General features: G+C 39.9%; 2 protein-coding genes across 2 annotated transcripts; both read left to right on the top strand.

The window, feature by feature from the left end:
• The first annotated feature begins 8087 nt into the window (after positions 1 to 8087).
• On the top strand, positions 8088 to 70315 carry colec12 (collectin sub-family member 12). Its single transcript, XM_062993943.1, has 23 exons — positions 8088 to 8163; positions 18038 to 18088; positions 31954 to 32076; positions 45830 to 45916; positions 46014 to 47057; positions 47141 to 47623; positions 49892 to 50034; positions 50178 to 50287; positions 53234 to 53299; positions 57641 to 57747; positions 62859 to 62943; positions 63041 to 63116; positions 63833 to 63928; positions 64011 to 64157; positions 64692 to 64782; positions 64881 to 65076; positions 65326 to 65420; positions 65592 to 65680; positions 65863 to 65950; positions 67011 to 67065; positions 67535 to 67685; positions 68300 to 68421; positions 68569 to 70315. Exons 1-23 carry the CDS (start codon positions 8157 to 8159, stop codon positions 68759 to 68761), a joined length of 3705 nt encoding a protein of 1234 aa, XP_062850013.1. The 5' UTR covers positions 8088 to 8156; the 3' UTR covers positions 68762 to 70315.
• A 22565-nt stretch (positions 70316 to 92880) lies between these two features.
• Positions 92881 to 102427, top strand: tmem236 (transmembrane protein 236). Its single transcript, XM_062993078.1, has 4 exons — positions 92881 to 93134; positions 93887 to 93959; positions 96715 to 96838; positions 101829 to 102427. Exons 1-4 carry the CDS (start codon positions 92881 to 92883, stop codon positions 102425 to 102427), a joined length of 1050 nt encoding a protein of 349 aa, XP_062849148.1.
• The last annotated feature ends 22881 nt before the right edge of the window (positions 102428 to 125308 follow it).

The following is a 125308-nucleotide window of genomic DNA, read 5'->3' as shown; positions in this document are numbered from 1 at the left end:
GTCATAGGTGCGCGTTTATCGGGGATTTTACAACGTCTTCGAACGCGGCTCAGCCAATCAGATTTTAGAACCGGAACTATCCGTTTTATAATGCTTCTTTTCACTTGCTTGGGACGGGGTCGCACATAACGCATTATCGCGCAAGGAGAGCCACGCACTGGCATCCATGATCAGCCGCACTGGCATGATACAAATTACCAGTAATAAACTCAGCTAGCGTTGTGGCAGTTTCTCCGTTTAGAACCACACTGAAAGTTAGAGCTGCCCCAGAGCGTGATCAGCCGCCCCTTGTGCAGATGTCTTAACCGGTCAGCAGAGGTCGCGCTTGCACCAGCAACATCCCAGTTTCAGCCATTGTCGCAGACCCACAGCCTATCGTGTGAAATGTTCTTTGCGTTTGTATTTTTTTATCCATCTATAAATGGTTCTTCTATGACATCACTTATATGACAAAACTTTTAAAATGCTTCTATTCAGAAACCTACTTATGTAGCACTGTACTAGAATTGGAATAAAAATAAATATGTATACCAGGATAAAGTGGTGGTAAAAAAAAAAACATATAAAGGAAAAGAAAAATGTATTACTATTACTATTCTGTTACTCTAATCTGCCCATCAGAGACAGATTATTCAACTGGGCGCAAGTGCAGAAAACTATAACTTTATTGGAAAGACAAAGCAGGCACAGAACAATGGACAAGGTAAACTCACTCAACAACACACTGTGAACACAAGGGGGAGCTACACTACCAACATGGATCACAAGGCTAAACGCTAATGCTAAACGCTAACTAATGCAGTATATGAAACACTCAGAATCAAACCCTAAACTAATATAAACCCTAAACTAGACTAAACAATGCATTATAAACTCTAGGCTGAAGCTAAGCTCTAAATGAAAACATGAGGGGCAAGACACCATGGGAAGTACCAAGACAAGAACAAAACAGAGACTATGACCAAGATTAAAATTAAACTACAGTACAACAAGGAACATGGATCTCAAGATCAGGCTATAACAAGGCAGATTGTACATCAAGGTGATTTTCCAACTAACAACCCTTACAACCCTTAAAAGGTTATACACATGGCAATGATTACACAACAAGGAACAGGTGATCATAGTTAAACAATAAATTAAACATAATTATACATAAACAACAAACAAAAGTCTATATGCTGTGGGAACTGGACAATGTAACAATTATTTTAGTTAGTTTGCTTTTTTGTTGTTTTGGAAATGGAGTTGATAAATGAATGTAATAATGATCACTGCGTTAATGTGTTTAGCTTTTAAAAAATTTCTCAAGGAAACTGTAAATTTTTCATTGTTAAATAATAAAAAAAATCCCCTTTTTGCTAGTGGCTTTACTAAATACCTTCTTAGTTTTATGTTTGCTACTCTACCTTATGTTACATAAATTGAGCAGTAATGAACATATGTAATCTGTCTCAGCATCTGAATGAGTTAGTTAGTCAGTGAGCCAAGTTCAAGGTGGGTTCTTCTGCTTTGCCAATTTTGGCTGGCAGAGGGGAACAGAGCCTCAGATGATTAATGTATTGGATCCTTTTAATTGACAGCCATCTGTGCCTCGGTAGGGTTAACTTGCTTCAGGTGGAAGTCTTTTTATATATCACAGTTTCTATTGCACAGATTTGCTAGTTCCTTAATCTGATACATTACAACAACGGTTTGAGTGGACTTTTAAGTAGCTTACACTTAGGTCAGTCATACGCAATAAGTTAAAATTCATTGAATTATTTGATTTTACAGTCTGCCACTCTGTTATATTGTCTGCTTTAGGATTTACAAAATAAACCATATACTGACCGCTACACCACAATTCATGGCAACATAGAAGCACACATGCAACTGAAGTAAACTGTAGAGGTGGAAGTGTATGTGTGCGTGTGTGAAGGGGGCTGTTGGCACTTTAACTTAATGCTGTTTGCATTTCTACATCTGATTCTGATAAGAACAGACTCTGGAGACTGGAGCTGATTAGAAATTTCCAAGAAGTGTGAGGTGTAAACTAAATGAGAAGTGACCACCCAAAGTTTAAGTGGCTTAGAGACTTTGTGTTAAATATGGCATTAATAGCTAGAGGATTTGGGTAAACAAAACTGAAACTCATGAAGTCTTGTGACCATGAGCTCAGCATTAATCAGCCTATGTGCTAATCTCCTGATTTGTCTTAGTACTGACACCATACCATCTTAGATGATGGCCACATATAACATCAGAACCTGTATTTTCCAAAAACTGTCTGTTTTTATGCTATTCTGAGTATGTTTGCATGAACAGCCCTATTTAGTCTTTGTTTAACTATTTTAAACATTTCAGACATGGTGACATACTTATTTAAAAGTTTTTGATGTAGTATTTAATACACAGTATTACGCTGTATAGGCCCTAAGGTCATTCTCTCTCTACCATGCTTTACAGTTGGGTTAAGGTTTATGGTTGGTGTTCAGTGCATCTCATCGAAAACCTTTTACAAAGATTTGTCTATCCTGATTTATAAGGTAACGATATACTCCACAGTCACCTTACGGAAACAATACAATACTTACTTTTTTATTTAATTAAAATGAATTGTAATCACCTATATTTAAGTAAGCAGGGTGGCACTTGAGCATATCAAGTAGTGTGGGTCCCTCACAGCACAGCAATTTTTCACAATTCTTGACATTTAATCCCAGTACACATTTACTCTTTTAGGTCAGTTAGGATCACTACTATATTTTAAAAATGTAAAATGTCAGAATAACACTAGAGACAATGATTTGTTTTAAATGTGCTTCATTAATCACATTCCCAGTGGCTCAGAAGTTTACGGTTAGTATTTCGTAGCATGGGCTGTGAAGTTGTTTAACTTGGGTCAATCATTTCCGGTAGCATTCCACAAGCTTATCACAATAAGAAAGTTTGGTCTATTTCTTCTGACAGAACTGGTATTACTGAGTCAGGTTTGTAGGCCTTCTTGCTTGTAAACTCTTACTCAGTTTTGCAGATATATGTTCTATGGCATTAAGGTGAGGGCCACTCTATTACATTCACTTTGTTGTCTTTAAGCAATTTTGCCACAATTTGGAAGTATGCCTGGTGTCAGCTTCCATTTGGAAGACCTGTTTGTGCCCAAGCTTGAACTTACTGGCTAATGGCTTTAGATTTTGCTTTAATATTTCTACATAATTTGTTTTCCTCATAATGCCATCCATCTTGTAAAGTGCACCAGTCCCTTCTGCAGCCAAAACCCCCCTGCAACATGATGGTACTACCCAAATGCTTCACAACTGGGATGATGTTGTTTCGCTTGCAAGCCTCCTCCTTTTTTATCCATACAATAACAATGGTTATTATGGCCATACAGTTCAATTATTGGAAAAAAGAGGACATTTACTAAAAAAAATAAGATCTTTGTCCCCATATTACCTGGCTTTTTATGGATGTTTTGGAGCAGTGGATTCTTCCTTGCTAAACAGTGTTTTAGGTCATGTCTATATAAAACACTTTTTACTGTTGATGTAGATACTTTTGTACACATTTCCTATAGCATCTTCACACGGTTGTTTGCATTTTTCTTACCAAAGTATTATCTTCTCTGGAAGAATTTTTTTTCTCCTTCCTGAACGGCTGCATAGTCCCATGGTAACTTGCATATTATAATATGAACAGATAAATGTGGTACCTTCAGGCATTTTAAAAATGACCAGACCTGTAAAGTTATTTTGATTTTCCCATGATGTCAAGCAAAGAGGCAAGTAGGCCTTGAAGGCAGGCCTTATAATAATACTGCCAAGGGTACATAGTTTGTTGAAATAGAAATAGTCTGTGGAGGAGATTTGTTGTTGTTGTTGTTGTTTTACTGATTTAACCTAAGAGTATGACTCTAACTGTATAATAAATTGTTTAAAAGTGTATATACATTTACATTTTACGCATTAAGCAGACGCTTTTATCCAAAGCGACTTACACAATGAGCAATTGAGGGTTAAGGGTCTTGCTCAGGGACCCAACAGTGGCAACTTGGTGGTGGCGGGGCTTGAACCAGCAACCTTCTGTTTACTAGTCCAGTACCTTAACCACTAAGCTATCACAGGCCCATAGACAATTTATATTAATATGCACTTCATGTGTGCATATGATCTATAAAGTTAGACAGTAAATTAAGAACACGCTAACAAGTAGTGATTATAGTAGCATAATCATACCCATTTATAATCATTATTGTAACTATTAATACTTACCAGAAATTTCTGGTTTCTTGTAGTCTTCACAACGTATAAAGATATAAAACTGTTTACCTTTTGCAGAGTGAGGATGATGTTTATCTTTACTAGAAGTTTCCTATTTATACTGTGCTGACTGAGAGGTAATCCAATTAAAAGTTTTAAGCCAGAGTGCTAATCCATCAGTAAACACACTGACTTAACCCTTATTTTCTTTCTCTGTACACAACATATACAATAGTGAGAAATCCTGTTATTGATTGTTACACTGAATAATGTTAAAACCTTAATGCACCTATAACCTAATAACTTATTGCCCCAGCAAACAGCACCAGAATAACTCCAACTAAATGCTTAAGGTATTGTCATATTTGACATTGCAGTGGAGGATTTTTAATTTGTTTTACATCAGACACTACTAGATTTTTGGATTTTTTTCAGTATAACAAACATGCAATAAAAGAGTAATTTAGAAAGGGGGCAATTACTTTTTAGTTAGATGTGTCCTAAATCATTCAAAGAAAGGTAATGTTACCTGTCATACTGACATGTTGTAAAATGTCACATCTAAAATCTAACCATCCAGTTAGGACATCCAGTTTCAATACTAACACATATAAAGTTACTGCTCCTCCGGCTATAACATGGGTGCAACATGGGCCCTGAGTCCCATGTTCTCTTGATTCATGATTCTCAGGTACTCTGGTTTCCTTTTACCTTCCAAAAACATTCAGAAAATGGAATAGCTGAAAACAGTGATTAGATAAGCGATGCTTGGTAAAACCAAGCATTGGTAATGCTTGATAAATTAAAAGTGTGATTTTAGACATTTATGTCACCACACATGCACTCAAGAAAAAGAAATGAAAACTACATAAAGGTCATAGATGTTGAACTGACTTAATATTTGTAAGATACAGTGTATACATCCAAGCATTTCTCTCACAGTACCTATTAGTGCAGTATATCTTTATAAAAGTGCCCTTTTTAAAAGTCTCTAACCCTAAAAATAGTTTCACTAGTCACAAGATGGACCAAGCTCCTCTCAGAACACCTGTTTTCCATAAACCTACATGATTTCCCGTAATCATGACCCGATGCCTGACACACTTAATGTAGAGTACTAAGGAGAAATGACAGCTATGCTGTGATCTTACCCTGTTTAAAGGAGTTTACATAAAGCATCTAAACAATTAACAATATAAATTAAAACAGATCCATCCATTTAAATTACCCACATCTGCTGGATTATTTTGTGTGGCCAAGAAAGATTGCAGACTGAGACCATGCATAGACTACTGATCCACGAATCACAAGAAATTCCACTTGGCGTCCTGTTCACACTGGAACAGCTGCTGGAGCTCAAATCATTACCAAACTAGACTTAAAGAGTGTGTACAAACTTATTTGTACTTGAAGGGAATGAGTGGAAGTGTCCTGAGTTATGTTCTTTCCCCAACATTGTACGCATGGAGGCTAGAAAGGTGCAGGCAGTCCAAAATTGACCCCAACCATGAACTATCCAATAATTGCAGTGGTTCCTAGGATTCACCAACAATTCACTATGGCTCCCATCCTAAATCAACCAGATCCCTAATGGTCATTCAAAGATAGGTTGAATCCTTTGGAGGTTGGAGTGGGGGCCATTCTCTCACAAAGGCAAGGCAGTCCCAAAAATTGAAGTACCCCATCACCCATTTCTCCAAAAAACTTGTTCAAGCTAAAACAATATGATGTGGGTAAGTAAAAGTTGCCATGAAATTGGTTTTTGAGGAGTGGCATAATTGGCTGGAGGGGGCTATATGCCCATTTGTGGTGTACAGAGATCACAAAAACCTTGACAATTTCCTACAGTCCCAGTTCCAAGAACTAGCTCAAATTTTCTGGATAGCCATTCACAGGGGGATAGTTACTGCAGCAGCACTCATCATAAGATGTAAGCTCATTTCCTGGGCACATGAATTTCTAGTCACAGGTTACCCTGGAGTTATGTGCAGATAGTCTGTACCAGCATTTCTTCAGAGCGGAGATCCCAGTTTAGTTCCCAAGACTAGAGGTTGTTCATGGAGCGACTGTGTATGAATGTAAGTCTAGCCATCGTGCTTACATAGCCATTGAGTCTAATGAACAAGAAGAGAGGCTGATTAACAATCATATACCTAGGGGGTTATTGCAGACAGACAGCACAAGTTGTGTGAGATTTTACTTTGGTTACTCTGGAACTCTCCTGTTTATTCATTAGTCTTACTCCATTTCAGTGCGCATTGCCCAGCCGGCAGAATTCAATTTGCCATTTTTTTTCGGAAAATGAGGTTTATAGGGACATTATAAGGACCATGATGAATTTTGTGATAGAAATCATTTTGTGTAATACCCTCCCTCCCCACTGTCCAAAGTACATTGGTTTCTTATAGCATTAACATTTGAATTATCACGTATGGGGATCATTTTGGTGTTTACTTTTATGTTTACTATTACTGAATGGTAGTTAATTAAAAAAAGAAATGAGGGCTCATTAATTCATATATATTTTTGCTAGCCACTTAATTCTGGCCATGGTTGTAGTTAGTCTGATGCTGCCTGGGATTAAGAGGCATGATATAAATACACATGCAATTTTGGTCCCCAAAACATGCCAGTATACAAATCTGATCTAGCTAGTTGTATTTAAATGGAGGCTCCTCTAATGAATTGGTTCCCTATAAAGAGCAAACGAGAAATAGTGGGCGTTTCCAGTCCAGACCCACTTGATCTTGATCAAAATGTGCCCCTAGGTGTGATTGGGTGCATGGATGAGTAAATTATGCCCACTGTTGACACAATACTAGGGTAAATAACTGTGTTGCACTTTTTGGGTCAGCTCTGGCAACCCTGATGAGTCAACGCCCTTCAAATCTGAGAGACATGAATCCAAAATTCCAGTAAAGAGGAGTGTAAGAAACTAATGTATGATTTCTTTTGTTGTTTCAAAAAGATGTGCAACTAAACATTATGTTCTCTGCAGAATATCAAATCTGATTTTTTTGTATTGTTCAAAAGTAAACTTAAGAGACAAATGTAAATGCCATATCATTTGTACTTACAATAATTGTATAACTGTGGTATACTGTTTGAAAGAAGTGCAGGGGTCCCAATATTTTTGTCCATGTACAAAGAGGAGAGACTGTACAACTGATGACTAAGGTTACAACACATTTAAGTGTAGATATCATACAAACCTCATTTGAAGAGGTTTGTACAATAGTGCTTACTAAAAATTAGTTGATAGGAAATTAATGAAAAGATGGATGGATAAACGTGCCTTTTACGTGACTCGTTTGTACGCGGTGTGTGTGTTCCCACCCCTGGACGTCAGGGAGTAAATTGAACTCCAGATGTGCGGAGTTTTTCACATTGAGCTGCAGGCAGATCGAGGGCTCAGCTTTCACCTGGTTTCTCTTTGGGAATCGGCGGGTGAGCAGCCGGAGTTTCACTCCAGATGTAAAAATCCAAGTGACCATTTCACTTTAACACTCTGAGCACTCTTACTCAACTTTCTCCAGCTTCTGTTTGTTGGGTTTCGATCTCATCCCGAGCGCATTTTCACCTAACTCACCTCTGCTTTGCACAGCATGGATAGGCGCTCATGAAGAAGCTCAGTGGTATTTAATTTTTTTATTTTTTATTTTTTTGCTCAAATTTGAAGTTCTCAAATTGGTGAAGATTCCTGCAAGAGCCGCATCCAAAAAGTGCACACACGTCTCAGGTGGACCGGATAACAAAGGAGAAGTTTTAAGACACGTTTTGAAAAGATTTTAAGGAATCTTATTTTTGTGTCCTTTTTTCCTTTTATCTTCTTTTTTTCAATATTTTTTTTCATTTCACTTTTTTGAGCATTGTTTTTACCGTTATGCAGTTGAACTAACGCCTCGCAATACCACAATGAAGGGTAAGCTTCTCCTGTTCCTAAATGTGCTTTAACATTTCTCTCAGAAAGTTGTATTAATGGCTTTCTGTTTCGCTAACCAATACTGCATTTTTATTGGCGAAGTAAGTGGGTCACCTCTGTAGGGAACATATCGTACGTGACAAACTATTTTATAATACTGCGTAGTATGGGGGGGTATGTGGAACAAATGATTGGAACCCTAGTGTGATAGAATCCTATAGGAATATCAATTTAGTGTGGCAATATGTGCTGTGTTATTGTAGTACGCACTATAATACCAGTAACACCACTTTGTGAAGAAAGTTTGTGAGACAATAATTGAGTAAACAAGTAACAAGCTAGGTCTTAGAAGTTATTTGCATTAAAAAAGAACGATGGCAACATATGATAGCGTAATACCGTAACACATTATTTATAAGATTAAGCCATTATGAGCAAACTAATTATGGCATTTAGTATACAGTATTATATAAATATTCTATACAAATGATGAAAACCAATAGTGCTATCTTATTTTGACATATTATTTAATGTTTGAGGAGGCAAAAAAGTATGAAAACCATTTAAAACTATTTTGAAATACTATTTAATTTGATAGTAGGATGTAATTTGTAAAAAACATACAGTGGTAATTCATTTTGTCATACTTTTAAGTGAGATTTTGCAAGAGAATTTAATGGCAACCTAGAGTACAGTGACATACAATTTGATGCACTGGATAACATTATAAGAAACCAAAACATGAAAACATTTTGTGACATACGTTTTTGCTGACTACGTTACCCAATAGTATGCAGCCACAGGTCATAGCTTTTCTTTTCATTGAGAAAGGAATGTGTGTTACTCCAACATCTGGCCTCCATTAACCGCCTGTGGTGTGTCAAGGTTGGTTGGCTGTGTGTGTGTTTTTGGTTTTTGGCCGACCTGTTTTAGGACACTTGAATACAAGAATCTGTACACCAAACACTTTCAGTGACCCCAGAGTCTATTTACACATAGTAAGATTTTCATTTATTGTTCAGACAAACAAGCCAATTGTCTTTAAATTTTCATATCAATCCATCAGACTGCAAAGCTTGTACATTAAAACATTTTTGTTATAGCATTTTGCTTTACTCTTTATATTTTTCTCTCTCTACATATAGGTGTGTGTGTGTGTGTGTGTGTGTGTGTGTATGAGGGTGTATGTGTGGACAGTGGAAAAGAATGTGTCAGGATTATGTAATTACAAGAAAAGTCCAGTGTGTTCTCGAAAACCTGATGCAATTTTCAAAAATGGCTGGTAGGGGAGCTATAATGTCAGTCTGACTTGAAATGTAATCAATGTAATTACAACTCAGAAAATACAGGATGCAAAACTTGTAGCATTTGGTGAATAAGCAGCTTATAGCATAAAGTTTAATTAGTATGGCTAATTAAAAATATCTTGAATTATTACTTTGAAATGTTTCTATGTATACTTTTGTACAATGCAATCAAAAAATCCGTAACGTACCCATTCTGTTGCACCTTTATTTAACTGATAAAATTACAACAGTATGGTTTTTAATGTTTTGGCTGAACAACTTGATTGTAATTTATCATATAAACATATTTTGACTTTCATGCCTGCAACAAACCGGGGGGGGGGGGGGGGGGGGGATATTTAAACTAGAATATTTATGTTTATAGAATATTTAAACTACACGATAAGCATTTCAAACAATCCACAATCTGCAGGTGAACTGGTTACAGGTGAGGCTATCAGTTATTGGGTATAATAGAAGGATCCACAAAAGGATCAGTCTTTGCAAGCAGTGATGGGTTGTGACTCACCAATTTTTGCCAAACTTTGTGGAGGAACTTTCTAAATGAAACTTTTCTCAGTGCAAGATTAGAAATTATTTAAGTTTTTTACCTTATACCGTACATTACTGTGAAAATATTTGGAAATCTAGAGAAATTATAGTGCATGTAGGTCACAGCTGAAAACCTCTGTTAAATATGCATATCCTCAAGACCTCAGGAAGCATTGCATAAGAAATCATTATATATAACCATAACCATCGAGGGTACCTTGGAAAACTGTTGTCACTTAACAGTTCACAGCTGCATCAAGAAATGCAACCTGAAAATCTATTACACAAAGACGAAGCATATATCAATTCTTTGTTGAAATGCCGCTAAGGGGTCTGGGCCTGAGTCCACATTTTAGGAAACTGAACATTGAGTTCTTCAAGCCAAATAGACCATCCAGACTGTTATCAGTAAAAGAAGCAAAGGTCAACAACTCTTATGCAATAAGTGTGCATCAGTACCCATGGCATAGGTGACTTGCATATGTATGAATGGAACATACCATTGATATGGAGGTGTACAGTGCCTTGCAAAAGTATTCGGCCCCCTTGAACTTTTCAACCTTTTGCCACATTTCAGGCTTCAAACATAACGATATGAAATTGTAATTTTTTGTGAAGAATCAACAACAAGTGGGACACAATCGTGAAGTGGAACGAAATTTATTGGATATTTTAAACTTTTTTTAGAAATAAAAAACTAAAAAGTGGGGCGTGCAATATTATTCGGCCCCTTTACTTTCAGTGCAGCAAACTCACTCCAGAAGTTCAGTGAGGATCTCTGAATGATCCAATGTTGACCTAAATGACTGATGGTGATAAATAGAATCCACCTGTGTGTAATCAAGTCTCCGTATAAATGCACCTGCTCTGTGATAGTCTCAGAGTTCTGTTTAAAGCGCAGAGAGCATCATGAAGACCAAGGAACACACCAGGCAGGTCCGAGATACTGTTGTGGAGAAGTTTAAAGCCGGATTTGGATACAAAAAGATTTCCCAAGCTTTAAACATCTCAAGGAGCACTGTGCAAGCGATCAAATTGAAATGGAAGGAGTATCAGACCACTGCAAATCTACCAAGACCCGGCCGTCCCTCTAAACTTTCAGCTCAAACAAGGAGAAGACTGATCAGAGATGCAGCCAAGAGGCCCATGATCACTCTGAATGAACTGCAGAGATCTACAGCTGAGGTGGGAGACTCTGTCCATAGGACACAATCAGTCGTACACTGCACAAATCTGGCCTTTATGGAAGAGTGGCAAGAAGAAAGCCATTTCTCAAAGATATCCATAAAAAGTCACCTGGGAGACACACCAAACATGTGGAAGAAGGTGCTCTGGTCAGTTGAAACCAAAATCGAACTTTTTGGCCACAATGCAAAACGTTATGTTTGGCGTAAAAGCAACACAGCTCATCACCCTGAACACACCATCCCCACTGTCAAACATGGTGGTGGCAGCATCATGGTTTGGGCCTGCTTTTCTTCAGCAGGGACAGGGAAGATGGTTAAAATTGATGGGAAGATGGATGGAGCCAAATACAGGACCATTCTGGAAGAAAACCTGTTGCAGTCTGCAAAAGACCTGAGACTGGGACGGAGATTTATCTTCCAACGAGACAATGAACCAAAACATAAAGCAAAATCTACAATGGAATGGTTCACAAATAAACGTATCCAGGTGTTAGAATGGCCAAGTCAAAGTCCAGACCTGAATCCCATCGAGAATCTGTGGAAAGAGCTGAAAACTGCTGTTCACAAACGCTCTCCATCCAACCTCACTGAGCTCGAGCTGTTTTGCAAGGAAGAATGGGCAAAAATTTCTGTCTCTCGATGTGCAAAACTGATAGAGACATACCCCAAGCGACTTGCAGCTGTAATCGCAGCAAAAGGTGGCGCTACAAAGTATTAACGCAAGGGGGCCGAATAATATTGCACGCCCCACTTTTCAGTTTTTTATTTCTAAAAAAAGTTTAAAATATCCAATAAATTTCGTTCCACTTCATGATTGTGTCCCACTTGTTGTTGATTCTTCACAAAAAATTAAAATTTCATATCGTTATGTTTGAAGCCTGAAATGTGGCAAAAGGTTGAAAAGTTCAAGGGGGCCGAATACTTTTGCAAGGCACTGTATATTGGGAGTTGACGTCTTGTTCTAGGAAGTCCATGGTTATCTGAACAAGACAATGTCAGACATCATTCTGCATGTGCTACAACAGCACAAGTATGTGTGCTAGACTGGTCTGACTGCAGTCCGGATCTGTCTTATATTGAAAAAGTAAGAGTCAGATTCTTGTTTTTTTACATTTTGTAAAATGTCCCAACTTTTCAGTAAAAATGGTTCTTATAAAATAGTTGCTAAAGAACTAAATATGATGCTTCACAAACATGTATTAATAGCATTTTTAAACTAAAGTCTCAGACTTTTGGTACCCACTGTATATACCAGGGTTTTGTACACTCTTAACCCTTTGATGCACAACCTGGGTCAAAAGTGACCCAACTGAGTTTTTATTTTCTATATCTTTGCAATAAATTAATTTCGTCATTCAAACTTCCATGAATTTTTCAATTAATTTGTTTTTGATCATCACAAATCCTTATTTCAGTTTTATATTTTTTGCTTTTTTAATAAAAATCATTTTTGTATCACTACCCTTCTAATGCACAACATGGGTCAAAAATGACCCTTATGTATTTACTATGGAATTTGACAGAAACTACTGACATTTGTAAGTGTTTGTAGTCAAAAACATATTTACTGATCTTTTGAAAGACAACCAAAGATTAGGCTCTTGAATCTTGAATATGTCCAATACTATTTGCTTGCTAGCTGTTTACATATTCTAGTATAGATAGCTTTTATTAGCTAAGACAGCAAATACATGAATAACTGACAAATGTGCATATGAAAATATTCTTGAATGGATGAATATGGGTCATTTTTGACCCATGTTGTGCATTAGAAGGGGTTTGCTTAGCTTGTGCATCAAAGGGTTAATGTGTCAGTGTGGCTACTCCAGTTTCCTTTCACCTTCCATGAATATGCAGAAGATATTGGCTAATTTTAATCACCCTTAAATATGTGAGTACATGAATAGGTGTGTGTTATCTTTTAATTAAGTGGCACTATGTCCAGTGTGTATTCCCACCTTGTGCCAGTAATGCCAGTAGTTATTTCTAACAAAAGTTATAGCATCCACTGCAGATTCCCAACATAGTCAAACACGTGGGTTGGTGAAAGGGCTCACATCAGATCCATCTCTGAGACAAAAACACAGAAGCGGTTGAAGTTGATACAAACAAAATCAGTAGTGCAGATTATAGCATGATACTCTGCCCCCCTAATTTGCTTGACTAAAACAGGGAACTTCCCTGGTTTGCAAGTCGAATCAAAAGGCTGAGTAAATATGTATTAATCTAGTTTTGAAGGCTAAAACCAATTGAATCCCTGTGGGACTGTACATTAGAATGCTCTTTTCCCTGTTGTGCTTTTTTTTTTATTCTAGGAACTGTAAGTAGCCCTGCACCTTGTGAATCAAGCAGATGTGCTGTGGGTTGTATTGCTTAATAAGTTCACTCAAATACTGTGGAGCCATGCCATGCAACACTTGCCATCTTTGTAATTAATGCAGAATTTAATTTGCAGCCAGTGCCGTGATTATAGAACAGGACTAATATGCCCAATCTTTCTAGTTTTAGCTAGCACTCAAGCTGCTGCATTTTGATCCAACTGATAGATAGACAGATCACTTTATTAATCCCAAAGGGAAAGTCAAGAATGAAACTGAAGCTTGCTTATAGATCTAGCAGAACATCCAATGAGAAGGGCATTGCAATAATTGTCAGAAAGTATATTTCTTATTTTGTGTGACTCTGAATCCATTGTGATTACCAACTTTTTTTACAACTGGTCTGAGAGTCACAGAGGAAGCATTAAGGTGTAACACAAGTTTAGACAACTTATCCCTCACTAGCTTGGTTCTGACAAGAAATACCTTATATTTGAATTTAATAGGAGAAGGTTACATGACAAGTTACATATTTGATTATGTTTACACACTCCTCAGTCTTACCAGTTGTGTGAATATTGTTGGGTTTGGCTGATATAATTTTTCAATTTCAGTTTTCAATTTCAGTTGCCACTGTTATGCAGACAACACACTATTTTTATACACAAGTCTTTTAACACCTGCTGTATTTTCTAGCTTTTCCAGTAAAATAATAACTGCACCAACTTTAATAAAACAGGAAAAGAGATGCATCAATTATCAGTAGACATTAATAGATCATTATTTACCTTAATTTATGCAGTATCAGTACTATGGTTGGGTCTTAATCCTAATTAAAATGTTTTGTGAATATTATTTGAGTGATCTGAGATTAAGTCATTTTGTGATACAACAGCAAGCTTATCAATGTCAATACCAAGAGTTAATTAATATTAGATCTAAAGTGTGTTTACAGCAGTGAATAGGTCCCATTACACTCTGGGTGATACCCAAAGATTCAAAGAGTCAAATGTGTTTTTAAGTGGATCATGCTTATATTTATCATGAATATTAAAATCTCCAACAATTAAGGCATTATCAGTTGATAGTACTAACTTGGAAAGAAAGTCAGCATATACTCAAAGAATCTCAGACTAGGGATGAGGGGACTGGTAAAAAGTAATTACCTTAATCATATTTGTTTTTTTATCTGATGATTAATTAGCCATATCAGAAGCAAGTAATTGAAATGAGTTAGCTATATTAGTTGTTTTTACAGTACTACATATGTCTTTGTTATAAATTGTGGCTACTTCTCCTCTACAACCATAAAGACACGGTTAATGTACATAACATTAATGTACATGTACATCCGGGAGGCGCTGCTTCATTTAAACCTAGATACTCATTAGGATTAGGCCGATTTTCAGTTAGATAATTAGCATTTAGACACTTATCTGTGATTTTATTTTATATTTAAACTTCTTTAGACACAAGTGATGTTTAGTATTCCCAATTTTACTCTATTATTGTTTTATCAGGACCATTTAGATTTATGCTAATTAGGTTATTAAAACATTTTAATAACCCTTAAATTAGGTTATTAATAGTTTTTGAGAATTCTTGAATTTACAAATTATGCATTTTATTTACAAATAAAATCTCTCAGAACTCATTTTGTGCAATTACTATGCGTTGTGTAGAACGTCTATTTATACCTGTGTGTCTAGGTTACTGGGGTGAATACCATCATACTTAAAGCAAGAAGGACAATTCCAAAAGAGAATAAAATAGTGCCTCCTGTAGTCAGCTGTGCAGACTCAAGGTGTGGCTAAAGCGACCACTTCCTCTTAACAGAGTTGTAATAAGTCTAGCAATGAAAACACATTTTCCACAGGACACAAAAAACAGCTTAATAAAGTTCTGTTTCAGGAATTCTGACCTCTGGTCCCAAATATTATTACATTTATCATGAATAATCACACTGTGCACAGAAGTGTACTGGAACTGGGAAGCTGTAGAACGTCTACAACTTTGGTTTCTGACAGTGTGAATTTTAAGAAAAAAGTGCTATTACCCAATGCAGCATTAAAACTGCACTAATACTCACTGAATGCCCCAAAAGTAAATAAATACAACCACATGAGACAGGATTCAGTAGCAATCAACTAAACAAACTAACTTATGCTATGAGGCAAGAGCGCTAGGAGGAACTGCAACCATGGAGAATGTTTAGCTTTTTGGTCCATTAATGTGCCATCACATGATCACAGATTGATGATTGTTCCTCAAGATCTCGCAACCAATTGAATATGCAGGGGAGGATCACTCATCCTGTTAGATCTTTCTGTCTTTTTTTATCTGTTTGCATAAAGCACCAAGCACTGATTAGCACGGTAGTGCATGAAGACCACACCAGGTCACCTTTTTCCACTGCTCCATGGTTCAGTTCTTATGCTTATTTGCAAGTTGTATAAACTTTTGGGTGTGGACAGAGGGCTACACATCCCCTTATGCTTCTCTTTGTCAACAGTTTGTGCTACAGTAGGTGTGGGATCAAACCAACTTGGTGTATGTAAATGTTCTGACACGCTGGACACGCTGAAAGTGAAATTATCAGTTTGTAAAACTGTCAGTTTCTAAAACTTTAGCTTGTTGACATTCACAATTTAAAATATGAGTTTTAAGTGTAAGGTTCTGTGGCGTCAGTAGAACTTATCACTCGTTCCTGGCGTCACAGGCCTTACAGAGCAGCAATGAGCGTGGCCTTAAATAATTGGTCAGCTCGTTAGGGCAAACTACCTGCAGCTGCGGTTCCCTTATTTAAGGGAGCCTCGCCAGGCTGCAGGCGTCGCACCTTCTGCCTTTGTTTCCTTTTTTTTGTTTGGCACTTCGGTGTCCGTGAGGGCTGATGACGGCTCGCTCACATGCCTTTCTAAGGGCCAGACGGTACCCCGGGTGGCACAAGGCCATTAGGGTGTGTAGACCGCAAGGTCGAGGTAGTTAGTCTTTTGCTTTTGCCTCTCTTAGAATTAGCATGATGCGACGCCGTGCAGCCCTCGTGCTGCTTTTGTTTTAACGTTAGCATTTAGCACTAGCGGTTTCACTCAGTGCCGAGCAACGGCACTTGTGGTGATCCCTGCTATAGTGCACTTAAATATTATTGTCACCGGATTCCCAAACCGTTGGGTGGCGACTCCGTTAAGCGTTCGGTTGTTCCGCCAACAACCCCGGTTCGAATCCGTATCTATGAGCTTGTCTAACTGAGTGTTTGACTGGTTCTCTTGCTCTCATTTGGCAGCGCGTCCACGCTTTCTTAGGACTAGGTGGTACCCCTGGTGGCACAAGGCCATTCGGGTGTGTAGACCGCAAGGTCGAGGTAGTTAGTCTTTTGCTTTTACCTCTCTTAGAATTAGCGTGGCGCGACGCCGTGCAGTCCTCGTGCTGCATTTATTTGCAGCGCTAGTGATAGATTCCGAAACCGTTGGGTGGCGACGCCGTTAAGCGTTCGGTTGTTCCGCCAGCAACCCCGGTTCGAATCTGTATCTGCGAGCTTGTCTAATTGACCCTTTGACTTTCTCTCTTCTTTTAGATCGGTGTGCTTCCACTGCTGCATCCACAAGCGAACTGTCCGCCGATCACCCTCTACACTAGCCAACCGCCGTGCTGGGGCTAGGTTTCCTTCGGAGGTTCTCTATCTCCGCGTCAGCTCGCTGTAGCGCCTTCAGCGCCTACACACACTCCTTTTCCTGCGCCAAGTTAGCGTGCTGGTAACGCGCCCGGCTCCTACCCACACGACCGGGGTTCGCGTCCAGCAATCTTTATTTTCCCCTTTTTGGTTTATGCGCCCAGCGGCATCCATCGGGGTTCCTGATTGGTTTTTGTTTCTGTTTTGTGTTTATTATTTTCCATTTTAAAAATAAAATTTTGTTTATTTCAATCTCCGCACTTGAGTCCTTTCTCTCCCACGTAACATTAAGTACTTTTTTGTGTGTTCTCATTGATTCGTACATTAGTTTTACTATTACTATTTACTAGTTTTACTATTAATGTGGTAACATTTTAGATTTTTTTATGCCTTGCACTGTTTATGCGCGAGTGTGCTTGCCATGGCAAATCGAGTCAAGTCAAATTTAACATATTTCTCATTTCTATGTATTTGCTTGTATTTTATTCAAACAATTATGAATTATTACTAAACTATTTTATAACTGATTTCAATACAAAATTGCAAATAATTTAGTCTACATCTACTGTTCATAATATTGCAAATAGATCTCAGTCAGTGTAGGGCAAAGTCAGAAAGCACTGTTGAATGTGTGTGACCTTTGAACTCTCAGACAGCATTGCATGAAACTGTAAATATAGCCAGCTGGGCTCAGGAGTACTTCAGAAAACCATTGTCACAACACAGTTTACTCCTGCATTAAGAAATGCAAATTGCTTAGTAATAAGCTCATGTCATTATGATAGTTATATCTATGTCATGATGGCTTTGTTATAGAAAATTGTTCTGGTCATCATTGTCAGACATTATTTAATCTTTTTGCAGACGACTTCAACGATGAGGAGGATGTGCAATCCTTTGGCTACAAAAGGTTTGGTGAGTATCCCAATGGCTGTTTGTCTTGTGGTATAAAGAAATGCCTTTTCCTTTCTGGTGTTGTGGTGTGTTTTGTGGTGGACTTTATGTCTAAAACAGATGCCTATATTGAGCATGGGGTCATGTTCCAGTTTCAACTAATGCTAGAATCATTAGCCCATTTGAAGTACACTGGTGTGAAGAGATCTCTTTGTAAGCTAGTGAATGACCTTATATACGTATATATCAACTAAAAGGTTTATATATCTCTATTTGTAATTTAAATGTACGTTTTTTTAGTTAGTGGCTTTATACATTTTAGAGATGGTTAATTGTAGTTTTTCATAGTAAATAACAAATTAAATGTTTTGCCACATTTACCATAAAGAGATGCAATACTACTAACCGAAGTCACACCAGTTTTGCACCAACAAACTAATACAGGAACTTTATTTAATTCATCTTAGTTTTTAAGGTAGTCTTTTCAATAAGTTTACTAAAATGTTTTATAGTTCTAGTTAATTATAATAAATATGCTCAAAAATATAAGACTGGCTGCCAAAAATTCTTGACAGTTAGTGTTGCATGGTGTAGTATGCACATACATGTCCATGCTTCGTAGTGTCATGTCATCTAGTTATAAAAGTGTCCACTAAAATGTACTAAAAATTTCTCTCCAGCAAAAAATCACATACATTCACTGTCATTTAATAATATGTTGAGTTTAAGTTGGTTAATTTATTTATAAAAATAAATAAATAAAAATAAAAAACCTTAGTTGAAGATTTATTTGTGGTCGGTACTGCTCTAGCTAATAAAAGATTTGGGATATTATTAGTTAAAACTATTTTAGTTCTAATTCATCTTTTCGTCAGATTTGTTTTATAGATAGCCAGAATATTAGAAGATTTATGGCATGAAATGTGATCCAGGTCCAGAAAAGGCTGGAACCATTGTAGATCTGCTTTTTTAAACTTACAGGAAATAACTGGAGTTTTTCCTCTTTGGTAGTCAAAGTGGAAATGAAAGATCTGAAGAAATACAACAGATTTGTGAAAATAAATGCACAGAATTGGACCTCTTCTGTTGCCTTTAAATGGCTTTAATTATGAGGTGCATACATTTGTTTAAGTTGACAAACTTTGTCAGTAATGGAAGGTATCTGTATCTGATAGTGTGCACATTTTAAGTTTGCACATATTGAGTCTCTGGAAAAAAGTAACCTGATCCACTACTTACCTTAAGATCTGTAAGATCTGAACTGTTTGATGGGTGTCCATTGAGAGATTCTCTTCCAACCTAAATACTTGCTGACTTGCATTCTGCATTTGGTTGGGAGGGGGTGTTTAACTTTAAGAGTAGTAAAAACCAGGAGTGTCAGGGTTGAGTGGCTGGACCCCTGCTGTGTTCCCTGCTGGATCAAGGAAATTTGGGGCTAAAGGGAGTTGAGCCCAGAGATGTTGTAAGTAGATACTGGTATCCTTGCATGACCCTTTTTGTTGAGCCAGTAAACAGATGGGTAGAAAAATTTTGATATTTAATGAAGGCAAAAGGCCTTAAAATCCAGTGACAATCTCCACTTCCTCCAGTGAAGATAATCCTTTTGCCAAGATGTTTACAATCTTTATAGCTTTATGTTAAAAAATGTTAAGTTGTATGACTTAACAATCGAATTATGAATCTATGCTGTACAGTTTACATTTCTATACTGGCTTACAAGTTATAAGAATTCTCATTTTTACAAAAACTGCTTTAATGTACAAAATATGTTACATTTACTGTAGTAATAAAAAACAGGTATATTTTCATGTTGATTTTAAGATTATGAGTTCTGAAGTGCAGCTCTCACTCCTGCCAGAGAGGAAAATTCTCACCGAAAAAAAATAGGTTCTTCTGTGCAGTCATTTGTTGTGTTTGGCTTGAAACATTGACGTCTGCATTTGTAGTTATTCTGTTTCTTGACTTTTTTTATTTTGTTGCCGTGTTGTGTGTTAGTACAACAGCAAGTGAATATAAGAAGACTACCAGATATTTTCTTGCTTTTATGTAGCACGTTGAGTCATGCAAATGAGATAAACAAGTCAAATAAACATGTTATAAACAAGTGGCATTACAGTGAGATGATCCAGGAATCATTAGCAGCAGTCTGGATTAAACTGCATTATTATTTAACCCCGAGCCTCAGTACTTGGTGAAACATCTTTTTAAATTTGGGAAATTCTTCTCTTGTGGAATATTCACCAATTCGTCTCATGCTTCCAGTTTGTTCAGATTTGATGTTTTTTGTGCTGCAACTTATTTTTTTTTAAATCCCACCAAACATTTTCTATGGAACTTAGATCTGGAGACAGAGAAGGCCACTTTAGGATATTCCAGGACTGATTCCTTACCCAGCTTTAGTTGACTTGGAGGTGTGCTTAGAATTATTGTCTTGCTGGAAGGTTCAGTTATCACCAAGGTCCAGTTTTAATGAACAAGGCATACCATTCTTTCTCAAAATGCCTTTGTATTTCTAATAATCTTTGATGCCAGTCACATGGTCAAGATTCATTAGAGTTTTGATACATTACACCATGGAATTGTGTCCCAGAACTTGTGTGTGTTGTAGAGTCTGGCCATAAGGTTTTTGGTGAGCAGTATTACGTAGTGGTTAAACAATTGTAACATGGCAGTATTAACAAAAAATATCCTGCTTCTTTAAAACACTACATAATCCATTTCCTTTGCTTATTTGCTGTATCAGTCAACTGGTAAAGACTTCATTTAAAGCAAAATCCAGCACAGCAGAGAAGTTAGGACTTAAAAGTCATATTTTCTTTGGGGGAAAAATCAAACAGACAGTTCTCAAAAGAGGACAAATTACTTTCAAGTTAAGCTCAGGATGCTTTAGTGAACTGCCTGGCAATCAGCGAGAATCAGTGTGCTGTGGGGCACAAATAAAAGTGAACAAATGACTCCTACAGTTCCAGTGTAAAGCTTAAAAGTAATGTCTAAACTATTTGTCTTCATCAGATATTTTGTGACATATGAAGGAGATGATCAGTAAGATGACAATGGGTTTTAGGTTCTTAGTTTGTCAGAAAGATAGATTATATCGTGTAAATGTGTTTTATATTTGTGGTCTTTAATATTCATGAGTGCCAATTTAGCTTAGCTTGCTACCAGTTGTCATAGACATGTCTACAAGTGAGGCAGACTGTCAATAATCATTTAACTGTTTAATAGTTTAAACTATGCTTAAGGTTTGATTTTGATAAACTTATTATATTTTTTCTTATATAATTTTTTGGATGAAAATTCACGTAGTAAAGCAGGCCTTTCATTTTCCCCACCCACACACAAAAACACACACAGATCAGGAATAGTTAAGACAGTTCATATAGCGTCACAGCAGCAGACCTCTACAATGCTCTCGCCCCTAAAGAGTGCCCTTGTAACAGGCAGTCATACAATCGAGTATCATGCTATGATAAATGGATGTGGCGTGTCTCCTCCTCAGCAGCCTCTGGCACCCAGTCAAAAACAACACATATTTTAGTGATGGAGCTTGGTGCTTTTTTCTGAGTGGGCTTAAGTTGCTGCGCCATGTCTGATGTATTAATGAAAGTCTTTTGGCTCACTCCTAAGCCAAAACCAATCCCATACTTCCTGGCCTGCAAAAAAAGTGCAAGGAAAGTATGATCTGTATTTTCATTTGCTCTGTTCGTATTCAAAAGCACTGTTTACTGGAGATATCATCTTCAGATCTTTCCAGAGCAGAGGCACTGGGCTTATTTTTTAAACATTGTTCATTTTGGTTGTGCATCTTGCTCATATTTTATTTACTTTTTGTATTTGCTGTTTGTATTCTGAATCATGGCGATTGAAGTGGTAATATACAGTACACTGCCTGGCCAAAAAAAGGTCACCACCTGGATTTAACTAAGCAAATAGGTAAGAGCCTCCCATTGGATAATTACTGCATGAGTGATTATGTTTCAGCTGGCAACAAGTTATTTAACCCTAACTGATGGAATGAGTAGCTTCTCATTTGTTAAACAACCATGTTGAAAGACACATCCTGTGGTCGTGGAAAAGATGTTAATCTGTTGCAGAAGGGTCAAATTATTGGCATGCATCAAGCAGAGAAAACATCTAAGGAGATTGCTGAAAATACTAAAATCGGATTAAGAACTGTCCAACGCATTATTAAAAAGTGGAAGGACAGTGGGGGAAACATCATCTTTGAGGAAGGAATGTGCTGGAGAAGACTTTGCGCAGTGGTCCAAATCTCCCATCATCAATACAAGATCTTGGGGAAAAATTTATGCAACTCTGGACAGAAGTAAATGTTGTGTGGTTGTTCTTGTAAATTTAGTTCTTATAGTTCCCAGCTAGGATAGTAAAGGGACTTTGATCATTTATTCACTTAATCAGATGTTTTACATACTTTTGAGACTAATCCACTCATACTACCTCTCCCTAGCATAGGTGATGAACTTCGAGAGTTATCATAGAGGACTTACTCAGACAATATAGTTCTACTGTACAATCAGCATTTATAGACAGAGAAAAACAGTCCACTCTTCCTCCTGTTTGTGCACTAAGGAATTTTTTTCTATTAGCTGATAACTGACCATCAGTAGTAGCAAGCTTATAGCATCGCTTTACAATCTATTTAAATTTTATTAGTACAATATGACAAACAAGAAGAATTTTGTCAGGTTATAAGGGATTTTCTACAGGCACCTTAGTGTATGCTGCACTTTGCTGTAGTTCTAGTAGTACTGGCTGGTCGTAGTTAACCTCGTCTGAGAGTTAAAAACCACCGAACCTCCATACTTGATGTTTGGGTGCAGTATGAAGGTTTGGAGGTTTTTAACTCTCAGACGAGGTTACAAGATCCCACACAGCTAAAAGAATGTTCTGATTAAAAACTGCTGTTCTGGCTTGTTTCTTTGCTGAAAGTGAAAATCTTTTTATATAAAACTTAAGCCACACTTTTGGGATACCATTTGAATTTGCATTTGACTATGCATTCTAATAGGAAAATATCACTACTGGTATTGTGCTGTGTATAGCAAATAGTAAAATATGTGTAATTGAATCTGTATAAAATAAGTTGAACACAGTGCACTAAAACCTTGCAATGAATCAACAAATTTGTAATGAGGATTGTTTTGGGATAGTGCATCCATTTAAATATAGACCATGAACAAGCAGTGTAAAAAGTCCCTTTTATTCATCTTCAAAAATCAATTATTTTTGATTGTTTTTTCTTTTTCTGAGATCCACATGCCAGATACCAGAATAATACAAATTGGTAAAATTTATGCTTATTAGAACAGCCATTGGCATATGTGGCATTACATGCTGGAGTAAAAATCCACCTGCCAGTTATGCTTGGTGTTCTTTTCACAAACTCTCTATTGCACACTACCCTCACATTAATTTAAAACTGCTAGCATACGTGATTTTATTTCACAACATTTTTTCAGTTTATGTCAGTGAGGTCATTGCACTGAGTTTCCCTGGAGCCTCTTTAAAGTAGGTGTTCTTCCTATGAGCTTGGCATTATTATTACCCATATCTCCTTAGTAAGCATAGTTAGAACCATGGCTTCTTTGCCAAAGCAGGCCTAGCTTGTTGGATGTCATAAATTAATAAATGCACTGCTTGAATGCATGTTAATCCGTATTACTTTATTTTGGCGGATTATAATGGCATGAGACCTTCAGGCCTGTGTTAAAACATGGACCCTTTCTGGCATGTGGTTTTGCTTTACTGGCAATGACTCATGACTCAGTATTACTCATGCTAATATGCTAGCTCCAAAGCACAGATGATGCAAGAGTGAATGTAGGAAGCATATGTTGTGTGTATAAACTTTCTGTTTTTATTAGAGCTGCAACAATTGATTTTGAATGTATATTTTAAACACCTTACATTTTAAATCTTTGAATGTACTTCAGGGATAAACATGCCCTTTTAATGAAAACTACAGCAATTTGTTTGTGTTACTAATGATTCACTTATTTATTTATTTTCATGAAATACTTTATCCTAGTCAGCATTGCAGAAAAACATTACAAGGCACGACCACCACCACGAGTACAAGGCACAACCACCCCCTGGACAAGACACTAATCCCTTGTGGAGCAACATGCACCAGTTCACTTACATTTAGAGACAACTTAGAGCTGAATGTGAAATGTGGAAGAAATCCAGAGTACTAGGAGAAAACTCAGACAGGTATCAGGAAAACATGCAGATATTAGATAAGGAATGAATCACCCAAGTTTTTTTTAATGTTGCGTTCCTGTCAGCTTACACCAGTCCATTTTTTTTAATTTTTACAGAGTAAAGGAATACGTTAGCATGACCGTGACCCTGAATAGGATAAAGCGGTGGTAAAACAGACAATGAATAAATAAATGAATGTTAGCATGAGTAATTAAATCAGAACAATAACAATGTTATTGACTGTGTCTTTTACCCAGTAGCCTAGGACCCACCATGCAGCATACAGAAGTTGTACGACCTGCTGGTTTTGTCCTGGTACCAGATACCACAGGACCCCAGCTGGGTTGGAGTGGGTTTTAACTTCACACTGGCTGAATGTTTTGGCTGACCAGTTATAGTCTTAGTTCTCATAATGCATCAGTAATGTAGAAACTGTGATTTTTCTGTTTAATGGTATGTTCTAGGCTTGTTTAAACCAATACATATCTATGTTTAAACTAGTTAAGACAGAAACATTATATTTTGGAGTTTGACTTCCTGTCTGAGTCTGTCTGTCTGGATTGTCTTGAATTGTTTTTGTTGGGATGGGACATTCTCTGCACATCTCTTTTCCTGCCTGCTGCTTTGGATTAGTTTAAGTGACTGGTTTGATGGTGTGTGTGTGTCTTATGATAACACAAAGCAAATGGTTCCCCTGGAGCCAGACGTAATTATCTCCAAACCTGCCACTAAACTGATGTCAGGCACAACCTCTGTCATACACTATATGGACAAAAGTATTTTCAGCCTCACTGAAAAGCCTCGAAATGAACTGGAACATCAAATTAGGCTTTCTTGGCCCAGCTATGCACATGCTCTGTTGACTGAATGGTCAGGTGTCTAAATACTTTAGGCCATATAGTGTATAATAGTCATTTCACTCAATCAAGGGTGATGATGATAACACATGTAATTCATCACATCTTTACAGGGTACTGGCACCAGCTTTTTGGGTATTAAAACATTTTTTCATCTGTCAGGTTTCTTCCAAATTTTAAAGCTCGTAGTTTTTTTTTGCACAAGGGCATGGTCACATATGGAAACAATTGAGCTAAAAACAGTCCGCACATGGCCCAAAAACCTTGCCAATGTGTTAAGCAACAGCTTGTTGACTATAGCTGAGCTCATGAGAGGACTTTATTCATGCTCATCTGTTCTGTGCTTTTAAGGTGATGTCAGTATGTTTAGGTCATTAGGGACCCCCCCACAAACCCACCACCCCCACCACCTCCTCGAACTTATAGATCAGTTTATGATTGAAATAGAAAATCTGGCAGTAGTTTAATTCATTTTGCTTCCAGTGCAATTGTACACCTCTGTGCTTTACCATATCACACCGCATGCTGTTTAATACTGACTTAATCAGATTACTCAGAACAAGGCTAATCAAGTATTTAGCTGTTTTGTTGCCTAGGTGATTATATACAGTGCCTTAAAAAGTGTCAAATATAAGTAAGAGTCTTTCTGAAGTGGATCTACAGAACATGATTTATGTAAAATGTATGGAAGATTTATGTAAGTATTTATACTCCTTGACTTTATACTCTGACCTTTGACAAATTAAGATTAATATAAAAAAAGCATTTAAATTGTGTCAAGGATCTGATCATAGAAAAGAATGCAGGGCCATCTTAAAGAAGTGAATTAAACATATGATGCCAAAGTAATTACTTAAAAAATAATCAATAAATGCGTATGTGTTAGAATGTCTGATATCAAAATTGTGTTTCTGATGAACTGGGGAAAATAATAACCAGAATACTTTCTCAGACTCTTTAAGAAAGAATTACAAAAAAGAAACCCCTACTGAAAAGCATACACTTGCATTTGAAAGACTTCCTGATGAACTTCATGCCTGAAGTTCAAGTATTATGTGAGACATAAGTTGTCGACACACATCTGCCATGTAACACCATTCATACTGCAAAACAGCTTGCAGTAGCATCATGTTTTGTGGTGCTCACAGTTAGGATTAATGTGAAAGTGAATGATGCAAATAAACTGTGTAATTTAAAAATTGTAGTTTGAGGTGTAATTGATACAAATCCCAAGTTGTGACAATCACAAAGGTGATGGGGTATTTCCTTAAATGAACACACATTTCCACAACTGCTTTTCCACTGCTTTCATTACAGTGAGAGGATGTCAATGCCACAAGGGTACTGTTTAGCAAAGTAGTCCCTGCATCCCAACTGTAATTTGAATTGGCATTTTAGATGTTTATCCTTCAGTCATTGGAATAATGGTGTATCAAATGTTCTCATGCATCCTTTGATTCATGTTGTGTTTAATAGGTTCCAGATGAGTCTGCTCTCTTTAAAGAGCAAAAAACCTGTTTAAAGTTTTAAAAAGCAAACAAACTGGATTTAATACAGAGTCAGGGCAGTAGAGTGCAGGAGATCTCTGACATAATGGTGTGGTAATTTGTCTCTGTGGTATTTGGGAGTGTTTGCTTGTTAACATTCCACAGTTTGATTGTTGGTGCATTTATTGTTGGTGTTGTCTATTTGTCCCAGAAGTGCACAGCAATAAAATGAGTAGTGGAATTGGAATGAGCCGGTGCAGTGTCACTTTGAGAGTTGTGTAATATAATTAGTTGATATTTTGTTTTTCTTTATTATTTTCCAATAAAACAGTCTTTCCAGCTGGAGCAAAGATATGCTTACTCGAGCTGATTGCACAAGGTTAAAATTAGAAAGAACAACACAAATGAACTACAGATTCAGCTAATAAAAGTGCTTACAAATTTGATGTAAAAGCTAATGTAAGCTGGCAAAGAGACACACTGCTGTGTTCAGTTTAGCTGAAAACAAAGAATGTCTTCGTTCAGTGTAAGAATGTTTGTGGGTTTGCTGTTACCAGGAAACTTTGTGTAAATACCTATCTGTTTTCATTAAATTTATAGTAAAAAGTCCCAGAATGCTGTTTTCCACACCTCTGGTGCCTAACATTGGACTTGTAGTGTGCTTTATATCTAGCTTCAAGTCTGTTGGAAACAGTTTATTTTCCACTCAAGCTCTTAGTAAAGCTGCATCAAAAAGCTACATCCCACTACAGCCAATGTAAGGTAATACTCATTACAAACAAAACATCTGTTGGATCAAGTTTAGATCACTCTGACTTATGAACTAGTTTATGTGAAGAACATCAAATTAGTCGAACAGTAAAAACTTTATTTTAAACCTCCACCAATGAGTTAGACATGACATTGATCTCACAATATCATTTGTGGTCAACTAGATTGAACGTGCACTTGCATTTCTTTATTTCTCATTGGTAGCAACTCATATCAACAGCTGTTGACAGATGGTGAAATCTGTAGAAAAAACTACTTGATTAGTTTGTTACAAGAAAAAAGTGTAATAAAATAATGTAATGTAACTGGGTGACATCTTAGCATTTACAGTTATTATAGAAACAGTTTACATATACTTTTTCTGTTGCTGAATGCTTATAACACATTGCACAAATTTACGTTCCTTCATATGTTTATTGTGAAGTTTCTAAAAATATGCTAAAATAGATTAATTTGGTGAATTAAAAAGTTATGCACTGTCATTGTCCTCTAACTCCTTGATAGTGGTGTTGTGATTAATGATTTACAATAGATGCTCAAAAACACCAGCCCCCATTCCAAAAACAAAACCTTAAAACTTGAATAAGGTTTGTTGCTGATCACATAAAACCTTTAGGCCTATGGTGTTGTAAAGATAGCTTGACTTTGCACAGTGTTTCTCATGTTCTAGCTGCTTGTCATTCATAGCAGGCCTGTTTCTGCTGGTCTGAAATACATCAGACCATCCTGAAAAATTTCTTTTTTTGTAAGAAAATGGTGATTTTTATATGGGTAGAGAGAATAGTCGATTCTATTTGTTAAGAAGAAATTAGAAGGCTATGCCACAAGGTAAAATAACGTTATAGAACATTTAACATTATTGAAGTTTTCTGGACAAAGAAGTGTGTTAGTTATTCAACTGCAGAAAAGAACACTTGCAAAAACCCTTAAACTGCTGTAATATACTCTAAACTGTAGATGCACACATTGGAAAAAGTGTTAACTTAAACTTATATTATTGATTATAGTAACAAAACTGTGGTTTTCAGTTTTTCTTTATAAAATATATTTCATTAATATTAATATGATTCACAGTAGACACACAGACACATCAGTTTTAGGGTCATGAGAATCTTGTTTCAAACCTTGCCTTTGAGTCTGTGGGGAGTTTGGTATATTCTTTCTATGTCTGCTTGGGTTATCTCCAGATACTCTAGTTTTCTTCTCAAAAGGCTAAGAAATTGCTGTAAATGTGCTTCAGGTGTAAGTATGGGTGTGAATGGATATAAGTGTCATGCCCTGTGAAGGATTGTCAAGGGGTTTAAAGGGGGATAAAGTTTGTAAAGATGAAAGGTTAAAAATGAAAAAATAACTGAACTTGTTTACATTTACATTTTAGGCTTTAATTATTTAAATGTGTGGTGATTGAAATATTTGAATGACAGGCTTTAAGAATTAGAATTTATTATAATGGGGAGACTTTTTACTTATGCAGTCAATCTGTGCCATAGTAAAGCTTTTTTTTCTTCCATCAGTGTTCATAAGCTCTACTTCAGGTACAAGCAAAGAAAAAAGAATTGAGGAATTTTTAGGCTGACTTCCTGAGTCCAAATTAAACACAGCTGTTTTACAAGCAGGGATGAGAACCTCAACATTCTTTTACCCTCTCCTCTGTCTCTCTGTCTCCACCTACTATTCTCTGTCCTTAACCCCCTTTTTATCCAGCACTAGCTCCACACCAATCATTTTCAACCCTTATTTATTTTTAAACTCTTTCAAACTCCAGCAACAACATTAAATTAAGAATGTTTATGAGTACTACCTACAGTGTGTCATTTAAACCACCAGAGCTAAGGTTTTTTGGTCAGTAGGAGGAAATTGATCACCTTCCTTCTCTTTAATTTCCAGTTATGTCACTGAGAAGATATCAAATTGGGGTCTGCCATAGCTTCAGCACCTAATATTTATTTAATTTGTTGGAATTTCCTGGTCCAACCCCTGCAGCCGAAGACAGATGTTTTAATCAGCATCAGATTTTTTTGTTGCTTTTGGAGGTTTTTTGTTTTCATAAAGCATATGCCTTTTAATTGTACCTACACAATGATGTATGTGTTTATGTTTATTTATAGGGCAGTTGTAGCCTAGCGGTTAAGGTACTGGACTAGTAATTAAAAGGTCGCTGGTTCAAGCCCCGCTGCTGCCAGGTTGCTGCTGTTGGGCCCTTGAGCAAGGCTCTTAATCCTCAATTGCTCAGACTGTATACTGTCACAGTACTGTAAGTCGCTTTGGATAAAGGCGTCTGCTAAGTGCTGAAAATGTAAATGTATATGAACTTTTGTATAAATACTTTGTAATATAGTCAGTGTTACATAAACACTTCATGGACCTCTCTGTTCAAATCCTTGTGTATTAATATAGAGTTTACCCCATGGGACTGTAACAGCCTTTAGGTTTTTTTGTGGAAACCTTTTCACAAGAGTATGAAGTGTGTGTCTAGGAATTTGTACCTTTTCAGTCAAAAAGCATTTGTGTGGTCAGGCACTGATTGAAAAGATTCATTCTAATTAATTCTAAAGGTGTTCAGTGGGGTCATGGTAAGGGCTCTGTGCGGGCCATAGATTTTCTGTACACCAAACAAGCATTTTTATAGACTTTACACAAGAACCAAGCAAACAGCAATTCTTATTTTATTTGATAAAAGCATCTTTAACTGAATAAAAAGTATGTATTTGTTATTAGCCATTCATCAATCAGCAGTGTGCAATTCAGAAAAGTGATTTATGCTGTAGATTAAATAACATTGGCATTTATGGGAAAATAGTTTTCTTGCAAAAGACTACAAACAGGGCTGTAAACAAATTTTCCTTAAACAAGACCAACTGGTCTTGTTGTATTTTCCATAGGGACATCTATCTCTATTCTTTCTTGTGATGCTTGTTTTTATGGTCACTGCTCAGCCTTAGCTCCTAAACAAAAACATCTTAGCAAAATACTCTCCCCACACACAGACCACCTCACAAAGATCTTAGTACTAGTAGGGCCACGGAGGCCGTAATTCCCACATCCGGGGCCCTTTGAGGCAATGTTTACACAGATGTTTGGGTCCAAAGATGTGACCTGCCCTCTGCATCCCCTCCATCTTCCTCCTGGAGCTTTCATTAAACCACAACCTGGATGCCAGAGTTGCCACTGTGACCATCTGCTGATGAAGGCCTACATTTAATCAAACTGAGAAAGGGGGTAGAAAGTTAGGGCAGCTGTGGAATGTCTAAATATGTTGTGGTTGTGAATGTTTATTTGCTGAGGCCCAACCACGTCATCTTTAGCTCTACACGACTCCTCCCCTGCCTGCTCAGACAGCCTTTGCTGGCTATGAAGTTAGCTGGCTGTTGCTGAGGCATGACATTACATATAAATCTTGTAGTTGCTCCCAAACACAATGTTCACTTACATGAAACCTTGTTAAAAATACAACTAGTTATAAAATAAGATCCAATATATAATATTAAAATGTTATTACTTTTTCTTTATTAGGAATTTAAAAAAAATACCAGAACATCACATTTAAACCCATGGAAATATTAAGTTGGTCATTCGGTGCTGTAACAGCCTCATCTGGAAAAAATGTTCCAATAGATTTTAAAACATTACTGCAGGCATTCACTTTTACTCAGTCACAAAAGCATTAGTGACTTCAGGCATTAATTAATTAATTAATTAATGGGCCTGTGGTAGCCTAGTGGGTAGGGCTTTGGGCTATCAACCGGAAGATTGGCGGTTCAAATCCTGGCTCTGCTATGTAGCCACTGTTGGGTCCTTGAGCAAGGCCCTTAACCCTGTCTGCTCCAGGGGCGCCGTAAGTTGGCTGACCCTGCGCTCTGACCCCAGCTTCCAACACCAGCTGGGATATGCGAAGAAAGAATTTCATTGTACTGTACATCTGTATATGTATATATGACAAATAAAGGATATCTTTCTTTCTTTCTTTCTATCTATCTAATGTTGGGTAATGCGGCCTGCTTACATTTGCTGTTTAGATTTATTTAACTAGGTTTGGAAGGCTCAATGTAGTCCAGTTAAGCTCGTATTCTAGTGCTAGATAGTTAATCCTGCTTCACCAAATCTCAAAAATAATGTGTTTAGGAACAACACATACAATATATTGTGCTATCACTACTTTAACATGTTTAGTCTTATACTATATTAAAATGTAATATATAAAGTCTGTTGATTCTTGCATGAACCCAGGTAAAGTAAGGTAACTTTGCTAAAAATATAATTTTTATATTTGCTGTTTAAGCTTGTGGAAGCTTGTAGAAAAGTTGTGTCTGATGTATATTAAGGTGAAATGAAGAGTGCACTAACCATTCAAAGTTGAGAAAAGTTCAGGTTCAGAATCAGGTTTCTTCCTGCTAGTATTGGCCACTAAAGCTTGGCATCTAAGTGAAGCGGTTAAGTAACTTACCATTTGCAAGAGAACTAAAAGCTATGCACATTTCCCTTGCAGTACCATGTGACTGCATATGTTTCCGACATTGTACAGCTTATTCTTTTCTTGTTTTTCCTACAGGTATCCAGGAGGGGAATGAGTGCACTAAGTGTAAGAATGATTGGGCGCTGAGGGCAGCCATTGCTCTCCTGTACGTCTTATGTGCATTGCTCACAATAGCTGTGGCTGTCCTAGGATACAAAGGTATGGATTAAGCCTTTTAACGTTCTTGTACAGATTCTTGTACAGAATGTGCAAAAGCAAATATAGGATCTACAGTCAGCTCCAGAGGTATTACAACCACTGTTAAGGATGGATAAAAGATGTTATTTAAAAATGTGGCTTATTAGCTTAATTGTACACTAAAATATGAAAGCCAGCCTTTTACTGAAGGAACAAAAAATAAAAATGACAAACCCATATGTCACAGTTATTGCCATGCCTCTAGATCAGCTCGTCTTATATAATGCATATTAAATTATTAGAGTACAGAACAATCAATCTGAAAGCACCCATTATATTTAATTTTTTGTTTGCCCTCCTTTGTAGGATGGTCATGGCATTTAAAAACCATATTTTTAAAATGGTTGCTGGCATAGACGTGGCATCAACCCCAAAACCTGGCCTTTTTTATAGCTCTATAGACACTGATCATATAATTTAAGGTATTTTTATATATATCGACAACATCTAAATAATCTGTTTATTTAAGTTCTTTTTCTGCTTCTTCTTCTTATTATTATTATTATTATTATCACATTACATTACAAACACCATTTCCAGAAAAGTTGTGACATTTTGTAAATTACAATCATAAAACAGCAATATGAATTATTTGAACCATATGAGTTTTTTTGAACCATTATCTAACTAACAAAATTACAAGAAATGACTTTTTGAGATCATAGGGAGAGGTGAGTTACTGAATCATGCCCATCTGCCATGCCATTAAGGCCAGCAGGGGGCAGTGAGGCCCAGATGACTCATTATATTGGTTCCTTTAACCAACAATCTCTGAGTCTTATTAAGCATAAATTGGCTCCAGGTAGAGATGCTTCTGTTTGATCACGGATTCCTTCACAGAGAATTGCTGTATGCTCTGTTGGCAACCTGTATTTTATCTTTTTCCTGGAACTCAGCAGGTGTCATGGCACTTTTTGTCCATCACAATGGACCCACCCTAAATGTGCGAGTTGCCTCCAGAGGCAGCATGATGGTCCTCTCATAAGTGGGACCCACATATGGATCCATGCTAGGCTGCACCAGAAGGTTGAGTGGCTGTCCTGCTTGATTTTAATTCTGCTTGTTCTGGCTCCTCCTGTTAATCTTTAATCTGAAAAAAGGCTGGTAGGTTGAGCAGCTAGCCTCATTGCGACAACCACTTTAATTCTTTATATATATATATATATATATATATATATATATATATATATATATATATATATATATATATACAGTGTATCACAAAAGTGAGTACACCCCTCACATTTCTGCAAATATTTCATTATAACTTTTCATGGGACAACACTATAGACATGAAACTTGGATATAACTTAGAGTAGTCAGTGTACAGCTTGTATAGCAGTGTAGATTTACTGTCTTCTGAAAATAACTCAACACACAGCCATTAATGTCTAAATAGCTGGCAACATAAGTGAGTACACCCCACAGTGAACATGTCCAAATTGTGCTCAAATGTGTCGTTGTCCCTCCCTGGTGTCATGTGTCAAGGTCCCAGGTGTAAATGGGGAGCAGGGCTGTTAAATTTGGTGTTTTGGGTACAATTCTCTCATACTGGCCACTGGATATTCAACATGGCACCTCATGGAAAAGAACTCTCTGAGGATGTGAGAAATAGAGTTGTTGCTCTCCACAAAGATGGCCTGGGCTATAAGAAGATTGCTAACACCCTGAAACTGAGCTACAGCATGGTGGCCAAGGTCATACAGTGGTTTTCCAGGACAGGTTCCACTCGGAACAGGCTTCGCCAGGGTCGACCAAAGAAGTTGAGTCCACGTGTTCGGCGTCATATCCAGAGGTTGGCTTTAAAAAATAGACACATGAGTGCTGCCAGCATTGCTGCAGAGGTTGAAGACGTGGGAGGTCAGCCTGTCAGTGCTCAGACCATACGCCGCACACTGCATCAACTCGGTCTGCATGGTCGTCATCCCAGAAGGAAGCTGACGCACAAGAAAGCCCGCAAACAGTTTGCTGAAGACATCAGTCCAAGAACATGGATTACTGGAATGCCCTGTGGTCTGACGAGACCAAGATAAACTTGTTTGGCTCAGATGGTGTCCAGCATGTGTGGCGGCGCCCTGGTGAGAAGTACCAAGACAACTGTATCTTGCCTACAGTCAAGCATGGTGGTGGTAGCATCATGGTCTTGGGCTGCATGAGTGTTGCTGGCACTGGGGAGCTGCAGTTCATTGAGGGAAACATGAATTCCAACATGTACTGTGACATTCTGAAACAGAGCATGATCCCCTCCCTTCGAAAACTGGGCCTCATGGCAGTTTTCCAACAGGATAACGACCCCAAACACAACCTCCAAGATGACAACTGCCTTGCTGAGGAAGCTGAAGGTAAAGGTGATGGACTAAACCCAATTGAGCACCTGTGGCGCATCCTCAAGTGGAAGGTGGTATATATATATATATATATACAGTGTATCACAAAAGTGAGTACACCCCTCACATTTCTGCAAATATTTTATTATATCTTTTCTTGGGACAACACTATAGAAATAAAACTTGGATATAACTTAGAGTAGTCAGTGTACAACTTGTATAGCAGTGTAGATTTACTGTCTTCTGAAAAGAACTCAACACACAGCCATTAATGTCTAAATGGCTGGCAACATAAGTGAGTACACCCCACAGTGAACATGTCCAAATTGTGCCCAAAGTGTCAATATTTTGTGTGACCACCATTATTATCCAGCACTGCCTTAACCCTCCTGGGCATGGAATTCACCAGAGCTGCACAGGTTGCTACTGGAATCCTCTTCCACTCCTCCATGATGACATCACAGAGCTGGTGGATGTTAGACACCTTGAACTCCTCCACCTTCCACTTGAGGATGCGCCACAGGTGCTCAATTGGGTTTAGTCCATCACCTTTACCTTCAGCTTCCTCAGCAAGGCAGTTGTCATCTTGGAGGTTGTGTTTGGGGTCGTTATCCTGTTGGAAAACTGCCATGAGGCCCAGTTTTCGAAAGGAGGGGATCATGCTCTGTTTCAGAATGTCACAGTACATGTTGGAATTCATGTTTCCCTCAATGAACTGCAGCTCCCCAGTGCCAGCAACACTCATGCAGCCCAAGACCACGATGCTACCACCACCATGCTTGACTGTAGGCAAGATACAGTTGTCTTGGTACTTCTCACCAGGGCACCGCCACACATGCTGGACACCATCTGAGCCAAACAAGTTTATCTTGGTCTCGTCAGACCACAGGGCATTCCAGTAATCCATGTTCTTGGACTGCTTGTCTTCAGCAAACTGTTTGTGGGCTTTCTTGTGCGTCAGCTTCCTTCTGGGATGACGACCATGCAGACCGAGTTGATGCAGTGTGCGGCGTATGGTCTGAGCACTGACAGGCTGACCTCCCACGTCTTCAACCTCTGCAGCAATGCTGGCAGCACTCATGTGTCTATTTTTTAAAGCCAACCTCTGGATATGACGCCGAACACGTGGACTCAACTTCTTTGGTCGACCCTGGCGAAGCCTGTTCCGAGTGGAACCTGTCCTGGAAAACCGCTGTATGACCTTGGCCACCATGCTGTAGCTCAGTTTCAGGGTGTTAGCAATCTTCTTATAACCCAGGCCATCTTTGTGGAGAGCAACAATTCTATTTCTCACATCCTCAGAGAGTTCTTTGCCATGAGGTGCCATGTTGAATATCCAGTGGCCAGTATGAGAGAATTGTACCCAAAACACCAAATTTAACAGCCCTGCTCCCCATTTACACCTGGGACCTTGACACTTGACACCAGGGAGGGACAACGACACATTTGGGCACAATTTGGACATGTTCACTGTGGGGTGTACTCACTTATGTTGCCAGCTATTTAGACATTAATGGCTGTGTGTTGAGTTATTTTCAGAAGACAGTAAATCTACACTGCTATACAAGCTGTACACTGACTACTCTAAGTTATATCCAAGTTTCATGTCTATAGTGTTGTCCCATGAAAAGATATAATGAAATATTTGCAGAAATGTGAGGGGTGTACTCACTTTTGTGATACACTGTATATATACAGTATATATACAGTATATATATATATATATACACACAGTGTATCACAAAAGTGAGTACACCCCTCACATTTCTGCAAATATTTTATTATATCTTTTCTTGGGACAACACTATAGAAATAAAACTTGGATATAACTTAGAGTAGTCAGTGTACAACTTGTATAGCAGTGTAGATTTACTGTAAAGATATAATGAAATATTTGCAGAAATGTGAGGGGTGTACTCACTTTTGTGATACACTGTATATATACAGTATATATACAGTATATATATATATATATATATATATATATATATACACACAGTGTATCACAAAAGTGAGTACACCCCTCACATTTCTGCAAATATTTTATTATATCTTTTCATGGGACAACACTATAGATATAAAACTTGGATATAACTTAGAGTAGTCAGTGTACAACTTGTATAGCAGTGTAGATTTACTGTCTTCTGAAAATAACTCAACACACAGCCATTAATGTCAAAATAGCTGGCAACATAAGTGAGTACACCCCACAGTGAACATGTCCAAATTGTGCCCAAATGTGTCGTTGTCCCTCCCTGGTGTCATGTGTCAAGGTCCCAGGTGTAAATGGGGAGCAGGGCTGTTAAATTTGGTGTTTTGGGTACAATTCTCTCATACTGGCCACTGAATATTCAACATGGCACCTCATGGCAAAGAACTCTCTGAGGATGTGAGAAATAGAATTGTTGCTCTCCACAAAGATGGCCTGGGCTATAAGAAGATTGCTAACACCCTGAAACTGAGCTACAGCACGGTGGCCAAGGTCATACAGCGGTTTTCCAGGACAGGTTCCACTCGGAACAGGCTTCGCCAGGGTCGACCAAAGAAGTTGAGTCCACGTGTTCGGCGTCATATCCAGAGGTTGGCTTTAAAAAATAGACACATGAGTGCTGCCAGCACTGCTGCAGAGGTTGAAGACGTGGGTCAGCCTGTCAGTGCTCAGACCATACGCCGCACACTGCATCAACTCGGTCTGCATGGTCGTCATCCCAGAAGGAAGCTGACGCACAAGAAAGCCCGCAAACAGTTTGCTGAAGACAAGCAGTCCAAGAACATGGATTACTGGAATGCCCTGTGGTCTGACGAGACCAAGATAAACTTGTTTGGCTCAGATGGTGTCCAGCATGTGTGGCGGCGTCCTGGTGAGAAGTACCAAGACAACTGTATCTTGCCTACAGTCAAGCATGGTGGTGGTAGCATCATGGTCTTGGGCTGCATGAGTGTTGCTGGCACTGGGGAGCTGCAGTTCATTGAGGGAAACATGAATTCCAACATGTACTGTGACATTCTGAAACAGAGCATGATCCCCTCCCTTCGAAAACTGGGCCTCATGGCAGTTTTCCAACAGGATAACGACCCCAAACACAACCTCCAAGATGACAACTGCCTTGCTGAGGAAGCTGAAGGTAAAGGTGATGGACTAAACCCAATTGAGCACCTGTAGCGCATCCTCAAGTGGAAGGTGGAGGAGTTCAAGGTGTCTAACATCCACCAGCTCCGTGATGTCATCATGGAGGAGTGGAAGAGGATTCCAGTAGCAACCTGTGCAGCTCTGGTGAATTCCATGCCCAGGAGGGTTAAGGCAGTGCTGGATAATAATGGTGGTCACACAAAATATTGACACTTTGGGCACAATTTGGACATGTTCACTGTGGGGTGTACTCACTTATGTTGCCAGCCATTTAGACATTAATGGCTGTGTGTTGAGTTATTTTCAGAAGACAGTAAATCTACACTGCTATACAAGCTGTACACTGACTACTCTAAGTTATATCCAAGTTTCATGTCTATAGTGTTGTCCCATGAAAAGATATAATGAAATATTTGCCGAAATGTGAGGGGTGTACTCACTTTTGTGATACACTGTAAGTGAGTACACCCAACAGTGAACATGTCCAAATTGTGCCCAAATGTGTCGTTGTCCCTCCCTGGTGTCATGTGTCAAGGTCCCAGGTGTAAATGGGGAGCAGGGCTGTTAAATTTGGTGTTTTGGGTACAATTCTCTCATACTGGCCACTGAATATTCAACATGGCACCTCATGGCAAAGAACTCTCTGAGGATGTGAGAAATAGAATTGTTGCTCTCCACAAAGATGGCCTGGGCTATAAGAAGATTGCTAACACCCTGAAACTGAGCTACAGCACGGTGGCCAAGGTCATACAGCGGTTTTCCAGGACAGGTTCCACTCGGAACAGGCTTCGCCAGGGTCGACCAAAGAAGTTGAGTCCACGTGTTCGGCGTCATATCCAGAGGTTGGCTTTAAAAAATAGACACATGAGTGCTGCCAGCACTGCTGCAGAGGTTGAAGACGTGGGTCAGCCTGTCAGTGCTCAGACCATACGCCGCACACTGCATCAACTCGGTCTGCATGGTCGTCATCCCAGAAGGAAGCTGACGCACAAGAAAGCCCGCAAACAGTTTGCTGAAGACAAGCAGTCCAAGAACATGGATTACTGGAATGCCCTGTGGTCTGACGAGACCAAGATAAACTTGTTTGGCTCAGATGGTGTCCAGCATGTGTGGCGGCGTCCTGGTGAGAAGTACCAAGACAACTGTATCTTGCCTACAGTCAAGCATGGTGGTGGTAGCATCATGGTCTTGGGCTGCATGAGTGTTGCTGGCACTGGGGAGCTGCAGTTCATTGAGGGAAACATGAATTCCAACATGTACTGTGACATTCTGAAACAGAGCATGATCCCCCCCTTCGAAAACTGGGCCTCATGGCAGTTTTCCAACAGGATAACGACCCCAAACACAACCTCCAAGATGACAACTGCCTTGCTGAGGAAGCTGAAGGTAAAGGTGATGGACTAAACCCAATTGAGCACCTGTAGCGCATCCTCAAGTGGAAGGTGGAGGAGTTCAAGGTGTCTAACATCCACCAGCTCCGTGATGTCATCATGGAGGAGTGGAAGAGGATTCCAGTAGCAACCTGTGCAGCTCTGGTGAATTCCATGCCCAGGAGGGTTAAGGCAGTGCTGGATAATAATGGTGGTCACACAAAATATTGACACTTTGGGCACAATTTGGACATGTTCACTGTGGGGTGTACTCACTTATGTTGCCAGCCATTTAGACATTAATGGCTGTGTGTTGAGTTATTTTCAGAAGACAGTAAATCTACACTGCTATACAAGCTGTACACTGACTACTCTAAGTTATATCCAAGTTTCATGTCTATAGTGTTGTCCCATGAAAAGATATAATGAAATATTTGCCGAAATGTGAGGGGTGTACTCACTTTTGTGATACACTGTAAGTGAGTACACCCAACAGTGAACATGTCCAAATTGTGCCCAAATGTGTCGTTGTCCCTCCCTGGTGTCATGTGTCAAGGTCCCAGGTGTAAATGGGGAGCAGGGCTGTTAAATTTGGTGTTTTGGGTACAATTCTATCATACTGGCCACTGGATATTCAACATGGCACCTCATGGCAAAGAACTCTCTGAGGATGTGAGAAATAGGATTGTTGCTCTCCACAAAGATGGCCTGGGCTATAAGAAGATTGCTAACACCCTGAAACTGAGCTACAGCATGGTGGCCAAGGTCATACAGCCGTTTTCCAGGACAGGTTCCACTCGGAATAGGCTTCGCCAGGGTCGACCAAAGAAGTTGAGTCCACGTTTTCGGTGTCATATCCAGAGGTTGGCTTTAAAAAATAGACACATGAGTGCTGCCAGCATTGCTGCAGAGGTTGAAGACGTGGGAGGTCAGCCTGTCAGAGCTCAGACCATACGCCGCACACTGCATCAACTCGGTCTGCATGGTCGTCATCCCAGAAGGAAGCTGACGCACAAGAAAGCCCGCAAACAGTTTGCTGAAGACAAGCAGTCCAAGAACATGGATTACTGGAATGCCCTGTGGTCTGACGAGACCAAGATAAACTTGTTTGGCTCAGATGGTGTCCAGCATGTGTGGCGGCGCCCTGGTGAGAAGTACCAAGACAACTGTATCTTGCCTACAGTCAAGCATGGTGGTGGTAGCATCATGGTCTTAAGCTGCATGAGTGTTGCTGGCACTGGGGAGCTGCAGTTCATTGAGGGAAACATGAATTCCAACATGTACTGTGACATTCTGAAACAGAGCATGATCCCCTCCTTTCGAAAACTGGGCCTCATGGCAGTTTTCCAACAGGATAACGACCCCAAACACAACCTCCAAGATGACAACTGCCTTGCTGAGGAAGCTGAAGGTAAAGGTGATGGACTAAACCCAATTGAGCACCTGTGGCGCATCCTCAAGTGGAAGGTGGAGGAGTTCAAGGTGTCTAACATCCACCAGCTCCGTGATGTTATGTTCTCAGAATACCATCTTCTCCCTTCGGGAAGAAGATTCAGAATGCCATTGTGTAGATTTAAGAGGTTTAAAAACTCTTTTGTGCCTATTTCCATTACTATTCTTAATTCCAACAGGTGAGCAGAGTAGGGGAGGTATTTTAATGTATTTTATTATGTTGTATGTTTAATGTGTGTTGTTTGATGTTCAATGTTTGTATTGTATAGTATGTCATTGTATGTCTGTATAAACGATATGTAGCTTGGGGTGGCCCAAGTAAAATTTCCCCTAGTGGGACAATAAAGTAAATCAAATCAAATCAAAATGTCATCATGGAGGAGTGGAAGAGGATTCCAGTAGCAACCTGTGCAGCTCTGGTGAATTCCATGCCCAGGAGGGTTAAGGCAGTGCTGGATAATAATGGTGGTCACACAAAATATTGACACTTTGTCTTCACTCATATTCTGATCAAGTTGTAAGCACTGTGCAGGTCCCGTTTTATTAATACCGAGACTTGCTGCTGCAATCGAAAAGCATGATTAATAGAGGGCAAGGAGTAACAATCTTTGATGATATTGCAGTTGAGCCAATGATAGTCAATCCATGTAGGCAAGGAATTTTTGCCACAAAAAGTATTCTATTCTATTCACCAGTAAAAAATAAAGAAGATAAGGATGACTGCTTTCCTAAGCACTTAGGTGAACTTAAAAGTAAAATATAAATTATAAAACGGATAGTTCCGGTCCTAAAATCTGATTGGCTGAGCCGCGTTCGAAGCCATTGTAAAATCCCCGATATACGCACACCTATGACCACCTCACATCATTCCATATTAATACGCCACTGAAAAGAAAAAGTACAAACTTGGTTGAACACTATTTTAAGTCATGTGCTATACATGGAAATGTCCAGATTAATATAAAAACTAATCCTAATAATTAAGCGGGTGTTTCGTCCAAGAAATAGTGCAATACTGTTTGTGGAGGAATGTTTATTGCGAACGTAATGTTCGCCCTCATGTTGCCTAGCAACATGGCACACTCTTAACGGACTACATAATGCCACGGAAGAATGCTTTTTGTAAGTGTTTTTATAAATAAAAACATTTATAAATTGAACATTGTTGTATTTTATTATATTTTATGTTGACCGCCGTTTTATAAAAGCAATAAGCCACTCGAGACCGTGCGTTACTGCTATGATTTTATCACGGGGAACATCCTTCCCCGTGATAAAATCGCAGTAACGCACGGTCTCTCGTGGCTTATTGCTTTATGTAACAAGCTTCAGTTACTCAGTTAATATTTGGGGCATGTGGTTTTCTTTTTTCTTACATTACCCATGTGTATTTTTACCCAAGGGTGCCAATGGTGCTGATGCTGACTGCATTTTAATATTTTGTTTTTTCTAATTTTATCAGATACAGATATGGGTATGGATGACTGGTGTCATGTGTTCCTACAGTTTTCTGATGTTTAGATTAAACAAAACCATTTTTGTCTAAACACTTTTTATGATTTGTCTCCAAGCCAAATCTTTAAGGACATCTCCAACATTTGTTTGACTGTTTGGGTAATATTATGGTCATATGCAGTTGCTACAGATTTGTTCTCTCTTTAATTTGACAAAAAGCCATATATTTTCTTAGAACCCAGATTATGATGTTCTATTTAGCATAATCTTCATGGTCACAAAGTAAGCTAAGTTTCTTTATTGCCTTGGTAAGCTTAAGCATTGTAAAACCGAGGTTTAATTAGGTCTAATTCATAAATGTTCTGTACTACTTCAAAAAAGCTCAAATTTAGAATCATTTATGAGTTGCCTTTGCATGATGTATGTTTTACGCATACTGTTGTTTTAGAGCATTTTCTGGTATATCAGACAGATCTTTTAACAACAGATTCATAAACACAATAAAATTTAAAAAGCATTAAACAAGAACCACTGCCACTGCTTTTATAAAAATTACTGAGACCCCTTACTCTTAACTTCCAGTATGAGGTAAACCAACAAGCTTTAAAATAGACCTCCATGTGAAGATGCCCTGCAAACCATGTCACTGTTTTGTGTTTGGTTATAGACTGACTGGAATGCTAACACTAAATTCCTTACTGTTGTGCATTGAAAGCTCTTGTTTTTGCTGCAGTTTTCAATACCTGTTAAAGTTTACAAATCACTGCTGTCTTTATTTGCATTTTGCCTACTATTCCAACTTTTTGAAGTTTGGTTTGTACTTCTGTTGAGAAACATATCAGTTATAAGATTTTTGGGTTTTGTAGTCATTGATAAGTGTGTTTATAAACACTACAGAATTTAAACCTAAACCATCGTCGAAATTAAAGTCCTACACTGTGTATGGAAAGCACAAAAACAGGCAAGTAAAGCACACAAATTGCTCCCTCTAGTGTTAACAGCAATACATTATACTAACTGTTAAAATAAACTTCTGACTTAATAGAGATGTCATATCGAAATAATCCAAAACTGATTTCCTTCTGCCAGTACATTATTCAGTATGTATTATTAAAAAAACATAAAATAAACACCTCAAAAAACACTAATATCTACTTAATGGCTAAATAACAATCTTCATACACTATATAGCCAAAAGTAAGTGGACAACCCTCCTACTATTTAGTGTTTCGGAAACACATATTATTAATGTGTTCAAAAATAATAAAGAATAAAGAAAAAAATATAAATAATAAAGGCCTAAACCTTGAACCATGAAGCCTTGACCATGACCCCACTGAAATTGTTAGGGAAGAATTAGAATGTAGATTGCAGGCCTTTTTTATTCAACCTTAGTGCTTGACCTCACAAATGCTCTTTTGACTGAACTGACCCAAAACACAAATTTAGGAGGGGGGGGGGATTTGGAATGGATTTGGAATGGGATGTTCACTAATTTACAGCCATATGGTGTATCTTCACTATCACAATTTATTAATTTGTCTTAATTAACAAATGACTTGTCTTTATTAGCATTACGGTGGGTCTAAAGCTTATACAGCTTATTTGAGTTTATTTAGGGCAGGAATAATGCCTGGACAGGTTGACAATTAATTGCAGTGCATCACTCATTTATTCATTCACATTTTAAAGGACATTTTAAAGTCTGTCTTATACCATGACTGAAAACAAGGGTCAAAGACGCAGACCCCTAGGACTGCTGACTACTTTCAGTGTGGAGAGATATTATGATATGATCCCACTGGGTCCTAAGTTAATCAACACTGAGTTGCTTAGTGTAAAAAGGACACATGCAGGGGCCATGTTCATGTTCATACCATGTAAGTTGTCCCAACCTTAAGCTGAATTAAATTTCAAGTTCAGAATTGACTTTTATGCTCAATAAGTCTAATTAAAGAATACATTATTTTATGTTTAATTTAGCCCAGGAATGCAGGCAGTCTTTGGCTTTAAAAAGTTTTTTTTTAATTATGCAAGCACATTTTGATTGTTTAAGGTATATATAGAGGCCCACAGACAAATACACAAGTTTCATTTTTTTGCAAAGTGATAATGTTATTATGTATTATTTTACACTGTAGTACTCCAGCCATTTTAAATCTGTTGTGGCCATTTATGATGATACCATTTGTTGTAATTCGTTCTGTAAATGCTGACTGTGCATTTCTAGCAAAGGGAAGATTCAAGGAAACACAAGCGATATTGTGTTCGTAAATGAAATGGTTCAGAAGTCACCCAGACAGTCAGAGCATGACCCCTGTGTGGCCACTCTGCATTCCAGAGGAAATTAAGTGTCATGTATTTCCTGTGTGTCTGCACATACGGAATACTTTCCCACTGTGAGACCATGAGTGTGATTGCCAGAAAGTGCTGACAATCACAACTGGTTAAACTTCAGTTTTTGTCTTTTTGCATTGTCTTAATTAAAGTTAACATTGTGTTCAGCAAAAGCACTGCAATAAAAAAGAAATTTCTCACAATACGTTGCTAAGGCTGTGGCCCACTCCTTATGACAATCATACATTTTTATGGGATTAAGGTCAGGGTTTTCTGATGGCCTCTCCAGCACCCCCACAACATGACCTGTGCTTCACGGCTGAGATGGTGTTCTTTGGCTTGCCTCCTCCTGTTTTCCTCTATACATAACGATAGTCATTGTAGCAAATAGTTCCAAGTAAGATTTTTTTCCCCATGCAGTTGCAAACTGTAACCTGGATTTTTATGGCAGATTCTAAGCAGTGACTTTTTTCTCACTGAAAAGCCTTTCAGGTGATGTCAGTTTAGGACATATGTTTTACTCTTGAGACAGATACTTTGGTACCTGATGTATGTATGTGAAATAAAAGCTAAATGATTTGTTTGTAAACATTTGTTTTAATAGTTGCTTGTGTCATGTACAAAGTAGATATCCTAAACAACATTAAATAGACATTTGTTATTCTGTTATTCTGGTGAAACTGGTGATTTTACTGCTGGTAAAACTGGTATTTTACATTTACATTTTCAGCATTTAGCAGACGCCTTTATCCAAAGCGACTTACAGTAGTATGACAGTATACAGTCTGAGCAATTGGGCTTTTTCTCAAGGGCCCAACAGCAGCAACCTGGCAGTGGTGGGACTTAACCCAGTGACATTCTGATTCCTAGTTCAGTACCTTAACCGCTAGGCTACAACTGTTTACAACTGGTATATCATTCCATCAGATCCATTCAAATGCTTGCCGCATGTTCATACTGTAGTTTTATTGAGAAAGAACTGACCACACAAAAACCGACATCTGAAATACGCAAAATAACCGCATAGGGGTGGACCTTTTATGCAGAAGTATATAGAAGAATGAATTTTAGCAAATATTGGCAAATTCTGAAATCAAATGTAACATAGCCAAAGTACAGGACAGCAGGACGGTGGTCCAAATAAAAATATTTCCTACTTTTCATGAAATGGAAACTAAAGCTTTTAGAATGACCATTACAATTGCCTAACTTAAACATAAAAAAATTTGTGAGGAGATCTTAAATATGCTATAGATGCAAGAGAGCTCAAGAAGATCTCAGAACTCTTGCAATGAATAGTGGATAAAAGTTTTAAAGCAAGAATACACCTTTTTTGCAAAAACTGTTTACAAGCTGTAAATCAAATATAAAGCAACTGTGCAATTAATAGCTGTTGATTTTTTTTTTTTTACTTTAAAAAATATTGTATGAGATTTGTCCATGAGTACTCAAACTTTTGTATTTATTCTTAATTGTTCAGATGTACTTTACCTTTGCTGTGTAGATATAACCTTTTGATGACAGTTTCTGGTCCAATTCAGTGTAAGATTGTATTACTGTAGTTTAGGATTGTCTCTGTAATAATGCTTTTGGTTTGGTCTTTATCCAGATCTTAGTGGTTTTCTGCTGTTTGTGTTTCACAGTGGTTCAAAAGATGGACAACATGACTGAGGGGATGGAGAACTATGAAGGGAAAATAATGGCAGTAGAAACTGACTTAAAGAAGCTTGGTGAGTTCTGTATCCAGACACAACAACTTTATTTTTAAATGCTTTTATGCAGTGATAATTCTGTTTATTTTAATGGTATCTAAACTTTTACATGCAGATGATCAAACAGGAGAGAAATCAGAGAACGCCACAAGTGAAATCTTATCTTTCAAGGAAGAAATCCAGAATTTGCAGCAACAGCTTAATGACATTGCCCTCAGATCTTCTAGCAACAATGAAACTTTAAATGTGCTGCAGCTGGCAGGAGAGGACATTCAGAATGGCCACTTTTCACTGAAAGACCTTCTGGAAAGTAATACCAACACCATCCGCAATGTCAACCATACCCTGAACACATACAGTAGCCTGATTGATGGACTAAAATCAGACACCCAGCGGCTTCAGTCAGACCTACAGTTGCAGACAAGGGAGCAGAGCCGCTCAACCTACAGCCTTAATGCCCTTAACTTTACCCAAAGGGAACAGAGGAATCTCATCTCCATCCTCCAAAGGTCAGTGGAAGACACCAGCCAAGCAGTCCAGAAGCTAAAGAATGACTACCAGAACCTGCAGCAGTTGGCCAGGCAGACCAAAGCAGATGCTGACTGGCTTAGAGAAAAAGTGCAAAAACTCCAAGTGTTGACTGCTAACACTTCTGTGCTGGCCCGCTCAAATAATGATGCTCTTGAAGACTTTACATCGCAGCTCAATTCAATGTCTGAGCAAGTTCAGAATGCCTCTTCCATTGGTGACAGTCATGAACAGAGTCTGCGTGAGCTAATGGATCAACAACGAGACCATGACAATGCCACTTCAAGCAGGTTCAACATTTTGGAGGCACGTGTTGATCGCAGCGAGACTGGCATGGACCGCATCATAGGAAATATAAGCTTAACTACAGAGCTTTTAGGAGCTGTCAGCACTGACCTATATGGTCTTCGTGTTTGTGCTGATACAGTGACAAGGCACTCTGACCTGCTTTTGGCCCTCAACGCCAGCATTTTGGAAGCCAGAGCAGATAGCACAGAGCTCAAAACCCAGCAGGAGGAACTTGCTGCCAGGTTTGATAAGGAAGTGAACAACCTCTCCATAGTGATGGAGGAAATGAAACTAGTTGACAGCAAACACTCACAAATCATTACCAACTTCACTATCCTTCAAGGTAGTGTTTTAATATGTTTCTTACAGGTTTAAATGATGAATATTGAATCACTGAAAATGTAACAAATAAAACTCTTTTTACAGGTCCTCCTGGACCAAGAGGTTCTCGAGGAGATAGAGGACCACAGGGACCTGCAGGAAAACAAGGTGAAAAGGGTGATACAGGAGAAAAAGGTGCCCCAGGTGTACCAGGGTCTAAAGGAGATAAAGGGGCCCCTGGAATTCCAGGTGCTCCTGGCCTTAAAGGTTCACCTGGACCAAGGGGTAACCCTGGATCAAAGGGCTCCAGAGGATCAGGAGGACGTGCTGGGCCTCCAGGGGAGAGGGGTGATCCTGGCTTACCTGGTCTCATTGGTAGAGATGGCCAACCAGGTCCTCAGGGCCCTCAGGGGCCTCCAGGGCCAGCAGGACCCCAAGGACCAGCTGGTCCACAAGGACCCCCTGGCCCTGCTGGCCCTATTGGGCCACAAGGATTACCTGGCCCAACTGGGCCTCCTCCCCAATTTTCTAAACCTTTGCAACCTGCAGGACCACAAAGCTCTGAACCCAGTCCCACCAAAATGCCAGGTATGTTAATTAGTGTTCCCATTAAAGTAAGCATTGGAATATCACACATTCATAGTGAATGAAGGACTGCAAAATATCTAGCAGTGCAAACAAAGTGTTAACCTTTGTTAACACATTTGCTACACCAAAATCTTTGTAACATATTGGTCTAATTTATTAAAGCTTTCAATCTTGTAAATATTACAATCAAATTTTTTAAACCAAGGTTTTACCACAAAATTGGACGTTTACTGTGGGGGAAAACACCTACAAAATAATGTACAATTTTATGTAGGGCAATTCTCAATTGCCAGGTGGCCAAATACAGTGTATCACAAAAGTGAGTACACCCCTCACATTTCTGCAAATATTTCATTATATCTTTTCATGGGACAACACTATAGACATGAAACTTGGATATAACTTAGAGTAGTCAGTGTACAGCTTGTATAGCAGTGTAGATTTACTGTCTTCTGAAAATAACTCAACACACAGCCATTAATGTCTAAATAGCTGGCAACATAAGTGAATACACCCCACAGTGAACATGTCCAAATTGTGCCCAAATGTGTCGTTGTCCCTCCCTGGTGTCATGTGTCAAGGTCCCAGGTGTAAATGGGGAGCAGGGCTGTTAAATTTGGTGTTTTGGGTACAATTCTCTCATACTGGTCACTGGATATTCAACATGGCACCTCATGGCAAAGAACTCTCTGAGGATGTGAGAAATAGAATTGTTGCTCTCCACAAAGATGGCCTGGGCTATAAGAAGATTGCTAACACCCTGAAACTGAGCTACAGCATGGTGGCCAAGGTCATACAGCGGTTTTCCAGGACAGGTTCCACTCGGAACAGGCTTCGCCAGGGTCGACCAAAGAAGTTGAGTCCACGTGTTCGGCGTCATATCCAGAGGTTGGCTTTAAAAAATAGACACATGAGTGCTGCCAGCATTGCTGCAGAGGTTGAAGACGTGGGAGGTCAGCCTGTCAGTGCTCAGACCATACACCGCACACTGCATCAACTCGGTCTGCATGGTCGTCATCCCAGAAGGAAGCTGACGCACAAGAAAGCCAGCAAACAGTTTGCTGAAGACAAGCAGTCCAAGAACATGGATTACTGGAATGCCCTGTGGTCTGACGAGACCAAGATAAACTTGTTTGGCTCAGATGGTGTCCAGCATGTGTGGCGGCGCCCTGGTGAGAAGTACCAAGACAACTGTATCTTGCCTACAGTCAAGCATGGTGGTGGTAGCATCATGGTCTTGGGCTGCATGAGTGTTGCTGGCACTGGGGAGCTGCAGTTCATTGAGGGAAACATGAATTCCAACATGTACTGTGACATTCTGAAACAGAGCATGATCCCCTCCCTTCGAAAACTGTTTTCCAACAGGATAACGACCCCAAACACAACCTCCAAGATGACAACTGCCTTGCTGAGGAAGCTGAAGGTAAAGGTGATGGACTAAACCCAATTGAGCACCTGTGGCGCATCCTCAAGTGGAAGGTGGAGGAGTTCAAGGTGTCTAACATCCACCAGCTCCGTGATGTCATCATGGAGGAGTGGAAGAGGATTCCAGTAGCGACCTGTGCAGCTCTGGTGAATTCCATGCCCAGGAGGGTTAAGGCAGTGCTGGATAATAATGGTGGTCACACAAAATATTGACACTTTGGGCACAATTTGGACATGTTCACTGTGGGGTGTACTCACTTATGTTGCCAGCCATTTAGACATTAATGGCTGTGTGTTGAGTTCTTTTCAGAAGACAGTAAATCTACACTGCTATACAAGCTGTACACTGACTACTCTAAGTTATATCCAAGTTTTATTTCTATAGTGTTGTCCCATGAAAAGATATAATAAAATATTTGCAGAAATGTGAGGGGTGTACTCACTTTTGTGATACACTGTACATGTAGGTGGTATTTTATTCATTTGGTGACATCTGCTCTTATATTAGTGGCATGCACGTTGAATGCTTCACAGATGTACATTTTGTACTACCATAAACCAAGAACCACTGTAAATTAGGAAGCATTTCGGACACAGACAAAGCACTTATTGTAGTACTTGTTTAAGATTAAATATTATATCTATTTTACATTCTTCTTTTGTTTGCGTGTAATTTTATTTTTATGTATTATTTTCCTTAATTTCCTTCGGGATTAATAAAGAATCTATCTATCTGTCATTTCAAATGCTCTTAATTTTTATGACGTGGGCATTACACAACAAACTATGTTATTAATGTTTGGTTATACATTATACATTGGTTATATTCTTTATATTCTTTAGGATGCCCACCTCAATGGAAAAGCTACAAAGACAAGTGCTACTACTTCTCAGTTTCATCTGAGCAATTAAATTTTGAGGAAACGAAAGAAATGTGCAACAATAAGAGCTCTTCTATGCTTATTATTAACAATGAGGATGAGCAGGTAACTCCAGTTCACTAAACTTTTACCTTACATTGTATTTAGTTTCTTTCATACAACCAAAATCTCACCTGCTTGCTACAAAGTGTATATTTCACATTCTACAAATGTACATTATAAATGTGTGCATGTATGTTTTCCTGCAGATTTGGATTCGAAAGCAAATTTCAGGAAAAGGTTACTTTTGGCTAGGTCTTACAGACAGTGCAGAAGAAAACAACTGGAGATGGGTGGATGGAACTGTTCCTTCCTTTACGTAAGCAAATCTATTTCATTAAACTGATCCTCAGAGTACTATTTGTTTATTAGTACATGCCTAAACTGCACCATGGTTTACCGGCCTATAGCAGTCGCGTGGCATGTTTTTACTGCCAGGTGGGGCATAAATAATAGTTTTGGATAATACAAATGTTTCTGACAAAGATAAAAAAGGTTTCTTTAATGATGAGAATATTCTTTTTTTTTTTTGCCTAAAACTTTTTACTTTTAGTATGGAATTACTACTTTATTTCAGTAATGTGAAATGTCAGAATCATACTAGAGACAAGAATTTATTTTAGCTTTAATTTTTTCACATCCCCAGTGGCCTTTGTGGCCTTTGCGAGGGCCACTCCAATACCTTCCCTTTGTTGTCCTTAGGCCATTGTGCCACGACTTTGAAAGTATGCTTGGGGTTACTGTCCATTTGAAAGACAAGTTTGTGCTTAAGCTTTAACTTCCTGGCTGGTGTCTTGATAGTTCCTGCAATATCTCCACATCATTTTCAAGTGCATCTGTCCCTCCTGCAGCAAAGCATCTCTACAACATGATGCTCCACCCCTGTGCTTCACGGTTGGGATAGTGTTCGTTGACTTGGTCACAATGATGATCATTGCGACCAGATGTTTGTTTCATTAGATGTTTGTTTCATCAATGTTTGTTTCATTAAACGAGAAGACATTTCTCCAAAAAGTATGATCTAAGTAAAATCTTTGTCCCCAAACTGTAACTTTTTATGGTAGTTTTGGGCATGGGGCTTCTTCCCTGCTGGGCGGGCTTTTTGGTCATGTCAGTATAGGATATATTTTAGTGTTGATATAGATACCTTTGTAACTATTTCCTCCAGCATATTTACAAGGTTGTCTTGCATTAGTTTGTATTTTTCCTACCAAACTACATTGATGACTAGGAAAAAGAATGAGTCTCTTTGTTGTAAGACAGCTCAGGGTCGCATGGTATTTAAATTTGCTTATCATTGTTTGAACAGATGAACATGGTACCCTCGGGTATTTGGAAATTCTTTTTATAAATAATTCAATTTAAATTTCCCCTGATGTCAAGCATACCTCCAAATAACCATGGTAGCATTTTCTGGAATTTTTTCAAACTATCTAAATTAGAGATGCATGAGTACCGATACTAGTATCGCAAACGAGGCTCCGATACTAAACATCCGATACCTTGTGCCTAGTAGTGATGGGTTGGTCGCGAACGATCCGGCTCTAAGAGCCGGCTCTTTAAAGTGAACGACGGGATCCGGCTCCTGACTGGGAGCCGATTCGTTTTTTTTCTTCTGTCAAAACCGCACGTGATTGGTCAAGATACGTGGTGGCGTTTGTGTAATTACACTGAGCAGGAGGGAAGGGGTTACACACACACACACACACACACAGAGACAGTGTGCAAACGAACAGGAGGGAGGGAGAGAGTGAGAGAGAGAGAGAGAGAGAGAACTCAGCGCTTTACACAGCCAGACATTACACGCTGGAAAGGTGAGGAAAATAAGTGAGAGGAGACATAGTAAAGTTTGGACACGAGAAGCCCCTTTTACAGAGTAGTGCAGGCTCACTGAACCAAGTGTTCACTGGGAGACCAAGTGTTCAGTTTACCCACATCTTATACATGTGATGGCACACAGACTGTGTATCTGTCCCCTCAGAGAGAATCTTTTTTAACAGGGCAGATCATAACAGAAAGGAGAAACAGGATCAACCCATCAAAGATGAGCTCCTTGGTTTTTCTGAATGCCAATCTTCAGAGGGGGGGGGGGGGGGTGTTACTTCTAAAACTAAAGCAATTCATTTTTCACCCACGGGAGACAGATTTAATTATTCTCACTGACCACGCTCACATGCACGTTTAATGTTATTTAGTTCCGTTTGAAAAAAAAAAAACCTTCAAAACAGCGAAGATAACCGGTTACAAAAGCAGCGACCGCTGTTATAGGACGTGTGTGTGTCTTTAATACTCTGTTCACAGTGTCGATACAAGTGATTTAGGAGTCGACTCATTTTAAGCGCAGCGTAAGTTTCTTTTCTCAGTCATCTCTCCGTGTTTACTGTTATAATGAATGTTAATAAACACCAACTACTACAGAACATTTTGTGTGACTCGCTTACGTTATAAAGCTCAGGCTTAATTATACTGGTTATTACCACCGTTTACGATTTACCGAGGGGAACCACGAATGCACTGTATGTGCTGATAGAATCGGCTCAGATGGGATCGGACTGTATTATCCTTTTAAAGTAAATATTTCAATCAGCAGAATCGCATCGCATGTATGATGTGCACAACGTTAATTACGTGCGTTTATTAATGAACGTTAACGTTAGCTTGTCAGAAGCTTTCTCAATGATGTCTGTGCGGTGTTTTTTTTTTTTTTTTTTACAATTAGTGATGGCAACCCAAGCAACTGTTCCACTGCACTATTTTACACTAAAAACTACACTATTCCATAATGCTCCAGATTGCATCATTCTAAATAGGTATCGGTATCGGCGAGTACAAAAATACATGTACTTGTACTCGTACTCGGTTGGGAAAAAATGGTATCGATGCATCCCTAATCTAAATGCACAGTCAGCTTGTATGTGCAATACAAGTCAAAGAAATCGGAAGAATCATTTTACAAAACACATATTAACAAATTTAAAATGTAACAGTTGGTGTAGCGGCACCTTTTCATTTGTCTAATGGACAAAACACCACTGGCCTATTTGTAGTCTTACCAGCTGACCTTTTTATAAATTTTACTTTTTTGGCTTGTTTTTTTTGTAAATGTTTAGCAGGATTTTGTTAAAAAGTCTCATGATTAAGTCATTTAGTCTGAGCGGTGTAGTAATGAGTTTTGTGTAGTGTGCACTAGGCTTAACTTCAATTATGTTTATGTGAACCTTATTGCATTTAATAAATCTATTACCATCTATATATTTCACACTAGAAAATGGAAACCAGGTCAGCCTGATAACTGGGGCCATGGCCATGAGGAAGGAGAGGACTGTGCAGGGCTAATCCACGAAGCCAACTGGAATGATTTCTTCTGCACTGACCGCATTGGATTTATTTGTGAACGGACAAATGAATGTAAGTGATAATTTTACTGGCAACAAAAGATTTCACATAATCAAAATTAGTTGCAAATGCAATTTCTCAAATACTTGATAACCTTTTTATTTTTCAGGTAGGGAATTCACTAGTCCCTTAAAAACAACTTAAGCCCACTTTTTTCAGAGAACAAGAAAAAAAGATTTGCATTAGTGTTTGCTAACTAATCCAGTGATTTAGTCCACCTGATTTAAGCATGTCCTGTTTTTGTGTTATGTAATGTATTTGTTAAGGTTACTCGATCAAAGTGCTTAGCCCGCTCCAGCTGAGTAGTTTTGTGTGGAGTTGTTAACAAAGGTCTCCCTCTGGGCAACTTAAATTGCTTCATATGTTTTAGGGATGCAGAAATTGGTCTGCTTGCAAGAATTGCTGTCTTGTTTAAGATCAGTTCCCAGCCTAAGCAGTACTAAGAAATGGTTTCAGCTGCAGTTTAAATTTTGACCCCTGTTTAAATATGCTTTGAAGTGGCCCTCTTAACAATTTTCACAACTTATATACGTCTTGACCAAACATTGTAACACACTTTTGCCACTCTGTCATCCTTCTTTTGACCTGTTTTTTACGTAACTATATGTGGTCATAATACTCTTCATGTTTTCTGCAGATGTTATGCTACCAGTTTTGTGCTACATTTGGCAAGTAAAGTCTTTTGCCAAATCTGAAGTTGTTTAGGTTTACCAGACACATCTGTTAAATACATATATGTGTAGTGTCTGCATAACAGTGGAAATTGATGCCATGTTTATAAATTTTTTTTAAATGGAAACATGTAGAATGTAAATAATAGTAGGTCCAAACATTGACTCTTACGGAACGCTATGCTTATAGTTTCAGAGCATTTGTTATTTACATGAACAATTTTTTAGAGGTCAAAACAAGAAAAGAGACAAATCCATTATCAAAGGACTTTTATAGATCATTTGACTACCTTAATTAATGCAGTTTTAGTGTGATGGTTGGGTCTAAATCCTGACTGATATGTTTTATGAATATGGTTTCTGTGCAGATAAGAACATAATTGTTGGAAAACTGCTTTTTCTACAGATAAATTGTTGGTTATTAGCCTTTGAGCAAGGCCTTTAACCCTGTATTCTCCAAGGGCGTTGTACAATGGCTGATCCTGTGCTCTGACCCCAGCTTGTTTGGAAGCGAATGCTTGAAATTTTGTTGTACTGTACTCGTGTATATGTATATATGACAAATAAAGGTATTTGTCTTCTTGAAAAGTAAGTGTGAAATAAGCTTATAACTAGATGGATCTGGATCATTATTATGTTTCTTAATCAGGGGATTAGTAATTGCATATTTAATTGATTTGGCTAATAGATGTATTTATTATAATAAACAAGGGTTCTATGATAGCAGGGAGTAATTCTTTCAGTAAGCTTGTTGGAGTAGACATGATGATGACTGGTGAATAAATAAATGAATTTAGCTGTGTTTGGGAAATTAAATTAAAAGAATATGGTTGGATAACAATGCTGAATAAGCTACAAGCACTCGTTCTGTTCCAAGTACAATGCTGCTTAATAGGGTGATATGGCACACTAAGTTTGAAGTTGTATTTTTATCATTGATTTTATTTGAAAACGACTACTAGTACAGTCAGGCAGTATATTAGATTTAATTTCTATGGCATTTCTGCTAAATTTGGATACTGTATTAAAAAAAACTTAGGATTGTTGTTATTTATTTTTGGAACAGGAAAGGGCCTTTTTAAAACTGTTGCTAAAAAGTTGGAAACATATAATGTACTTTATATTATTTATTTATTAAACCTGTAGCCATTGTTGTGGCAGAAACACATGTTGTTTATGTTGTTTATGTTGTTTGGGTCATGTGGGTCATGTGCAGGCCCATTGATTTTTGTTCTCTGTGTCCTACAGCAAAAGCTCCAGTTTTATAGCATCCATTGCTGAGCCAGCAAAAGAATGGACATGACAATCAGGGAGACTACTCAGGTGGCCTCTGTTACATGCCTTCCTTTCAAAAGAAGGAGCAACTTGGCTTTTCCAAGAGACATTTTAAGGAAAGAAGCCAACAAGTAATAAACAATTTGTTAATGCCACAAATTGTTTTCCACATTTAGATTGCTAGTCATATTCACATCTAGAAAAGTGGAAATGCTGTAATGTATTATGAACACACAACTGTAAATACCCTTTATGATACCCTTTCAACTTTCTACTTTTCTATAAAATTTATGCCAGTTATCCAGTGCAATATAATACTGTATAAGCTTTAAATGAACAGTACACTCAACAAACTAGAATCATTTACTTCCATAGGATTTAATAATTAAGCAGATGTAAGAATTAAGCAGAGAATTATTTTAGTGAATACTGTTGTTTGCACCAAACTCATTAAGTCAGATTTTATTTGTGAATTTGTTTGCTTGTCTGGAATATCAGTGTGATTTTATAATAAATGAATCTAATTTTTTTACAAATATATGCAGTAGGTAGTTTTGTATAAAATACAATATACATGTAATCGTCCTAATAAGTGTTTTAATCTGATTTAAATAAAACAGTATTTTTTCAATGGTTGTGAATGCGTTGAAATATTGCAATACAATAGTGAACACCAATGTTTACAATAGTGTACATATTTTTTCCTGGTGTAGGTTACAAAGCAACTCTTTGCATGATAAATAGCTAACAGAAAATTATAAATACACAGCCTGGCCAAAAAAAAAAGGTCACCACCTGGATTTAACTAAGCAAATAGGTAAGAGCCTCCCATTGGATAATTACTGCATGGGTGATTATGTTTCAGCTGGCAACAAGTTATTTAACCCTAACTGATGCAGTGAAACAACCATGTCGAAAGACACATCCTGTGGTCGTGGAAAGATGTTAATCTGTTTCAGAAGGGTCAAATTATTGTCATGCATCAAGCAGAGGAAACATCTAAGGAGATTGCTGAAACTACTAAAATCAGGTTAAGAACTGTCCAACGCATTATTAAAAAGTAGGAAGGACAGTGGGGAAACATTATCTTCAAGGAAGGAATGTGGTCGGAAAAAAATCTTGAATGATCGTGATCGGCGATCACTTAAACGTTTGGTGAAATCAAATCGTAGAAAAACTACAGTAGAACTCATGGATATGTTTAATAGTGAAAGTAAGAGCATTTCCGCACGCACAATGCGAAGGGAACTCAAGGGATTTGGACTAAACAGCTGTGTAGCCTTAAGAAAACCACTTGTCAGTGAGGCTAACTGGCAAAAACGGCTTCAATTTGCTAGGGAACATAAAGATTGGACTCTGGAGCAATGGAAGAATGTCACGTGGTCTGATGAGTCCAGATTTACCCTGTTCCAGAGTGATGGGCGCATCAGGGTAAGAAGAGAGGCGGCTGAAGTGATGCACTTATAATGCCTAGTGCCTACCGTACAAGCCTGTGGGGGCAGTGCTATGATCAGGGGTTGCTGCAGTTGGTCAGGTCTAGGTTCAGCAATAACTGTTTTTGAAATAAAATCAAATTATTAAAGGTACACAGACCGACCAAGCATGCCACTTTGTTGCTACTGTCATTGTTTACAGAAAGTTGCTCTCAGAGTCTGGTGGAGAATGCTGCCACAGCCACAACTTTATCTTCAACTTTTTTGGTTTGCACTGTAAGAAGCATGCTATGGGTCTTAAGATGTCTCTGAACACAATCCTCGTCAGGATGAAGCTGTTACTAAAGATTAAAGAACGTTTTTATACACCAAATATGCTATGGATTGAGGAAAACCATTATTTTCTTGTAATACAAATTATTATTATTGTAAAGCGTTTCGCGCCACCTAGCGGCGAAAATACGCCACAGTGTTTTTTCATCAAAAAAAAAAGTTGAGCATTTGAGATGATACATGACCTTTAAAAACATGTAGGCTATAAATAATTACTTTTGTTAAAATGCTGTATAATATTACGTTTGACGAGTATTTGTAATAACTGATTATATTAAAATGTTTTAATATGTTGAAAATGTTGGCCAAATTTAAATGAATAAAAACTATATTTTTTTAAAATGTAAGTTTTCATAGAAGTTTGGGATGTGAACGGAAGTAGTCAGACAAGAGTCACTATATGGAATCGACCTCAAAGCTTTGGAGTCGAATCTTGCTTTCTCTATGTGCTGAATCTGAGAATCAACTCTCTCTGGCATTGACTCCCAGCCCTTGTGATTAAGTGCTTCACTGTTTATATTTGACTATATTCTTTTGATTATGCCTATCAATTTATTAACTGAGTGCTGATAAACAAGAAGAGGACATCGTGCTGACTTTTCTTGCTGTTATTCTTGTTTATATCTCGGCAATGCCTCTCTTCACGTCCAATCCCTTTGACCAAGATGTTGGTAAGTAGTAGAAATGTTGGATAGCTAACTCTAGTTAGCAACCGGGCAAACCCAGCGGACGAGCTAACGGTCTTTATTGTTATTAGCTTAGCAGCTGTTTTGATCTCCCTCGCTTACTATCATGTCTGTTTTATCTAAATGTGAAAATAACTAAAGAGCAAAATAAAATGTGCGTTGTCTGCTTAGCTAATGTTAATATGCTTGTACCGTGTGAAAGTGAACGGCCAAATAGCTAGCTAGATGTTAGCATGGGTATTGCTAGCTAGCAAGGTACGTCATCATTTACTGTATGTAAATAAAGCTACGTTAATTTTTTAAACGGTAGAAAGCTGGAACCATGTTTTAACTCCTAAAGGAAAGTGATATTGTGACCTCGATATCACTTTTATTTTAGTGATTGTAGACTGCTTATAAGCTACAGTGACACTGCAAATGCTGAAGTGTACTCAGGAAGCTAGCGAGATTTAGCCCGTTATCTTTATTCCTAACAGGAAACCGTTATATAAACAATGACACACGAATCACTGTAATTGAACATACATGGACCAATCAACCGTCCGGACATTGTAATTTTAATTCAGTTAATAATTTTGTATAGTCCAGTTTCAGGTATCTATTTGGGTGGCATCTACATTATTTATGTTGCAAATTTATGTTGCAAATTCATGTTTCCATTTCGCATTTGATTTCGACCTTAAAGGCCTGATAGCGGTGTGTTTTAAAATATGGTGTCTAATGTTTATGTGAATGCTCTGCCAGTCAAAATCACTCTCTTTCAAAGCAGTGATATTATTGAATCAGAAAGCATTTCCAATCCAATCTGATACAGATTCAGTATTTTAGGCCAGTATTGGGCCATATACTGACAATTTGCACATGATTAGCACACCAATTCATCGTTTCGTTCTACAGTCTACTAGTTTCTCATTTACATTCTATTTTTTAAGTCAAACTGGTATAGTGGGCACTGTACAACATTATGGGTTTTAGTAACTTGGGATCAGCTCTTAGTCACTGTATGTGAGCAGTTTCTCATTTTCTTTTCCATTGATTTATATGGGTATTTTATTTACCTTTTAAAAAAATGCTAGTTCGAGAAATAATAAGTGCATGCTGGCATGCACAGTAATAAATATATTTCCAATGGGCTTCTGCACTTATCTGATTATTCACTGCCGTGATACATTGATGGCAACATGTCTTTTTAAAATCCCAACATATGCCTCATCATCAGTGGTACTTTCGTATGTATGCAATGCATCCATGTTATGGCACTCCATACCATGATAGATTTTGGCTTTTGTAGCCTTTGCTGATAATGGTCTGTATGGTCATTTCAGTCTTTGGAATTGAGAACTCTGATTAGTTGAAAATAGGGCTCGCCTGAGCACAAGACACGTTGCCATTGTCTTTAGGTACATCTGCATTGTTGCATGCAATATATAAATGGATTTGTCTTTGGCTAATCAAATTTCAGGTTACTTGTCGACGGCGGCGTATTAGGGCCACTTTGAAGAAAAAATTATTTTATTGGTTCTGAGATTAAAGTCGACATTATTCTGAGATTAAAGTCGACGTTATTCTGAGATTAAAGTCGACGTTATTCTGAGATTAAAGTCGACGTTATTCTGAGATTAAAGTCGACGTTATTCTGAGATTAAAGTCGACGTTATTCTGAGATTAAAGTCGACGTTATTCTGAGATTAAAGTCGAAATATTATGGCCAGAGAGTGAGCAGCCTCCGGTCTCAGTACCTGGATCGGCATGCATGCGCTGAGGGCCGCTTATAATGAGTGTTACCGTGGTTATCCAATAACCCTCAATTATTTTTGGGTGGCTGTTTGTATTGTACACTTCCATCCACATGACATGACGACTATATCAATCATTTATAGCGATGTCATTCGGTTTTAGTTTATTGTACGAGTCCATAAGGCTCGATTGAGGTACCGGCGGCGACGACGCAGACACCGAGCACACCGGTGCTGCACGTTCTTCTAAATAAACCCAGTTTATTACAAAGCCATTTCATTGTCCTTATACTAATAACAAACTGGTGCTGATGTGCAGGAGAGTGATGATTTCTTTATTTGTGTAACTGATATGAAAGTATAACAAATCATGAACACCCCTTATTTCAACACAAGGAGGTTGCTATGGCTATAATATTTTGACTTTAATCTCGTTATTATTTTGTCTTTAATCTCGTTATTATTTTGACTTTAATCTCGTAATTATTTTTACTTTAATCTCGTTATTATTTTGACTTTAATCTCGTTATTATTTTGACTTTAATCTCGTAATATTTTGATTTTAATCTCGAAATCGAAACTTATATGACTTTATTCTCAAAATCAAAACTTAAAATTAGTTTTTCTTTAAAGTGGCCCCTAATACGCCGTCGTAATAAATAGACAGACACTATATATGTGAAATTATTGAATTTTTAATTTTGTCAGATGCATGCATATAATACACATCATTTATTTTAATATAACTACAGACACAATCTCTTAGAAAGTGACTTTAGTTCCGAGAACCCACTGGCTTGGCTCAGCTCATGAGTGGGTCCCCATAGCTTGTGTTGAGAACCTCAGTTCTAGATATTATCTATTATTTGATTTCTCAAGAGAGTGTACAGTTCAGCTGCATGGTATGCATCAACAGGCGCATCCCAGCCATTTTCATCAATAAGAAGAGTACAAAGCTCAAAGACTGTTTCATCACAGGGGAACTGGGATTTTGGGGTGCATTCCTCTTTGCAAACAGTGACCTCTTCTGGAAGCACAAATTTGAGTTTGTCCTCCCCTGCACCATAAATCTGTGGCATGCAGTACATTAAAATTGGGCGTCCTCCTGGAATTCCTGGCCTTGGCCTTATTTGATGGGAGTTCCATGTCCTCACAACTTCGTCTAGTTCCTCCTGCATGAACATAAATATGTAAAACTTAGTTCAACTACTGTCCCAACAAAAAATCTAAACAGAAAATTTTGTTTAGTATATATGTTTAGTTAAACATATATGTCATTAAAATATTATCAAAACTTTATATTGTCAACATTTTATACCTGGCTTCAATGACCAGTTTACCAAGCACACCTACAATTAGTCACTGTGCCTTGTCTCGTGCTCCACAATTTATCAGCCAACCCCTAACTTGACCATTAGTGGTAAAAGACTGCTGGTACGATGGGATCGCAGCTGATTTGTTGGTAAAGCTATTTTGGTGGTAGAATATTATCATCACAGCAGTGGCACTAACATAGTAGTGTGTTTTGCTGGTACAACTGAATGTGACAGCAATGTTGCTGGACTTTTTTGTAAGTGTGACTTGTGCCTGGAATTGTCTACCAACAAAATAATACCTTTTGGTGGTGCTATTACTTTAATAAATGGTGTAGATTAATGGACAGATTAATTACAGACTATAGCTGTTTCTGATCAAATGTAGTGAAGGTAGCTTAATAAAAACAATCTGGCAATACATAACTAATGAATATACAGAAGGTGTAGCCTGTGGCTATAGAGCCTACCTGAATTAGGTTAAGGAAGCAGAACTGTATCCGATTTCTGTCCAAGAAGTCACCAGAAAAATGTCCATCATCTCTGAGCGTCTGGAAAATGTCCATCCAGAACTGTCCACTTTGTTTACGCAGAATGCCTGACCACGATTCTATGCGTTGGTTGGCTGTGCTGCATCCATAAATGAAACTTCTCTCTCCTGCGTAAGGGTCCGAGTGATTTCTGCGTAAAAACATCTGCGTTTCCCTCACATGCCCATTCTCAGTACCTGGATCGGCACGCAGGCGCTGAGGGCAGCCTCCAGTGCACATTACTGTGGTTATCCAATAACCCGCAATTACTTTTGGGTCGTTACTAGTGTTGTACGCCTCCATCCACATGACATGGCGACTAAATCCGTCAATGCAACCATTTATAGCAATGCCATAAGGCTTTAGTTTATCGTACGAGTCCATATGCCATAAAGCGTTGGGGCCTCGGTTGCAGTACTGGCGACGGCGCAGACGCCGAGCGCGCCGGAGTTGCACTCCTTCAGGATCGATAATTTTGATGATCATTCTCATCGTCTCCTGTGAAACTACAAACCCTCTTCGAATAGCACGGAGATGTAACCACTGATAGCCTTGTAGCCTGCCACTACCCGCAAGTTCCGCTTCAACAGAAGAGAAGATTTTCTCTAAGTCCGTCTGGTTCTTTCTTCTAAATAAATGCAGTTTACTGCAAATCCGTTTCAGCGTCCTTATGCTAATAATAATCCGGTGCTGTTGTGCCAAGAGATTGAGGATTTCTTTATTCGTAAAACCGATGCGAAAGTATAACTTCACCAAATCATGAACATCACTCATTTTAACACGAGGCGGCTGCTATGGCCATAATATTTCAACTTTAATCTCGGAATAATGTCGACTTTAATCTCAGAACGAATACAATTTTTTTTTCTTTAAAGTGGCCCTAATACGCCGTCGTATAATTCAGCTGTGGACTGTGTTAAATAAAAACAGTTTTCGGAAGTATTCTTGAGGCCATGAGGCTGTATTTAATTCCAAACTCCATCTAAATTAACAACATATTCATGACCATAGATTCGAAATGGGATGTGCATGTGTAAGGTGTCCACATACTTTTAACCATATATTTTGTGACAGTGTATGCTTTATATTGATCACAAAGACACACTAGTGAATTATGTTTGCAAGCTTTTGCTGCACAAACAAAGCAAACAAAATCCAAACTTAAGTTATGGTGCTCATGTTTTTTCTTACTTTGTTGACATGCAACGGTTTATTTTCATTTTCATCCACCACTTTATACTGGTCAGGGTCACAGCAGGTCTGTTTCTACTGAAAAAACTGCATGCAACTCCCTGGACAGGCCACATGGATTTCCCCTTCTTGGATATAGCCACACATAGTCTGTTTAGATATCCAGCTGGTCAATAGCACTACTATGATTTAAACCACAGGATCTCAGCAGTTGTGGGCTAGCGTTACAGACTGGTGCACCACCCAAGCTCCTGGTCATAAATTGACACAGATTGCCAATTTTAATCTAAATATAAATATGAAAAACATTAAATGTTGCTTTGCAGAGAAAGCGACCAGTGAGATGAACACAGCTGAGGACTGGGGCCTTATACTCGACATATGTGATAAGATTGGACAGTCACGCCCTGGGTTGGTCAAATTATTCATTTACTATGATATTGCTTATTTTGTTGTTAAAGATTAGATTAAAATCATGTTTTGTTTGATTGCATTTTGTATTTTGTAGACCTAAAGAATGCCTTCGTTCCATAATGAGGAGAGTCAACCACAAGGATCCCCATGTAGCCATGCAGGCCCTTACGGTAGGTTTACTGATTTTGGTCTAATTGATGCCATTTGATGTCCAAGGTTCCAGATTTTGTTCAGTGTACTTGAGTTCTCTAAATAAATTACACTGAAAGCACAAAATAAATATTGAGCAAAATTTTTAAATAGCCATATGACTTATAAAGCAAAAAACACATACAAGTGTATTTCTTTAGCTTTTCTCGCATCCTGGCATTATAAAAAACATTGAGACATGTTGTCTTGTGTAAAGAAAAAGTGGATTGAGTCTTCTAAATAGTTTACTACCTCTTTTAACAATCTGATTTAGTATTTGTTTTTGACGTTCAGATGTCCTAACACACATAAAGCCTAGTCATAGCTTTTTCAGTATTAAAAACAAATGCTCATGTGCTTTTTGTCAGTAGGTCAATTTATCAGCAAATTCATGTCTGTGCCCAAGTACTAATTGCTAGTTGCACCACTAGGTGCATTTAACTAGTGTTAAATTACTCAATAATCATGAACAATAATTATTGAAAAATCAATTAACATCTTATTTTCCCTAGAAACTATTTTTGGCAAAAGTTACTAGGCCATGACTAGATACTATGTCATACAACACAGTTACAGTAACTTTTAAAAGATGGTTCGGTTCTACTCTACATGGTCCTATTTGCTGTTTTTAATAAGATAAGTAGACTTATTTGCATATCTAATAATATCCCTCCTGCATATGCTTTTGCTTTTTTAGTTATTAGGTGCTTGTGTGTCAAACTGTGGAAAAATATTCCATCTGGAGGTGTGCTCTCGGGAGTTTGCCAGTGAAGTTAGCAATGTCTTAAACAAGGTATGTGCACTGGTTTACATAAGTACTACAAGCATTTCTTTTTTTTCAACCCTGAGGCTGAAGTTGTGGTGTTGTTTCTCAGGGTCACCCAAAAGTGTGTGAGAAGCTTAAGGCCCTTATGGTGGAATGGGCTGAGGATTTCCGGAATGACCCCCAGCTCAGTCTGATCTCTGCTATGATCAAAAACCTGAAGGAGCAGGGAGTCAGTTTCCCTGCTGTTGGCTCCCAGGTTAGTACTGCAATACTGTTGATACTGGATCATAATTGTCTGCCTAGTGTGGTTACCATTTAAAAATGATCTTCATGACTAAAAATATAATGATAGATTATACGTTATATTATATTATAAACAATTTTAATATCAATTGGTTTCTAAATGTCTAGTCAGTCTCAAGAAAGCTTTAGCAACACAGCTTTGGAAGCAAGGAAGCTTTGGTAACTGTGACCTTTTATTGGATCATCATTTTCCCCTCAGATTTATATGTAAAACATTATACACAGTATTGAAATTATGAATGGACATGACAATATTGTAATGTTGTAATTGTAAATGGTCTGCACTGACCACACTCTAGTAATAAATTAAATGCAATAAATATTGACAATAAAATAATTTTTAAAAATTGACAGGCACAATTGACCGTTTGCATGAAAATTTGCATTTGGTATTGGCATCAGATATTGGTATTGCTTTGTCTAGAGAATATTGTATCTAGAGAAACCTAAGATTCAGTAGGTCTCAATAAGCTATTGTTTTTTGCAGGCAGCAGAACAGGCTAAAGCCAGCCCTGCATTAGTGGCCAAAGACCCAGCAACATCCACAAACAAAAAAGAGCAGGAGGACCTGGCCAAAGGTGTGCTAACCTGCACTACTGGGCTACATTGTTTAAAGAAATGTTGAAAGTTTGATCTTGCAAAACCTTTAAGTTCTTTTTGCAACTTCTATGTGCAGCAATTGAACTGTCCCTGAAGGAGCAGCGACTTCAGCCACAGACCTCATTCTCTGGGCTTTACCCGATTGCTAGCAGCCTTCTCACCTCCCACAAAGGGGAAGGCAGAAAAGTTCGGGCCATCTATGATTTTGAGGCAGCGGAGGACAATGAACTTACCTTCAAATCTGGAGAGATTATCACCATCTTGGATGACAGGTTAGTCTCTAATTAAAGAGAGTGCTGGAAATATGGAAAGGGTTTTCCACAAATATAAAATGTACCCTATCAAGCATGGTTTAATGAGTGTGATGCATATTACAAAGATGAAAACAGCAACAGTTGTACCTTAATCTGAACCATTATCCAGCATATGTGATCAATAAGTAAAGTGAGAAAACTTGTTCCATGTCATTGAAGGCAGTACATGCTTTTATGGTTTGATGTTAAACATTTTCTGTTTTACAGTGATCCTAACTGGTGGAAAGGTGAGACATATCAGGGCATAGGACTTTTTCCATCCAACTTTGTTACAGCAGACCTGACTGCAGAGCCAGAGATGAGTAAGTAGAAAGACATTTTTGCTTTTTTTTCTCTCTTGTAACACTATAATCAGTGAGTGTGCTATTGCAGAATTAACTTTTATTAAAAAAGGATTTTTTATTATTTCAGCCTTTTCACCCACAGGACTCTGTGTGACTAATGCTGCAGCTACTGTCTTTTTGCCTCCACAGTAAAAACAGAGAAGAAGACAGTGCAGTTTAGTGAAGACATTCAGGTAGAGACTATTGAACCTGAGCCTGAGCCTGTCTACATAGATGAGGTGAGAGTTCATGTGATAGGCTGTTGCACCATTAACATGTGTAGTGTCATTTGGGTTTAATGAATTTATGCTGGTTATGCTTTTTGTAAATTAGATGAGCTTAATAAGAACTGCAGTCATCGTCATGCATATCAACATTACCATCATTTTAGACTAATTTTGCTGTGCTGTAATGTACACAGGAAAAAATGGATCAACTGCTCCAGATGATTCAAAGTGCAGATCCAACGGATAATGAGTCAGATGCTTGTGAACTCCTCCAGCTTGAGGGTAAGCAACAAGGCCATTTTTGGCCATAAATTAAGGATGAACACTGTTACTAAAATATCCAAAATATCAAAATGTTTTACTTGATGTGGTCAAATATGCATGATGTTATTTGAGTTGGGTAAAAAAAAAAAAAAAAAAACATTTATGTCATAGGCACACAAGGCTCATTGATTCACATGGAGGGTGAAGGCTAGCCCATCTGATCCAGTCCTACAGAACAACTACTGGAGCACAAACTGATAAAAAATAAGCCATAGCTGGCTGATAGAAAGGTGGCAGAAGATGTACTGCATCACGGTTTGCTGCATATTAGGCTGTGTACCAGCAGGCTGGTCATTGTGCCCATGCTGACCCCTGACCACAGCCTCAAGAACCAACAATAGGCATGTGAGCACCAAAGCTGAAGGAGCACTGCTCTAATAAATCACTTTTTTTTTTATAACATGTTGATGGCCAGTTACATGTGCATCACTTACCTCACCAGTATGCATTGTGGGAGGAAGGAAAGCTGTTGGAGGCAGTAAAATGCTCTTTGACACCTACCACCTTCTTAAACATTGTTGCAGACCAAATGCACCCTTTCATGGCAACAGTATTCCCTAAAGGCAGTGACTTTTAGCAAAATAACCTGTACAGACGAACACTAGCTGAAAACAGTCTTTTAATAAATAAATCAAATTCACCTTCTTAAAGATATCCATGACTGTGCTTTAATAGAAAGAATAAGACTCAAGAAAATCTGGCCTTTCGTACAAAGGAATTGGCAGTTTGAATTGGAAGTTAATTTTCACTAATGTACTGCCAAATATTAAGCAATTCTAAAATGTATGTGTTTTTTCAAGATTTAATTTTTTACTCAGATTGCTGATTTAAATAGAAAAAAAAATGCATGACAAATTCATGAAAAATGCACAATAGAGGCATGTTCACCAGTGTCTCTGACTTTTGGTTCCCACTGTACATTCTTAATATAGTGACTAAATATTTTTTATATCCTTGAACAATGTAGATGTATGAATTGCAAACGTAGTTAAACACCTTATGTTTTTGCTATTTTTAGGTGCCTGTAACCAAATGGGTCCACTCATTGATCAAAAGCTGGAAGAAATTGACAGGTATTTTTTAATTAATTATTTAATTATTGATTTAAAAGCTTTACCACTATGCAGTTGCAACCTCTGCTGTTGGATGAAGACACCTGCACTAGTGGTGGGGTATTCGCGGAGTTCAAAGCATGGTTCTTTTTGTGCGTTACAGTTCTTCAGGGCAGCCGTGGCTCAGCAGTTAGGGTGCTGGACTAGTAATCAGAAGGTTGCTGGTTCAAGCCCCATCGATGCTAAGTTGCTGGGCACCTGAGCAAGGCCTCTAACCCTCAATTGCTTGAACTGTATTCAGTCACGGTTGTGATGAAAAAGCGTCTGCTAAATGCTGCAAATGTAAATGTCTCAGTCCTTGGCCAGCATGGAGATTGTACAAGCGGCTTGAGGATTTTAATAGGGGAATTAGCAATTGTTAGATGTGGAGAAATATGGTAAAATATAATACATAAACAAAAGCAAAAATCCCTTTTATTATCGCTTTCAGAAAACACTCTGAACTGTCTGAGCTCAACGTTAAAGTCATGGAGGCTCTCTCTATGTATGCTAAGTTGATGAATGAGGACCCCGTGTATGCCATGTACGCCAAATTGCAGAGCCAGCAGTACTACGTACAACAGCCCAGCGCCTCACAGCAGGTAAGCTGATTTTTCAGATTGTTGTTGTGTCTGAATGGCTTTTTGTGCAGCATATTTAAGTATGAAGTATAGCAAATGTACTCTACGATATGAAAAATGTAACCAGCTCACAAAAATTTACAACATGCTGTGAGGCTAATCATAAAAACGATGAGGAAAGGGGAGCCAGCAGTCAATAAAAGATGCAGGATGACCTAGAAGCAACGGGATCAACATTAACACTTTAAGCAATAAGCAGTAAAGTTCACTGTATTCATCTGTTTCTTCAAATTGCAAATTGAACCAAATTGCTATGAAAAACAAGGATTTCTTGAAGATAACATTTTATGTTTATTTATAATTACAGTTAAATATAAAATGTTTAGAAAGTTTTTAATGATAAGTTAGAGTTACTACTCTGGATCGTATAATACTCAAATAGTGCACTTTGTGTAATAAACTTAACTGAAGCATAGAACATAAAATGTTGCCTCAGAATGTTTGAATATGATTCTGTAAAATACTAACTAATGGCTTTTAATAAAAAATGTAGGACAGATTAGTATTTCCTGAGCATAGTAGAGACACTGTATTATTTTTGTGGTGGTTTTTCACTGCATTGTGGACATGTGCAGGTGTACCCAGGCCAGGCAGCTGCAGGACAGTATGCGGTGGGTGCCACAGGGGTGCAGGGCTACAGCGTTCCTGTGGAGCAGCTTTCTGTCATGAACCCTGCACCAGGCCAACCAGTGCCCAGGTAATGCAACTGCCCCACAACACTTCCGCAGACTTATTTGGTTGAATTATTAGAACATAACTTTAATTAGCTGTAATGTATTGTCATAGGTTGTTGTTTGTAATTGTTGTTTGTAATGTCTTTTCAAAAAATGTGTTTCTCTACCAGCGATGTTCACATGTATATGGGCCAGGCATCAGTATACAATGCTCCTTCAGGCAGCATGGCTTCTGCTGAAGTGCAGCAGGCATACCAGAGTGCAGTGAGCGGGCAGGCAGGCCTGGCCCAAACTTCCAACTACAGCTGTGCCAACCCTACAGACCCTCAACAGAGCCCTTACCCAGAAAAAGCCCTCTTATAGGACTCACAGACACTACACTTTTCTCAAGTAAACACGCACACCCCTTCCATGAACAAAAAGGCTTTATTCGCTAACTGATACTAAAAACAAAGTGGCTAAAGGTCCCAGATACAGACTGATCTAGTTCCCTGTCAGTCATGATTTCTTAAGAACAAACACAAGTACCTCTTTCAGTCTGATCAGTTGGAAACTCCCATTATTTACCTCTGATTGGTAACGGTGCAATTTTTGGAAAAGCAGATTGAGCATCTCTTTCTGTTTATTTAGAACACTTGGTTACATGAAGCTGAAGACACTAAGTTATTTGATTGAACTGCTGCCATCCTAACTAAAGACTAGATCTTTGTTTTAGGAAATCTAAAACACAAACTGAGCATGCACATGTTGTACATTGATTTCCCTAATGTTTCGGAGTAGTTGCAAGTGGCGTACAGGCGTTTAAAAAAACAAGTTTTTTTTTTAAGTTGCGAGTGTGTTAGTGTGCATGTTAGGGCTGTCAAATACTTTATCCAATACAGTTCAAATTTGAATTACTTAAATGTTTTGTATTTAAATGCATTTTAATATTAATGGTAGAAAACTATGTGTACTTCTACCAAAGGAGTAAACATATCCATATAGGTAAGTACTGACACTTTAATAATCAAAGAAAATTATAACAAAGAATCAAAGTGAAAGTACATTAGCGCACCAGAGTTGGGGTTTCGAATACATCGTATTCCAACTGGGCTGGGTGGCAGCATAAACAACAATTGGCGGTGGCTTAGTGGGTAGCACTGTCGCCTCACAGCAAGAAGGTCCTGGGTTCGAACCCCAGGTGGTGCGGTCCGGGTCCTTTCTGTGTGGAGTTTGCATGTTCTCCCCGTGTCTGCGTGGGTTTACTCCGGGTGCTCCGGTTTCCTCCCACAGTCCAAAGACATGCAAGTGAGGTGAATTGAAGATACTAAATTGTCCAAGACTGTGCTTGATATAAACTTGTGAATTGATAAAACTGAACATGCCAGAGTATAAGTATGTCAGTTGAGAGGCGTCCTCAGTCAGTGGTGAAGGGTCGAATCAGTATAGAGGACGCAATCAGGGTAATTGGACACGACTAAATTAGGGGGGAACATTGGGGGGAAAAACAAAGAATCACAGTGATTTTACCCCAACCTTTAATGTTATATGTATATACTGTATATACCAATAGATGTCTCACAGTTTACAAAGAAAAAGGAAAAAATGCAAATAGTAAATTGTATCCACAAGCACTCTCAGTTGTCTACCATAGGGTAAAACAAGACTGCTCTTTATAAAATACCAATTTACTGCTCATTCTGTTACATCTTTAGCTAGACTTGTACAAGCCCTATAAAAGGACAGATACATTGACTAGACTTAAGTTACTTACTGCCTTTGGAATGAAACTGCAGACATTGACTGTGGGCAGATAACTACATCCACACACACTGCAGGTAATACAGAGAGTTGCTGAGAGCAGGCAGTCTCTGACTGATGCATTGCCATTTTATATATTACTCATCCTCTTGGGTTTTGACAGCCCTAGTTCATATGCATGTGTGCATTTGCATCATTTTTTTTTTTTTTTTCCTTTTTTTTTTTTTTTTTTGTAATTTTTTTTTGTAAATTTTTTTTTTTTTAATTAACCCTTCCTACAGCTAAAGGGTTGTGCAACTTCACAGTTGGAGAACATATGAGAAACTGAAAAGTCGTGCTGTTTTTTGTTTGTTGTTGCCTAAATGTAATGTTAACAGTAATGTAGCTTTTTTAAACCATGCATGTGCACAAAGCACAATTTAATGATTTAAGTCTTTTTCCCCTTTTTTTCAATTACTGTTTGTTTCTCTAAGCATGTACAAAATAATGAACTTGTTAAAAACCAAAAGCATCACAAATAATTTAACTTGGTTTGTCATTTTATGTCTGAACAAGCTAAAATCAAACTTTTAAATGTATGTAAGGCCCTACAAGGACACGATGACACTATTGCTACTGATTTTAATGAATTTAATTCATGCTTTGTTACCAACTTTGAACCTCTAAACTCTAACTCAATGTAATCATGCATTACAGACATAAAAAAAGTATAATATGATGTAAAAGGCTTCAGTCATTTATATCAGTAAAATTAAAGGGGAAAGTAATTACAGCTTGTAGTCTAAAAGTATTTGTTTCACTGACTTAACATTTCCATTTTGCAAGTTGTTAAGTATACCACAAAGCTGGTATTAGTAACACATGGTACTAAAATGTGTCAAATCTGTATCTCTCAAGTGGTGGCATTACTGTTATTAAGTATGTAGTCTGATTTTAGATGCAAGATTCCCATATACTTGGCTACAAAACACCAGCTTGTGCACATTAATGTGTTTTGGACAAACAAGTATACCTTGTAAACGCATTCTAATGTCTATTGTAGTTATTCTGTTGCACCTTGCATTAGGGAAATCAGAAAGGTGCAGTAAAATAAGCTATATCCCAGTCATTTTTTGTAGAAACCAAACACTTAATGACCAAGGAATTCCAGAGTGTTTGAAAATAATTATGTGGTGAAAACCTCCCGGTTGTAGCCATTCCCCACGTTTTATCCTTGGCTGTGTAGCACAACACCCACAGACATGCAGTCCCTACAGCGGTTTTACAGTTCTCGGCATGATGGCACCTCTTATAAATGTTTTAAAGTATTTCTTTACAGTGTTATACTGAAACCTTCATATTTGTAGTTGATTTTTATTTATTCATTCTAAATGCACTGTACTTAATTGTAATAAGAGAAGGGAGATATTCTGCCTGTAATTTTGATGTGTATATATAAAAACTTGTCTAGTGTTACAGCAGCTGCTTTCATTGTTGAAAGAGCACACAGTAATATTACTCGTTATGCACTTTTGTTTTAGCCTTTTGATCGACTAACTTACATTTTAGCTCATCTCAGCTACTGTCTTATAACATTTTAAACATAAAAGGACAAACTGAAATCGTAACATTTCTGTTACTGAAATTTTTAAGATTTCACTACAAAACTAAAACCTGAATTGTACATTGTGATATGCTTGATTCCCTTGCACCCAGAACCAGTTGTAAATGATGTACATGGGGAGGACTGTTGTCACAATGTCACTCATTTTTAGCATCTTAGATAATGGTTGAGGTTTAAAGTTTATAATGTTTTGTTGGTTGTACCCTCTATAATTCTGGTGTCATCAATTTAGATGGAGTGTGTTTAAGACTTGCTGAAAATATTTGACCTTGGGACCATGAGCCAGTTCCAATGTGATCCTCTACATTTTAAACACAGCTGTGACTGATGTAATCCTTATTCACATCAAGAAATGACTGTTTCCATGCTTTAAAGGTTCTTGGTAGATAAATTCCGTTAAATGTACCTAGTTGTTTATGTACTATTTCAATCATCTAAAGTATTAGTATTCACAATAAAACTAGGCCTGATGTACATTCTGTGGTGTTTAGTTTTTATTTAAATAATAGTATGGAAAATAGTTTACTTTTATTGTCTGCAATGTTATTGCTGATTTATCATTCTGAATGAATTTGATTAAAGGTTGTATTATAAACAATGCACAGAAATGTGAAATACTATAAAATGTTGAGTTTGCGGCCACAAATTGTTACTTTTTTTCCTCAAGTTTGTTGGCAGGATTTTTCCAGTTCAGCCTGTGCATTGTTATGGTATTTAGTGGCTAATACAATACATTCATCTTGATGTCCATTTTGTCACAACTTTACGAAGTTTCAGCTTTCTCTCTGATGCTTAAAATGTTGCTTCAGTATTTTAAAGAATCCTCCTTCTTTATGATGCCATCTACTTTTTAAAGAGCGCCAGTCTCATTCCCACAACTTGATGCTAGACAGTTAGGATAGTGTTCTTTAGATTAAACCCCTTATCCTTTTGCTTTATAGATAGTGCTTATCACTATGGCCAAGCAGTTCAATTTTCATTTTATCTAAGCAAGGAATACTTTCCCAAAAGTCTTTGTCCTGGTGATTATGTCCAAATTTCAGTTTTTTTTATGCTAGTCTTGGAGTAGGGGCTTCTTTGTTGCACAGCATCCTTTTAAGTTATGGTGATGTAACACTCCCTTACTGTGCCGTTGCTGACAATATACTAGGCGCCGTCGTGAGCGGCAGCCTCTCCAGTAGCTCCGTCAGTGTTTTTCTTTTATTCTTTATTTTGTCACGTCTTTTTTCTCACTTTTTCTATCATGAATACAACTTTTTCACAAGAGGGCGGCAAAAAACATACTTATTCAAAGGAACAACTACTCTCCTCAAGGACGAGATGGAATGCTGGTATCGTCCACAACATACCGGAGGAGCTAAGACCCAGGTACCGCGGACGCAGAGCCGGCGCTAAGCCAAAGGCTAAGCTAACGGAGAAGCGACGGAGATATAAGCCAGCAATTCCATCAGTAGTGATGGGAAATGTAAACTCTCTACCTAACAAGACAGACGAGTTGGCAGCCCTGACAATGAACGACAGGACCTTTAGAGAGTGCAGTTTAATGTGCTTCACAGAGACATGGCTACACAGCGACATTTGTTAGGTTTTTCAGAACATAAAAAACGTACATTTAATATGGGAAGTTTCCCGGCATTCACCCACGTTGTCCTCTGTTCAAAATGGCGCCGGCCATGTCCCCTTTGTTCAAAATGGCGCCGGCCATGCTCCCTTCCTGACTTCTACCGAGGGGGGGGGAGGCGGAGCCCTGGGCTTTTTAGCACATTTCATTGGCTCCACCAGCAGTAAAGGAGGAGGAGCCTAGCTTAGTTTAAAAAACCGGCGCGCTCAGACGCACACTCTCTTTTGGCTGGTGATCATCCCGATTACAGGAGAAAAAGAGCGCCGATCGGCTTAGCTGTGACATATATTCACAGATCATTTTGTACACTTAATAAAGTGTTTTGAAGAGTACTTTCTGGATTCTCCGACTGCTTCTTCAGGGCCTCTCGACCAAAAGATTCGTCGTAACAAATAGTAGCAGAGGATGGTTCAAGAGGCCTGAAATAGCAGCAAAATTGATTCAGCTGATTGAGCTAAGACCGAGATTCCGAGGATCTTTTGTACTCAGTACAAGGCGCGCCTACAAGGTAAACAGATGTTCTCTGTATATATTAGCTGCATTTATTATTTAGCGTATTGAGTGTGAAAGTGAATCTCGGAATCCGTAAGTGTCTGATTAAATTACTAAAGTATCATTAGATAGTTTAAAACTGTGAATATATGCCGAAGCTAAAAATGTATGTTTCCTAATTGCTGAGTTTGAACCAGACCGGTCTAAATAAACTGTACAGGGCGCCATGTGTTCGGCAGCGGCTGGGCCCGGGACACAATTGAAGGGAAAGGACGCTTGTCTTTTTTGGTAACGAAGCGAATCTAATTCGAGTGTAATTCTAACGAATTCGTCTGTTGTGGTAACGGAATTCGGGTAATTTGATTGTTAATCTCAAAGGAGTCTGGCTGTTTTGGGAACGGGACTCGGCTAGTTCGTCTGTTTCGGTAACGGAATTAGCCTAATTCGATCGTTCTAAATTCTAACTAGCCTGTCTGTTTTGGGAACGGGGCTCGAGTAATTAGATTATTCTAAATTCAGTTCAAAATAGTACATCAGGAGTTTTGTTTGTCAGTAAATCTCGTGTGTATGTTTGTCTGTGAACCGCGGGTGAAACCGTGTGTGTGCTTTGTGTTATTTTGGTCTGCGTGTGTTCTTTTGTTCGTCGGCGCCATTTTGGCTCTGGGAGCGCAGCGTGGTTATCTTTTGTCCGCCGGCGCCATTTTGGCTCTGGGAGCGCAGCGTGGTTATCTTTTGTCCGCTGGCGCCATTTTGGCTCTATGTGCGCAGCGTGTTTTCTTTTGTTCGTCGGCGCCATTTTGGATCTGGGAGCGCAGCGTGGTTATCTTTTGTCCGCCGGCGCCATTTTGGCTCTGGGAGCGCAGCGTGGTTATCTTTTGTCCGCTGGCGCCATTTTGGCTCTATGTGCGCAGCGTGTTTTCTTTTGTTCGTCGGCGCCATTTTGGCTCTGGGAGCGCAGCGTGGTTATCTTTTGTCCGCCGGCGCCATTTTGGCTCTGGGTTGCGCAGCGTGGTTTCCTTTGTTCGGCGGCCATATTGGCTCCGGGCGCGCAGCGTGATATCTTGCTGTATGTCGGCCATTTCGGCTCTTTATGCGCAGCGCATTTCTGTCGGATATCTTTGTATGCCTGGATTGGGTAAGTGCTGCAGTTAATTTTATAATTTAATTTAATTTTATAATCTTAAGATAACTGAGTTAAGATTAAGTATTTGTTATGGTACCTTATTAAGTGTGTTTTAATGTGGGTAGCGTCTGAAAGAATCCAGTGAGTTTTGCGACGGGGAGTCGAGTCTTTTGTCTCGGTTCCTTTTGAAGAGCCGCGTATTTACATGGCGACTCCCGGAAGAGTCGGTTCCTTTGTTTCAGTTTGGAGAGCCGTTTCATGGATTCTAATCATTTTGCGACACATCACTAGTGGTTATACAGTTTGAAAAAGTTTTATGTCATTTGAAATGACACATTACACATCCCTAACTGTTTTAAATGTTGTATCAACATGTTTCTTCTATTACATTTGAATTAAAAACAACTATTGTGAGATTTATATCCACTCCTGTTACACCGAAGAGACCCCACCCCCCTGCTGTTTACTCGGTGAGTACATTTTAAATGTTACTTTCTACTTTTTACTTGAGTAGATTTTTATAGTAGTAACTTTACTCGTAATTAAGTAAAGATTCATTGGAGTAATAGTACTTTTACTTGGATACAGTTTTTTTTTTTTTGGTACTTTTTCCACCTCTGATTAAGACATATGTTAATATATTAGATTATATATTGTCAAAGCTTGTGTTTGTTTAAGAGTGATGTCGTGTTTTTCTCTGTATACAAATGCTGAATACAAGTAAAAGGTAAAAGCTAATATATCGTTATTGTTTCTAAAATATTGTGTGGTTGTAAAGGGTGAGATTTCATGGACTGTCGCAGGGTTCAGAGGTTTGCATGTGAGGCCTTTCAATGTTGTTGTTTTTGGCAGTTTTTCTGAGATTTGTGTTATTCGTGTCAATGTCGGAATTGTGTCGTGTCGACCGAAACTAGGAATCATATCGTGATATAAATTTTAGCCATATCATCCAACCCTAGTGTGGGGGTTGTGGAGTTAGGAAACACGTGGCTACGTGATCCAAAAAGTTTAAGGCTTCCATTGCAAATGTTGATGATAAACTTTAGAAATACTGTATGTGGTCCCTTTTTGCAGTAAGTAGTGAATTGGAGGAATCCCACCAGGAAGCCCTGGACGACCCTCAAGAGGCAGAGCTAAAGTGACGTCACGAGTGACTAACATCATCTGCGACTCCCCACCTCTGAGTAAGACCATTTCCTCCTCAGGTGAATAACTTGGTGTGTGTTGCCTTTTAGCTTGACACTTTATACAGTCCATCACACTTGTGTTTGACTTTAACTGCCCTGATAACAATATATAACAGTAGTGTAACCTAAAATGGGAGATCTAACAGCAGGACAATTGCAGCAGGTAGTTATTAATAGGATTAAAGACACCACTCCAACAAAAGGTTGAGACAAGGAAGGGGAGAAATATAAAAAATTATTTCATAGTTGGATAACTAGGGGATTGTATCCAATTTCAAGTGAGCCTGTTCCTCCAGCTGCACAGAGATTACAAATCTTGGAACACCAGCAGGGAGAAGTTGGGGCACAGCAGGAGAAAATAGGTCGAGGAGGGCTACTGAAGACTTTAGCCTACAGAAGACAGCTGATAAAGCTGCAGGACCAACTAGTTAGAACTAAGGTGGCTTTGCAACATATGAAAGTTGTAATAAGCAAGGCAGATAGAGAAATGCAAATTGAGATTTGACCTTAGATACGGGAGTAGCCCAGTAATAACCATGAGGTGTTTAACTTTCAGAGGACTGTGTCACCTGCTGGGACTTTTTGAATTGTGCGACTTTGCGAGTATAACTGCTCCGGGGTCGAGACTAAAAAGATCCCTTGAGCAAAACCATAGAATCCCCACCAAGTGCTTCGAGATTGAGATAGATTACAACCGATCCACCAATGTGTTGTTTGATGTGTGCAGAGTAGTGGATTGTGGCGAGGAAGGTAGGTGGAGAGGTCACCATATTTATGGCTGCGCCTCCTATCCCTCACCAGAACCCTACTGTCCCACTTGGGGATCAGTGTTCACTCATTCGAACCCAAATTATAAATTTCGTTATGACCCGACGGTCCGTTCATCAAGGGGGCATGCAGTAAGTTTGGACGACAAGTCCCAAGCCTATCTTGGCACAAAACTTCAGTTGCGAGGAAAGACAGTTCTTCTAACCCTACCCAAGCTGTCTAGCTATGGGTGGGGCCCCCAACTTAATTACTATTTTACCTTAGGAGTAGATGTACAAGGCGAGGACCCATTGGGCATAGTGTGTATAAAACCTAAGACGACCATAGTTACGAACAACATAACTGACAAGATAGAGGACCTAGGGGAAAGTAGTCAGGAGCCACAGCCGGTTGCCATAGCGCCAACAGGAACAATGACCTGGCGCGATCAGTTGGCGGTGAAAACTGGGTATGAGGAGCCTAACATGTGGTTAGAATGGGTCAGATTTACAGTAAAGAGCATAGATGTTAAAGATTGTTTTGTATGTGCAGCTGCAAAACCTAATTTGGCCACTCATCCAGTAATTTCAGGTAATTGGACATGCCTAATCTCATTGTTCAATGAGATTGCGCCAGTAGGGTGTGGGGACTTGTCCATGTCCCACCCAGTAACTCAGGAACCAACCCCAACTAACATCAAAGCCTATAAAGGCAATTACACCTGTTTCAGGAGCAACAAACCAGGACCGATAAACAGGGGAAATTTTTCAGAAGGATGGTGTAAGGAAACCATTATCCTGGATAGTGATGGGAATTATACAGGCAGCCAGCTGAATGCACAAAAATTCAGTAGGGCGGATTTAATATGGTTGTGTGGAGATATGAGAATCCGGCGAAGGTTGCATGGGAATTGGTCTGGGGAGTGTGCGTTGGTCTTTCTGATTATGCCTTTCAGAATTTACAAGCAGCACGGAGTGGAGGATGCCGCGGACGTCCTGACCAATCACCACAACCATCGAAGAGACACCCGAGAGGTCAAACCTGGCGGATCCTTCGACAAGACCGTGTGGATAGATGGTATAGGGGTCCCAAGGGGGGTCCCAGATGAATTTAAGGCTAGGAACCAGATTGCTGCAGGGTTTGAAAGTGCCCTCTTTTGGTGGGTAACTATCAATAAGAATGTAGACTGGATAAACTATCTCTATTACAATCAGCAGAGATTTGTTAATTTCAGTGTTCAGGCCATTGAGGGACTGAGAGACCAGCTAGACCAGACTTCTCTTATGACCATACAGAATAGAATGGCGTTGGACATGTTGTTGGCAGAGAAAGGTGGAGTTTGCCAGATTGTGGGTTCATCGTGTTGCACCTTCATCCCCAATAATACTGCACCCGATGGTAGTGTGACACGAGCTTTGGAAGGATTGAGGGCTTTGTCACGAGAATGGAAGGAAAATTCAGGGATAAACAATGAATGGGTTAAGTGGCTAGAAGGGATGTTTGGGCCATGGAAGGAAGTTATTACGAGTTTGGTGATGTCAGTATGTGTAGGATTGGTAGTTTTAGTGATATGTTGTTGTTGTGGTATCCCGTGCATCAGGGTATTAATAGAAAAATTTGTGATAGAAGTAGTGTGTAGAGGAAGCAGAGGGGGGCAGGATCCACCAGTTATCCAGATGATGTTGGCTGATTTGTCTAGATATCATGTAGATGATGATGAGGAGGATACCCTTGAAGGTGGGCCGGAAGACCCACTTCGAGCAGTATAAGTGCTACTAACTCTGCTTAATTAAAGGTAAAACCGACCAGACAAGATGAGGAGAGAGGACCAGCACTACTGATCACACACCGTGATGAAGGAAGGAGACTTGGAAGGACTGGCAGAGGCAGACACTGAGGGGACTGGAAGACCCACTCCAAGGGACAGAAGTGCCACTAACTGGACCTGCCTACAGGGAACAAAACACAGCAGAAAGCCCGACAAAACCGACTATGTGGAAGAAGAGTCCAGTGGAGTCAACGGAACGGAACAAGAAGATGGGGGAAGATGTAGTTAGACTAGGAGAGAAAAACAGAAACATATAGTTCGCAGACACATAGACCATCTTTAAAAACACTAGTTAAGTGCAACACACATAGCTTAGCTACAAAACGTAAGGGGTTAGCTCAGGATTGTTTACAATGTATATATGTTTGGTACTCTGCTATTTGTTAGGAGGGATATTCTCTGTGTTTCGTTGTTTAAAAGTTTGTGCCGCTGCGGAAGCAGGTAAGACCGACAGGGGAGAATCCATAAGACAGTAGGAGTCATGCAGAGACACAGGAGCAATGGGCCCCTTCTGAATATCTGCAGCTCCGTCTGGTGGAGGACAACCTGAACGGACTTCCTGTAGAAGCCACGCACCCATTGTTTTTATTTGATTTTTTCTTCTCTTTTTGATTTCCTATTTTTTAAATTACTTTATTTTGATTTCCTGTTTTTATTATTTTTTGTTGTTTGTTTGTTTGTTTGGTTTAGGGTTAGGAGCTGTTGCGATAGGTACGGTTCCTTTAGTTTAACTGGTAGCCTTTTTATTTTTAGATACCTTTTATTGTAAAAATTCAGCCCAGTGGCCATGTAAGTCAGAAGGGGTTAAATTGGGGGTTGCTGACGGCTATCCTTTTCTCCTGGAATCTAGAAACACCTAACCTAAAGTTAAAAGTTAATGTGAAAGCATTAAGATGCTTTCAAGGGGGGTTTGTTAGGTTTTTCAGAACATAAAAAACGTACATTTAATATGGGAAGTTTCCCGGCATTCACCCACGTTGTCCTCTGTTCAAAATGGCGCCGGCCATGTCCCCTTTGTTCAAAATGGCGCCGGCCATGCTCCCTTCCTGACTCCTACCGAGGGGGGGGGAGGCGGAGCCTGGTCTTTTTTAGCACATTTCATTGGCTCCACCAGCAGTGAAGGAGGAGGAGCCTAGCTTAGTTTAAAAAACCCCGCGCTCAGACGCAAGGGACTCTTTTGGCTGGTGATCATCCCGATTACAGGAGAAAAAGAGCGCCGATCGGCTTAGCTCTGACATATATTCACAGATCATTTTGTACACTTAATAAAGTGTTTTGAAGAGTACTTTCTGGATTCTCCGACTGCTTCTTCAGGGCCTCTCGACCAAAAGATTCGTCGTAACAAAATTGTTAGGTTTTTCAGAACATAAAAAACGTACATTTAATATGGGAAGTTTCCCGGCATTCACCCACGTTGTCCTCTGTTCAAAATGGCGCCGGCCATGTCCCCTTTGTTCAAAATGCCGCCGGCCATGCTCCCTTCCTGACTCCTACCGAGGGGGGGGGAGGCGGAGCCTGGTCTTTTTTAGCACATTTCATTGGTTCCACCAGCAGTGAAGGAGGAGGAGCCTAGCTTAGTTTAAAAAACCCAGCGCTCTACATCAACATCAGATGGTGCAACCCAGGACATGTAACCGTTAAAGAGATTATCTGCAGACGGGACATTGAACTGTTAGCGGTGAGTCTCAGACCCTATTACATGCCCAGAGAGTTCTCGCACGCCATTATTGTTTGTGTTTACGTTCCTCCGCGAGCGCACGCTGAGACCGCGTGTGACGTCATCCACTTCACTGTAGCGAGGTTACAAACACAACTCCCGGACGCGTTTGTGATGATTTCTGGTGATTTCAATCATACCACATTAGACTCTACTCTCCCGACTTTTCAACAGTTTGTAAATTGCCATACAAGGAAAGACAGGACAATAGACTTACTGCATGGCTGGATTACTGACCGGGCCAGTGGGGCCAGCGCCCAGGGGCCCTTGAGGTCAGAGGGCCCCGGGGGGGGGGCCCTGGCCCAAAACATTTTGCGATGCCTATCAACATTTATGATACAATATATTTTTTTTTCCGAGGGCCTTCCATTTTAAGGATCCTCTGACTATTAGGGACTTTGACCCCAGGGCCTCTTGGGGGCCCTAGCCATGCTTTTGGGGGCCCTAGCCATGCTTTTGGGCCCCTTATGAAAATGGATGAGGCGTTGTGGCACTGCTCTGACTTCGACTTCTGGCTATTAGGGGTCCTAGGAAAGAGGGGGGCATATTTTTAGAGGGCCCTTGATCACGAGGGCCCCTGCTATGGGGCCCTTGACTTCCATAGAAGTCGTTTACCATGGCTCCTTGACTTTCTAGGGACCTACAAATTGCCAGGCAAGCTACCATATTTCATAACAGACGTTTTGTTGCAAATATGCGATTCAGGCCCTTACTTAATGTTTCTGAATTTGTAATGTTTCAAAATTATTATGTTCAATTTCTCTTAAGCGCAGAGACACAAATTAATTTAGCAATTTTGCAATTATTTAAATTTAAGACAAGCAATTTGTCTGATGAATGCTATCTTTGACACCGATTAAATTGAGTGAATTTGGCCAAGGGTGTGATTTCACTTATGTGAAAACAACAAGCCATTTGACTAGTTTCATGTTTCCCCTTTAATAAACAACAGTAAAGAGACCAGTGGTCACTCTAGCTCTAAAGGAATGCATGAAAGGAAAAGTGCCTTTTCATAGCACAATTTTGGTTTGGTGACAGATGATGAAACAGCAAGTGGTTTTGTTGTAGTACCTGTGGCTGCGTATGCGTGTAACCCTGATATTTTGTTTGAGGATTATTTATTGGAAAACATATTTTATTCAGCTTGTTATTCAATGACTATTCAATGACAGTTTGACATGACTTGACATGTTTCAAGGCAGTGTGAAGGGGTCTCGACAATAATTAAACTTGATTTAATATCACTAACACAGCATTTTTAATATACTCAAAATCTTCCCCCTGTCTTCCTCTCCATGCCTGTCTCTCTCTCTCACACACACACACACACACACACACACATTTTTTGTAGTAGATAGTGGCTGCCCCTCCCCCACTCTCTCACTCAGTGGTGAAAAATTGTTACATTGCCCTAAATTCCCACGGGGGCTGAGCCAATCAGGTGTTGTGAGAACTTCCAAGTGAATATGCAAGATCTATATTAAACCCTCTGCCAGTATCAAAACTCCTCACATTCAGACAGTTCAGCTTGCGAACTTGCTCTGTGCTTTTACTACAACTTTTACCTTGCTATTACCAGATCAGCAACCAACAGCCTTTTTAAAGGCTCATTGCCCTTTATACTGCATTATATTATTTTATAATATATATAAATATTTTTATATTATATTATACTATACTATATTGCATATATTCTGTTACATTCTTTTCATAGTCTTTTCAAAGGCTTATATATTATATTATATTGTATTACATGATTTAATATTATATTACTATATATAATATATTAAACTTTGAAAGGTTCACAGCCTTTTTCAAGGCTAGTGTAACATTGCTAACTAGCAACTCACAGCTTTTTTAAAAGCTTATTGTTATTTGCATATTCCATTATTGATAATAGTAGAAGTGTAAGCTTTATAATATTAGTACATACATAGAATACTAGAGATGGGACGATCGATCGGCTATGAATCGGTATCGGCCGATTTTTTATCAAAATATGCTATCGACGATCGGCGATATTTCCTAAAAGTAGCCGATCCGATCGTGTGATATATAAAGATCACGTTAAGTTAACAGCTCAGTGGATTGATCCAGACTTTGAGCTACGACGCGCCAACCATCACATCACCATTCATCAACCATCGTACAGAAACCGCAGTGAAAGCTCTTCATGACCTAAAATAACATCATTAACGTTGTGCATCATACATACGATGTAATTTTGCTGATTGTAATATTTACTTTAAAAAGATAATTCAACCCGGTCACATCTGAGTCGATTCTATCAGCACGTTATATAAACTCCTGGTTCACTTTGGTAAATCGTAAGCGGTTCTTACTTGTGATGTAGATGAGAACAGAAAACGTTACAGAGCCAATCAGAGGCAAAAGTTTATTCATTACCAAATTCGTTAGTTCAGGATCATCTGCTGAACTTTTAGCTCCTTAGACGGAACGAGTCTGACGGTCGGTTACAGATCTGTGGTAATAGCAGTTTAATTAAGCTTTTTAATGAAGCTTTTTAATGTAAGAGAGTCACACAAAATGTTCTGTAGTAGTTGGTGTTTATTTAAAACCACGACATTTAATTATTAATAACAGTAAACACGGAGAGATAACTGAGAAGAGAAACTTACGCTTCGTGAAAAATGACTCGTGAATCAATGAATCACTTATAGCGATACAGTGAACAAAGCGTCTCTTCTAAAGGCACACACACACAAACACACACACACACGCGAGCGCGCTGCTCCGGTTTATCTTCACTGTGAGGCTCTTTTTAAGTTTATTTATTTTATTTACTGCTAACACTACCCCCCCCCCCCCCCCCCCGATCGCAATCGGCTATCGGCCGATGTCCCTGAAAGGAGATCGGAGATCGGAATCGGTGCCAAAAACCCCGATCGTCCCATCTCTATACAATACATTTACAATAACAACAATTTATAGCTAAATAGTTATAGGTCAGCCTTTTTTTATTACATATTGTATCTGGTTCTACAATTTTGTGATTGTATTTTTTTCCTGAACATACAACATAGAAACAACATAGTAAGTATTGGATATGAATAGGAATTTGCAAGACAAGCTTCTATATTTGCATCTTAAGAAGCACTTGCCATTAATAACATGGATCCCAAACAAAAAAGTGGTGCCTCAAAAAGAAAAGCAAAAAAGATTAAGGAAGCAAAATCAGGCAGATTTCCTGAAAAGCGTTCCTTTGATCTCAAACTTCTTTGAGAAACCGCTGGATATGAGTGAGACAAGTATTGCTAATGTTAGCAGTGATCAGAGTTCTAGCAATGAAGATGTGCTCACCACTGGCTTAGTGTCACCTGTCAGTGACTATGTACCTTTGCAGACCCAGTCAGGTGCAGAGCAGGAATGCCAGCCCTGCCAGGCTACCACAGACCAGCAGCAGAAAGACCATGAAAGGAAAGTTGCAGGTGTGTCAGACCCACAATCAGACCAGCCAGCTGCATCGTGTGAGTGTCGTTTTTCAAATGAGGAGGGCAAGGACCCCAACTCCTGGTGTGAAACGGTCAACGACCCTGCTTTATGGCCCAGTACCATTACCGACCAAGCCAAGTCGATTCTTGTTAGTAGAGGAGAAGCTGCATTTCAAAACAGAAGTGCTAAGTACCCAGCCTCAGTCAGGGATAGAGGCATTGGGGGTACCAGTAGGAGCTTTACAAATGCTCTACTCAGTTGCTCTCTACCCAACGGGCAAACTGTGACTAGGCAGTGGCTACTTTACTCTCCTTCAACTGGCTGTGTGTATTGTTTTGCTTGCAAACTGTTTTCCAGTAAGCACAATACTTTTGTTCATGGATTTTCTGACTGGAAACATTCAGAGCGGATTGGTGAGCATGAGGGGAGTGTGGAGCATAGGGCTTGCATGCTAGCATTATATAATCGCTCCAGAGGCACAGCAACAATTGATTCTGATATTGTCAAACAAATTGATGCAGAAAGACAATACTGGCGGGAAGTTTTGAAAAGAGTTGTTGCAGTCATCCAGTTTTTGGGGGAGAGGGGACTTGCTTTCAGGGGAGATGATGAGCTATTAGGATCAGCCCACAATGGTAATTTTTTGGGCATCATAGAACTGTTAGCCAAATTTGACCCATTCCTAGCTGAGCACCTCCAAAGGTTTGGAGGTAAGGGAAAAGGTTCTGTGTCCTACTTATCATCGACAGTGTGTGAAGTATTTATCCATTTGATGGGACAGAAAACAAAGCAGGCAATTGTTAATGAGATCAAAGAATCAAAATACTTCTCTGTTATAGTTGACTCCACTCCAGACCTTGCTCATGTGGACCAACTTACTTTTATTTTCAGGTTTGTTAATAATGACGGACATGTAGTTGAGCGTTTTCTAGCTTTTGAGCCTATTGAAAACCATAGTGGGGACAGTTTGGCAGAGTGTGTCGTTGCTATGGTGGAGAATCTGGGCCTAGACTTATCCAACTGTAGGGGCCAGTCATATGATAATGCAAGTAACATGTCGGGAAAGTAAAATGGAGTCCAAGCTCATCTTAAACAAAGAAACCTTTTGATTTGTTATGTCCCCTGTGCAGCACATTCACTGAATTTAGTTGCTGTCAATGCTGTTGACAGTAGCCCAGAAGCTGGACGTTTTTTTGACTTTGTACAGGCAATGTACACATTTTGTGCATCATCTACACACAGGTGGGGAAAGGTTTTCCGTGATACTGATATCAAACTCACACTGAAACTCAGTTGACAGGTACTCGATGGAGCGCACGAGCTGAGTCAACTAAGGCTCTTTGGAAATATTATGCACAACTGAGAGAGGCATTGAATGATATGTCTAAAGATATGGAGGAGAAATGTGTAACTCGAAGTGAAGCCTCTGCACTCTGTGACAAATTGGACACGTTGGAGATGGCCTTCATGGCATACTTCTGGGACACAATACTACAGAGGTTCCAAGCCACAAGCCTGCAGCTGCAGAAGCATGATATTGACATATGTACAGCTACACAACTTCTCTTGTCTTTACGAGACTTTGTGGCAGCACAGAGAGATAACTTTGAGGTGTTTGAAGGGGCAGCTTTAAATGTCACCACTGCTGTCTCCCAAGAGTACAGGCATGACCTCCAGCGTACAAAGAAGCGCAAAATTATGTCTGATGTAGGGCTGGGCGATTTTGCCAAAAAAAAAAATCTCGATTATTTTAAATTATAACCGATTGTCGATTACGATTTCGATTTATTTTATTTTTTTTGTATAATGCAATTGAAATAAGACTTAAATGTCTTTTTTTTTGCATTGTAATTTAAAAGACTGCAGAAGTGCAAAAATAGTAACAGCACCACCTATAATTATCCTTGTAAGGGACTCAAACTTTATAACAATAACGATATCACAATAATTAAAACAAAATAGAAATCTAAATTATCTATATGCTTTATAAGAATAGCTCACAAACAACTCTTGTTTTAAATATTGTGCAGCAGAACCACCTTACAAAAAGTTCTTTACAGGTTTCTTAAAAGGAACACAAGCCTGTACTGTGCTGTTTCCACCACTAAGTGAGTCTGTATCAGTATCTACATTGGGGGGCATCAAGTGATCACTCAGCTCAGCTTTTGTCCTCTTGTGATTGGGGGGTGGATGGAGGGGGCCAGTTCTGCTTCTAACAATATGGACTACAAATCCCAAGCTCTCACGGACTGTCACGTGACTGTCACATGTCCCGGTCAGCCAATCCTGATCGGGCTCACTATCTCCAGAGTTTGGATTCAGTTCAGCGGTGTTTGATTCAGTGAATCTTAATTAAACTCTTCTGTTTGTGTCTCATTTTGCCGATCATGTTTGCACTCTTTATTTCTAAATCTAACCGTTACCGTGTATAATCCTTGTTGTCTTCCGTTTACTGTTTTAGTTTATCCACTGGTTTTGGACTTTACCTGATTTTGTACACTGTTTTTGCCCTTTTGATATTAAACTTTCTCTGATTTATATTCCGCGGGCGTCTGGTCAGTTTCTGCCTCGTGACATGTTGGTATTTTAATTAAAATATAAAGTATGTAAACAATCGCGATTGTCACATTCTAACATCGGGTGAAAACGTTCATGCAAATTAACCGAATTAATCGTGAAAATCGCGCAGCCCTAGTCTGATGATAGTGCAGAGCCAGGTGTAGCATTTAACGGAAAGGACAAGTTTCGGATCGAAACTTTCAATGTTGTCATTGACAAACTTGTGTCCTGTCTCAACCACCGTTTGAATGCATACACACACTTAACTGAGCTATTTTATGTTCTTTTCATGCCTGACAATATGTCCAACAGTGAGCTCACTTTAAAGGCTAACTCACTCGCTGCAGCATATCCTTCAGATCTGAACATGAGCCTGGCAGATGAATTGATACAATACAAATCATTCATAACAGAAAAAGAAAAATGTCCTAGTAAAATGCTCAAAACCAAAAGCAACTCTTCGCCCAGGGGCCCAGACTATCCTTAATCCATCCTTGACTTACTGTATGCAAATGTCAAGGATGCGTACAGTGCCACCCCCCTGCCACCATTGGGGAAATCTGACCACAATCTTATTTTCCTTCAGCCTCAATACAAACCATGCATAAAAACTCAACAAATTACCACACAGACCTTCAGGAAGTGGTCAAATGAGGCCGAAGAGGCACTCAGGGACTGTTCCGAGTCCACAGATTGGAACGTGTTGCTGGAAACACATGGTGAGGACATTGATGGGGCCACACACTGCATAACTGACTATCTGAATTTCTGTATGGACATTGCTGTTCCCTGCAAAACGGTGCGCTGTTTCCCGAATAACAAGCCCTGGATTACCAGAGACATCAAGGAGCTCCTCAATAAGAAAAAGAGGGCGTTCCGAGATGGCGATCGGGAAGAGCTAAAGCGGGTACAGGGAGAACTCAAGGTCCGCCTGAAGGAGGCAAAAGAATCATACAGAAGGAAGATGGAACAGAAACTGCAGGAGAACAACACGAGGGAAGTCTGGGACAGCATGAAAACCATTACTGGCTGCAAAACGAAAGGAAGGAACTCAGCAGAGGGGGACGTGGTTAGAGCGAACCAGTTCAACCTTTTCTTTAATAGGTTTGATAGCCCTGCTGCAGTTAACACCTCCAAACCCCCACCACCAGCCAGTAGTAGTAACGACTGCACAGTTACCACCTTGGATGCCCCATCATGCTACACACCAGCCGCTGACTTGGCACACCCCCCAACCATAACTTCAGGTCAAGTCAGAGGTCAACTGAGGAGGCTTCGTCCCAGCAAGGCAGCGGGCCCAGACAGGGTGTGTCCGAAAATGCTGAAAGCGTGTGCTGTTGAACTGGGGGAGCCACTCCAACACATCTTTAACCAAAGCCTGAGACTGGGAAAAGTCCCCACACTGTGGAAAACATCATATGTCGTCCCAGTCCCCAAGAAAGCACACCCCAGCGAGCCAAACGACTTCAGACCCGTCGCCTGACGTCGCACATCATGAAGACGTTTGAGCGACTGCTACTCCACCACCTCAGACCGCAGGTCCATCACGCACTGGACCCACTGCAGTTCGCCTACCGAGAGAAGGTGGGGGTAGAGGATGCCATCCTCTATATTCTACATAGAGCCTACTCTCACCTCGACAAGGGAAGCGAAGCGGTGAGAATTATGTTCTTCTATTTTTCCAGTGCGTTCAACACAATCCAGCCACTCCTATTGGGAGACAAACTGGCGAAGATGGGAGTGGACTCATTCCTGGTGACCTGGATCGTGGACTACCTCACAGAGAGACCACAGTGTGTCAGGCTAAGGGACTGCTTTTCAGATATGGTACTCAGTAGCACTGGGGCACCACAAGGGACTGTACTTTCCCATGTCTTGTTTACCCTGTACACCTCCGACTTTAAGTACAACTCTGAGTCATGCCACATGCAGAAGTTCTCTGACAACACTGCAATTGTGGGGTGTATTGGAGCGGGGGGGGGCAGGAGGAGGAGTACAGGTACCTGGTGGATAACTTTGTGTCATGGTGCACGTCAAACCATCTACAGCTGAACACCTCCAAAACTAAAGAGATGGTGGTGGACTGTAAATACAGAATATGTAAAGTGGCAATACAAATGTATGATTGAGTTGTTGATTCGGTTTAACGACCCCGTCGTTGTGTGGTGTTAAACTGTCTGACTGCCTGGGGAACAAAAGATTTTCTCAGCCTGTCTGTAGAGCAGGACAGAGACAACAGTCTATCACTGAATACACTCCTCTGTCTGATGATGGTGCTGTTCAGAGGGTGCTGTGTATTATCCATGATTGATAAGAGATTTTTTAGAGTTCTTTCCTCAGCCACCTGCATGAAAGTGTCAAGCTCTGTGCCAATCACAGAGCCAGCTTTCCTTACCAGCCTGTCCAGTCGTGTGGCATCGCTCTTCTTCATGCTGCCTCCCCAACACACCACAGCATAGAAAAGAACACTGGAGACGACAGACTGATAGAACATCAGCAGGAGTTTTTTACAGATTTTGAAGGACCCAAGCCTCCTCAAAAAATAGAGACGACTCTGTCCTTTTTTGTAAATAGTGGCTGTGTTATCTGAGGCACAAGCCCCATCTTCGACCTATCACAATTGAGGGGGCTGACGTTGAGGTGGTCAGGACCTACAAATACCTGGGACTACTGTACAACTCAATGATAAACTGGACTGGACAGATAACACAGCCACTATTTACAAGAAAGGACAGAGTCGTCTCTATTTTTTGAGGAGGCTTGGGTCCTTCAAAATCTGTAAAAAACTCCTGCTGATGTTCTATCAGTCTGTCGTCTCCAGTGTTCTTTTCTATGCTGTGGTGTGTTGGGGAGGCAGCATGAAGAAGAGCGATGCCACACGACTGGACAGGCTGGTAAGGAAAGCTGGCTCTGTGATTGGCACAGAGCTTGACACTTTCATGCAGGTGGCTGAGGAAAGAACTCTTATCAATCATGGATAATACACAGCACCCTCTGAACAGCACCATCATCAGACAGAGGAGTGTATTCAGTGATAGACTGCTGTCTCTGTCCTGCTCTACAGACAGGCTGAGAAAATCTTTTGTTCCCCAGGCAGTCAGACTGTTTAACACCACACAACGACGGGGTCGTTAAACCGAATCAACAACTCAATCATACATTTGTATTGCCACTTTACATATTCTGTATTTACATTCTTGTAATCATACCTGTATGTATATATCGGTTATAATTTTATAATTTTATCTACATACATTGCTACTATTGTTATCTGTATGTTACCACCACTATTCTCATCCATACCTATGTCCAACATATTTTATATCTGATATACAATCTCTTTTCATATTCTATTTTATATACATACAGTGTATCACAAAAGTGAGTACACCCCTCACATTTCTGCAAATATTTCATTATATCTTTTCATGGGACAACACTATAGACATGAAACTTGGATATAACTTAGAGTAGTCAGTGTACAACTTGTATAGCAGTGTAGATTTACTGTCTTCTGAAAATAACTTAACACACAGCCATTAATGTCTAAATAGCTGCAACATAAGTGAGTACACCCCACAGTGAACATGTCCAAATTGTGCCCAAAGTGTCAATATTTTGTGTGACAATCATTATTATCCAGCACTGCCTTAACCCTCCTGGGCATGGAATTCACCAGAGCTGCACAGGTTGCTACTGGAATCCTCTTCCACTCCTCCATGATGACATCACGGAGCTGGTGGATGTTAGACACCTTGAACTCCTCCACCTTCCACTTGAGGATGCGCCACAGGTGCTCAATTGGGTTTAGTCCATCACCTTTACCTTCAGCTTCCTCAGCAAGGCAGTTGTCATCTTGGAGGTTGTGTTTGGGGTCGTTATCCTGTTGGAAAACTGCCATGAGGCCCAGTTTTCGAAGGGAGGGGATCATGCTCTGTTTCAGAATGTCACAGTACATGTTGGAATTCATGTTTCCCTCAATTAACTGCAGCTCCCCAGTGCCAGCAACACTCATGCAGCCCAAGACCATGATGCTACCACCACCATGCTTGACTGTAGGCAAGATACAGTTGTCTTGGTACTTCTCACCAGGGCGCCGCCACACATGCTGGACATCATCTGAGCCAAACAAGTTTATTTTGGTCTCGTCAGACCACAGGGCATTCCAGTAATCCATGTTCTTGGACTGCTTGTTTTCAGCAAACTGTTTGCAGGCTTTCTTGTGCGTCAGCTTCCCTCTGGGATGACGACCATGCAGACCGAGTTGATGCAGTGTGCGGCGTATGGTCTGAGCACTGACAGGCTGACCTCCCACGTCTTCAACCTCTGCAGCAATGCTGGCAGCACTCATTTGTCTATTTTTTAAAGCCAACCTCTGGATATGACGCCGAACACGTGGACTCAACTTCTTTGGTCGACCCTGGCGAAGCCTGTTCCGAGTGGAACCTGTCCTGGAAAACCGCTGTATGACCTTGACCACCATGCTGTAGCTCAGTTTCAGGGTGTTAGCAATCTTCTTATAGCCCAGGCCATCTTTGTGGAGAGCAACAATTCTATTTCTCACATCCTCAGAGAGTTCTTTGCCATGAGGTGCCATGTTGAATATACAGTGGCCAGTATGAGAGAATTGTACCCAAAACACCAAATTTAACAGCCCTGCTCCCCATTTACACCTGGGACCTTGACACATGACACCAGGGAGGGACAACGACACATTTGGGCACAATTTGGACATGTTCACTGTGGGGTGTACTCACTTATGTTGCCAGCCATTTAGACATTAATGGCTGTGTGTTGAGTTATTTTCAGAAGACAGTAAATCTACACTGCTATACAAGTTGTACACTGACTACTCTAAGTTATATCCAAGTTTCATGTCTATAGTGTTGTCCCATGAAAAGATATAATGAAATATTTGCAGAAATGTGAGGGGTGTACTCACTTTTGTGATACACTGTATATATATATACCCATAAATTATACATTGTAGATATTTATAACTATAACATCTTCTTCTCTATATTTATTCTTATATATCTGTATATAAGAATAGATACACTGCTGCTTTTATCCTATGTACCAGATGCACAATTTGCACATGCTGTTATTCTGTTGCATATCATATGCTATATTAATGCACCTTATGCACCTTATTTACTTACTGACCTTATTTTGTATTGCATTTTACCTTATTTTTGCTTTTATATTTTACCTTATTTTGTATTAAGCTTTCTCTTCTTTGTTAAACTACTGGAGACCAATAATTTCCTTCGGGATAAATAAAGTATCCATCCATCCATCCATCCATCCATCCATCCATCCATCCATCTGGTCACTTCTTTTCACCTGCCAGATGCAGAGGCTTAGAGCCATATTGCGTACAGTGTCATGCTATGCTATTCCACAGCAGCAATGACAAACCCTCAGGCACAGTGTGTTTGACAAATGGCCATGCTGCTAGCCTAGATGAGATTCAAGTTTGAATTCTGGTGGGCTGGTGCGTTACACTGTTGCACCACCCAAGCACCCAGAAGCTTTATCATCTTTCTGTATGTAATTTTTGGCCCTAAAATATATAATAAATTAAAGCTGAAATAAACCTGTCTTTTATCAATTATTTTAAAATTACCTGTGACTTGAACAAAGCAGATGACCTTAAGAAGTGGCAGAACAAACCCATGATGACATTAAATGTGTATGTAAAGAAGTGTTAAAACAAGTAGTAAAAACTTAAGTTTAAAAGTCTTTTGCCTAGGTGTCTAAACATTTGGCCTCAACTGTATCTAACAATTGCATAAGTCAATAGCTTGTTATTAGTCACATTGGTTTAAACAATGTGCATTTCTGCATTCCAGACCTGCAGCACATTCCAAAGAAAGTTGGAATGGTAAAGCTTTTGCCACTTGCATACTCTGGCTTTAAGACTTATCACTGATAACAGTCTGGATGGTCCTTTTTGTCTTTGGTCCAAAGCACACGGCATTCATTTCTCCCAAAAAAAGATCTGGAATGCTGATTTTGTCTGACCACAACACCTTTTTACTGTGGGATGGTCCTTGAAGCCGCTTTAGAACATTGCTAACATAAGGCTTCTTTTTGGCAAAGTAAAGTTTTAGGTAGTGACCTCATGAAGGTTATAGGTATAAAATCATGAAGTTTTGAGCTGCTCTTAGTAAATATGTTTTAGTTTGGCCAATAAAGGGGACTGGTTGTGATCTTTATAAAAGAAGCGTGACTTGTTGATCATTATGGCAATGAAGTTGAAGAGAACTGGAAGTGCAGTGTAAGCAGTAGTCCAAAGTCCAAAACGGCAGTCAGCCAGTCGTAAGTAGGTGATGGCACTGAATGCACCAGACACTGGACTCTCACTAATACTTCACTTGTAAGTCATTTTTACCCAGACAGAGCCAGAATGCCCTCTGGGAAAACAGTTAAGCTTCTACTGTATGAGGTGCTTGAGTTCACATGCCTGTGTGTGCCAGTGTTTGTGGTTCTGGAGCGTTTTGCATCTCTTATGAGGACTGTGAAATTCAATGACACCACAGCCTACTGGTTAGTGGTGGCATCATCTATAGCGTATGTGACTTCTGTATCTTTGTTGATTTGGGTGCCACTGAAGTTTTTAATCCTGAAGTCCAGAGGAGTTTTCAAAGACATTACTAAATGGTAAGTGTGCATTACTTTTGTACATGTTGACATTGTCCTGGTTCATGCCATGTTTTGTAACAATACAATTCTAACATTAACCATGGGCAAAAGTATGTGGACACCTATACGGAAGCCCCATATCAAAGCCATATGTATTGTTACTGATAATGTGCTCTTTTGCAGCTGTAATATCCTACACTCCTTTGGGAAGATTTTCAAGGAGTGTGCCTATGGTATTTTGTGCCCATAGATTATTTTTCGAGGTCAGGCACTTATGTTTGACAAGAAGATGACATTTCTATTAATCTCAAAAGAGGTCAGGGCTCTGCAGATCAGTTCCTCCAAACTAATTTGACAGATTTGACAGGGTAGAACTGTCTCCTCACAGCAAGAAGGTCCTGGATTTGATTCTCAGGTGGAGCAGTCTGGGTCCTTTCTGTGTGGAGTTTGCATGTTCTCTCCGTGTCTGCATGGGTCCCCTTTTTTTTTGCACAGAACAAAGACATGCAGTCAGGTAAATTGGACATATTTAAATTGGCCTCAGATGTGTGAATGTGTTTGTGTGTCTGCCCTGCGACGGACTGGTGCCCTGTTTAGGGTGTTTCTGTGCATGAGTGTACTTGTGACAGGCACATTCGAAATCTTATTTCAGTATTGCTTTCAAATTAAGGCTTACTTATTATTATATTGAATGCCAGCATCTTTAAATGCATATAAAAAGTTTTTTTTGTACCAAAAATTAATCAGCATTACATTTTATGTTACCACAGGAGACCTGTGCCCCTGGCTTACGTGATTCTTTGTACTTTACCATGTTTTGCCATACTACTTGCCAGCTCAAAGGTAATAGCTTGATCAGGTAATTAATGAAACTGCTGGCTGATCAACGTTTTTAAATGACTGAAAAAAATTATGACAGCCTGTGATAGTCTGTTATTGCATATTTGCCACACCAAATTGTTTTAGTTTAGTAAGCAAAAAACAATACCACACACAAATTAGTAAAACACACTTTTAAATTATTGTTTTATTTTTTAAGAACCAAAGATCTGCATAACCTAAATAGAAATATTGTGTGAAAAAAGCAATTACCACCTTAATTAGGCAATTACACACTAACATTAGCTTTAGATAGAAACATCTGTTGATTTTATTCTTGGAGTTTTTAAAATTTCCCAGCTGAGTTGTTGTTGTTGAGCCACTGTAAAATATTTACAAAAGTAATGATTGTTTGGGGCAGCACGGTTATGCAGTGGGTTCTTTCTTTGTGCAGTTTGCATGTTCTCCCTGTGTTTGTCTGTATTTCCTCAGGGTGTTTTGGTTTCCCTCCACAACTCCAAAGTCAGGCCAATTGGAGTTACTAAAATTGCCATAGGTGTGTGAATGTGTGTTCGTGGTTCTGCCCTGTGATGGACTGGGGACCTGTTCAGGGTGTTTCCTACCTTTCACCCAATAAATCAGACCCACCATGACCCTGACCAGGATAAAGCGGTGGTAAAACAGATAATAAATGAATATGGATGGGGATAAGTTTGTCCTCTAAATAAATTAAATTATATTTTATAAAATGTATTGTGTTAAGCGCAAGTTGTTTCTGACAAATATGCAATGACATGAAAAGACAATGCTATTAGATAAATGCCACCTCCTTTTATACTTTACTTATTAGTCTTGCAATTTGCCTGGTTAAAGGATGTGTAAAAGGATGAAGGATGTGTAATTTTTTTTAATATGAAATAATTAAAGCATCAGTAAACCTCAGTGACTTATCGAGTATACTTACAAATGTTAAATATATAAAGCCCTATTTTTAAAGCAATATCTGCAGCCACTGAAGTTTATAAATGAATACTTGACTTTCCCTGGTTTTCATTTAAACTGCAAAATGCACCCTTTAAATATCTTTTTGTGTAATAAATATTGGACTAAATAAATAATAATGTACAAATTTGTAATTTATTAAAGCAAATACTAGAGCAATTCTTTATTTGAAAAAACAAACCTTCACAGAGCATGTGAGATACCTCTAGGTTCACCGCTCCATCAGTTCTTTCAAATAAAAAGGTGGATTGACTAAACATAATTATCCTTAGGTGTAAATAACTGAGTGAAGTGGTGAGTTTGTGTTACTCACTACTTAAGACATCTATCCAGGGTGTATTTCTGGATTGCACCTTGTGTTTCTGTGAGGCGCCTACCGACCGCTAAACTGAACGTGCTAGTTTTACAAACTTCTGACTTTAGACCTAAACATTTATATACCTTATATTTAAGCCAAGGACGGATTAAGGATAGTCTGGGCCCCTGGGCAATTTGTGTAATTGTGTAATTTGTGTCTCTGCGCTTAAGAGAAATTGAACATAATTTTGAAACAATACAAATTCAGAAACATTAAGTAAGGGCCTGAATCGCATATTTGCAACAAAACGTCTGTTATGAAATATGGTAGCTTGCCTGGCAATTTGTAGGTCCCTAGAAAGTCAAGGAGCCATGGTAAACGACTTCTATGGAAGTCAAGGGCCCTCTAATGGTATGCCCTGCTCTTCTCTAGGGCCCCCTGGTATGGGCTCTCATAACCAGGGCCCTCTAAAAATATGCCCCCCTCTTTCCTAGGACCCCTAATAGCCAGAAGTCGAAGTCAGAGCAGTGCCACAACGCCTCATCCATTTTCATAAGGGGCCCAAAAGCATGGCTAGGGCCCCCAAAAGCATGGCTAGGGCCCCCAAGAGGCCCTGGGGTCAAAGTCCCTAATAGTCAGAGGATCCTTAAAATGGAGGGCCCTCGGAAATAAAAATATATTGTATCATAAATGTTGATAGGCATCGCAAAATGTTTTGGGCCAGGGCCCCCCCGGGGCCCCCTGACCTCAAGGGCCCCTGGGCGCTGGCCCCACTGGCCCGGTCAGTAATCCAGCCATGATTTAAGCTGGGCTCATTTATTTGGGTTTACAGTAACTTTACCTATTAAAGATTTCTTCTTTAGATGTGCTCTTTAAATGAAACAGACAGTCTCTGGACTTTATGTGGCACCTAAAATACAAAGGATAGATTAATCAGTAACTTGTGTGTTAGCTATTGAAAGCCAGTGGTTTTGTATTACAACCAACACATGTTTTTATTAAGACTGTTTGAGCTTATGAGTATGTGAATAACTAGCAAAACTTTTCGACTTCCTTATATCCTCCAACATAACATAAAAGTGTTGTTAAAAAGTCATACCTGATTGCCTCTGTTATTGCCTCTGCATATTAGTCAAACCGAATAAATTCGGATGATTGAACAAAAGAAGACAAATGTATCTAACATATGCAGGTAACCATTGTGAAAAAGTAGTTACCTCTTGGTTACTCAAGGTTGATTTCAGTACATTTATAAAGACAATAAAAGAGGATCATAAGACTCATAAGGACATTTGGCCATTGACTAAAGCTGGGGCATAGTTGGGTTATGCAGCAGGACACTGATCCATTTATATCACTGAGTAGAAATGTTATTTATTTTTGAAGTACAACAGATTCAAATTAGCACCTACTGTAATAAGCATTAATTTAGAAACACTTACTGAAAAGAGGTCTCACTTTGTCTTTATGCTTTTTCAGGTTCAGGTAATCTCAGGAATTCACTCTGACACATTCAGTGAGCTTCCTGTCTCACTTGTGCTGCTAGCTCTCATCTGTGTGGACATTGTAGAGAGAATTCGTCCATATCGACTGACAGGTCAAGGTAATAAAGAGCTGATCAGTTATTGATTTGAAATAAATTAATTAATATTTTTATTATTATTGCATTCTACTGATCTTAAAAATTACAAATATTTTGCTTTGGCTATAACTTCAGTAAGAATACAAACCCCATTTTTAGAAAAGTTGGGACACTTTCCAAAAATGCAATAAAAACTACAATTTGTTAAATAGCTTAGACTAAGGTTATACAATTAACACTTGAGTAATGTTCCACAATTAGCAGGTTTCCTGGTAACAGGTGAAAGTCATCAATACTGAGTGTCCTGAGGGATCATTTACCACAGACCAAGTCTCTGCAAGCAAAGCCAAGTTGTGCCAAACTTTTTGAAAAAATTGTCAGTGTCTACAGTTTATAGTATCATGAAAGGATTCAGGGAGTCAAATCCAAACAAAAAATGATTTGACCCAATGGTAAACTTGCTTTTTGTCCCAGCTTTTTTGAGTATATGACAGGCATATTTATTTACAGTATATTTGGCTGCAGTCTACACTTCATCCTACAACATCTCGACCATGCAGAAAAAATTCTGTTCTTTAACTTCAGCTCAGCCTTTAACACAATCATCCCAGCACAACTAACTGCAAACTGACCAACTGACTGCAAACTGACCAAACTCAGCATGCCAGCCCCCACCTGGATGCCAGTGGATAACTGGGAAAGTTCGCTTTAGGGACCTGAACCATCAGTACAGGTGCTTCACAGGGTTGTGTACTCTCCCCAGTGCTCTTCTCACTGTACTTGAATAACTGTACCTCCTCCACTGACCCCTCTTTTAAAAGCCTAAAGTTTGCAGATGACACTGCAGTCATTGGTCTCATCAATGACAGTGATGAGTCTGCTTAGAGAAAAGTGGTTGATCAGGTTGTCCTTTGGAGCAGCCAGAACAACCTGGCGCTGAACACAGCTAAAACAGTGGTGATAACAGTGGACTTCAGGAGGAGCCCCCCTAACCTGCCAGCACTCACCATCCTCGAAAGAACTGTAATGGCTGTGGAGTCCTACAAGTTCCTGGGTAAGATGCTCCTTAAGGACCTGAAGTGGGACAGCAACATCAGCTCCATCATCAAGAGGGTTCAGAAGAGGATGTACTTCCTGCACCAACTGAGGAAGTTAAACCCCTCCCAAAAGCTAATGAGCACATACGAATAACAGCACTTTATAACCCATAATGTGAATTGCACATGCTAATGTTTACAGGTATGAATATGAAATGTGTCCGAGGGAAAGATTGAGTTGTGTGTGATTATAGTGGTTTTTTTGTGTTTTTTTTGTTTTTTTTTGGGTAACCAAAGTCAAATTCCTTGTATGTGTGGGCATACTTGGCCAATAAAGCCTGATTCTGATATTTAACAAATAGAATTAAGTTTGCTTTTGAAAACACTAAAAATATCATTTTGTCTGTTAAATTAAGGTTCAAGTGAATTAACAAATTACAGATTTGAGTTTTTATTGCATTTTCAGAATGGTGTCCAAACTTTGCTGGAAATTGGGTTTTTGTTAAACGAACAACAAATCAGCAGTCTAAACTCTCGTGTGCCTGACATCTGTAGCTTTGCTTGTAATTTAAATTAACTTTCAGCTGTTGGAATTTGTATGAATGGCCTTTGTAAGCAAATCATTTACCAAACAATGAATCAGCTTCTTCATCAGTTATTGATTAATCATTAATATCCCTAGTCTGAAACTTAATTGGAGTCTACCTGCTGCAAGTTCAAATGATTGGACACAATTTGGAAAGGCACACAACTGGGTCTATAAGGGCACACAATTTATACTGCATTGCCAGGACAAAAACCAAACTTTGAAGGCCAAGGAACTGTCTGTAAATATCTGCAAGGATATAATACAATATCTAAGGTTTTGATGGTTACCAGTAACCTCAATAATTTTTTTATGAAAAAAAAGCTTGGCACAACCTTTACCCTTACTAGAGTCCAGCATTTAAAGGCAACGAGAAAAACGTAGACTAAAAATGTACTTCTTTGGGCAGAACAATAAGCACTTAGTCTGAAGTAAAACAAGCACTCCACATCATCTGGCTGATACCATGGCTACATAAAACATGGTGGTAGTATAATTCAATGGGGCTGCTCTCAGACGTGGAGTCTTTTTTCTTATGTTGCCAGATAGGTATCCTAGAAGTCTTGCAGCTGTTACTGTGGCCAAAGAGACTTATGCAAAATATTAAATACAATGTTCCATAACTTTTGTTAATCTTTTATGTGTGTTTTTTCCTCTTTTTCACCCTACCTAGTCATTTCCAGTTTGTTTATTGTAGATACACTGCTGCTTGCCTGACCCCTGTTCTTGTCAAGGAGAACATTAACATGCCCAGACACATGCAGTTGCTGGCCACTTCTTATCACCTGCCAGTGGTAGGTTCCCCACACAGAGTCGTATCATGTATGGAGAGACACTGTGCTCTATGTGACATCCACCACGTGTCACTACCCAAACTAGACCTGGAGATCACAGTGACAGCAAGGAGAAACCCCATATAACTTCCCTTCCCTCAGACACAGCCATTTGTGTCTGCTGGTCCACTGAGATTTAAACACTTCTTATTAATGTGCTAGTGTGTTAGAGCACCAAAGCACTCAGTTTTAATTTTTTTAATGGATGGTTGAAAAATAAACTCTAACAGCATTTTCACTTTATTACAGGTGAATGAAAGTGTATATTAATTGATGAAAGTTATATCCCTTCAAAATTAAATCCACAGAATTATGTGTGCAAAGGGATACTTTCTTAATTCACTGTAAATATTGCAGTCTCTAAAGTGTAGGTCGAGAAACCACTAGAGGGCAGTTTTCCTAGTTGTTGAGATACCCTGAAATAGAGAATAAATTAAACTTAGGTAAGAAAAAAAAGAAGCAAATGCATAAATAAATGTGAGGCATAATTGTAAAACTTAGGTTATAGACATTCAGTTTAAGTATTATTTATTATTATTATTATTACATTTCTGTTTTCTTCCTTAATTCGTGTAAAAATTTATTTATACACCTATTAAATGCTGGGTAGGGTATAAAAAGTATATGTCATTATTTAAAAGTTGTGTTTACATTATTTTGTCTGTATAGTACTATTTGTTGGAATTGTTCGGCAAGTCAGATCAGACTCAACATGATAAAATTATAATATTATTACTTTTATTCTACAAGGGTCTACAACAAAACTGATCTAGCAATGCTTAAATTAGTGATTTTGAAATGAAATCGAATGAATTAGTTTTGTTTAATATACAGTGCCATCAGAAAGTATTCACACCCCTTCACTTTTTCCACATTGTTACGTTACAGACATATTCGAAATCCGATTTGAGTATAGTTCTCTTAAAAAATCTACACGAAATAGCCCATAATGACAAAGTGAAAACATGTTTTCAGACATTTTTGTAAATCTTTAAAAAATGTGAACATTTAAACATAATAGGTCATAATAGCACCCTTTGCTATGACGCTCAAAATTGAGCTCATGTGCATCCAGTTTACACTGATCATCCTTGAGATGCTTCTACAATTTTGGATTGGAGACCACCTGTGGTAAATTCAGTCAATTAAACATAATTTGGAATGGCACACACTTGTCTATAAAAGGTGTCACAGTTGACAGTGCATATCAGAGCAGAAACCAAGCAATGAAGTCAAAGAAATTGTGATTGTGAAAACCGTGATTGTGTCAAGGCACAAATCTGGGGAAGGATACAAAAAAATTTCGGCAGCATTGAAGGTCCCGAAAAGCACTGTGGTCTCCATTATTTGGAAATGGAAGAAGTTTGGAACCACCAGAACCCACCCTAGATCTGGCCACCTGACCAAACTGAGTAATCGGGGAAGAAGGGCCTTGGTCAGAGAGGTGACCAAGAACCCAATGGTCACTAAGGCAGAGCTCCAGTGTTCCCTTGTGGAGATAGGACAACCATCCAGTAGGTCAACCATTGCTAACACACTCCACCAATCAGGCCTTTACATGGCAGCCCGCTTGGAGTTGGCCAAAAAGCACCTTAAGGATTCTCAGACCAGAGGAATCAAAATAGAACTTTTTGGCCTGAACTACAAGCATCATGTCTGGAGAAAAACAGGCACTGCTCATCGTCTGGCTAACACCATCCCTACTGTCAAGCATGGTGGTGGCAGCATCATGCTGTGGGGATGTTTTTCTGCGGCAGGAACTGGGCCGAATATAGAGAGATTCTTCAAGAAAACCTGCTCCAGAGTGCTCTGGAACTCAGACTAGGGCGACGATTCATCTTCCAACACGACAATGACCCAAAGCACACAGCCAAGATAACAAAGGAGTGGCTTCAGGAGCAGTCTGTGAATGTCCTTGAGTGGCCCAGCCAGAGCTCGGACTTGAATCCAATTGAACATCTCTGGAAAGACCTAAAAATGGCTGTCTACAGACGCTGCCCATCCAACCTGACTGAGCTTGAGAGGATCTGCAGAGAAGAATGGGAGAAAATGCCCAAAAACAGGTGTGCCAAGCTTGAACAGACATACCCAAGAAGACTTGAGGCTGTGATTGCTTCCTAAGGTGCTTCAACAAAATATTAAGCCATGGGTGTGAATACTTATGTACCTATTATGTTTAAATGTTTACATTTTTAATAAGTTTACAAAAATGACTGAAAACATGTTTTCACTTTGTCGTTATGGGCTATTTCATGTAGATTTTTTAAAAGAAAACTATACTCAAATCGGTTTTCAAATATGTCTGTAATGTAACAAAATGTGAAAAAAGTGAAGGGGTGTGAATACTTTCTGATGGCACTGTATATAGATCTATTCCCCGCGAAATGTGTGTCCGGGCTTGGTGCTGTTGCTCGCTGTTTTTTGTGTGTTGAACATGATGGCGAACAGGCTGAGACTGTCCTGTAAATCATCTTACAAATATGAAGTATGTTTTGTATGTTTTCCACCATAATTTTCACTTACCCTGTATATATTTTTTTTTCTTTCATGGCAAGCCAATGGTTTGGACTCAGACTTCAATAATACTGGTCCTGTGCTGACGTACTTGGAGCAGGTTTTCTCTGTTTCTACACAGCTGAATGCTAATGGAGATGCCAACAGCTCAGTGCTAAGATCAGAGGCTGGAACACCATCAGGACGCTTTGACAAAATGGATGGTGTCTCACATTCCACCAGTATGGCCTATTTATACTCCTCCCACTCTCACTCAGGTCCACTTTACTTTCTGTGGGTCCAAGACCCTCGGCATGAAGTTTTCTTGGACACTTTTATGTTCTGGCTGGACGTGGTGGAAATGGTTAGGGTGACCGGATTTGCAGCGGTCTACTTCTCAAATTGGGTCTTTCCCATCTACATCATGACCTTTTTCTCTATTCTACGTGTGGTGGTAGCTCCCAACAGTCCGATCCTGGCTTTGCTGGGAGTGCTAACACAGGATCTACCATTTCTGATCATACGAATCTGCCTAATAAGCATCTTTGGTTATGTGACCCCAGTACTGTACATCATAAAAAATCTGCTTCTGTGTCTAATTTTTGTGTACTTTTTCTTCTTAACCAAGTTAAAGGTATTCAACAGAGGAAGCATGTTCTGAGGTTTCTGTAAGAAACCAGTTAACTTCCTAGGGTAATAAATAAGTGAAGGGCTGGATTTTATAAATAACAAACAGTGAACACAATGTATGTGGTTACCCCTCGTAATTATTAAGTTTATGTGTTTCAGCGAGACTCATTGCTAACAACTGTTTTTGCTCATAATTTGGTACAGAATGTCCACCAAGCTCATGGTCAGGTGTCAACATTTTTGCATTTTTGTATTTTTACTCTTGATGTTGACATTTAGAGGATGGAATAAATATGAAGACCCAATCCATTAACAAAAAGGAGTAAATATGGAGTGAGGAATTTTTGTTACTTATAACATAGCTTCATTAGTCCTTGAAATGATAGAATCTCTTCTAGTGGAATGTTAGAGCACTCTTGAGCATTTAAAATTTCGAGTACTTTGAGTAAGAAAGGAGGTGGGAAACTTTTCCTGTGGGTTCCATTGCAAATATATAACTATTTCCACAGAACACCTGTCCACATCATTCAAGATGCCACTATTTTTGGCTTATAACTATGTTAGTTACCAAATGTTCCTTCACTAACCTCAAGTTTACATATCAGAATCAGAATTATCAAATTTCTTTTATAGCTGATACATGATAACTGTTCTGAGCAGCTATGTGTTTGTAATTAAGTTCCTTTGAAGTGGCTTGTCAAGTAACATTTTTGTTTGGTTCACCACTTGTCTATCCATATTATAAAGTGCTTATTTTGAAATTGTACCGTTTAAGTATCCATGTTTTACAATACTCTTTTATATGATGCAAGATCAGTAAAACAATACACATGTTTAATCTATTTTGAAACTTCTGGGATGATTTTGATAATTGTTTTCCAAAGTTGATGACTGGCAATGTCGCATAAAGATGTGTTTCAAATAGTTGGTCTCAATTTATGTGTAAGTCAAATAATAAAAAAAGAATATTTATGTAAATAAACGTTCAGTATATGCCAACGAAAAGATTTACTATAAAAATCATCTGTAATAAATGTGTCCTTGGTGATAGCAGGTTAATTCTCAATTAATTTAGTGAAAATTGGCTCTTGTGTTTGGTACCACCTTTAGAATACTGAATCACTGTACCAGTACTAATAACTGAGTAAAATTAATGATACTTTTCCAAAGTATAAACTCAACTCAACTAGCAGTTAAATGCTTTTTATCTGTCTGATTCTTATCTTTATGATGCACCATATATTTACAATATATGAGACTGCAGGCAAGCTGGTCAAGCACACATACTCTGTGTCTATGAAGCCACACTGTTGTAACGTGTACAGAATGAGGCCTGGTGTCGTCTTGCTGAAATAATTATAGACCTCCTGGGGGAAAAAATGTCGCCTTGATGGCATAATATGTCTCTCTACAATTCCAATTTAGAGATTCCAACACTTTCATATTAGTCTTCCATGCTAAGAGAAATTATCCCCCTCTTTTCTTACATTTTGTATATTGAGTGAGCCCCCCTGTTTGATCCCCCATCCTGTATCACCCCACTCCCTGTCTCCTACACACCTACCCACTCCCTGTCTCCTACACACCTAATCGTGTCTCCTCACATCTTTTGTTATTCTGTATCCTGACCCCCTCCATTGTTATTACCCACTATAAAACCAACACCCTTTTATTACACTAGCCCAACCTTTGTTCACCTTTGTAGTCTCCCGCTTCATTGTCATTTCCATCCCCCTTAACCTCCTCCTCCTCTCCCTAATTCCTCCCCTCACTTCGAATGTAGAAAAGGCTCCCCAAAACTATGTCTAGTTAGATTTTTTGCCGGTCTTCCAAGCTGTGCCCATACATCTATCTGTATGTGTTAATAAACGACTCTACTCCTGAAGACTGGCGGTCTCCTGGCTCCTGAATGTTGCTGAATTTCTAACAGTTGGTGCCGTGACCCGGATGGCAAACTGAAAACTCGGTGAGTAAACGCCATTTCGAACCTAAGAGAAATTTTGGCTGAATAAGATAAAACGGAGTCAGTAAAGGTTATCCTCTTTGCAAAAGAGAAAATTGTAATGCATTATTACTGATTGTAACAGATATTTTCTCTGAAAGAAAGGAAGTTTGATTGTTATTGCATCTGAAAGTAATCTGTGTTTGCTGTTGGTTACTGTTAGTGTAATCTGCTTTACAGCTGTTTAAGAATTCGTTGGTTACTTTTGTAGTAATCTGTATATTTGCTGTTGGTTACTGTCGGTGTAATCCATCCACTTCTGTTGGTTACTGTTAGTGTAATCTGTTTTACAGCTGTTTAAGAATTCGGTTGGTTACTGGTGCTTGTAACTATCACCTTCCTTAAAAAGAGTGAAATCTTGGTTACTGCTGTGGTGCCTTTGTTTTGCTGCAAACCCAGTCAGTAGGGAAAGTTTTGTTTTGTTTTGTTTTGTTTGTTTTTTCTGCTTCCTCACCATGTTTAGTAAAAGTAAAATTGCCCAGGATATTGGTAAAGACTTCTGGAAGCCTCCTAACTATAAATCCAGCACCTTAGTTAAGGGAGGGACTGAAATGCCTGAGTGGACTGATTTAGAGTTTGAAAAGTTAATTAATGACGTAGTAAAGAACCACATTAATGAACAAAAGAGACGTCAGTACTTTTCATCCAAGGGTTTCTCTGTAGATAAGTTATGGACTCCTGCTGAGTGTAAAACAGCTTTAGGCTTCGGCCTTAAACACGATTCAGTCAAGGAATGTTTATTTGTTAATAAGCAATACTGGGAATACAGGTTGAAATCTTTGGATGACAAGTTAAAAGACGCTGATGAAAAGATTGCAGAACTAACCCGTGAATGTAAAAAGCAAAAAACAGCTGCAATAAATGCCCAGAGAACATGTGAAAAACTTCAGCGTTCACTGACAGATATTGAGCAGCAACATGCTAATTGCATATCTAAACCGAAACGTCAGTGCCGTCCCCCACCTGTAACCCCCCTGCCAGGTCAGCCATGCTACACAGAGGATGCCTTGAGTAATGAGACTGACCACTCTGATGGATCGGAATTCTTTTTATCTGATAAGGATTCTGACCATGCTAGTGATCAAGTATCTTTTTCAAGACACATTCAAATGCGACCTGTGACTAATGTATCACCAGAGGTACATAATAGGGAAGGTGAAATCAAGGAAACTCGACCAATTTGCCCAGCTGCTTCAGCCCTTTTGTGTGCTATCAGTGAAGTATCTGAGAAACGCGTTGATGTTCAAATCAGAGAACAGAATTTTTCAATTCTTGTAGACACAGGGGCTCAAGTCACTACTTTGTCTGAAACCATTTGCATATCCTTAGGATTACCTTTAACAGACAAACACATCACAGCTGAGGGAAAGGGTAATGTTGGTATTCCCTTAACTTTATCTTCACCCATATCTGTTAATCTAGGGCCTAAAAGCATTTCATGGCAATTTTGGGTAGGAAAAGTTGAAAATATTTTTGGCATGGATTTTCTGAGGGAGCTTATCTGCTCTTTGTTCATTTCTGCAGATTCTTGTGTTTGGAACCTTGGTGTTGATAATGTTATATTGAGTAGTGAGAATAAGGAAACACATGACACAGATATGAAGGCATTTCCTGATCTTTTGGCTAGCAAAGAACACAAGGCCTTGCGTGACAAAGCACAGTTGTGTTGTGCTGGTGTACAATATTCATGACAATGGGTTACCCAGGGTTCTAGATGAATTTTGCCTGCTAGAAGCTCTGCAGTTAATGCAATGTCACTGGCAACTACAGTGCACTAACAGTGCACAAATTGCAAGCTTTCTTAGATCTATGCAAATACTGGAGACCCTGGATAAATTCTTATGCTGCAATTTCACAACCACTATACGATCTGCTTAAAGGTAACCCTGGACAAAACGTCATGAACGCTAGAACAAATAATAATAGTCAAAGGTCCTCATTCTGTGTCAGCACTACTCAATAATGGTCGTGTCTTGTCAGTAACTACCTCCAGGTGGGGTAACTGGCGTGCAGTTTTGACAGCTCCTAATGTGGTAATTCAGAATGCAACCATGAACAATCCTTCCTCTCTTATGATGTCTTCACTGACTGATGCCACTGAGGAAGGAGACGACCATGATTGCATTGAATTATCTAATCCTCATTTTGTTTTTAAAGATGCCCCTCTCGATAACCCTGATTTGATTCTTTTTACTGACAGTTTCTCAAACCACAGTGATGGTCAGCGTAGATCTAGATGGGCAGTAACTGACAGCTACCTAACTTCAGCCAGTGGTAGTCTTCCTCCTTCTTACTCAGCACAGCAGGCTGAGTTGGTGGCCCTAACTAAAGCATGTAAACTTGCATCACGCAAGAGGGCTATGGTTTATACAAATTCTTGTTATGCATTTGGGGTGGTCCATGATTTTGGACATTGCGGAAACATAGAGGTTTCCTGACGGCTGCAGGTACCCCTGTTAAAAATGCTGATTCGGTACAGAATCATTTGGAGGCAGTTAACTTACCTACAGATTTAGCTATTGTTAAAGTCAAATCACACACTGGAGGTATTTCATTTGAAGCACAAGGCAACAGATTTGCTGATGAAGTGGCGAAAAGGACAAGTTTTTACCACCAGCCACTTACTAATACTGAGCGTAGCAGTAATAACACATCTTCCATTTCTAAGTTAAAGTCTGATTCTCCAAGCTGAGAACTTGGATTACTGACTCAACAGTGAAATGTGAGGGAAAGAAAACATGAGAATACATGTAAGGTTGTGTCTGCTCCTCTGAATTAATTTAGGGTCAGTAAGAGGAAGGGTGGGTAATATACAGAGCCACAAGAGAAGAACTGTATGTGTCTAAAACTACGGGGGCCAAACTCTGTGGTGAAGATTTCCACACACTGTATATTACCATAGCAGCCCCTCCTAAGGGACAGATAGTGAGGAGCAGCAAGTAACCTTACATGACAAGTAAATTAATTAATTAAATTAATTAAAGAGACTAAACTCAACGAGGAACAGTTCACTGCGTACGTTTCTTTGTGTTTCCCACAGAAATACCCAGAAGTTGGATGGTGAGCTGGGTATGTCTGCATGACGATCTGCCTGGTTGACTGTTGAAGCCCACTAGAACAACATGTCTACCTGCCACACTCCAACGTAGTTTCACTGCATGGGATTGCACATGGATGAACAATGGAGGTGTGACATATCGCCATGCAATCAACCATCCAAGCTCCTGGACTGCATCCATCGTGGACACACCTGAAGACACCACATCTCTCTAAGGACATATCCAACATCTTTGTCGACATACATCCAAGTAACAGCCATAAACAGCTCAAGAACTTGGCTGCATGAACTTCTTGGACAATCTCTGCATAACTTTACAGAAATAGGCATTGTCCTATTCTGTATAGTTATAACCCCTTTAAATGTTTGTTTGTATGTTTTGTATTTTGGCTTTGTGATTCTCCATTAGGCAGAATCAGAGGGAGGATTAAGAGAAATTATCCCCCTCTTTTCTTACATTTTGTATATTGAGTGAGCCCCCCTGTTTGATCCCCCATCCTGTATCACCCCACTCCCTGTCTCCTACACACCTAATCGCCCAACCTTTGTTCACCTTTGTAGTCTCCCGCTTTATTGTCATTTCCATCCCCCTTAACCTCCTCCTCCTCTCCCTAATTCCTCCCCTCACTTCGAGTGTAGAAAAGGCTCCCCAAAACTATGTCTAGTTAGATTTTTTGTTGGTCTTCCAAGCTGTGCCCATACATCTACAGTATCTGTATGTGTTAATAAACGACTCTACTCCTGAAGACTGGCGGTCTCCTGGCTCCTGACAGAGAGGAGATGATGTGTGTCATATGGCCCTGTAAAAGGAATGGGAGTTAGCACAACACCCTTTGAAATAGCTGCACACTTTGTAATGCTCCCTCCGCATTGGCCTGGCATAGCAACAGTAGCTCTGTGGCTAATGATGTTTAGATGACAATTTGCCAGGATAAAGCCAGCCTCATCCAGGTATATGACTTTGTGACATGGTTTACTTGCTTACAGTTTTATTATATACTATATAAGAAAACATACAAATTGAGTTTTAGGAATTACATTTATTCATTCTGTACAAGATGCAGATACTGTACATCAAATGTACACACATTAAATTTTCTTGTCACAAGAGAAAATTGTTTGTCACATACAATCATGTGAAAAAGTTAAGACACCCCATAAAAACCTTTGTCTTTTTGAACATGTTTAAACATATGAACATTTGAGCTTCATTTAATCAGTACTGAAAGATGGAGCTTATATAACTAAACAAAAATAAGTTAAAAAATACTTCTAAACACAAGTTGTAAAATGAACAAAAATGGACATTTATTGTGAGGGAAAAGTTAGGACACCCCCACATTTATTACTACCTAAAATGTCTAAAATTAGAATCAGATGCACCACATCAGCTGCAATGATTAGACCATCGTTAGAGGACATTGTAGTTTTATTTAAACCTCAGACATTAGTTTGGTTTGCTCTTGATTGTTGAAGTGAGTGGTATTAGCGCCATCTTGGTTGATCCAAGATGGCGCCGCAGATGGCGACACTGGTTAGGAGCTCCGTAGTGCTTTGTTTGTTTTTGTTTGTTTGTTATGGCATGTGTGATCCAAACACACTCCAATACAGCGCAGAAGATCTGCTGAACATTAGGCAGCTCATGCCACCAGGTATATTTCCTGATTTTTCATTTTCGGACAGTTTTTTGGACATTTTGGTCAGCGGAGCGGCTGCACTCCTGAGCAGACGCAGGCGGATGCGCAGACGTGGGAAGCGCGCCGGAGCGCTCGTCAAACTCCGACAGCGCGGACTTCGTACACCGCTACCCAGCATCCATATGACAAACCTTCGCTCTTTAGGAAATAAAATGGACGAACTTTCACTGTTAAACCGTACCAACAAGGACTTTTCTCTCTCTGCTGTACTGTGCTTCACTGAGACCTGGCTCACCGATTCCGTCCCGGACAGCGTGCTCCACCTGCACGGCTTTCATCTCCACCGAGCGGACCGCGACGCGGAGCTTTCCGGCAAGAAAAAAGGCGGCGGAATTTGCTTTTATATCAACCAAGGCTGGTGTACAGATGTGACAGTGTTAATGAGAACATGCAGCCCTAATCTGGAATCACTTTTCTTGAACTGTAGACCGTTTTATTGTCCGCGGGAGTTTTCATCAGTTGTGCTTGTTGCCGTTTACATTCCACCTCAAGCGTGCGCGCGTGAGGCACTGAGCGCACTCGCTGATCAGATCCTCAGCGTGGAGCACAAACACACAGACTCTGTTTTCATCATCTTAGGGGACTTTAACAGAGCAAAACTTAACAACGAACTACCTAAATACAGACAGCATGTTACCTGCCCCACCAGGGAGAGCAACATTTTAGATCACTGCTATACTGTATTTAAAGGTGCGTACCGCTCTGTCCCTCGTGCAGCACTGGGACTATCTGACCACTGTTTAGTTCATCTTCTCCCGACCTACAGACAGAAGCTCAAGTGTGCCAAACCTGTGGTCAGCACGGTGAAGAAATGGACTAATGAGGCTAAAGAAAGGCTTCAGGACTGCATGGAATTAACAGACTGGTGTGTGTTTGATGATGCCACAAGCAGCCTGGATGAATACACGGACACTGTGACATCTTACATCAGCTTTTGTGAAGACATCTGTGTTCCCACCAGCACTCGCATTAAATATAATAATGACAAGCCCTGGTTTAATGCCAAATTGAAACAGCTGCGCCGGTCTAAGGAGGTAGCATATAGAAGTGGGGATCGGGCGCTGTACAACCAGGCAAGGAACACCCTAACCAAAGAGATCAAGGCTGCAAAGAAGAACTACTCCAACAAGCTAAGCAGCATGATGTCCACAAATGAGCCATCAACCGCCTGGAGGTGTCTGCAGAACATCACCAGCTACAAAAGGCCACCTACACAGACAATGGGAGATCGTCAACTGGCCGACGACCTTAACAGATTCTACTGCAGGTTTGAACAGCCCAGCAACGAGCTCCCATCCAACACCACTTCACACCCATCTGACTATCAGCCACCCATCCAGCCTGCCCTGAAGATCTGCGAGGAAGACGTGCTGAGACTTTTAAAAAAACAGAAAGTCAAGAAGGCCCCAGGTCCTGATGGAATCTCTCCCTCCTGCCTGAGGACCTGTGCAGACCAGCTTGCACCTGTCTTCACTAAGATCTTCAACAGATCACTGGAGCTGTGTGTGGTTCCATCCTGTTTTAAATGCTCCACAATAATACCCATTCCCAAAAAGGCAACTACCACAGGACTAAATGACTACAGACCTGTTGCCCTGACCTCTGTGGTCATGAAGTCCTTTGAAAGACTGGTTCTCAACCACATTAAGGAAATCACGGACCCCCTGCTAGACCCCCTGCAATTTGCCTATCGGGCCAACCGGTCGGTGGACGATGCAGTGAACATGGGTCTCCACTTCATCCTCCAACACCTTGATCACCCGGGAACTTATGCAAGAATTCTGTTCCTGGACTTCAGCTCAGCCTTCAACACAATTATTCCAGGACAATTACACAGCAAACTGGCTGAACTCAGCGTACCAGCCTCCACCTGCCAGTGGATAACTGACTTTCTTACTGGCAGAAAACAGCAGGTGAGGCTGGGAAAGTGTACTTCAGGGACCCGAACCATCAGCACAGGTGCCCCACAGGGTTGTGTACTCTCCCCACTGCTCTTCTTGCTGTACACAAATGACTGTACCTCCATGGACTCCTCTGTTAAAATCCTGAAGTTTGCAGATGACACTACAGTCATTGGTCTCATCAGTGACAGTGATGAGTCTGCTTATAGACGGGTGGTTGATCAGGTTGTCCTCTGGAGCAGTCAGAACAATCTGGAGCTGAACACAGCAAAAACAGTGGAGATGACCGTGGACTTCAGGAGGAGCCCCCCAACCCTGCCAGCACTCACCATCCTAGACAGGACTGTGATGGCTGTGGAGTCCTACAAGTTCCTGGGCACAACGATCTCCAAGGACCTGAAGTGGGACAGCAACATCAACTCCATCATCAAGAGGGCTCAACAGAGGATGTACTTTCTGTACCAGCTGAGGAAGTTCAACCTACCCCAAGAGCTGATGGTGCAGTTCTACACAGCCATCATAGAGTCCATCGTCACCACATCCATCACAGTGTGGGGCAGCGCTGTCACAAAACATGACACCAAGAGACTGCAGCGCATCATCAAGTCTGCAGAGAGGACCATCGGTGTAAAGCTGCCCACACTGTTGGACCTGCATGCCTCCAGAACCAGGAAGCGTGCAGAGAAAATCATCACTGACCCGTCTCACCCTGGCCATCACCTGTTTCGGTGCCTTCCATCAGGCCGACGCTTCAGCCACATGAAGACCCGAACGACCAGGCTACAGAGAAGCTTTTATCCAAACTCCATTACGCTCATGAACAATTGAACACTACTGTACTGTTAATACTCGGGACACTTGCACATCAAAAACTACCCATTTCATTTATGTAATGGCATACACAGGATTTTCACCTTTACTTCCATTTCATATTTATATATTTTTATATTTTCTATAGTTTTTATATTGCACAAAACTGCACCTTTTTAAAATTACAATGTAAATTGCACATGCTAAATGTTTACAATGTTTTCTATGTTTACAGGTATGAATGTGTGTGTTAGAGAGAGTGAGCTGTGTGAATAAGATTGTCTTTACTGTATTTTTTCGTGCACTGCAAGCATCTGTGTAACCAAAAACAAATTCCTTGTATGTGTGAGCATACTTGGCCAATAAAGCCCGATTCTGATTCTGATTCTGATTCTGATTACCATGGTGAGATCTAAAGAGCTCTCTGAGGCCTCCAGAAAGAAAGTTGTAGATGCATATGCGTCTGGGAAGGGATTTAAAAGGGTCTCAAAACAATTAGAAATTAGACATTAAAAACAACTGCTAACATGTCCAGGTCAGGCCATCCTAGCAAGTTCAGCCCAAGAGCAGACCGCAAGATGCGTCAAGAAGTCTCCAAGAACCCTACAATGTCATCACGGGATCTACAGGTAGCTCTTGCCACAGTTGATGTGAAGGTACATGCATCTGTAACCGGTAGAGCTGGGCGTTACCGTTAGTAGTATGTGGATTGTGGCAGCCACCGTAGCGCGAAAGAGCACCCTACCACCCCCCATCCCCCCCACCCACCCACCACCGGCGCGCCGGTGTTGCTTATTAGCACAGGTGAGTATAAAGGTAAGGTAGGTGTTTGGTGTTTGTGCTGGTTTTCTTCGCTGTGCTGGGTCGTACGGCGTGGGTTTTGTGCTCTTGGACTTTTCGTAGAAGCCGTGTTCGCTAAATACTGGTGCCTGGTTGCCACACCGCTATTTATTAGCAACAGTCCATGCTCAGTACATTGGTCTCTGAGCGGCTAATTGGGGTCGTCGCGGGCAGTGCTGGTCATAAGGTAGGTTTTTATTGTGTTTCATATAAAGTTTTATTGAGTTCAGATTCATGGCGGGTACCCCTGTTTAGGCATGTTGATTGGCGTGCTTGATAACTGGTGTGTATAGAAGTCGGCGCTGGTAGGTATTACAATCAATTGTTGTGGTTATAATGCAACTTATAAAGTGTGTGGTTGGGATTCGGGGTAGAGTGTTTGTTTATTTCATTAGATCGTGACTGCATGGTGCTGAAGGGGCATGAACTTTCCTGCTGCTTAATGGTATTTGCATTTATCGGTATTTACAGTCTAAAGGTACGTACATTTATTTGTTGTGGGCTTAAAATATTTTATTGTAACTTATTGCTCATTGTTGTTTATCATAATGTATTGTGATCAGGTCCTATACGGGAGCCACTTCTGGTGGGCCTAGGTGGCGCTCTGGGTACCAAGGATGGAGTCTTCGGGTCGAATCCAGCATTTTGCCTATGCTGGAAATTTGCTTGAGTCTATTTGCAACAGATCGTCACTTAATGTTACTTTTTTTTGCATATTATAACTTAATAATTGTCCTTTGGTTTATTTTGATATTTGTTTATCAGGTATATTGGTAGTGCTTTTTTTTGTATCCTTGTAGTACTTGGCTGGTGGAATTGTCACTATTTTTGGGGGTTTGTAGTGAGTGTGATTTTTATTAGCGGTTTGAAGAAATAAAACATAGTGCAGGAATTTGCCTAACCAATATACCTGATTTGCTTACTTGTCCTTTTTTTGTTTATTTTTGTAGATCTGTATGTTAGGCTCTGTTATAATAATATTTGAAGATTTTAAATTGTATTGTATTTTATTATTGATGTGTATTCTCATTGTGAGAAAATAACCATTTAGTAAAGCTCAATGGAACCAGATCTTCCGTCTCTTTTAAAATTTCAAATGTACCTGTGTGCCGGTAGTTTTACTGGTAGTATACTCCTGGGGTGAGATTCCCCAGGTGGCGTTGTCGGATAAATCAATAAAATACTAAAATAAAATAAAACTTTGTAGCTTAGGTGAACCATCTCTTTGTGGTTGGCGGTGTGCCTCCCCACACTTTTAAGACTGTCCCCTGTTGCCCCTTCTTCCATGCCACATTTGTGGAGTTGTCGGCAGGATTTTGAAAACAAGACGGTTTTTCGGGTTCAGGTGTGTGTGTGTGTGTTTGGTTTCTATTGTTGGTTATAGGCAAAACAGCAGTTGGTATTAGGGTCCAGTGCTCATAATGAAGTGCTCCAGTGATTCTTTTTCTGTTTCTCATCTGTTTTCTGTGTTGACCATGGCAAATGAGCTGCAGGAGTTGAGGGATTTGGTGCAACAGCTCCAAGCCGATAATGAGCGTCTCTCACAAGTGCGTGCTGCAGCTCTGCCTCAGAAGGGTCCTAGTGGTGGTAATGAACCCCAGGAGATCGTGAGTAACCCTGTTCCTGCAGAAAGGCTATTGTATATTCCTCGTGAGCGTAAATGCCCAGTGTTTAGAGGCCGGGTTGGTATTGGTATAGAGGAATGGAGTGAGAAAGTACAGGCCAGTATTCTTGCACGACATTTGGGGCCCCTTGACCAAGCTCATTTTATGTTGGATCATCTTGAAGGAGAAGCAAAAGATGAAATAAGATATAGGCCTATAGTGGAAAGGGAAGACCCACAGAAGATTTTATCTATCCTTAAAGAGTTGTATGGTTGTTCAAAGTCATATGTTGCTTTGCAGGAAAGCTTCTTTGGCCGTAAGCAGCTGGAAGGAGAATCCTTGCAGGAGTTTTCCCATGCTCTGTTGCACCAATGGATAAGACAAGGCAGTGTGCACCTTATGTGGTACCTAAGGCTGATATTCTGGTGCGTGATCAGTTTGTAGAAAATTTTCAAGATTCTGCTCTTCGTAGGGAATTGAAGCAACTGGTCTGTCAGACGCCAGGGGTCTCTATGTTGCAGATTCGAGCAGCGGCCATTTGCTGGGAGCGAGAGGGTGGGTCCGATAACAGGAAAAGAGGTAGAAGGCATTCTGTCCCCTCTATGTGTGCATTGCAATTGTCTGGGGAGCCTTATGGGGCCCAGCGTTCTGTGGCTCATACCAACTCGTTTGAGATGGCAGATTTAAAGGCAATGCTATTTAAACAGCAGGAACAAATCAACCAGTTAACTCAAAGAATTGCTAGATTATGTGCTTCCCCCGCCCTACTGGATCAGGTCGTCCCAATGTAATTTGTAGGCGATGCCAGAAACCTGGTCACTTTGCTAGAGACTGTGATGAGCGGGGTCCGGTGCGTTCAGCTGGTGCTCCTCCGCCCCCTCGTGTTGTCCCTCATTTTTTGGCTGCGGAAAACTAGCTCCCTCCAGTGTGCAGAGCCACACATTGGGAGGGGAGGATATTGGCTCTACTCTGCAAGGTGTTGTGCAACCATCTACTGTCCCATCTTTAGTTGGCCAGTGTCCAAAGGTAGCTGTTCGGCTAGGGGGAGTGGTGGTAAATTGTTTACTGGATACTGGGTCAATGGTGTCAACTATAACCGAAGGTTTTTTTCGTCAACATATCCAGGGTGAATTGCGTCCTTGCCGGTGGCTACAGCTTCGTGCAGCTAATGGGTTGGAGATACCTTATGTGGGCTATGTGGAGCTTACAGTTGAGGTACTTGGTAAGTCCATTCCTGATCGTGCTTGGCTGGTAGTTAAAGATTCTCCAGGAACTGTCCCTTCACCAGTAGTTCCTGGGGTGTTGGGTATGAATGTTATTCGTGAGTGTTATCAGGAACTGTTTGGCCAGCATGGTGCCGCATTGTTTGATCTCCCGCCAGTAGTATATGCATCCCCACCCTGGCAACAAGCCCTGCAGTTTTGTCATTAGGCCTTGTGTAGGCCTTCTACATTAGGAACAGGAGTAGCTAAAGTTAGGGGCCATAAGTCAGTTTATATACCAGCTGGCACTTTTCAGATGATTCCAGCAACGTGTTCTAGTCAGCTCAGAAAATGCACTACGGGGGTATTAATTGAACCATCTGTTAAGTCGAGTGCTTTACCTGACTTTGCTCAAGTCCAGGCCCACACGGTGCAAGCAAGTCCCATTTTGGAGCAGATTGAGGCTTTAGATCTGTCTGTCCTGTCCCAAGCTGACCAGAGGAAGGTGAAGGGCCTCTTGGGTAAATATTCTTCAGTGTTTTCCTCATTTGAAGGTGATATTGGATGTACTGGGTTGATTTCCCATGATATATTCCTGTTAGATGATGTGCCAGTGAGACAGAGGTACAGACGTATTCCCCCATCTGACTATGACACAGTCAAGGCTCACATTCGACAGCTGCTTGATAGCAAGGTGATTCAGGAAAGCTGTAGCCCTTATGCATCTCCAATTGTATTGGTTAAGAAAAAAGATGGTAGCCTCCGTTTGTGTGTTGACTACCGTCAGCTTAACATGAAGCTTAACATGAAGTTTCACAAGACCAGAAAGGATGCATTTCCACTGCCCAGAATCGAAGAGACCTTAGATGCTTTATCAGGGGCTCAGTGGTTTACAACCTTGGACTTGGCTAGTGGGTATAATCAAATCCCTGTGACTGAGGGGGATCGCTCAAAGACAGCTTTTTACACCCCCTTTGGGCTATTTGAATTTAATCGGATGCCCTTTGTAATGCCCCAAGTACCTTTCAGAGGCTCATGGAGAGGGTGTTTGGTGACCAGAATTGCCAATCCCTGTTGTTGTATCTGGATGATATCATTGTGTTTTCTTCTGACATAGATCAGCAATTGAGCCGTTTGGATCTTGTGTTGAGTCGGCTGCAACAGGAAGGTTTGAAAGCAAAGTTAGAGAAATGTTGTTTCTTTCAACGACAAGTTCGGTACCTGGGTCACGTGGTGTCCAGTCATGGGGTGTCTACGGATCCTGATAAGGTATCGGCTGTAGCTAACTGGCCTCGTCCAGCCTTGGTCTCTGAGTTGCGTTCATTTCTTGGCTTTGCCAGCTATTATCGATGTTTTGTTCAAGGATTTTTGCAGATAGCTGGCCCATTGCATCGCCTAATAGCAAAGGTAGGTGGGACAAAGTGTCGGAAAGGCCACGGGCCTCATCTGTCAGAAGTCTGGTCGGAACAATGTGAGTCGAGTTTTCAGGAGCTGAAACTGAAGTTTGTGAGTGCGCCCACACTGGCTTTTGCTAACTTTTCTCTTCCTTTTATTTTGGAGGTTGATGCCAGTCATTAGGGTTTGGGTGCTGTGCTTTCTCAGGAGCAGGATGGTCAGGTACGTCCCATTGCATATGCAAGCCGAAGTCTTCACCCTAATGAGAAGTTGTATAGCTCAATGAAGCTGGAGTTTTTGGGCCTGAAGTGGGCTATGGCAGACAAATTTCGTGAGTATCTTTGGGGCCAGAAGTGTGTTGTTTGGACGGATAACAACCCTTTGAGCCATTTGGATACATTGGCCAGGAATGGGTAATGATATACAGCAGTGGTGCCAGCAGTGTAAGAGGTGTACCCTTGCTAAGCCCCCCCCAGCCACGTGTTCGTGAACCTCTTAGCCTCCAGGCCTAATGAGGTCGTGGCCATTGATTTTTCCTTTTTGGAGCCCGCTAGGGATGGTACTGAACAGGTTTTGGTAATAACTGATGTTTTTTCAAAATTTACCCCGGTGATTCCTACTCGAGATCAAAGAGCCCCAACAGTGGCAAGTGTGCTAGTTAAACATTGGTTCTATCGATATGGTGTCCCTGCACGTTTACATTCAGACTGTGGTCCGAGCTTTGAGAGTGCCCTGGTTTGTCAACTTTGTGATTTATATGGAGTTCAGAAGACTCAGACTACTCCATATCACCCACAAGGCAATGGGCAGTGTGAGCGATTCAATCGCACTATGCATAATCTTCTGCGTACTTTGTCCCAGGAACAGAAGAGCCGCTGGCCAGACTATGTACCCCAGTTGGTCTTTAATTATAATTCGTCCATCCATCAGTCCACAGGGGAATCGCCCCATTTTCTGATGTTTGGACAAGAACCCCAACTTCCAGTGGATTTCTTGTTGGGTAGAGTTCAGGAAGGAGAAGGTAGAGCAGTTTGTGATTGGGTTCAGGAACACCAGAGGCGTCTTCAGGTTGCTTTTAAAGGGGCAAGGGAGAGGATGCAGGTGGCAGCACAGCGGCGAAAGGAATGCCATGACCAGCGAGCGCAACTCCATCCATTGCAGGTAGGTCAGATTGTTTACCTTAGGGACTATTCAGGGCGTGGACGTAAGAAGATCCAGGATGCTTGGAGTCCTGTTATCCATAAGGTGTTGAGAATGCCTGAACCTGGGGGAGTGGTATATTCTGTAGCCCCATTACGAGATTTGGGGAAAGTTCGACAGGTGCACCAGGAAATGTTAAAACCCGTTCCACCAAACTTCTCTTTGATCTCCCCCCAGGTTGAGGACCTAACACTTGGGAGGGACCCAGAACCCGAAGAGGAAGAACTGGGTCAGTGGATTGTGGTTGGTGCCCCGCAGGCTCAGTCTAGGCCAACTACACCTCCAGTTTCGGTCCTGCCAGTGGCCGAAGTGGGGGAGGTGAGTTCGTCTGTAAGCGTTGAGGTTAGTGGCCCAGAACCACTAGCTGGCTCTGACGTTGAGGTTGTTGGTTCTAGTTTAGAGGGCGGGCGATGGACGAGTAACCGCAGGACAGCATAGAAATCCTCACAACTTACCAATGGCAGTGGTAGGTGTAGTTCCCGAGTTGGCACCTCCTTCAATATCAGGTTTAAGTAACATGGCTGAAGCATACTTTAGGCCTTGGTTTTAACGGGATTGTCAGGCTCCAATGTGTTAGCGCTTTTGACGACGGGACGCCGACACAAAAACTGGGGTAGAATGTAACCGGTAGAGCTGGGCGTTACCGTTAGTAGTATGTGGATTGTGGCAGCCACCGTAGCGCGGAAGAGCACGCCCCCCCCCCCCCCCCCCCCCCCCGGCGCGCCGGTGTTGCTTATTAGCACAGGTGAGTATAAAGGTAAGGTAGGTGTTTGTGCTGGTTTTCTTCGCTGTGCTGGGTTGTACGGCGTGGGTTTTGTGCTCTTGGACTTTTCGTAGAAGCCGTGCTCGCTAAATACTGGTGCCTGGTTGCCACACCGCTATTTAATAGCAACAGTCCATGCTCAGTACATTGGTCTCTGAGCGGCTAATTGGGGTCGTCGTGGGCAGTGCTGGTTATAAGGTAGGTTTTTATCGTGTTTCATATAAAGTCTCTTTTATTGAGTTGAGATTCATGGCGGGTACCCCTGTTTAGGCATGTTGATTGGCATGCTTGATAACTGGTGTGTATAGAAGTCGGCGCTGGTAGGTGTTACAGTCAATTGTTGTGGTTATAATGCAACTTGTAAAGTGTGTGGTTGGGATTCGGGGTAGAGCGTTTGTTTATTTCATTAGATCGTGACTGCATGGGGCTGCTTAATGGGCTGCTTCCTGCTGCTTAATGGTATTTGCATTTATCGGTATTTACAGTCTAAAGGTACGTACATTTATTTGTTGTGGGCTTAAAATATTTTATTGTAACTTATTGCTCATTGTTGTTTATCATAATGTATTGTGATCAGGTCCTATATGGAAACCACTTCTGGTGGGCCTAGGTGGCGCTCTGGGTACCAAGGACGGAGTCTTCGGGTCGAATCCACTGCTGTTTTGCCTATGCTGGAAATTTGCTTGAGTCTATTTGCAACAGATCGTCACTTAATGTTACTTTTTTTTGCATATTATAACTTAATAATTGTCCTTTGGTTTATTTTGATATTTGTTTATCAGGTATATTGGTAGTGCTTTTTTTTTTGTATCCTTGTAGTACTTGGCTGGTGGAATTGTCACTATTTTTGGGGGTTTGTAGTGAGTGTGATTTTTTATTAGCAGTTTGAAGAAATAGAACATAGTGCAGGAATTTGCCTAACCAATATACCTGATTTTCTTACTTGTCTTTTTTTTGTTTTCATTTGTAGATCTGTATGTTAGGCTCTGTTATAATAATATTTGAAGATTTTAAATTGTATTGTATTTTATTATTGATGTGTATTCTCATTGTGAGAAAAGAACCATTTAGTAAAGCTCAATTGAACCAGATCTTCCGTCTCTTTTAAAATTTCAAACGTACCTGTCTGCTGGTAGTTTTACTGGTAGTATACTCCTGGGGTGAGATTCCCCAGGTGGCGTTGTCGGATAAATCAATAAAATACTAAAATAAAATAAAACTTTGTAGCTTAGGTGAACCATCTCTTTGTGGTTGGCGGTATGACTCCCAACAGACTGTCCCCTGTTGCCCCTTCTTCCATGCCACACATCTACCACCAGAAAGAGACTGCACAAGTTTGATTTTCATGTGAGGTGTTCAGGGAAGACATCAGGGCAAGACTAAAGTTTGCCAGAACACACCTAGACAAAGACCAGGACTTCTGGAAAAATTTGCTTTGGACAGATGAATCCAAAGGTTAATTATTTAGGCACAGTAGTTGTGTCTTTGGTGCAAACCAAACACAGCATTTAAGCACAAGAACCTCATACCAACTGTGAAGCATGGAGGTGGAAATGTCATGGTTTAGGGCTGCTTTGCAGCAGCAGGGTTTGGCAAGTTCTCCATTATAGAATCCACGATGAATTCTTTACTGTATCAGAGGGTGCTTGAGGTAAATTTAAGACCATCTGTCCAAAAACTGAAGCTGAAGTGGAGGTGGACCATGCAACATGCCAACAACCCCAAACATTCCAGTAAATCCACCAAGGAATGGCCAAGTCAAAGCCCGGATCTTAATTTTATCTTAGAAGCAGATCTGTAGTTCCAGTGGAGAGCATTAGGTTTAGTGGATAAGTATAGTTGGGTGTCATCAGCATAACAGTGGAATTGGATTTTATGTTTCCTAAATATTTGACCAACAGGTAGAAGGTAAATTATAAATAAGAGAGGTACTAGAACAGAGCCCTGCAGGACACCACAAACAACTTCAGATGGGTGAGACTGAAAATGTTTGAGTTGAATGAACTGGCTGCGACCATTAATATAGGAGGAAAACCATGCAAAAACAGTATCAGTAAGTCCAATTGATTTGAGGCGGTCCAGCAAGATTTTGTGCGAGATAGTATCGAAGGCCACCTTCAGATCTAGAAGAATGAGAATGGTTAGCAAACTAGAGTCAGCTGCCACTAGAAGGTCATTAGTTATTTTAAGAAGTGCCGTTTCTGTGCTATGTAGAGGACGAAAACCAGACTCAGAAAACCAGCGAAAACCAGATCATTGGGATCCAAGCCAGGTTTCTTAAGTATGGGTGTAATAGTTGCCATCTTGAGAGGGGCAGGAAGAGAACCAGAAAGAAGAGATGATTGAACAATGGCAGTAATAGGAGTACACAGAGAGGAAACGCAAGATTTGACAAGGTTTGTCGGGAGAGGATCAAGAATGCAGGTTAAAGGTTTAGATTTTTGGATAAGGCGGGTTATTTCAGTTATAGTAGGAAGTTCAAAAGTAGATAGGGAACAAGAACATAGTACATGAGCAGTTGTACAGTCATAGCTTATAGTATTAACAGGTGGAGAGTACAATGGAATATTTTGGATTTTGGAATTGAAGAATGACATAAACTTGTCACACAGTTCAGTTGAGTACATGTGGTTAGGTAAAGTGTCTGGTGGCTGCAAAATGTTATTCACAGTAGAAAAGAGTGCACAGGTGTTACCCTCAAACGCCCTAAATAGTGTTCAATAGTAGGTAGATTTGGAAGCCGAGATAGCATCTTTATAATGCAGTACATTTAAATTTTCTGCATTTAGCAGACGCTCTTATTCAGAGCGACTTACAGAAGTGCTTCTATAGTAAACATTTCATTTCTCAAGTTTAAGTAAACAACAGTCGAAGAACACAAATCAGCTTAAACCTGTTAGAACCAAAGTGTTGTTTTTTTTTTTTTTTTTTCTGGAAATGGAAAAATGTTAGTAAATAAGTACAAGTCAGCTCAAGTGCTTAGTAAAAAGGTGGGTTTTTAATTGTTTTTTAAAGACAGCAAGAGACTCAGATGTTCAGACAGACAGAGGAAGTTCATTCCACCACTTGGGTGCTAGAACAGAGAAGAGCCTTGATGCTTGTCTTCCTTTAGTCCTGGGTGGAGGATCAAGTCGAGCAAGGCTGGTGGCTCGGAGGTTGAGCGGTACAGAGCGGGGTTTGATTAGACCGCGAAGGTAGCTTGGGGCTGGTCCATTTTTGCCTTTGTAGGCGAGCATCAGTGTTTTAAACTGAATGTGTGCAGCTACAGGAAGCCAGTGAAGAGAACGCAGCAGTGGGGTGATGTGGCAGTGTTTGGGCTGGTTAAAAACCAGACGGGCAGCTGCATTTTGAATGAGCTGCAAGGGTTTAATAGTGGACATAGGAGCACCTGCCAGGACGGAGTTGCAGTAGTCCAACCGTGAGATTACAAGTGACTGGACCAGAATCTGGGTAGCTTCCCTGGAGAGAAATGGTCGAATCTTTTTGATGTTGTAGAGGAGGTACCGGCACGATCTTGTCATGTTGGCTATATGAGGAGAGAAGGTCAGCTGGTTATCCAGGACAACACCAAGGCTTCTTACCTTATCAGATGGTCTGATCTGGGAGTCATCAAGACAGATGACTAGGTCCTGGGTTGGAGATTGATCTCCGGGAATGAGCAACATCTCTGTCTTGCTGGGATTGAGTTTTAGATGATGAGCTGACATCCAATGTGAGATATCTCGCAGACATGCTGAGATGCGAGCTGAGACCTGTGTGTCTGAAGGAGGAAATGACAGAATGAGCTGAGTGTCATCTGCATAGGAGTGGTAGGAGAAGCCATAGGAGGCTATGACCTTACCCAGAGAGCGGGTGTAGATAGAGAAAAGAAGTGGGCCAAGTACAGAGCCTTGAGGAACACCGGTTGAGAGAGTGCATGGAGGAGATATGGATCCCCTCCATGACACTTGGTATGAGCGCTCTTCGAGGTAAGAGGCCATCCATTGCCACGCTGAACCTGTTACTCCAAGGTTGGAGAGAGTGGACAAGAGAATGCTGTGATTCACTGTGTCGAAGGCTGCAGAGAGGTCAAGAAGAATAAGGGCCGATGACAATTTGGCTGCTTTGGCTGCATTAAGCTTCTCAGTAACAGCTACAAGTGCTGTTTCCGTAGAATGCGCTGCCTTGAAACCAGACTGGTACGGATCGTGGAGGTCATTCTGAGTAAGAAAGGCAGTAGGTGGTTATTATACATTTCCTTGTGCACAGTAAGTCCACTTTTCCTATACAGGCGTTCGAGCTGTCGTGCCCTTGATTTTAGTTGTCGTAGTTCAGTAAATGAGTAAATGAAACAGTTTGTGTTTTTAATTGGGCAAGATTATCCAAGAGATTATGCAGCTCTGTGTTGTAATGAGAGATGAGGTCTTGGGTAGAAGCAGATCCGTAGTTCCAATGGAGAGCACTGACTCCCGATAATAGGGCAGTATGATCGATGTTCTTGATATTACGAAATGAGATGGCCCGAGGACTCGTTTTAGCTGATGGCAGTGTCACAGTAAAAGAAATCAGGTGATGACCATAGATAGGAAGATCTGAAGCTGTACAATTCAGAGGGGTTACTCCAGAACAGCAGATGAGATCTAGAGTATGCACCTTGCAGTGGGTTGGAAAGTCCACATGTTGCTGCAGGCCAAAACCATCAATGCATGACAAGAAATCTTTTGTGAATGTATTGTTTTTGTTGTCCATGTGGATGTTGAAGTCTCCCAGGACTATTGTGTTCGGTGACATTGATTGTTGAAGTGAGTGGTATTACCATGGTAAGATCTAAAGAGCTCTCTGAGGCCTCCAGAAAGAAAGTTGTAGATGCATATGCGTCTGGGAAGGGATTTAAAAGGGTCTCAAAACAGTTAGAAATCAGCCATTCCACTGTCTGGAAAATAATTTACAAATGGAGAACATTAAAAACAACTGCTAACATGTCCAGGTCAGGCCATCCTAGCAAGTTCAGCCCAAGAGCAGACCGCAAGATGCGTCAAGAAGTCTCCAATAACCCTACAATGTCATCACGGGATCTACAGGTAGCTCTTGCCACAGTTGACGTGAAGGCATGCATCTACCACCAGAAAGAGACTGCACAAGTTTAATTTTCATTGGAGGTGTGCAGGGAAGACACCTTTGCTGCCTCAAAAAACATCAGGGCAAGACTAAAGTTTGCCAGAACACACCTAGACAAAGACCAGGACTTCTGGAACAATGTGCTTTGGACAGATGAATCCAAAGCTTAATTATTTAGGCACAGTAGTTGCATCTTTGGTGCAAACCAAACACAGCATTTAAGCACAAGAACCTCATACCAACTGTGAAGCATGGATGTGGAAATGTCATGGTTTGGGGCTGCTTTGCAGCAGCAGGGCCTGGCAAGTTCTCCATTATAGAATCCACGATGAATTCTTTACTGTATCAAAGGGTGCTTGAGAAAAATTTAAGACCATCTGTCCAAAAACTGAAGCTGAAGTGGAAGTGGACCATGCAACATGCCAACAACCCCAAACATTCCAGTAAATCCACCAAGGAATGGCCAAGTCAAAGCCCGGATCTTAATTTTATCTTAGAAGCAGATCCGTAGTTCCAATGGAGAGCACTGACTCCCGATGATAGGGCAGTATGATCGATGTTCTTGATGTTACGGAATGAGATGGCCCGAGGACTCGTTTTAGCTGATGGCAGTGTCACAGTAAAAGAAATCAGGTGATGATCATAGATAGGAAGATCTAAAGTTGTACAATTCAGAGGGGTTACTCCAGAACAGCAGATGAGATCCAGAGTATGCCCCTTGCAGTGGGTTAGAAAGTCCACATGCTGCTGCAGGCCAAAACCATCAATGCATGACAAGAAATCTTTTGTAAATGTATTGTTTTTGTTGTCCATGTGGATGTTGAAGTCTCCCAGGACTACTGTGTTTGGTGACATAGAGCAGAGTGAAGTTAGGAAAGTGGAAAAATCATTTATAAAATCAGTATTATGCTTAGGTGGTCAGTAGATTAATAGTAGGTATAGTAGGTATTGGTCCATTGATTTGGATAATAGTTGATTCAAATGAAATATGAGGAGGAACAGACACTGAGGTCACTTTCCATTTCTTACTGTAGAGGGTAGCAATACCGCCTCCTCGCCCAGTGGTGGGAGGTTCACAGGTAAAGGCAAACCCGGGTGGAATGCATTGATTTAATTGAGAAAACTCACCAGGTTGTTGCCATGTCATGGTCAGGCAGAGAAAATCAAATTTATGATCGGTTAGTAAATCATAGACCAAAGAACTCTTGTCAGAGAGCGAACGGATATTCAGTAGACCAATGTGAAGAGAGTTCAGACTGTGTACGGTGCTTGGCGACCTAGCCAAGGTAGCCAGCACATCCCGGTTAACAGACCGAATACGGCGTCTGCTGGGTGAACGGGGT

Source organism: Trichomycterus rosablanca, chromosome 4 (genome assembly GCF_030014385.1).
Source record: "Trichomycterus rosablanca isolate fTriRos1 chromosome 4, fTriRos1.hap1, whole genome shotgun sequence".
Taxonomy (NCBI): Eukaryota; Metazoa; Chordata; class Actinopteri; order Siluriformes; family Trichomycteridae; genus Trichomycterus; species Trichomycterus rosablanca.
Note: the sequence above shows the minus strand (reverse complement) of the source record. Positions and strands in the feature narration are given on the sequence as shown.

Coding starts and splice junctions, on each gene's coding strand:
- colec12 (XM_062993943.1), top strand. Junction 63,929..64,010: donor TTAGCAATGTCTTAAACAAG/GTATGTGCACTG, acceptor GTTGTTTCTCAG/GGTCACCCAAAAGTGTGTGA. Junction 64,158..64,691: donor TCCCTGCTGTTGGCTCCCAG/GTTAGTACTGCA, acceptor TGTTTTTTGCAG/GCAGCAGAACAGGCTAAAGC.
- tmem236 (XM_062993078.1), top strand. CDS start 92,881: ATGCCCTCTGGGAAAACAGTTAAGCTTCTACTGTATGAGGTGCTTGAG. Junction 93,135..93,886: donor TTCAAAGACATTACTAAATG/GTAAGTGTGCAT, acceptor ATGTTACCACAG/GAGACCTGTGCCCCTGGCTT. Junction 93,960..96,714: donor TACTACTTGCCAGCTCAAAG/GTAATAGCTTGA, acceptor ATGCTTTTTCAG/GTTCAGGTAATCTCAGGAAT.